Raw genomic sequence first — 144,179 nt, 5'->3', positions numbered from 1 at the left:
CCATCGATGCTGGTTCAGACAAACAGAGTCTGTGCTTGAAAATCTGCCACAGGAGAGTCTTGGTTTCTTTTAACCATAATGATAGTTGTACTTAACTTTAGAGGAATGTTACTGTAACCTTGACAACGTGAAGTCATCTATTATAACAAGAAGTGGCTGACTTCAACTCTAGTCTGCATAAAAGCTGAGTTATTTCACTATGAGCACTTTGTTTCAATTGAGATAAATCCTCTAAGACATCTTCTAACTCTCTTATGACAATTTTTGAAAAGGTTTAGCGATTTGAAAAAGTTTTGTAGGTGTTGGTCATGTACATGGAAAAAAAATTGATTATTCTGTGTTAAAGGTGCAATTAATAAAAAATTTGATGGCTCATTTGGTAGAGAGGATTGTCACTCAGTGGGGAAGTTGCAGGTTCAGTCTCCACAGTAAATCTGTCAGCGTTTAATTAACTCTGAGACTGTTAAAGAGTAGACTCACTTATATATACACTGTAGTATTAAAGTTACACTTGAAAGTGTCTTTTTTTATATATTCTGAGAATTAACACTGGTCAATACAGAGTAGTACCCTTGAGCAAGACAAAGAAGCTGAAATTGCTGGATAAAACACCGTGTATGGATTCCATTGTGTGTGTGTGTGTGTGTGTGTGTGTGTGTGTGTGTGTGTGTGTGTGTGTGTATGAATAGGTGAATGGCTGAATGTTTGTTTTGTATTGCAGATAGGCACTGATACATCTCTTTATGATAGTTCTCAACACTAAATGCTCATTTCTCAAACTGGAAGTGGTGAGAGGATTGAGCTGACCCTCAGCCTGGCAGGAACGGCAAAAGATGACCTCAGAAACAAAATAAAGTTCCATATTACATTCATGCAATACTCCCCTGATTACTACAGGCCAGACAAGCTGCCAAAAACAACTGCGTTTGGAATATTATTTTATGTCAAGTTATAGTTTTTTTTATTTTCCTGAGCACATAAGTATAGTTCGTGGGTTTTGACAGCCTAGAGTGCTTTGATCAAGTGTTACAGATTCCAACCTGACATAGAAGCAACGGCATTTGTAAGGATGTAATATTGTAAGCAGTCATTCTTTTGAACTTAGAGCATCACCTCAAGACAGCATACTTTACATTCAGTGCAGTCTATTTATAAAATGTAGCTGACTACTCTATGTAACGACATATAGAGTGGCGTTTGTTTGTTATAGAGGAAAGAAGTGATGCAGTGAGTCACCTATTTGTTTCAGCTGATCAGAAGGGCCACAGGCTTCACGTTCGAAGCGGAACATTGCTGACGAGGCACAAAGCGCAGCTTTAAATGACCCCTTCAGCTCACACACATTCTTCAGATGTCTGGATTTAACCAGCTCCATTTTGGTCATTTCACAGAATCTCAGTTGAGTGTTGGAATCACTCAGCCAGGCCCGCGAACATCTGCAGATAATGGACAAGCGGCACTGCCATCACTCATTCAGACAATAAAAAAAGACGGTCATTACAATGCATTCACATCATTTCTCCACGTATAGAAACGCTGCTGTTTTCTGTAGCTTGTAAACTGTTATGCTAGCTTCACGAAGCCTGGCAATTTTCACTTTAACTGCAACGGTTTGTTACAGACTTACATCATGAGGAAATCCTATACGCCGCACACAGCAGTCGTCTTCGTCTTTGCTGAGCTTCTTGGAGCTCCCTGTTCGACAGTGCCGAGTTACATTTCTGCCATTTGAAAGTCAGAACCTTCCCACTGCCCCTTCACTCATGAATGCACCATATTGTAAGACTGTGAGTGTTTCCAGGAGGTGGGTCTCTTTGAATCTGCTCCACTACAATGTTTGGGGACCTTTTCTAGCTGTTTTAAAAGGATGATTTGCCTGACTAAATGATCATAAGTGCAAATTTTTTCAAAGGCTTCACACACATTCTTCCCCTTCATGTTGGTTAAATGAAAAGTTGAATGTGAACATAATCATTATTCATTTCCATTTAATATACACGCAATATTTAAATGAGGCTACATCCTCATATATATGACTTAACTGCACATAAACCTGGGCTGTGCTCGAACACTGCCATGTGCACGTCCTCGTATTCAAAGCTGGAAGGTGAATAACCATCTGGCTTCTGTTTCCCTGCGCCGTGTGATTTAAACTCGGAGGCAGAAGGTTGAAACCTTAGCTTGATGTTGCGCAGTGCGCCGCTCCAATCAGGACCTCCATCTCGTGTTTATGGATCGCAGCTACCAGCTGTTAAGAGCTTTTGCTTGAAATATAGTCATTTCCTGGCACGGAGCAAAGAGACCAGCTCACAGAGGTTCAGTCTGGCCCAGGAGGAAGAGGGAACGCACAATTCAAAGTTCAGTGCTAAAGTGGTCAAAGTTTTCTCTCAGGTACTAAGAGGGTTAAATGATGTACTCAGTTGTAATGAACAAAAACCACAGCATTTAAGTATTTGTGACCTTTTCATCACATGTACTGCCTGCAGTTCTGTCGAACGTTTTGCTCCTTTCTTCTCTACTCAAGGGCAAGAAGTTACTTATTATTGTTCAGCTGAAAGTTGAGATGAGAAATCAGATTGGATTTTCCTCCTGGAACTATGAAATGCTATTATTTCTTGTGTCGCATTTCATTGAGCTGTTAATAACATTGCTTGTTTATGAATCGCTAGGAAAAAAAAATCCTATGAAGCGCTTTAACAATATGCAACACAACACTAACAAAAATATAATATTACCATTGATTAATGCATTTTTTTCCTATGACACAAAAGCAGAATACAATTCATTGTTTTAGTGAAGATCTTGGAAAAGAAATACTTGACTTGTCTAACAGCTTTATGATTGGTGGGCAATAATAAATAAGATTACACAGAAAAGTGATATTAGTCACAAGTATCATATATTATAAACTAAATAAAATTGAATTTTTAAAAGTTTTTATACCACAAATGATTGTGTATGTGGAGGGGTTTGCTTCATTAATTCCCTCCTAGAGTTTAAAACACTCATTCAAACAATGACAATTATGAAACAGTAGCTGCTGTGGATGTCATTTAAATAACATTAAAGAGATGCCTCTTAAGCGTGAGTGCATGACATTTTTGTTTTAAGAGAAACTGAAAGACCTCAATCATTTGAGCTAATTCAAACTCTTAATGAAAACGAGATTGTGGACTGAACAGCACAAGATGGAGCAAACAAAGACGTAAGAGTCTCCAAGGCCAAGTGCTGCACTGCTCTGCAAACAGGAGAAACATAGGTTAAAAAATAGAGAAGAACTACATGTTTTTTTTACTGATGTGCTACACTGAAGCTCACAAAAGCACTGGATTACAAGAAGACCCCTTCTCCAGACAGCCCAGCGGCTGAGTTTAACAACAGGTTGATTTGCAGATGTGAACCACAGCAGCACACGGAGGGGTGTGGCCGGCCTGACAACAGAGACAGGGACAGGAACAGAAAAGAAAAAAATCTTTCCAACAATGTGTTTCTATAAAAAAAAAAAAAAAAAAAAAAGCCCAAAACAAACTCAAACAAAAACCAAAACCAAAACACAAAAACAGAAAAAGACTTGAAAAGAAACAGGGATCTTGAGTGATAGATTTTTTTCGAACGCCAGTTGCTGCATGAGATTGTAATTTTGATGAATATGCATACATTACAAATATGACTCAGAAATGTTTCCTAGATCTGAACAAACTAAGGGTCGTATTCTGTACTGTATATACGTTAAACATCGCCATTTGTTAATAACCACGGGTCAAAGCGTAGCTTCACAATCATCTCAAGAGTTAGGGCCATTGGTCAGTGGTTTCCAGGCCACTGTACTGGAGTCACTAACAGTTCCTCCAATCAGAGCTTTAGTTGGCTCAGTATGGAGCATTTCCACTTCCATCCTGCTTGAATGCACATGATACGTCCCAAATCATTGCCTCTGAAAAGAAGCAGGCAAGGAAAGACAAAGCGAACGCCAATGAGTGACTGAATCAAGAATGACAGAGGGAAAAAAAAAAAACAACAACAAATGGAAGCACACATTCACACACGACACAGGAATAAGGCAAAGCACTGAGATGAATATTTGATTTACATTTACATGCGCCATTCCCCGCATTGACCCTGATTAGATTAATGTGAGATTAAATAACACAAAGAGACATCCTGATCGGGAATGCACTGTGTACTATCTGGCTGTGGGTCAGGTTTACGCGCCAGAGGCGATCCTCCAGAGCTGAGCCTGCTTTCTCCCCAAGATAAACCTCCGACTAATGATGATGTGCATGCTGTCAAATCAATTCCAAGACCTAAGCCGACCCAGACACTCATCTTAAATTACCATCGGCTCTTTGCATTTACAAGAGTAGTTTTTTTTTTTTTCCCTCATATGATTGAAGGAATATAGGTGTTTTCTCTCATACTGAGAAATCGGAAGGACAAGATCAACAATGCACATTACATCTTTACAGTGGATGTATTAATATCCCGAAAAAATATCACGCAACACGAAGGGCAACTCTTTCCCTCATGAATGCTGCACTTGAAGTCGGGTTTGTGCGCATTTAAAATCAGTTGCAGAGCCATCATGCTTTTGATGTTGATTAGCATGTAAATGCCCCCGAGTTCCAGCAGGACAACTGAACTCCCTCAAATGGAAACCTTGTGTCGTGCCGCTCGTACTGGAGCCTTGTGTTTCAAACAGCAGTAATTGCCGCAGTCTAGCTTAGTGTACAACCATCGATTTGTCAGTCAAACGTACAGCTGCACCGATTCTCGGCCCACACACTAGTATTACATTAATTCGCTGTACAATTTGTTTTGCTCAGGGAATGAAAATCCAGATTTTTCGTGATGGATTTGTAAACTAATCAGAATAGATCATCAAGAGAACTCCGGCATTCACATCCGTCCAAGACTTCCACATGGCTTTGCTTTGGTTAGTTTTTACCCGCATATATAATTTTTTTTCTTTTTCAAAAAAGGAATATAAATTAGTTGAGCAAGGGAAACAAATAGAAAGAAGATGGTCAGCACAAACAAGGGGGAAGCTGTAAGCAAGGGGCAGAGAAAGAAGGGAATGAGAAAGCAATGACGATGTAAATCTCTCCGCTGAGCATGTTCTTCTCCGTAATGGAAATCGGAAAATGCATTTTCATGATTCATGGTGAGCATTTCCACTCATGGTCTGCAAATCATTAGAGAACCAGACGTCATATTTCTGTGGCCTAAATGGCAGCTGAAATGCGCAAATGTACAAAGAAGAAAGGCGCACGCAGAAAACGAAGAGGTTCAGATAAAGGCTGAAAGAGGAAATAGGACGGAATGAATGGATGAGTCAGTCCTCGCTGCAGGAATGGGCATAGAAATCTGGACTAAATACAACGTATTACCACTTAACCTCCTCAGCATTTCCTGCTTCAAGTCGGGTTGATGGAAAATGCTGCTTTTTGAACTTTTAGGGAGCAACATACTAAGTGTCCAGGGAAAATTTGTGCAAAGAGAGTTGTGCTTTTTGAATTCAGGTTTCATCTGTTTGTCGTATTCTCACAAGCAAATGAGTCAAAAATCAAGATAATAGTGTATTCAGATTTCTAAAGAAAAGGAGTGTACCAGTCGTGACCACAAACGTGGTTTATGATTCGGTTCCTTTGAAATATTACTCTCTTCCACCCTTGTTTTTAAGCCTGTCGTCTTTTTATCGTCGCAGTCTGAACTTCAGCTGTTGCTGACTCCTGTGAGCTCGTCTCTCTCGACTGCTGCATCAGCACAGTACTTTATTCAAATGCTTGGCAAACTGGTAACCGTGGCAACGTTGGGAAACACAGAAGTCATAACCACAAACATATGGATGTACAGAAAAGCACCACTGCAGCTTAATTCCAACAGATGGTCATATGCATACTGGAAAGAGATGGATCGAAGAGGGAAAATAATATAACAGCAGGATACAGTCGGCAACGTGAGGAATTCGTGACATCTAGTTACAAAGTAAAATTGATATAATAAGATTTTTGCAAAACAAAGGATATGTCAGAAAAAGGAAAAATATGCTGAGTTTCCAGTGTTGCAAGTCAAGTTGCAAACGTTACATTCAGTGGACAAAATCTTTAAAAAGTCATAACCTCCAGGACTCTATGAAGCTTTTTGTTCCAGACTATGAAGTCTGGCATTGGTCCACATTCATGGGAAGAACCTCTAATATATATTTTGTAGTCTTCATTAATTAAATGGATCATTTCTTTTCATCCCAAGGTCCTATGGATTAAAGACACGCATGAGCAACTGTGAAATTGTAGTGATCAAAAACATTTCAATGTAATGAACCATGGAAATGTAATATTAGCAGAGATTTCACATATGCCACCACACTCTGCTTTTTTCTCCTCCCTCTGTTTTGGATTTGTTTGCTTATTGTGTACAATATAATCTTTCATTCGTGAAACTTCAATGACAACATTGTGATAAATGGTGATAGAATAGTTATTTATAAGAGTTCCTCTGACAGGAACAAGTCAATGATACTGAAAGGCCTTTAGAACACACACCTGCATACACTCACACACGGTGAAGGTGAAAGTGGAGAAAGGAGAATGTTTGAAATGTACATTGTTAGCCTCTAAACATTCCAAAATATTAAGGTTAATTATAGTGCAACATCATTACAGTCATAATGAGAATTTGCATATTTCATTAGAGCCATTCGGTTGTACATTGCAACTTACATGACAGCCATGAAAAAAAGCTTCCTATTAAAGTGACGGGATCCCTCGGTCGCTGGCTATTTGGGACAATTTGTATCTGCGTGGCCGGGGTTTAATTGAGCTGTGATTGCTCCCACAGAGTACAGCAGAGGGCGAGGTCAGAATGCAAATACCTTCATTTTAGCATATAAAGAGGAACATAAATCATATTTCCTGAAGAAGAAACCCTCACACTGTGATAACTCCCAATTAAGATGAGGATAAAGTAGTGTGCACATTCTGAGTTGACAATCTTCCTTTTCTCCCCCGTCTTTCTCTTTTTTTTTTTCTCTCTTACATGAATGAGGCCTGTCTGCCTCGGCTCTTATGTTGTCTCTCTTTGAACTCGTCTATCTTTGGAAATGAATGATCGCCTTTCTCTCTTTTGTCCATTCAGCTCCTCTTGCTGTATTTCCCCGAAATGTGACCCCCCCCTGCACTTCTCTTGATTAGCGTGAAGCTCAGCCGCACGTCGCGCCCGGACCCCGGCGGAAAGCCACTTCCACTCCCTCTTCACGAGGATTGTCCATTAATTGCCCTGATATCTATCAAGAGGGGAATCAAAGCACAAGAGAAGTCGGGACACAGACGAAGGGAGTAAAGAATTGCGAAAGAAAAAAAAAACTGACAGTGAAAAAAGACTAGTCTTATACTGAAATGTTTCTGAAGACATGAAAAACAGCAGGCAGGCATTTTAAAGAGGACTTTTCAAGCTGATAGGCTTGTGGAGCGTTTCCCCGCTTCCCCTGTCCCGTGTGTAAACTCGAGTCCGGTGTTGTTAAGCGATGTTTAAAAACCCAGTTGCGTGACTGCCTTGTCTCTGCTGTCTCATATCCCCTCTCATCTCTCCATCTAAACTGCTGCATTAGAGCAGAGTCACAACCCTGGCACTTCTTCCTCACTGTTATGGTCTGGCTCGCAGTTTGTCTGCCGCCACTCCTCCATATAAAAATGCATGTCTACTCGTCTCCACCTCTTGTCTCAAGAGGCCCTTTTCTCCACGCCTTGGCTGCTTGTTCAGTGTGATTGCGATCTCCGGTGCCCTTTGTGTCCCTTGCTCCTATTTTTTTTTCTACATTTTTTCACCTACCACACACACACACACACACACACACACACACACACACACACACACACACACACACACACACACACACACACACCGTGTCCTCAGATGAATATTCAGGCGGCCAACTTGTTACTTTTTTCCCCCTGAGATTAAGTCTATCACGTGGAAATTGACAACACAGAGAAGCACACATTCATTAGGTAACACTGGAGATTAACAGTTCACACAACCTTCAGCTCAACTGAAACATTGGTTTTTCACTCACTTTTGAAAGAAGTTATTGAAGACATGGTTGAAAAAAAAAGTCTGGGTATTGTAGAGGAATGTTACCTTGTAAACTCAAGAAGGGAAACATTGTATCAAACTCATTTTCACTATGTCTTATCAGTATTATAACTTCCCTCAGAGGGCTGATTGCAACAAAAAGAAATAAACCCTACTCATTATTAAATAGCTCTCTCTATTTTTTATCATTTATGTAATAAATATTTATTTATATATTTTGAATATGTACATTTTTAAATGAATAAAGGCATTTGTGCATGCACACTGCTGCTGAAGGTCCATTATGAGTATAGGAAACTCACATTACTGGAGCATAGATTTACGTAGCTTTTCAAATGAATGTCAAATTAAATAATTTACCACCATATCGTCAAACACAATTTTCGAACTAATGATCGACACAATTTTTCACCGTTGAGAAACCAACTTATTGGGCAGGTAAAAACATCTAACAAGTTTGTTTTTTTACTTAAACTTTTTTTTAGTAGTTCATTTCAGACATGTTAAAAGCACAAACTAAATGCAAGCGCATACAAAAGAAAAAAGAACTGTTTGAGACACCCATACAACTCCATCACAGATATTTATCCCTGTCCTCGCTTTCAATGATCAGTCTGAGTCTTTTTTTAAAGCAGGTCAATGTTTGGACATTGTTTCAGTTCTTAGCTGAGTTGTTTCCAAACCCTCGCTCCACTGATGAGGTGGAAGGCATCTAATCACTCCAAATATCAAAACTTGACGGCTCAGATTCTGGGTGGAAAAGATGAACTGATGATGCTGAGCCTTGAACACATGATCATTCCAAATATGGATAGATGTGCTGTATTATCTATGATTTTATCTGAGGCAAAAGACTTCTCCAGGCCACTGTGTGTCCCTTCAGCAGGCTGTGCTGTCATATTGCCTGCTCGTTCTTCCCTTTGTCATTGTGTTTCTTGACAAATAAATGTTAAAAGTTTGCACCTGCTCACAACGCTTTTTCATGTATGGCTTCAGCAATCCTCCCTCAGAAAAACATTTTGATACCTGGGCGACTTGCGCAGTCCCGATATTGACGATATCGAAGTTTTGATATAGATCATTCTCCATCACTGGAACCACTCCGTAACACCAAAGACATAACATTTTTCTCTTTGAAGCACAAACATTCAGCTTTCTATCTTTCATTATAATGCACCCAGGTGGATTTACACAGTAAAGACATTTATTTCATAAAGTATTTGTTTCATTTCAGCTCTTGTGGGTCACAGAGTCTGTATTGGCGGCTTGAATTCAGCTCACACACATCAAGTTGACTTAAGTGTAACATTTTTCTCACAAGTTCACAATCTGATTAGTCTGTAAGCCTAATCCACAACTAAACATCAACAAACAATAAAATACAATATCCCCACCTTCCAAGCTTAAGTATAGCAGCAAGGAAATTTGCAGGCTTATCTGCATCTCTCCCTCACATGTACTTTCAAAGTAGCATGCCTTTCATAATGTTTTCATTGCCTACTCCTCCCAGTGACTGTTAAATTAAAAAAGAAAGTTTTAATTTAAAACTCCTTAGAGGTATGACATCAACCAAATCTGCCTCTTGGCATGAAATTACACATCTTTGTGATTTTGGAGTTTTTGAGCATGATTTTGGTTCTCATTGCACGATAGCTGACAGTTCTGATTTGCTTAACCAAGGTTCAAGAAGACAGAATTAGTAAACCATGGCTTTCCGGATGTCAGTCTTTCACAGTCACATTGAATGTGGCTAAGATGCCGAGAGTCAAATCTAAACAAGTCATTCATTGTGAAATAACCACAGAGCGAAGCTTGCTTAATTCCCTCCTCAATATCTGTCTTGGCTTTCATGCACGTCTGGAAAAACAGCTACTGAGACACGGCGCTCTGCTGACAGCTGTGAGGAGGCAGAGAATAAAAGTTACCACATCCCAGAGCAGTATTATAACAGAGTTCCTGCTGGAGGCCTGCTCAGCATGGGGCGCAGAAATGACTTCTGCTGGAACAACACTATGCAGGGAAGAGGATTTCATGCAAACAGGAAAGGAAAAAAAAAATAATTGCTCGACTAAAGAGCGGAAAAGTGAGAAAGGTCCTTATCACAAAAGCAGAGAGAAGCAGTCTGAAAGGCATTTGTTTGGTTTTTTTTGGTGGGTTTTTTTTCTTTTTTTCGACATGAATGAGGTTATGTTCAGATGTGGGTTTGAGGCCGCCTCTTGACTGTGGTCTATTGTTAGGCAGAGGAGTGTGTTTGAAATCATGGGCGGTGTGTTGGTGGGGGTTTACACACACAGGTTGGCAGTGATGGTCAGCATCCTGTTAGGAGAACAGACCAATATCCAACAGGCTGGGAAACACACAAGCACACATGGACATAAACAAAAAAAAAACAGGCAGCTGGAGAGTTAAGCTCCACGCCAGCCTTTTCTTTCATCGCCCTGCAAGAGATGGCTGAAGCACAGTCAAATCTGATCCTACATTCTAGCTTCATTTGGTATGTGCTGCAATATTCACTTTTCTTTTTTAATCAATTGCAGATGAAAACTCAGCAAATAAGCGGGAATTTATGAGAAATGTAGCCGTATAGTGGTGAAATGACCAATAGCCAGCGAGAGAGGTCAACCATCCAAACAGTGAACGTCTTTTCAATTTGTTTTACTGGAAGACTTTCAGTGAAATTCAAATAAGTCCCTATAACTGCTAATGGAGCGCTTCACTCAGACAACCGTGCAGAGAATCAGCAGTGACTTCAGGACCTTCTCCGTGTCCCTGATAACATACATTCATTGATTTCATTGCAAGAAAAAATAGGAGATGATGTAGAAGCACGCCCACTCATGGATCCCTCCAAGAGGGTTTGCCAAAACTATTCTTTTGAGAGTTTAATAACAGTACAAGAGAGATCGATGCACGACCAGGTGTCACAATTTACCCAGAAGTTCACTGGACCTAAAGCAAGATAACTAAGCAGCTGCACAACGTGTGGAGCTTGCTGGTATCATGATATATCTGCTGCCTGTTTCACAGTTATAGCTTGAAGCTGATACAGCAAATCATTCACTTAGACAGCATCATAAAACTGGATCATCTCATTTGTTTTGTCTTTTAGTCTAAATTAGGTAAGGGATTGTGGGATTAGATGGGAATAGGGGTTTTTATCGGCTACAATGGAGGTACACAGAATTGTATTTGGATGTGCAGACTTGTGTGACTTAAAGAAGATACACTTTTCTGATTGTATGTCTGTGCTGGTCTGAGAAAAATAAGTGATTGTTTCTTGTATATTCGCATTGATATGAAGACACGTGCGAGCGTGTGTGCGTGTGTGTGTGTGTGTGGTGTGTGTGTGATTGATCCGTAACCACACAGCTCTCTCCATCACAGATGGTGCAAATATGGATGCCAGCATGATGATTCTTCCAACCCCAGTGGGGGCCAGAATGATTGTCTGAGATCTTGGAAGATCTGGAAGACAGAATGAGGCACAAATTAGACTTGTTAACGAAGGACAATGAGTCTGACATGCAGCTGTCTAATCTCATATCTTTGAAGCATGCAGAGAGTATTCAGAGGAGAACTGCCTCTCAAATGTAGGCCAAGAACATGTTCTGTGTGTGTAGCAAAAAGGCACTTTGCAAGCAATGTTCTGTATGAAGATCTGGCATGAGAAGTCAGATATTACACAATTGGGAAAAACCACGTTGTTCGTTCACTCATTTCTTCATGTCCGGACCATAAATCAGCCGCTGAGCTCTTGCTACTGGGTTTGAATTTTCCCTCATTCGACTGTGGTAGGAAGCACAGCCGGATCCCTCCAAGAAATCTGTAACAATCATTTATTTTTGTCAGTTTGAGGTAAGTTGCTCTGTTTACTCAGAATATCTGCAACATTTGTTCTTTGTGTACAAGCAATCTACTAGGATATTTGTGCCTGTATTCAATTAAAGACCCTCACTATGCCCTGTGATCCAAACAATTAATAATGACGTACATCCACATTAAGAGAATCCCAGAGATGACATTATAATCAGACTGTTGCTCTCACCATATAGAGGGAAATTCTGCGTGCTCATTCCTCCAACAGCTAAATATTCTTGAATTACCTGTGAGCAGCCAGCTGTAGGAGATTTTGCAAGCTAATGCTCGGTTGCTTGAGGGTCAGTCTGGATTCAGGAAGCAGTGGCAGGAGTACTGCTGCCTCAATAAAACTGTGAATTACATCTCTGCCTGAGATGGATGGCAAACTTAAGCAGACTTACCTAATGATTGGTCTAAAGCCTCTAATACCCTACATTTTGCTTTGATGAAGCAAATTGCCCTGCTGTGCAAGAGGCTGTTTTACTAATCAATCATAGGGAATCACTATACGGATGCAAAGGTGTAGTAGTTAGCACTGCCAGCTGTCACCAGAAAAAGATTTGTACACGTCCTCCTTTTGCTTGTTTAGATTTTCTTGAAGTGGTTCAGTTTCTGCCTACATTCCAAATACACTCTAAATATGTGTATTGATGACTTCAAATTGATGGATGGATGGATGAATATGGATGAATAGACTCATGGAATCATTTCTCTTCAGTATACTCTCATTCTTTTTTCATACAAAGGACCTTGCAAATGTATACAGGATCTGTACTCACTGCTATGCAGACGATGTAGTTTTGTTCAGCTGTGCATCATCTCTCATACACTACAGTCTTTGGTCAAGAGGCAGCTCATCCGTGCTTTTATAAAGCAAACGCACAACCAAGGTGAAGTTGTATTGTAATGCAACAGAGAGGACGTGTTGATACTGTCGAACGTCTTTGCTTAAAATGTCAAATAACAATCTCTTGAAGAAAGTAGTATTAAGTTCAGGGTTTGTGTCAATGCACAACCTTTTTGTCCCCTTCCTATTCTTCTTTTTTTTGTTGAAAAACTAAGAAAATATAGACAGAATGGTTGGTTGTCCTTCTGACAGGTTCTTGATTATGACTAGTTACATATAAAGCCACCAGTAGAGCTTATTCACTGTTTATCACATTGCAGACAACTTGAATGTGTTTTTACACCATATAAAACCACAAATGTGCATCATGCACCCCCAGAATCGTTAACTGTGGTGTATTATATGTCACTGGTATTGGTTACTTATGAACTCAAACGTGCCAGACAAACTTCCTTTCCAGTTATAATCTGAGATCTCATGATGCACATTGACTGACAGACTTAAAAAATATAACATTTATGCCTTGGACCTTTACAAAGTTGAGATGAGTAAAATGGAAAAACCTCTATTTTCAACTTCTAAATCAATGGCAAATGATTTCTATTAAAATGTCCACGTTTGTTGCTCATTTCAGGCACAACACAATGTTTTTTCATTTACCTTCTTCAAAACTTAATACACTGTCTTTTAGTTTTGTGTCTGTCTCAGCACTGCACTTTTTCTCTCTCCCAGCTAGTTTCCCATGATAAAACTGGGATCAGTGGGATTTATCTAGTTATGTAAAGGTTAATGAATAGAAGCAGCCTTCACTTTCTATTATTCTCTTCCAGACAGTTCTTTTCCCCCTGTTGGATCGTCATGCATTGCCGTGGTTTCAGGATCATGGGAAGATCCAGCGACGAGTTTCGACGCAGCACACGCACAAACGCTGGATTTAAAGAACATGAAAATCTAAATGATTACTCTTGATGTCTGTAGATTTCCTGTGCAGAGTGAAGCATTTATCAGACACATCATATTGGAGCTATCTCATAAAGTTAACAGATCCAATATTAAAGTGTGGGATTTAGACTTCACCACACACTTCTTGGCCTGATGTTTACTTTCTTTGGCATGAGTCGAGGTTGAACTTTGAACCTGCAATGGTCTCCGGAGGTTTCAAGCATTCATAGACCAATCGCAAGAGGCACTGATGTGAGATGTAAGAATTTCAACACTGTACTTGTAGCCAAAAGCACTTACTGTTATTTCTTCCCTTCTGTCGGGGATTACAAGGAGACAAGTTTAAGAGTTATAATGTTCCCTTTAAATGACTTCACAAGACCAGGCTGAATGATTTTAATGTGGCTGTCCATATGAATTATATTAATCTTCCCCTCCCTCACAGGGGGATTCATCCTTTCCACCACTAGCTATTGTGGTTGAGGGCAGTGGTTCGACAGGCCTTGTCAACAAGTATAAAAGACCATGCTTTTTATTTCTCTACATATGCAAAGAGAGCAGAAATAGTTTTAAAGCAACTATAATAATGAGTGAGATGCTTAATCAGAGATTACTAATTGCCTCTCTTCCTGCCCCCATTGGATCATTAACTGCAGTCATACATGATGCTGCAGATCAGGAAACTACGTGTAATCGTCAAGCACATTTTAAGGCTCATTTGCACTGCGAGAATGTGCTGCTAAAAGCCTGTAAAGTAGTGATTAATGCCCGGCCCAGTATTATTATTCTTGAGAATAGATAAATTTAAAATAATCCCATTTATGGCATCATGAATATCTCCACTACAATTCAATTATTCTCAGAGTCTGCCATTTCCGTGGCAGCCAAATGTTATTTCACATCTGGATCTTTGTAAATGAGGCACACACTCAAGTATTGACACACATACATATTCATTATTTGGTATTGCGGAGACAATAGCCATTGTCTGAGCGATTGAATTGAAAACTGAGGCAGTGTCTCCACCAGCCAGGTCTTTTTAAATGGTGCAAATGGAAGCCGCACTGGTGTTCAACTCCAGCAAAGTGCTCAGCCCTTTTTTCTAATGAGGCTGGGTCTGAGCCTTTTCTTTAGACTGGGCTATGTATCAGAGTTGCCCCTACGGTCCTAAGTCACATTTAATTACCACTATGACTCAGCGAACGGAACAGCCAGCTAGTCAGCTTTCCTGTCTGCCTAGTCCAACCTAGGGCCTCAGCAGTGCAGAGCAGACTTACAGACCAAAGCTTTGACATTTTGAGAGATAGCAGCCACACAGCAGTCAGGGGTTTACACCAACTGTCTTTCTTGGACCCGGATAGTGGGGGCCTGTAATATTCAGCACATTTCCTACACGGCTAATATCTTCTGGACGGTGAGTGAGCCAGTAAAAATATTCTCATTTCCAGCCCTTGAAGCTGGTTTGCATCCAGATCTCCTTGACAATTTATGGAAAACTCTGAGAGGAGGAAGAGGGGCAGTAAGGGAAGTAAATTTACATTTTTATTTATTTATTTTTTGCTTAGAGTAATGGTTTCAATTTCCACATAGAAAACAGTTGCACAGAGAATACACTTTTGTAAATCATGAGAGACAAGATAACGTTAGACATTCAAAAATATACTCTTTACTGTCTACGAACAAACCATAAAAATTATTGAACTTGAAAATAGATTTTTTTTTTCCTGAATGAAGATTACGTGAAACTGCAGACTGTAAGTGAAACTCATGAGGGTTTTTACAGAACTGTCTCAGGTCTTTGGACTCTTATGTATTCTTCACAGAAGTGTGCCAGTAGGTTGAACATTTAAACCTCGTACTGTCCAGTCTGAATTATGCACTGACTGCATGCTGAGCCAAGTTCAGTGGTGCTCGGATACATAAATGCGGACACACACTAAAGTCTGCACATTATAATGCATTAGCAATACAATGTCATTAGTTCACATAGAGACGCCTGCTCTTACTAATCTACTGCATTCAACCAATGTGAACTCGTCTCTGCCTGTTTCCCAGCTCGCACTGCAACCTGGCTCCGTTTCAAGCTGCCGCGGTTTGCATTCTTGCGGGAGATTTTTGGCCATGATAGTGAACTGTTTGGGTTGTACCAACATTTTCTGTATATTTCCCCAAATCTACTGGTCATCAGAAAACACTTAAAATGAATCTGCACAGTTGTTTTTGGACACACTCGATTATCCCACATGAAAAGAGAAATGTTTCACAGATCGATATCTCAATGTCCGGCCTGTCAGGGAGTGATAATCAATTTTGTCTGCTGAAATATCAGTCGGCCTATTCCGAGGCGTTCATTGGTGGTGTTCCTGTTACGTGCCTCATGATGTTTTGACGTTAGCGGACTGCTAAAGGAAACCAATCTCTTGCCTGCCTCGGGTCAAGATGGATGTGTTGAGAACCACAGGCCAGACCAGATTCCCCATGGTCATTGAGCAACTGGGCCATTCTGGGCTCCGTTCCTCTCTTCCTGCTCTTTTTCCTTCCCGTCCTGCATCCCCTCGGCTTCCCCTCCCAGGAGCTATTCCACCTCGAGCTGCTGGAAATCCCCCCGTCTGTTGAAAGGCATCCTTCACTGGCACTCAGCAGCCATTTCAGGCAGACATGTGATTTTGGCTCGGACTGAATACGACAAGCATCTCAATCTTTCAAGGTGTTGTGAAATGACTACTGACTGCTTTAGGAAGGAAAAGCTTTGACAGGGAAAAATGTTTATGCCTCGGTGGCTCAAGATGTGTGAGCGAGGATCAGGGACAGTATTTCATGGGTCGAGCAGTCAAACTTAACAGTATCCTGTTTCTCGATCTTGACAAACTTGACGTGGGTGAGGCGGCGTGTTTTCTATCCAAACAGCTATCGTGTTTAGTTTCGAAACAGCTTCATTGTTTAGGGACAGGAGGACTGCATGAAAGGAAATGGTACAGCAGCCACCAACCAATTAGAAACTACGAAATGTGCTCCCAGGAAAATAGTAAAGGCTTTACCCCCTTTATTTTATAACAATCAGAACTAATGAGTACATTATGGTTCACACAAATGTACCAGGGCAAAGTAACCTGTATACAAGCCTGTATAACTAGGCTGAGGTATAAAACATTTTGTTATTTAAAATCCAGCTTTTCTCTATTTTACTGTCTTCAATGTTATATGACTCTAGGTGCCTGTCTCCGTTCTTGAGACGGAGTTTATGATTCAAGCCGTTATACCCCAGAGGCGTGTTGTGCCTCAGCATCTATCCCCGTTTCAGTTTTTAACACTCCTTGTCAGAAAGGGGATATGTCATTTCCCTCCGTAAATCTAAGTGGAACATTAGCTTCCCTTGGAAACACATGTTTTACCTTTGCAGACCTGATGAAGGTTATAGCTTCTCCGTCATCGTAATGTTGCGCTCTGTGACATTCAAGCACAAGCCGCCGCAATTTCACATGCAGCGCCTCTCACACGTGTGCACTCCGGCACATTTTCACACACCCTCAGCCTTCTGCTCGGCGAGAGTGATATCATGTGACAGTGCTACGGGGCCTGAGATGGTGCCCCATAGTGAAACTGTGAAATGTTATTATTTAGTTCCTTGCCAGTGGTCTGTGACGCAATGAAGGACGGCAGGGCAAACCGAGGAGGGGCCACGAGTCAAGCACAAGATGATAAACACTGCAAAGCTTCGGCTCCACACAGAATTTAACTCATTTCAACTGATGAAATTTCAACCTGAAACAAAATTTACATGTTTTTTGTTTTTTTTTTCTGTCTCTCAGATAAATTGCTTTCTTGCTAACAGTTTACTTTTTGGCCCAAAAAATAATGAAATTGTCAAAGTTTTGTTTTCTCTTTTGACTCACTTCCCCGTATGATTTTCCCAGTGACCTCTGTGGTAATTGCTCAAATAATTTCCCATTAGCCACAAGTGTTTGCTGAGTTCATTGGCCTTGACTAAACTTTATCTCAAGGTGGAATTTCAGTTTGAGGACAGATAATGTCTGCAGGAGCACACACTGACGCAATTACTTTAACCATTAGGGTCGGGATTGGCTTACACTAGACTAGTGATTAAATTAATGCTCAGGAGGGGAGGGACGGCTGGCCAATTACACCAACCCCGAACCAGCCGACCGCATTATGTAATGAGCACTTAATCACAAATTCCACAACAAAGGAGGCGAGAGGATCAGAGGAACTGTAAGCCCCCCAACCGCTACATTTTAGGTGAAAATGGGCAATTTTCAGTAACTTGGGTTACATTCTGTCCGCCATTCACAAGAATGATTGCTTCCTGTGGTGTAGGAAGCAACTTGTTCTTACCTTTCTTTCTCACCACCACACACACACACACACACACACACACACACCTTCACGAGGAATGTCTTAATTGATAAAATATGGTATTCATTAAACTTAATGGTCCCTTCTTTTAACTGCTCGATATGGGAGAGGCAAAATACCTTAACCTGTGCGCTGCTCCGCACAAGGGCACAACTCACGGTTCAACATAATGGAAGTCAGGCTCTACTTATAGGAGACATTTTAAGTGCTCGATTTAAAGACCTGTAACCGGATACAGAGATACAGAGTAAGGAAACGTTCAGTACTCATCCACTGCGGGTAAATTAATCATGTAAAAAAAAACATAAAAACAAACTATTTTGTTTTTTCAGCTCAAGCTGCTTGTTAAGTAGTTTGTGTCACTCTGTGTATAAATTCAAATGCAAATATGTTTCTTTATTTTAAATGTCAAGCGAAACTTCTTCATTTCCACTTTTCCCCTTCTGGGTGGAAGCAAAACAGACGTAGCAGACCACCATTGCGTCGTGTGTTGTAGTTGGCAGGTCATACAATGAAGGATCGTTGAGCTAATGATGTGCAAAACAACGAAGCTCCCTGTCAATCTGCTGGCCCGACCTGGCTCAAGGCGCTGCCTGCAGCTGTGGACATCGGCTGTGCCAAAAATACTTGCGTTAAGGTTAGTGGATAACATAAGGAAAAGTACAGCTGAAAGAATAATATCAAAGAAATGCATTGCTTTTGTGATCGCATTGGTGTATCTTCCTGAAACTGTATGACCGGTACAGATTTAGGAATCTACATTTCACTATAAATACTCACTTTATTTTTATGGTTTCAAGTATTTGTGGTGTACAAGCAAGGAAAAGATAGTCTGGACAAACGATGTGTATGTGTGGAAACTGAACACATGTGTTTATTATCTGTTAAATGTGTAAATATATTTCACCATGATGATGCAAATCACAGCCCACAGCTACTGATTTATTCTGCACAGTGTTGTGGAGATGTGTGATGGATGGGGTTAATTTAGTTCTAATCAGTTACAGATCTCGCTGCGAGGAATAATGAAAAGTGATCATCTAGACTAGTCAGGCCAACCGCATCAGTTAATGCCAAGATCTTCCTCCTTCGTAAACATGAAAATCCATTGAACCTGTTTTTTGCGTGCAGCGCATTGTAGTTTGTGCAGCATGAGTAAATGCAGAATTGTATCCACGCATGATCAGTTTTAAAATCTGTAGGAATCTCATCTAAGAGACTGATAAGCAGAGCGAAAAAAAAAAAAGAAAGAAAGAAAAAGTCCCTGATCAATGGTGCGTAGCTGCAACGATAATGATAACTGCTCTGTGAAATTTGATTAATTTGGGCCATTAGAAATCACGATGTGAAACACCGGATTTACTACGATTGAAGCTGGAGAATATGTTGGATCCCAGAGTCATGCCCATGAACTTATTTAGTACTCCACAGCACAATTAAAGATTTACTGCGGAGAACATCTGATGCCTCCTTACCGCCACCTCAAGAGCCTGGAAAGCCAAAGAGTTGGTTAATCCTTCACCCGTCTACCACTCTGCTCTATTACTGTTATTGTTCTGAATCCAAGAACTGTTGCTCTTTACTGTTCATTTGTGTTCATCTCCTCCATGTCACTGTTGATCCTGAAGGTGGATCAGCAAACTTCTTATTGGAATACATTGGATTATTTTAATTTATTAGCTGAATGCCCATAAATGATGGGATCTGTACTTATGCTGTACTGCTACACACTACTGAAAATGAGAAAAAAATTATGCTGTGCAACTCATAAATTAGGGCATCTACTGTGCGGAAAAGAAGCAAAAGAGAACCTCCCTGCTTAGTATTGCTCTCATTTTGCCGTGATGTATTCAGCACAGTGATGTGATTGCAAAATCCCATCCTGGTTGTCAAGGCCCTTTAAAAAAAGGGTTTGATGGCAGCAGTGGTGATGTGTGACTGTATGGCCCTGAGCGCACCACCAGGTGAATGTCCCAGAAAAGAGAGAAAGCACAGTTTTGCACTGAACTGGGGAATTCGGTGGCCCCTTTTCCGAAAAGGAAAGGGGAAAGCTACAATTACATTCACGCCACTGGAATTCCATGAATATTTCTTTTTAAATAGTGCACTGGCAGCATCAAGCTGGAAAAATAAACATATTACATGGTATTTATCAATTTTTTTTATTTTTTTAACAGAAGCTGCTTTTCAGAGGTTTCATTCTATGACTTTGGCATTTATTGGATTTGTATTATGAGAAGACAAATGAGCGCTAGGTGAAAGGAAAGAGGCAGCATGACAATACTTGGAGCGCATCCCCATCAAAAGCAGCGCTGTGTGACCTTGAGATGAGCTTCTGGCACTGAGCAAACCGTTGTTGCAGGAAAGCGAAGGCAAGATTGTCACAATTACAGAAAATAAAGGCATTAATGTCCAGGAAGATGGACCGAGGGTGAGTGGGGGGGGGGGGGTTCAAATGAGAGTGCATTTGTGAATGTGTGCATGCTTGTGTCCCTTTGTAGAGTGGGGGCCTAATAGAGCACCGAGGGGCTCGAGTGGTAACATGGATGGAAGAAAAAAAAAAAAAGCTCCACACACCTCAATTAGTGGTACTTAGCAAGGCTCTAAGAGAAGCAGTCTGAAAGCAGTTGGAGTGGCTGCAGCGAGAAGATGCTAAGAGAAAAATAAAAGACATTTTTATAGGCAGGCATATGTGCTTTTATAGTAAGGCATAGTTTTTAGTTAGTGGGTGGGTCGAGTAATAGTTGGAGCAGAGCTTGATACAGGCCCTGAAAGCTTTTTACGACAACATGGAAAGTAGATTTTTATCGTATGAGTGTGCGCTAATAGGACCCACATTACTGCCATGGCAACAAAAACACCAAATGCAAAATCACAAAACAATTCGAGAAGAATATAATTGAGATCAGGAGAAGGGAAAAATATTCCCTGGGCGAAGTGTATCATCTGAAAGAAAAGACTAGTTTGTGGTCTGCAAGTAGGAGAGAGTTCTCCCCAAAGGAGCTTATTATCCACATATAGACACATCACTTTCCCTCTGAATGACAGAGGGGATTGGGACTAAAGCTACAGAAGGTCTTGAATACACACAACTTAAGACACACTCACATGAACACACACACGGTCACACGGCCATAACGACTGGTTTTAAATCAGGCGTCCTGCCGAGATGGTTTCCATCGTGCTTGACCACCCTGCTAATCAAATATGATGAAGTGTCTGTGGGTAACACATGTGCGCGGGTGTTTACAGTATTTCTGGGTGTGTTTACAGCGGCACATGTGCATGTCTGAGTTTCTTAATTTAATTTAATCACGTTGGTTTCTTTCCTGTTAAAAAAAAGAAAAAAATCAGAGTAAGACTGCGTGGCTTTAGGATATTTTTTTTCTTGTTTTGTTTTGTGTGTTTTTTTTAAATTACTTACAGGAAGTTGCAGATTCCTCAAAACATCTACTTCCTCTGGAATGTTGAATACAGACCTTTATTGCTTGCACAGGAATGGCTGGTTGAATGGATGACCTGGAATTCAACTTTTGGGACAAGGGATCAACCGGTTCCTTTCCATGTGCGACCGAATGTGCGTGCAAATAAAAAATGGCCCAATGCCTGCAACGCAGTTTGGGATTATGACAAAAGATATTCAAGATATAATATATAAGCCTCACAATTTGCAGTAGAATTAAAAAGAGACCCTTTTAAACAATTTTTTTCTGGATTGTTATGAACAAGGATGATGATCTATTTTTGTAATTTCTCCATTCTTTTGTAAAAGTTAAGTAGCCCTTACAGAAGTCCAAGACGATAGTCAGAAAACAACAGAAAGAAAGAAAATAAGCATGAGTTCAGGCCCCAGAGAGCTAGTTGGAAAAGCATCAGAATAACTCAAGACACCCCCACAGTGCTCACAAAACTCACTTTGCTCAGAAATGATACTGAGACCACATGACTGATGGTTTTAAAGTTAAAGTCATTGTAGGGTCCAGAAAACTGACACAAACTCAACATTCATGCCAATTTAATAATAAACCCTCCACAGCTCCAAATAATACACTTTTTTTTTTCTTTACCAGCTTGACAGACCACACAGGTCTAAAGTCTGAAACTCACAGGTGCTCATGCGATTGCATGTGTGCAAGGACACTTTGTTAGCATCAAGTATGTGTGTGTTCAAGGGGGCTGGGCTTATTATGGATCTGCAAAGTGGCAGAATGTGACAGCAGGAAGTTGGGACTCAGCACAGCTGCCGTGTAACAAATGAAGTGTTTCTGTGAGGCAGATTGTGTGACAAAGAAAAGTGCATACTGTATGTGTGTACATAAATATACACTGAATCTGTGGTCATTCATGTCACATGTTTAAATGTGCATGGCACCGCTCTGGAAACACACATCATAATGCATGGATTTATGAAACTCTGAGGAAACTCTGCTTTAAACAGATGCAAAGAAACAAACACAGCTTCAGCTCCTCGTACTGTTTTGGCAGCACATTGCAGGAAGCACAGCATACCTGAGTTCACACAGGACTTTGTCTCCTGAAAATCCCTAAATTAATATGAAAACGCTGTTCCACTATAATGCAGCAGGTTTTAGATGGTCATTTGCACAATTGCTATCTGTTTCCCCATGATAGCGTTGTGCCACCTGTGCACCTGAGCACACCAGCGTTTGAGACCTTATTATAACCATAGGTGTACAGATGTAAACAAATACAATTACTGTCTTAGCAGAATGGGGAAAATAACAAGTTTGCTGCTGAGAAACGAAACATAATTGCAGCTGCAATTAATTGCTTTGTGTCTGTTTGTGTAAGTTAGAGTGAATATAGTGGCTACCTTTGCACTTTCTGCTTCAGCGTATTGAATGCAGACAAAGGGCTGCATCCCAAGTCCTAACTTCCATACAGATTGCAACTAGCTGCTACTGCGCTGTGAGCTAACTTGGCATGAACAGCATCAAAGCACGAACAAATGCATCCTATTAAATAGTCTATTGATCATGTTTCATATGTCTGTCGAGGAAAGGTTATTTTTTTCATATGTATGTTTGCTGTTTTATCTCCCAGCTCCGCACAGAGTGTAACAAATGGGCTTTATTTTCACATTATTAACACTGCAGCCTCAAATATTTACCAGTTAAGAGAAAAAAAATAACGATCCAACCAGAGGATCTTATAGACGCAGTTGCAGGGTCTTTAAAAGTAAATATCATCCATACAGCTGATTGACTCAATAAACATTGAGTGAGATCCCTCTGATACCAACCAACTGTTTGGAGAATCAAATAGGACCAAGTTCATGTTTCCATTAATCAAATTGTATGTCAAAGCACCGCATTGTAAACATATGCTTTCATTCTGCCTTGAAAGCCAAGGAAATCTGATTTATGCTCCCAATCTGATGTTTCAAGCTTATTCTCCACACTGTTGTGTACTATAATATGCTATAGTTGTCCAATCCTTTGCTCTGTATCTGAATTGTTTATGATGCCCCAGACATCATTTTAGTCATACTGTGTGTCCGATTGACATGGTAGATTTACTACATGTTGGGGTATGAATTTAATAGGGTAATTTGTTTTTAATTGCTTGTGAAATAAGAGAACAGGAATTGAGGAAAGTTGACGTGTGGTTTTATGCTTCTGTATTTAGTGTTAATGTCATCACATACGCTATACACACTGACACATGGTGAGAGGAGCTTTCATGACAAACTTTGGAGAAACTTGTATGGGTCAGTGTCTGGCACAAGAGCACATCAACCGGATCAAATCATCTACGATCTCGTACCACTGAAGGACATCTTGCTCAACCACATGATCTGCGTAACTTCACGGACACATGAAAGAAGAAAAACAAATGTTTTCTTGTTTGGCAGCGCGGTGGTGAATTTGTGTTTGGTGCGCCTCACGGTGCACTCTGCACGTTCTGCCTCGTTCTCACATGGATTTCTCTCTCGTGCTGAACTCCCAATCTGCTGACGGTATTCCTCAGCCTTCAGCCCACCGTGCGCTGGATCGGCTCCACGCCACCTGCCAGCCTCAATAAGTGGAAGCAGAAAATGAACGAATGAACAATTGATTCTCCTACATGTTAACTGATGCAATTTGAAAGCCTGTTACTCATTTTCCTCTCGCTGTGCTCCTTGCCGTTCTGCATCTTTTTTTTTTCTTTTTTTTTTGTCTTTGGATGGCTCTACACCGCTTTGTTTAGTTGAGTCATCACTCTCTATCAGGCGACTCTCCGCTCGCTTTATTGGAGATGTTGAATGTGTAATGGGCAGTTTTAAAAACTAAAGGGTTAGATTGCTCTAAGTGGCCAAAATCGGAATAAATGAACTGAAAAGACCATTATCTGGCGGAAGAGATTAAGATCCTTTTAGAGTGTTTGGCCTGAAACAAAACTGGAAAAAAAGGACACCGTGTGATTTTGCTTCTTTCTGCATGCGTGTAGTAATGTTGCACGTAGAATGATCATTTCTCTTTAATCCTTTCGGGATCGGGGTTCTTTTTAAGACTTGACTGTTTGTGATTATGCCCCACGCAGTCGGCTCTGCCTGGCTCTGCCCAGAACATGTGTTTAAACACTTCATTGAGAGTTTCCATGCCCGCTCTCGCTTCCAAGATGAACTGCAATTCTGGGTTTTTAATGTCTCTCAATAAAAATCCACAGTAGTCCATTTATCCCAAATGTGTGTATGTGTGCGTGGGCGTGCACGTGTGTGTGTGCACTATAACACTGTTGGGCGATCAACATAATGCTCTGTTAAAATGTTTTCTCCTCTTGTGCCTACCAAGAGGAAAACTACAAGCTGATGGGGCCACACACACACACACACACACACACACACACACACACACACACACACACACACACACGCACGCACACGCCCTTTTCCCCTCCGTAGTCCTTTTACTGCCTTTTTGTGCCCACGTTCTCTGCATCACAATATTCATGTTCATCGATTTGACAATAATAACGTGATGAGTGTAATAGAAAAGTCAAAGCCGACTAATAAAAGCAGGCCACTGATGTAAGTCTGATCAATACTGTCGAGACAGTGGGATCACGGAGAAACCCTAAAACTAAACAGCTTTAATGGTGTTTCCAGAGAAATAACATCTTAAGGGCACTTTGCCTCTCACATGTGGGAATAATTCACGAGCATTACGCCGGATCATCAAATCATTTTAATTCACTGAATAAATCAGAAATGCAACACACTACAAATAAAAAACTTCTGCTGTTCTTCATCGGTGGATCACAAAGGTTTACGACCGTATGGATTCTCACGGTTACACTCAAAAATAAAAGGAAGTTAGCACTTTGTTATGCAGCTGAAATTAATTAAAGTGAAACCTATTTTTTTTTTTCTTTTGCCACATCAGTTATAAATAATGAGGTTAATGAGTGGCGATGTAAAGATGAAATAAGAGAAAATCAATAAGACTATTATATTTCAGGGAATGGGTATTATTTAGAGTTAGAAATGGATATAAGTCATCGGGCCCTCAGGGATGGAAGCCAGATGATATCGCTGAGAGCCTGTTGATGCCAAGCATCAGTTTCAGCAATATAGAAGGAGTATAAGCAACATGAACTGCTGGAGTTTATGTTAATGGAATATTTCAGTATACATTATATGAATTAGGTTGAGCAATATTTCTCCATCGCTCTTTCCCAACAAATCATTATCATTTTAATCTTTTGACAGGTCCTAGTTATTACCATGACATCCGCTGGATCAAAATTTGCAATGTTACTGAGTACAGAAGTAATCTCAGCATGGAGCTTGGTCAGTTGTGACCAAATCCAAGCCAGAATGTTTTGTCTCTCACATAATCCACATTACTCAGCCCTCTGCGGAATACACAGCTCCTACAGTGACGATGAGCTTGTTCAATTTCACTGAACATGTAAGGTCACATCGAGTCAATTTAACTACAGGAAGCACTGCGGCCATCACAAGGGGCAGAAATACAGTTATTGTATTGTTTGTTATCAGGTTGCAGCATTCGGTAAATTATAATGTGGAGGAGGGCATGATTCTGGTGTTATAGTGTAGATTTTTTTTGCCCTATATGTGTGATTCAGTTGAGACCAGAGCATAATATTGTAAAAAAGTAACTTCTTTAACAGTACGATGTAGAACTAAATGATGATATGCGAAAGCCCTGCACAGATGGTACTCAAAGGTTTAAAAAAAAACAAAAAAAACAAGTCGAATGATGTTTCAGGGCAGAGGGGACAGACGGGGAAAATTGTGAGGACACTGTGTGTGTTACAGAGGCTAACACCACCAAAAACCATCTCATTCTATCAATTTGCTGCACTTTACAAATATTTTCCTAAAATTTCACACTTCTTTTTCTTTTGCATCAATCCATCCGTTCATCTTGAAAGGCATCGTGTGATTTGTAAAAATTGAGAAAGTATTCAATTGTGCGTCTCCAATTAATAGATGTGGATTAATTCCTAGTGTAGCCCGGAGAAATGTTAAATCAGTACACAGCAGGTCAGTTGAATATGTAAAAAATGCAAGACGTATCTGCAGGCAAGCATACGATTTAATATGTGTGATGAATTAATCTGCCGCTGATCAATCAATAATGGATGGTCCTGACTGAAGCAGTTGTTCTCCTGGAAACCAACATCAGACAGTTATGACAGCACAACTGACTGATTTCTATCTCTGTCACCCTAAGACCTGTCAAAGAAGCCATCATTTATGTGCCATACTGTTAGGTTCTGCATTTTGTCATCTAAATTTTATTAATCTGATGAATAAGGTGACGTTTATTTGATGTTTGTATGTCTATCTTTTATAGTGGTGCCATCTGTTTTCCAGTGTGTATAAATGAGCAGAAAAATACTTTGAAAATGTTTTTCAGGTTACATAATTGTGAAGCTAAGAATCCATCCAGAATAAAACTTCCATCTTGCTTAATCAGCTGTAGGGTTGCAGGATGCTGGATTGGATCCCAGAGTACCCAAAGAAAACCCAAAGACTCCACAGAAAACCAAAACCTGACCGAGGACGTTGTCGTTTCAGTTCAGAAGCGCTAACTACTACACCTCTGTGCAGCTGATGCTTTGAGTCATTGGGGATTTATCTGAGATGCATGACGCCTCTGATCTTCACATACTGTACCACACCTCAGATCACAGCATGGGCTTGTGGTCTTAGCTCCACATTACCGCAGTTCACCGCGCTTTTATCTAGAATTAGCCGCTAAGCGGTGGCTAAGCCTGCCTGAGAGTTTGCCCACCCGCCTCTTTAAAGCACAACGCATTGTGCACCTTCGCTCTGTCATCGTCCAGCCGCCCAACCGAGCCCCCAACCGGCCCGGCACATTCCAAGCCACTCACTCACACACACACACACACACACACACACACACACACACACACACACGCGCTTTAAAAGCACTGACTTTATTACACACACATACACACACACACACACTTCACTCAACAGCCACATTCCAGGTGGGTTACCTAATTTAATTTTCTGCATCTAGTGCCTCCGGGTCCCCTTTGTCCTTGACCCCGTGGCTGCTGTTCCTCACCTCTTTCCAGGGAGACCTGCACGGCTGCCCGGCCTATTTATAACCAGGCAGGAGACAGACAACAACACTCACACCGAGCGCTAAATAAACATCGGCACTCAACCTTAAATTACACCAAATCAGCAGAAGCAAAGATAGACTGCTGTATTACACAGCGAAGAGAAGGCGGGACGTTGCAGGCAGATACAAGCTGGTGTGATAGCATTGCGATATCGACGCATCTGAACAAATCAGTCGAAACTGAACATGAAAAGCTGAAGGTCAGCAATGCTCGTCCTCATTTGCAGAAAAAGTATTTCTTTTAAAATCATGGTAGAATATAATAATCGTGGATTTGCACTGTGTTGAAGCTGCGTGTGCTGTCAGTAGTGGAGACCTTGGCTCTTGTGCTCATGTGATCGTATTACATCAACTTTGTGAAGCATCGACATGACTAATCCTCCTACACCCCATCCCGGACTTCTGTATCGGACCATAAGGTTATAGTCATGACAGGTACTGAAATGCGCAGCGTTAACTCACACAGTGTATGCAAAATCCCTGTCATATCTGCTGCCCACACACCAAGCTGGGCCTACTGCACCTGTCAGATAACATCTGCTCATCTGTCCTCTGTCTTTCTCTCTTTCTCGCCTTCTCTCTCTCTCTCTCTCTCTCTCTCTCTCTCTCTCTCTCTCTCTCTCTCTCTCTCTCTCTCTCTCACTCTCTCTCTCTATCCTCCACTCCACTGTGTCTATGGATTTATTTCACATCACCAGACTAGTCATGGTATGTGGCAGTCTTATACCTCACACACCTACTTACACACATTACACCGCGTACCGCCATGGAAAACACAATCAAGCCTACTGAAATATTTGCGATGCATGCTCTGTTTGCTTGTACAGACGCCACCCGACACCGGTGGAGCTTTCGATAAACTAAATAATGCAGTGTAATGTGACATGATAATTGCTGTTTCAACAACCTGTTCAGAGGCGTGCACAAATGTCCACACAAAGCACGCTGATAATCAAATTTATATGGCCCAATGGAAATAAACACTTTTTCTTTTCTTTTTTTTTTTTTACATCTCAGTGAGAGTATGCAGCGATACATGTGTGTAACTTAACTGCAGCTGTCGTTCAAATATGCTTGATGTGTTTCTCACGACATTCAAGAAAAATGAGACACATTTATCAGCCAGTAAAGTAAGGAAATATATAAATCTTGTACAAGTAGCATGCTTTCATAAAACATGTCTTCTCTGCATGCCTGCTCCACTCCACATCTCATATACCGTGATATCAGTGTGTGCGTACGGTGGGAGCATGTGCTATTAACATTTCTACAGCTGTCGGATAATTCAACTGTATCAGCTGGCATTCCTGCAGTATTTGTACCCAAGAGAGGCCGTACACATTAAAACCACATATTTGTAACAGTTTGTACTGTAGTTTTACTCTCAGGGCAGCTCGGTCAACTCTTGCAGTTTGGGTGTCGACGTAAAGACAGGCCGTCGATGCCATATTTGAACAGTGACCTTGTGACCCTTGACATTCAGGACCGCCCCTCAGGAGTAATACAGGAGTGCTAAACAGCCAGGCCTAAAGGTCAGGGGTCAACAGTGGTGACACTGATTCAAATATCTTTATATTTAAGTTGATATGTCTGCATAACTGATGGAGTTGTATATTAGTATATTACCACAAATTACCTCAGTGCATTTTAGCAGGTTTATCTGTGAAAATGTGGGATGATGAGCTTCCTCCCTCACAGAGCAGTCATTTTTGGCTGAATCCCACATTTCCTAATGTCTTTGATTCTATCGGACGTTTACATATTTGTACTGTATACGAATGATAAATCTTCTTGTGCCAGTTAAATACTTTTGTACGTGTGTGTGTGTGTGTGTGTGTGTGTGTGTGTGTGTGTGTGTGTGTGTGTGTGTGTGTGTGTTTGGTGCTACATGATCTTTGGAAAATATTACCATAGCCTCAGGGTTTTCCAAAGAATCCTGAGCTCGGGGAGTTATTTCTCTCCGCTCGCTCAAGATAAATAAATGTATTTCCACGGTGCATTCAAACAAACATAGAAGGGAGTGGCCTCACAATTAGCTTCACCATTTCCCCTTAATTAATGCCATTCTGCAGCACTTTGGCATTTAATGAGATCCAGCTGTGAGGAATATAATTTATAATGTTTAATTTGAAAAGCATTACATTAGCTGAATCATTTAAATTTTTTTATTACAGACCTACAGTGGCCCTTAAAATTATGTTGAACAGTAAAATTATCAGTTAGTCTTTTCATAAAATGCTAGATAAAGTGGTGTTACTTTTTTTTTTTAAGGCAACTCTCATCTAATACTAACAGCCATCAGCTTTGCACTCGAGAATTCACGAGCACGTCCTTCTGATGGCAGTAAAAAACTAATTGAACAAATTTTGATTATGATATTTGGGGAAGCACAACCACGATGTGAGAGAGAAACACCAGGAATTTCTGCAAGGGGAGCCAAAATCAAAATGAAATACACAGGTAGAAGGAGCTCACCTGTAAGAGAAGACATTATTTAGTAGAGTACTGGGCAAAAAAGGATCTATCTTCTATAAATGCCACAAATTGGTACACTGTCAACTGTGACTGAGAAGAGAAGGCACGCAAGCAGAACCCGGTTTGAACACATCACTCTTTAGAAATACCAAAGAAAATAGTTTTTCAAAGGTCATTGAGTAAAATCAAGAACAGCTCTGTTCACAGACCATTCCTGATGTAGCCGTCATTTCGCTGTTCGTTTAGCACAATGACAATAAAGATCCTTATCTGCCTCTAATAGAACCATGAATACTGAAAGACAGTATTTTTTTTTTTTTTTTTTTTTTTATATACCCGGTATATATATTAGCTGTATCCGTTTAAAACGATCCTTCAGACTCTACAAAGTGTTTTGATTGTGTAATGTACATGACTGCGAGCCCATAAACATATCCTTGAAATGTTTTTGTCTAAATACTTAACTTTACTTGATTTATTTCATCAATACCTATAAAAACAGAGATCACTCAGAGTCTGCTCAAACTTGTCTGAAATCACAGTGAGAGAGATTATTACTGAAATGACTGAAAGTTCACCCGTACTGCGACTCACCATTTGTAATAAAATGTATGAAGACAACTGACGCTGCTGACCAGCTTGATGATCTGTATCATGCCGTCACTTGTAAATGTAAATGCGTTTCTTTATTGTCTCGATACGTTTTTTTTTTTCAAAGCGTACCTTTAGTTTATCCCGGAGTTAATGAAATTGTTGAACATCACACTGCCGTGTGCTGATCAGATCTCGGACACGCTGCACTCTGCCTTGAAATACAATATGATCCTATCTGCAGCACAGCCGATAGTCCACCTCGAGACACATTTGCAGAAATGAAGGTTTCAAAGAAACTCTGAATGAGTGACGTGATAGATTGCCAGAGGAGGAAAGTCCTGAATTAAAAATCTGATTAAAGTTACGGCAATCTTTATGAATAATGCAGCCAGCGTTTGTTTCTTCGGAAGTTGACTGTAAAACTCAGTCCTGTTGCCAAGTCTCCCTGCTCTCAGTACTCTCTACATTTCATCCACACTGGTAATGATGGATGACGTTTTAAAGTAAACTAATTAAATCCGAAAAGGAAAATGAATTGTGACAATATTTCATCACATCAACATCATAATGGCACGAGTGTCAGACTATTTCTCGCCATCAAAAAATTAAAAGCATAAATCAAAGGTTATAAAGGCGAGAGAGGGGGAAAAAAAAACGAGTCTGGGTTTGAAAGTTATTGTTTCAACAGGATGACAAAATCATTAGAATCTAATTTATGACCCTGGGGCACAGACTTACGTGATCTAGTGTTGACATGCCAGTGTAATATCCCTGTCACGTTTCGCCTCATTTATTCAACGGGCATTGGCAGGAAATACTCTCATTCTAATGCCACATTTGCTCCGAGAGGAAGAAGCCACTCAGGAGGCGACAAAGATCCGTCCCAGTTTGGCAAAGCTCGTGAAGTGGGATTTCAAAATCTACAGCAGTGCCCCAGAAATATCTCCGATTCAGTCTGCAAGAGTGAGAGGAGACTGACGAGTAACTCAGATGTCTAATTTCTGTGTGTTGTATCGGCAGAAATACATATTCACAGTCTTCCATCTACAGGCCGGCCGGTGCTCAACTGGCAGAGCAGGTTGATGATCAATAGAAAGTCAATTGGCAGGTTGCAGGTTTGATCCCCCATTTCTCCCCTGCCTGTAAATCAAAGTGTTTTTCAGCAAGACACTGCACCTGGTTTGAGTTGTGGGTTTGATGGATTGAACACCAGCTGTCTCCATCGGTGTGTGTGTGAATGTGAAGACGGTTTGGGGGCTACTGAAGCAGTGGAAAACTGCTGGATCAGTGAAATCGATTCACCATTCTTTACCCACTTTACCCAACTTCGTCTTGAAGTTGGAGCTGATCACAGCTGACAATGGGGGGAAAACTGGGATCCACCTTTGTGGGAAATCGTGATTTGCAGTTGACCCAGAGAACCAATCTCACTGAGATGTGAGAATTCACGGATACTTGGAGACACCAAACTGCATAAAAAAGATGCAAAATCAGCAACATTTTTTAGCTGGAATCACATCGACTGGGTGCTTTACATATGTTGCAGGACTTTTGCCAGAATGTCTCATTAATTCCCAATGAATCTGTATTTTACATGACTACATGAAAATATGATCTCTCTCCAGTTTAGAATTCACTTTGACTTCACATCCAAAATAAATGGAGGTGAAAAAGCAAACACTGAAGCATCTTGATGAAAACCAGAATGTAACTGTTGTCAAGATTAATTTCTTCTTCTTCTTCTTTTTGACAGAAGCTAAATTGAGCTAAATTCAAGGAGGGTTTGAGACATCTGCTCGTAATGTCATATTTTTTTGTTCGAGCGTTGCAAAGTTAAGGTTTGAAAATGTTTTGGAAACTCCTTATCAGGGCTAACAAGCATATTTTGGTTTGTAGAAATAAACCAAAACACCTGAAGACAATCCACATTCAGTGAGAACATGCAGATTCCAGACGAGCCAGCCATTTTTTCCTCACCCGAGCATAACGACACTGAGGTCTGTGCAACATGTTCACCCGTTTGTGGCGGTGAAATGTGTTTTCCACCAAGTTTTACTGGCATCATTTGATGCCCGACTCTCAGAACAACCAAACCACCCACTGTTTGCTGCGCCAGCCGAGGTCGCATTAGTTTCACAGTTCAAACTTATGTGTTGCATTCAATTTTCACAGCTCGGTGTGAAATTAGCTGTCACTTGAACGTGAAAATCTTCATTCCTGCATGTGTGAATGCTTAGTGTAACACGTCAGACATGGTGTGAAACACTGTGAAAACCTGCTGTTTTGTGGCTCTTCAGAGCGTCCGACTGCCTGCGCACACGCCAGACAGGAAACAATCCACCCGAGCGTCACCGGGAAGTGACTGTGTCCTCCCTCTGAGTCCATTTAGAAAAAAAAAAATAAGGCAGTGGGGCATTAGAATGGAATCTAGAAAAGCATACTGTCACTCAAAAAGCGGATCTCCAGTGTTAGTTTTTACCTTCCACAACCGCCTCTTTCAATCTCTGCCTTATCTGCCTTGAAGTTGACATTTTGTAGTGGCATCACATCTTCCCATAATCCTCCGCTGGATTGGCTGCGGCCCCTCATCTCTCAGCACCGAAGGTCAACATGTGAGAGGCATAAGTAAAAGACGGTGGCCGTATTGCAGTGACCCCCTCCCTGAGCTGAGGAAGTGTACAGTGGATGTAACAAAGAAAGACTGAGTGTCTTTAGGACCAACTTGCAAATTAAAAAACTTTTCAACAAATGTTGCTTTCTTCCGCTGAGGTCCTGAAAAAGATAAAGATCAAGAAAAAATGAAAAGACATACATTATTTGAGTGTAAAACTGAACCTTTCAAGTCATTCATCCATTCTGTAAATTCAAGGACTTGAAGCTTGCTGTGAGGCACTGACTGAGAGAGCCATGAGACAAACAGATTATATTTTGACGAGTATTGATCAAACACAGCTGAGATATGTTGCACCTGCTTTGACCAAATCATGGCCTTTCAATATGCTGTGTGTTTCTCATAAAACCGCTGTACAACAAAGTTCTGATGTTTCTTTTTTTTAAGATCAAGGATTTTTTTTTTTTTAAATTAGCTTTCCTGGTTCGCTTTGCGTTCCACGTTCTAGACTTACTCTTAAATTGCATAAAAGCTGTCACAAATCCAAACTCCTGACCTTGAGCTCTGTTCTGACTTTCTAGCAGTGTGACACTCCTCAGTGCGACTCAAATGTATTCAGCTTATCAGTTATTTCTGGCACAAGCAGCCTCCCCCCCCCCCTCAACTCCCACGCAATAAATACGGGGTTGACTAAGTTGATATGCCTTGGAGGCGTTTTAAATATTCCCCCAAAAATATCTATTCATAAAGCGGGGCAACGTAATTGGGTGATTTATGACCTTTTCACACCACTGAAGCGATTAACTGAAGACATCATTCAGAGCTGTCAGTCAAACTGATTGTTCACATGGAAACGAAACAACCATGCAGCCAATAAGTGAGCCAGCTGACTTGAGAATGATGCCTTCAAAAGCCTCTCGGTGAAGTGGCCTCTTCAGGACTGTCAGTCGAGCTCCTATTCTGCTGCGGATAAAACTTCCTCCAACAAAAAAAACGAATGGCGGCGAGACAAGCGGTGGAATCAAAAGCACAGGTAAAATCAGTGCACATTCATTCGCTCATGATGTCACCTCAAGAAGAGTGTGTATGTGTGTGTGTGTATGTGGGTGTGTATGGTTTCGGTCGAATACCATCCCATCCCAGCGCTGGCTGCTGGTCACAGACCTTGACTATGTTCATAGCTTAATAGCACATCTGGGACACATCTTCACAGAGAGCTATCATTATTGGAGATTTAATGATCAGGCACAGTGATTTGTCTTTATTGGTCTTCGTAGACACACACACACACGCACGCACACACCTGCATCTCCGCAGACTTCTTTGGTAATAACACAGGAAAAACAACTTGACACTAATTGGCTCATCATGTCAAGTGTGTTCATGCAGAAATGCATTTCTTTTCTTTTTGATGCTTGGAAAAAAAGTAGCAGCTTTGGAAAACGTAGGATTGGACTCAATTGCATCCTGGATGAGATTTTCATGTCTTTTGTGCTGCACGTCTTCTTCCGGCCCACAAAGTCTCATTAAGTAATCTTAAATATAACTCACATTTATTTAACTTGATGTTATAAAAAAAAAAAAAAAAAAAAAAAAGACTTTGACACTGACAACTGGTATCATGGCTCCAAATGCCAAGTTTTACAATTTCATTTGATCATTTCCACATTACAATTTATTAGCATTTACGTCCAACAGAAAGTTAGGTCATTCTATTATGCAGAAATCAGAATTCACTCATCTTCATGACATTTGCTGGATTCCAGTCGGCTTATCAGGAGCCCTTTCCCCCCCATTTGGTCCTGTGGGCTTGCTGAATCTCAGGCTAATTACCAGAGATAATGGAAGGTGAAGGTAAATGGTGCTGATGGGGTCCAGCAGAAGGTTATTAGGTGTCCTCATTAGCGCCCGACTGAAGTGAAAGGAGGTTTAAGGTCTCATTCTGATCCTCATGGATAGCGTTCCCCTCAGTCTGTCTTTACACGCTGTGATTTCATAGTGTGGACGGGACACACACACGCCTTCATGACTTTGTAAGAAAAAAAAAACAGAAAAACACAGTCGCACAATTGTTAAAGCAATGTATTTCTGTTTTATTGTATTACTCATACTTGCTCAGACACGTGTATATACAAATACAGATAATTTTTTGTCAAATTTTTTTTTTGTTGTTCTTTATATACTGTAAAAGAGCAGGTTGGAAACATTCCCCACCGATGGCAAAGTGGGAGCGGGGTTCAAAGGTGAAGGAAGGAGGACAGCAGGTGGTCTGGTCGGGGTTATACAAGCACAAGAAGAGTGAGACGGGACGTAAAATGAACAAGTGGCTCGTCGGCAAGAAGGGAGCGGAGATGCGGAGAAGCCGGATCGATGGTAGGTTTTTTTTTTTTTTTCCCCCCCTGCTAACAATCCGGCATAGGATTTGGTAGAGGGAGAGTGCGGCGAACTAATTCTTGAACTGTGCCCAGGACCAGCGTCTACAGGAGCGACAAGTGATTTAGGGGTTGTTAAAAAGAGGGAGAAAGTGAAGGGCCCTGTTGTAGTCTCTTCGACGCCAGCAGCTGTTCCGTGTAAAAGCACAATGGCAGAAAGCGTCTTGTACACAGACGGGGCTGCCAGGGCAGAGGCTGAAGGGCTAAGGCATGGGAAACACTCTTGGCTGCCAAAGAGGGTTGCCGCTTCCCATTCACTGCAGCGACAGCAAATGAGACACGCACGCACACTCAAACTTATGTCTTTTTTTCTTCTTCTTCTTCACCACACTGAAAAACATGCACGCTGATGTATACGCTCCTACACCTCCTCCTCCTCCTCCGCTGAGAGCAGACAGAGGATGAATAGTCAAAGGAGACAGATTGCAGCTACATGGGGTGAATTCGGTGGATGGGCACAGAGTCATTCTCAGGAAAAGGGAACTAAAAGTTTGAACTACAAAATGACCCCCCCCAACTGCAACTTCACAACAATGGTTTTTGCGTTATGTACATTTGTCATCTGTAACTACACATTTCTGTGACATCATTCAAATGGGGATGCAAAAACACACAACATGAAAGTGATCTGAAACTCTAATACATCGTAAAGTAAAAGAAAGCAACGGCAAAAAGAAAACCTTTCAAAAACTTTTTTTTTGTTTGTTTTTTGTCTTTTTTTTTTAACGTCATCAAGTTCATGCGCATGCCACATAATGAAAAACAGGTGAGATCCTTCCATTAAAATAAGCCAACAGTCCCACTCATGCCTGATCTTTGAGTTGACCGGCATGAAGGTAAAAGGTACAAATCCGTTAAGTCCCACAATTTTTTCTGTCTTTCCAAGGCAGGATCCGTGTGTGAAGAGATGGTGAAGGTCGGTGACTGGTCTGAAACATGAAAGAGGTGAACCTCTCGTCGGCTAACGTCCAGCCTTCTGCGCACCGGGGCGAGTGCGGCTCCCACAGGTTTCCCCTTCGTATTAGCTCAAAAGTTTCAATAGGCATTGAGGATCAAAGCACACAATGCATTATTTGAGGACAGTACACACTCGGCAAAACCCAGAGATAATACGGTATTCATTTTTTAGAAAAGACATAAGAACCAAATTAATACTTTAATATCAAACACTATTTACATCAAGAAGTTTTCCTAATAATAATAGTCATAATCATCATCATCATAACAATAATAATAATTATACAGTTTTAACAATGATGTATCTCATTTTTTTCCTTGTCCTCCAGAAAGGTACAAAACAGATACTGACCTAACACTACATGTTTTATGGTTGACTACCTCAGGATACACAGTATCCAGTATATAAGTTGATCCTCATTTCCCAGGTTCAGGTGTGTACAGAAGAAATCATGGTAATGATGGCAATGATGACAGCGAGTATTGGTAATCATAGGAGTACAATTGAAGCTGGTTTTTGGATAAGAGTCTAGTGTTAATCTGCAGACAAGCGTCCATTTTGAATCTTACGCAGTGCTTATTCCCTGTGGTGTTATCCTGAAAATTAGTACCTCATTAAATGGCCTTGTCTCCTATTACCCCTCATAGCTGAGCTGCTATTCCTGTGTAATAGCATTGTTACTGTAGCACAAAAGAAAAAAAAAAAAAACAACATAGCAAAAGACAAAGGCTGTCTTTCTAGGGGGGGAAAATAAATCTAAAAAGGCAGCCACAAAAACAACAACAAACTTAAAAAACAACAACAGTGCATGCCTTTGAGATTGAATTGTAGTGAACAACATGTTTGTCATTGAATTAGCTGTTCTTCCAGTAGTGTTGGATGAACTCTTCTGTTTTTTTTTTGTCTCGGTTTGTTTTGTTAGGCACTCTAGTCACACTACCTTCGGCTACCTCCCGTGTCTTCCTATCTCAGTGTGTGCGTCTCTCCCTTTAATTCCCTCCGTCTCCTTCACTCACCGATTCTCTCAAACTGCAAGGTCATTGGTGCTTTAAAACCCCCCGCGGTGGAAATCTACACCCCCCCCCCCCCCCCACCCCTCCCGAGACCCCCCCGAGCCTTCCACCATCTATTTTTAATACCAGAAATAACTCCCCTTGCCACAACATGGGGTCCACATGCCTGTCATTTTGAACCTCATTAAAGAGTCACTTAAACCAGTAACACGAGGAGCTGAAGGTGGACATGCGACTGCTCCTGCGCTCCTTTTCTCCATTTCTGTCTCTCTTTCCGAACCAATTGGCGCCTCATTTCTCACACAGCAACCCGGCTCTGAACAGAAGTCTGTTTCAGGAGTTCAGTTTTTATTTATTTATTTATTTGGTTTTTTTTTTTTATAAATCTGCTCGGTCGTCTTTGAACGCAAAGGAACAAGTCCCGGTGAAAAAGACAGACATAAAAGCTGTCATTACGCTAACTCACCGTGTGCATCTGTGGGAGTGGAAGGAAGCGGAATATCATTATTGCACGGCGAATTCCTTTGAATTTAAGTGCGAACATAAACCTAGCTGGACTAAATAGAGCCGCGCGTCGCCTGAAGTTAATGGATGGCGTCTCTGTTTACACAATGTGATTTCGACTAATTGGAGCGATGCATCAGTCCTATCAACGCCGTCCTGACTGCCGCAATGAACCGAGTGCAACAAGCATCTACCTATAAATTAACACAATTTGGGGTTATTGCTACTTTTCTATTTAAGGAGGATAATATATAGCACTGTGATTGAAGTGTTGTTACAAGCCCCTTCGTCTGACTCCTGCAAAAAAATCTACATTTTACTTTTTTGCTTTTATCATTAAAGAGAGTGCTTAATGGGGCAGAGTGAGATGATGTTTTTAGAAATGAAAAATGAGAGACAAGAGTCAATTTTGAAGCACTTTTTTTTTTTAAATAAAAACTATTTAACAATCAATATTGAAGGGGGGAAAGGCGATGGATGCAAATGTTCAAAGGAGTGTTAATATTGACTAATACTCAAATGGAAGAGAGAGAACAATCGCAGCCCAGCTCAGTAAACATTGCATTAAATCACTGTGACTGCTGCCGTGAAATTGTGTGATCAACTTCCAAAAGATATAGATCTTTGATCTAAATAGCAGAATGTCTGGTGAGAAAGCTTCAATTTCAGTTGTTTAGTGAGTGAACCTGATGCACTGAGATTTATTGCGATGAGCAAATTGGACGTGATCCACACTCGCCGGTTCTGTAGGTTTTTACCTACTCTTACTCAGACTTCCAAGGAGCCGAATCCACCTTCAAATTGACTTTACATTTAGAAGAAAATGAAGCATTTTCATTAAACCAAGACGGTTTAATAAGGTGCATGCCGTGTACGTCATCCTCAGTGCTGTGGTTTCTGCTCCGTTTAAAGACACTACATTTCCACTCCGACATGTTCATCCTTCAGCCAGCGAAGTACGAGACGACACCGTAAACCGAAGGCGCGCAAAATATCCTTCTTGTGACCCAGCAGAATTTCATCAAATTCTTTTCTGTAAGGCTTCTGGAGAGGTCTCGGGGTAACTATTTATGTGTGTATGTACAGTCGTTTCTAGGACCTAAACTCTTCACTTCCCTACTGCTACTGTGTACACATTGTAAAAAAACCCTACTGTGTAGAGACATTTATGTATTTGACTCTACAATTCTATCTGTATGTGTGTGTGTGTGTGTGTGTGTGTGTGTGTGTGTGTGTGTGAGTGTGTGTGTGAGTGTGTGTGTGTATGTAAAAACATCAGTGCTGCAATGACACAAATGGGATGTAAAGGGATGTCAAAAAGTCACGGGAAAATAAGAATCACTAAGTGTCAAAAATTGGGATTTGGCATCTTAGTTGAAAGTTTAAGAGGGGAAACTGTCTCTCCCACTTCTAACATCAACTTTTTTCACTCACAGACGGAGAAAGACCACTTAAATATTTTTTTTTTTTCTGGAAAAAATAGAGGGTTCCTTGAGAAGCCTGCTCGTATGCCCTAAATCAAGCAATCCAACCCAAATCCCACCCCTACCCTGCAGCCTCGGGCAGATTCAGGCAACACTAGGTGTAAAATGACCTCCAGGACAGAGGGAGGCGCTATAAAGTGAAGAGTGCTGCTAAGCAGACCAGCAACGAAGCCAGAAGCGGACTCGATTTCCTCAGTTGTGGCACAGCGTTTGTTTCACTTCGGGAAGGCTCAGCCGGTTCGTGGCTGGTATCATCTAAAGAAAATACAAAACAGGAGAAAAGTTCATTCAGAGTATGAGCCCATTCTTTCTACCACACATGTCAAAGACAACATTGTGACACGGCTACTGTTTACGTCTCAGAGCCTGGCCGAAATATTTTGGTTTCATAACGTCTGAGTTGCCATTTGAACTTCGGTTGCTACGTAAAGGTTTCTCGTCCCATTGTCAGAAACATTTTGAATTAATCTCCCAGGTGTGTGTTGCCTCCTTCTGTGTGTGTCTGACAGTGGCATCAGTATCTGTAAGCAGCCATGTGCCCACTGCACCATGGGAAAGTAGATGAACCATGCACGGAAAAAGGCAGGCAGATAGAAAGAGAGGAGTGGACCGTTACATAACTCTGTGTGTATGTGTGTGTGTGTGTGTGTGTGTGTGTGCGCAGTAAAAGCAGAAGATGGATGAATGTTTTAATTTCCTCTTTTAGAGAGCTTATATATGAAGGAGATTACAAGAAGAGAGGCAGCCTCTGAAGCTGGAGGGAGGACAGCGAGGCATGCGAACAGGCATAGTGGAAATCAGGCAGGAAGACACCGACAGTACACCTGGGTGTGACTTCATGATGCCCCTTTCACAATTACTGGTGCGTTTGCTAAACGAATGATGGAATATTTGTATAATTTTGTGGTTTTGATGCCTTTGATTCATTTTTTTTTTTAAACTTTAAGCTCTTGTACTTTTCTCAGTCCCTGATGATTCGATCATCTTCCTGACATTTTTTTTTTTTTTGCTTTACAATAAAACATCACTTAGAGAAAGTCCAAACAAATTCCTTCAGCCCCTGTCCGTGTTGTCTGAGATCTCGGCGTGAGCCGGTTCTGAGAATGAGACATCAGCATGTGGGTGATGTGGTGATGTTTCACTTCAGTGACCGCCTCCTGTACGAAGATATAGGAATGCTGTGCGCTCTGTGCACAGAAAATCGCCAGCGCTGTGCTGCAGAGCCAAACAGAAGCTCGGCGAGGAGTAAAGCAGCTGATTAAAAGTTACCGATTGTGTTATTACAGTGTGAATGTATTTATGTACACAAACCATTTAATGACTTGTTCTTTTTTACACTGACCAAATTAATGAAAACGCTCAAACGCTATGGAGCACGGCAAACAGCTGAAAATAACATGCGTGTTCAAGTCGTGAAAGGGCGCGATTATGTGCAGTAACCTGTTTATAGATCCATTTCTGTTGCATAAACCCACACATACACACACATATATATATACACACACACACACACACACACACACACACACACACATATATACGCATGAATCAACATGCAATGTACAGTAAGCCGTCAGCATCGCTATAGAAACAGCCAATTAAAAGTGGAAGCAGCCAGAGTAACATGACCCCGCTGTGGCCATCAAGAGAAGAATCTGTTTAAGAGAGGCATCGGGCAGCGAGGTGGAAGGACAGATCAGCTCCCAGGAAATAAAACGAGGCACAAAAAAACAAGAGACACGTGTAACACAGTATGGAAGTCAAACAGGAAGGATCAAAAGAGCAGAGAAAGCCATACTAACCTCGTGGTTCTAATGTATTGTCTACTTTGTCGTTTACATCAAAAACGTGGTCATGTACGCCTATAGTTTTCACACAGCTGTCTATAACAGAAAATAGGGAGAATGAGAGATCATTAGAGGGATGCGCCAAATAGGTTAGTGACATTTGTAGCCCACGAGTCAAACTAAACACCCCAAGCAACAAAGCTCATGGCAACATTCAGATCAATTCATTATATGTGATTATCGATCATCCTTTAATGTTGGAACAAAACAAAAACTGTCTTTCTTGGCAGGTAAAGCACGTCTGTGATAAATGAAAGAAAACTGTAAGATTCAGGGGGCAGTGAAGGTAACCAGAGATGTACAAGTTAGTTGTGCTTTTTAGCCCGAATGTGTATTTCAACATGCTCCCTTCACAAAGCCTTTGTACTGCATGCAAACACTTACTTGATGGTCGGACGAAAACTTTGAGCTTCAGGCATGTTTTCCTCCCGTTTTCAGCGATGGTAGAGGCTGAAAAAAAAAAAAGGAAGGAGACACAGGTAAACAATCATTTAATACTACATGGATTATGAAGCTTCCAATCACATCTTTCCTTTAAAATAAAGGACTGCATGAAAATGTTTGAATTTTTTTCTTTTTTCTGTAGACCAGTGAAGGTAATTCATGCAAGTAAAAAAGAAAAAAATATATATTTTTGATAGTTAATGTTGACTCGCAAGTGGATTTTGGAGGGTTAGTCATGGGTTTTTGGGGGGAATTATAGCTAGAAAGTCTAAACAGATGTGCTGGAGAAATCTCTCAAGGGAAAGTGGAGTTCTTTGCTCGGAGTTTAATTGTGCCTTTTTAGATTGTGCAACTGGCAGCAGCTTTGTAAGGATCAAGAAATCGGCATCAATTTGACTTGCATAAAAACAGGTGTAAACTGGAAGACTGAGCATTGTGCAAATTGTTTTCATGTAGACATTTATGTGTTTTTCTCTGTGAAGAACCCGAACAAAGTTCACACACTGAGTGTGTGTGCGGATGGTCTGCGGCTGCTGTCAGGAAATGGATCCCTTCCTGTCGAGCCGTTCGGGTGTGAATCTCTGAGCATTAGCTACCGTAGCGGTTGTATCACATCCCCTAAAAATATCTCATGAGGTGGGGGCGTGCGTGCGTGTGTGTGTGTGTGGTTGACCACTAATGGCGTTGCGGTGAGGCACCAGGTGCTCTCTCCTGCAGACAGGGCTGGGGTCAAACACATGTCAGCCAGCGCACGGTGGGTGAGTAACTCCGTGCATCCGTCATGGCAGAATGTACAGTAGTGAAAATATATGTTGTTGTGTCGGGTCACGGGGAGCGCTTATCAAATGGAGGCCTTTCCTCTGGTTTTGTGATACAATAATGCTGTTTACTCATTTCCAACTCTGCTATTCCCAGCAGCTTCAGAGTGCACATTGTCCACTAAGCTGTCCTTTGGGCTTCGTTTTATGTCTTTTTTTTTCCCTTTCCAGCTATGAAGCCAGGCATTTCCAAAGATTCTTGTGAACCTTTACCTAACCCCTCCCTCACTGCATCACCCTTTCTTCTCGTCTATGACTGTGGTCTTATCCATTGTTCAAACCTCGACTGAGCTTCCTTTATCGACGGATATGTACACACAGTACACCTGCTTACATAACACAGGTATTCATATATGGGTTAGATATATAAGTTTTTATGGATAGAAATATATCTCTCATGTTGAGATAGAGGAGAAAAGTGTTTCTCTATCCAGGGAATACTTTCATTGACAGAACTACAGAATAATAAATACAAAAAAAGGTCAGATGGGATGGAAATCCTCTCCTTTCTTGCTCTCCACTTCTGATTAAACCCTGAGATCTGGCTGCCAGTTTCTCATCAGATACATATTGCACAGTCTTCTGCTTTCTGCACAGCTCATCAAGCACGCTCTCTCTCCCAGATGCCTCCTGACCTCGCCGTTACCATTTTAATTTTGTCACTCCATCAGCTGTTATCTGTTTCTTCATCGCGTGTCACTGTGCGGGAAAGGTGACCTGAGATCAGATGCTATTTTTCACAGCTCAGTTCATATTCAGCAGATGCAGAGGGTTAGAGAGAAGAGAGCGAGAGAGACCCTTATTATTTCTGTGTGGAGGCAGCCTTTGACACGCTAATGAACCTTGGTCACCGTCGCTCACCCACTCAGTCACATATACACACCAGTACCCACACAGTTTATGTCACTCTCTTATTGCTTCGCTTCTTCATGCTTTACAATGTGAGCACACGCAAGGCCAGAAATTCTCACACACACACACACCTCCAGATGTTATATCTTCATCACTGTTGTGCAGAGCGCTGAGTCACAGCCATCGACACCAGCCACTTAGCGGGAGCAGCTGATCACGAGAGACGTATGGCTCTGATGAAAATGGCAGAGAGCACGCGGGGGTCTGTCACGCCGACAGTTTGTGTAGCTGTTGTAATGTTTTATAGATTTGGCCGTGGGATGATATCCGCTGCGCACATAAGACAAAACTCATGGTCAAAACTTACCAAAGTAAATTTCGCCAGTTATATTATGGAATGCACTGCTGCACACTCCAGAATAGATGGCAGTTTGCCGCCAACGCAGTATAAGAAACACCGCTGGTGGAAGAAATGTGAAGCAAATGGGTGTACATTCCCGTCTACAAAGGAAAAATAACTTTACTCTCCATATTGCCTTCTTGGTAGTAAGTCTGATGTGAATTCCTCCACCTGCGCCCCAACTGTCCACACCACTGCTTGTTTATTTTAGATTAACAAGCTGCTGAGGGCCGGCTTATTGTTCCTACAGGCTGTAACATCAACACCTGCTATTGTGGTTCCCCGTAGGCCCCCTCAGCCATCCGTCCATCCAGCCCGAGCAAGTGGCTGCTTTGAAGGACAGGCGCTCCGATAAGATGTCCTGAGAAGCGAGAGTGAGGGGGGGGGTTTGACGGGCGGCGAGGTTGGGTTACTCCTCCATGCCCCGTCCCCTGGCTGCTGATGGCTGGTTCCCTCAGTACACTGCATTATGCATCAGCATTAAGGCAAATGGAATGAAGCTGAATCCAATTACGGAAGAACAAACAGGTGGGCTCAGTGCAGCTTAGGCGCAGTATTGTTTCAATCACAGCCCAAGCCAAGCTTTATTGCAACTGTAATGTTATCTGGGAAAACACATTTCCTTTTGTCTTTCAATGGAACATTCACATTCCAGACATGAGGACATAAAACCAAGTGTTGAGATAGGAAGCTAAAAGCAAAGTTTACGTTGGCTAAATACAGGAGATAATTTCAGAGCAGCCAGCATATCGATTTCTTATCCATCATTCAGGAGGCGTAATGGCTCATCAGTGAAAGAACACTACAGGGTGAGCATTCGTTTACTTTCTTAACAGTAGACGTGGTATCGTCTGGAGTCTTCTCCAAGCCACTGCCAGGGTTTTTTTTTTATGCCTGTCTCAACACAAATGTTGCGTATCACATATTTGCAAGCTGTATATCGCGAAAGATTTTCGATTTTAAATGAACCATTTTGACAAATATGATTATTTGTCATACTCAAATACAGCATAACTAAACAATCCAGTGAAACTATAAGTGTCAGAAGTCTGACGCTCACTCCATGCTGTTACAAACTGTCTGCAGTGCAGAGTTTCACATTTATAAAACCTAAGCACTGACCACACTCCTGTCAGATCAGACCAACATGTAGCAATATCAGTATCACGTTGACATGTGCCAAGTCTGCTGCTGGGTTCTTAATGGCACAGTGATCCTCACATATCTGCTTTGTTGGGTTGAACAGTTTATCCTGTAATGTTTTTACTAGCACTGAAGCTCCTAGTTAGCTAATTATTGGAACCTGGTGAAAAGCAGCCTGCTGGCCTGATCTCTCCATTATCCAAGAGCAAGTTTGGGTGAAGAGATCCAGGTGCCTCTCATGTCATCTTTGCACATTAGTCCTAACTATTGATGCAGTTTGATGTTTGTTTTACTGCGTGTGCAGAAAATACTGCTGGGATCAATTATATTTTTACCCTCTCACCAAAAATAAACAAATAAATAAACCAAGCACAAGAAAAAACTGAAAGAAGATGAACATGGAAATTTTAACAGGACCACACTGAAAAGAACACACACTCTTTAATTTAATAATTGCAAAATGTGAAGTTTGAACGAACACTATTTTCTGTTTTCCCCTTTAGGAACTTCAGTGTGTGTGTGTGTGTGTGTGTGTGTGCGTGTGCGCGCGCATCTACACAACATGCGTGTCAGAAGATGGAAGAGTCTATCGACTGAAGAGGCCCATTAACCAGATGCTACTACAGCGAACAAGCAATCGGAGGGAATGAGGGAGCTGGGGGGAGCAGTAAAGGAGGACTCGGATTCAGGCATAAGAGGGAACATAAACTCCCCTCAGCCCTCCTGGTGATAGCTGGCCTTTTGCTCCTGCCTTGTATCTCTCAATCTCTGACAAAAATGAACCAAAGTCATTCCTTATGCCGCGCAGGCTGAGGTGACGAGGTCAGCCGGAGCAAAGGGAAGAGTGAGGCAGAGAATATGTTGAGAAGAGGAAGTCAGACACCGTCAATAATTATACTTGGCAGATTGCATAGTTTCTTCACGCTATTGTATAACACTGCAATGATGTGCGGATACAATTATATCCCCTCTGCTATTAAGTTTAAAGTACACCCAGCATCATAATTTTCCAAAATACCACATAATAATGCACTAACACATTAGCGTCTTCTTTGAAATGAAAAACTGATGATTAGAAGTCAGAAAATTCTTCAGTTTCATTCAGTGATTTTATGTCTTCATACTCAAATGACAATAAAATTGACGCTTTATTAATCTTTTGGGTTAGTTTAGCTTTTCAAAACGGCGACAAAGCCGTAAATCACTGTGCATAATAATGTCTCATTATAACACTTAGTGTATCAAATAGAACCATATTATTGTTATGGTCCAACTATCCACCCACTGAGTGGCTGTGCCAGTGTGTACGGGCATGGAATGTGTGGACTGCAAATGACAGAAGAATGAGAAACAAGGAAATGAACCAATTAAACATAACGGCCAATGAAAAGGCTTGATTACACACAGTGGCATGCTGAACTTTGTAGCAATGCAGACAGCTCCACAAAAAGCGATATTCAGCAAAAAGCAGAGCAGGAAGTCCTGCAGCAGATGCTCCTGTCCTGCAGAGCCATGCTCCCAACTTCATAATGTCAAGTATGGTATTTCATAAAGAGACAGAAGCGATCAGACAGCCTAAATGGTTTTAAAGCATCCTCACTTTGCTTTTAGTAAAACCTTTGCACGGTACTTCTTAGTGTAAATGGTTTAATGGCGGAGGATAAAATGTCTTGGTGAAAGTGAATCATAATCAACTTCTGATGATGGCTGTTAGATGCATGAATCATAATAGGCTGAGGGAAACCTTTTGCCCTCTGAATGGCGGCCCTCGCCGGCCCCGTTTCCCTCTGATCTGGTGGCTTTTCGCAGCCTTTCTGTTTCGTTGGCAGGCAGAGTGATGAGTGCTTCATTGGCAGTCAAACTCGGATAACTTGATTAGAGACTTTTCTCCCTCGCCTCACTTTCTCTGGCTGTCAACAAGTGTGCCACGACTTGGCTCGCAGTCTATTGTTAACCAAGACTGGCCGATGGGCTAGCTTACTGGTTGCCTGTTTCCAATTTATTTTTTAAGCAAAAAAAAAAAAATGTTGGAATTCCAAAGAAAATGTCATGGCACTGAACTTCCAGCTTAAACCAGCACTGAATCATGGTGCTGCACAAGAAACACATTAATCTAAGTTGGGAACAGTTCTTATACATGTATCTGCTGAATAATCAGGGTTTCATTTTGACACAGATTTTGATGTTTTATGTGTCTACTGCATGCATAGATGACACATTTCTGCAAAAAAGACCCCTTATGAACCTGAAAATCAGAAGTAATGAAGAATTTCCGTGCACTGTGTTTTACAAATAAATCATTAATACACTAATAAGATCAGAGAGCCTGAGGACAGTTTTGATGTTTTCCATATGCCTGTTGAATGATCACTCTGACTGACAGTTGGTCTCGCTGCCTCCTGAACTGTTTTCCTCAGACTTCCAGATTCTCTGCAGAATGCATATGACTTCTCTCCAGACTCGCAGCCCCACCAACAGTTAAGTTTCAATAACAAGAGTCTCACGGGAGGCTGCCAGGTATTATTTCAAATGTTTAACTATTGTACATCGACGTGATGCCTGCCTAAAAAAGGCAGCATTGCCTGATCTGAGAAACCAAAGGGTTTTCCTAAAATGTGAAAAAACTACACCCAGGACTCCATGCTATATCTTCAGGATAAAAACTTAAAACTTAGAGCAACACCAACGACTAGAAATACTGTGAGTCAGTAGAACAAGTGCTTGGAGACTAGTTTCAACATTGGACATGATGAACAGTTATTGTGAGATTTCAGATTTTAAACACAGAAAGAAGAGACAAAATTAAAAAAAAGTAAAGCCTTGGACAAAGTACAGCACATTTCAGAAGGCTCCTTTATGGTAGAGAGTATTGTGCTAAAATCCAAAGAGAGACGAGATGAGAAATGGAGACAAGAAATTATGTAGTAACCAAGGGAGATAAAGGTAGTGGAATGTCTCCATCTATCAGAATTATAATAATGCATTCCAGACAGTGTGCATCTGAGTGCCTATTCTGTATGTCTTCCCATGTTTTTGTATGCAAAATGTCCATGAGTGCATGTGTATCAGTGCCAGTGTGCAGCTTTGTGTCACATTACTCCGTGCTGTCGGATCATTCCTGAATGCTGATGGCAGGGCAGATTTTTCATGTGAATGGATGAAAGGTCTGAGTTATGATGGTATCCATATGCAGGTTCCCTCCTTGTACCACAAATGGAACAGCACTGGCTCTTTATCATTATTAGCCCAACCCTCCCATTGCTCCACAAAATCCAGACTGCATACTTCATCCCCTGCCTCTATTTCATTTGTCCATTAATGCCATTTTCCTGCTGCGGGTGCTTGCTGTATCTCTGCCTCTATCTGTTCTCCGGAGCAACTCGAGGGAGCCCGCTGCATCATAGGATTTATGATCAATCACAAGGCAGCCATGGTTCCACGTCTTGAAAGAATTTGTGTGAGCTTTGTGTGCATGCAGCAGTCCAGTAAAATGGAAAAATACCTTCTGAGATCTAGTGAAAAGGGCTTGTAAATATCAAAAGGTCCTCTTGTGTGTTTATGTGATCAGTCTTAGTCATGAGTTGCAGTCGCATTTTGCATATTGGCCTAAAAGCATCCGCAGATTGACTGAAACCTCATCTGCATGTTTTTCATTCAGTAATCTAACATGCGTTGATTCATCAACCCCCTCCGGGTTTTGATAGCTGCCCGAACGTGTTCATTTCCTATTAGCCACATTTTCTGCTTTTTTTTTTTTTTTTTTTTTCCAGTGAGAGCATTTATTTTTGCTGGGTCCAGCTCAGAAATATCTGTCAAATATTTCTAACCGTGAGTAAGACACAGAGGTGTTATTGATTTTCTTTTCTGTGGGAAGTACTTCCAGCCCGTGTAGGTAAGCAAGTCAGACAGCAAAAAACAACATCTCTCAAACCGCCCGTCTGGCGTTGCATGATCACACCAAGTAGCTTCCCATTTTCCACACATCTTACATGCCTCGGCCCCCCCAACAACTCCGCTCGCTCATCTCTTCCAGTCAGCTGCCTCTGATATTGGATTTCTGCCCTTTTCAGATTAAAATCACTCAAATACAAGATCGTGGATTGTGTCCATATTAGAAAAAAAACGTGCTCGCGTCAGCATTCTGCGAGATGGGTTTCACTTAAACCACGAATGCGCTGCGAACTCTGACCCGAGGAGCGCTCCGTCTGTCCCTGCGTATCCTGTCAGTCTGTCAGACGCTCAGAACTGCAACTCACTTACTGCTAATACTGCATTTTGCTGAATTGCTTGCATATGTGAGTGGCATTAGACTCCTCCTCTCCCTGCATCTGTATGGACCAGTTACATTTCTTTTAGTTGACCTAGAGAGAAACCGCGACACAACACAGATCTGGCTTGTGACCAACGCCAGTTTTACTTCTGCTTTCAATTAATGGCAGCAAACAGACGAGAGGCTGATGCAAACAAAAATGAAGAATTATGACCTCCACTTGAGTGAATTCCCTCTGTCCTGCTGCTGTTGATTAAGCTGTTTTTGTTGTCGGCGCGGTTGACAGCAGAAACCTGTCTCCTCTCTCTAATTTTATCGGAGACGCAACAAATCAACCCCTCGACCCGCATCATACTCGGAGGGCGAAAACACCATTAACGGGCATTTTCTCAACAGGAATATGATCTGACATCTTAATTTCCATCTACAAACAAGAAGGCTAATCAATCACGTCACCCAGGGCAATTTCTCCGGCCCGAAGTCTCGTCGGTCATTTGGCTACAGGAAGTTAATAGAGACGAACTAAAAATTATTATTCATGTGCTGTATATCAACAGTGTGTGTATTTAGGGCCTCTGGACTTTTTTTTTTGCTATCGGTATTAAATGTAAGTATTAAACCGGTAAATATCGATTGTAAATGTACAGTCCATGTTCAGTAAAGTGTGAGCTGGTAATTAGAGTTATTAGTTGGTGAGACACTAACTGCGGCTGACTTCTGCCTCCTGTGCTCGTGGGTAGCGACCTCTGCCTTGAGACACAATGACATTTCATGTGAGAGCCGGTGTGTAACGCAGGCAGCTTCACTGGGTAATGATGCGTGAGGCTTCCTCCGTACGTTATGCTTCATTACTCATTCACACAACATGAGCAAACTGACTATGAGGGCAAACTATGACTACTTTACTCATTGTGCTGCTGAACCATGAATATGATATATAGATCGTTTATGAGCTAGACGTCGTCACTGCTGGCAGAAAACCTTCACATATTTGCATTGGCGGACATATAATAGACCTTGTATCAATAAAAGTTAATAAGCTCCTAAATATTTCAAAAATGAAAGCTATCAGTCTGTAATTGGGGGTTTGAAATTCATTATTTAGACATTTAGCCTGGGGTTCTTTACCATGTCTCTGCACAGTGAGAGATGGTAAGATCAACATTTAATGATCCCTGTGGAAAATCTGAGTAAATTCAGACAGAGCCGGCAAGGACAGCAACGCAGGGCTTCTGGCTTCTCCACATTGAAATTCATTCAAAATGACAAGCTTAAAGCGATGCACTTCATGAGCCCCGACGACACACGATTGACCTGCAGCATGAGGAAGAGTCAAGAACAAACATTTGCATCTGGTTCTAAAGTTTCCCTATGAAGACAGCAGCAGCCCGAGCCTGGAGCTCCAGTCTAATCAACGTTTACTCACGGCTGCACAGACTTCGTCGAGAGTGTCTTCATTGTTATTAATGACAATAATGACACTAGATATTATCAAAAGTTAGCTAGAAAACCGTGGCCTTAATAACAGTGAAGTTAAATATCAGAAACAAGATTGTTTTATAGCTGAATACCCATCCACATCCAGAAATCATTAGGACAGAACAATATGGCAGCCATCAAATACAGCTCAGCAATGTATTCAGTTCATTAAATGGGAACGGTATTATCAGACATTGACAAACTACTGTAACTACGACAATGAAAGTGTTTCAGCTGAAGGTTTTGGAGTGCATTGCAACAATAAAATGGAGTGATAAATCTAAATCCACACAACAAGCCACCTGCCCCGCACAATCTCTGCCGCAGAAACAACATGCATGCATCCTGTCAGGCTTATCGTCCCACAGACGCTGTTTTTCTATCTTAGCTCGAGCTGTATATTGTAAACTCTGACTTGAGATTGCCCAAACACTGGCGAGTTATTTGTCACTGCAGCAGGGTCTGTGTGCACACTGTACTTTATGTGAATATTTGTCAACTTATTGAAAAACGGCTGCCACATTTCAGGTTCCAAGAGATTCGGCATGGAGCTCACCGACATTTCAGCATGACAGACGTCTGACAGCATGCATATTTTTCTTAAAAGATGCTTTGCTTTCGTACAGCAGCCCACAAGCTCTTTAAGGCAGTCCCAACATATTCAATACCCCCTATGACCTCAGTATTGGTTTTACTGTGTTTTCACTGGCTCTGGTGATATACACTTGAAAGACCAAACCCCAAAAAATCTGAATGTGTGTAGTTTTCCTTGGGAGGGATAATTTACTCAAGTGGAACGTCTATGTTTGTTCCACACAGTATTATGAAAGTATTTTGTTAAAGCATCGGTTAAAGCAACTGCCAAGCTGAAAAACAGTATCTGTTTGACTTCATCTCACCTGTTTTTTCAAATGAAATCAGTTACTTACACAGTATTGGAAAGAAAAAGTTGCACATTGGCCGATTTCCATCTAATCAAATATCTTTAAATAAAAGCAGGACAACAGCACAGGACTCAAAAGATCTGCCTGGAGTTTACTCCAACTCTATACAACTATTGGTTGTTGCTGTTGATGCCAAACAGACCCGCTTCTGATGTGCAAAGAAGATTAGGGAAGATTTCCACTGATTGTGACATTCAGTTTTGCTTTTCGGAAAGATTAGCGATAAAATAATTCGAGACAATCAAGACTAAGATAGTGTCTTTAAATTGTGCTTTTTTTCACCATCTCAAGCAAATGTCTATAATAATAGTAAAATAAGCCAAGATGTAATCCTCAAGACAATTACAGTAATTAGGTTATTTTCTTTTGATAAAATTTCCCTGTTGTGATTTAATTTTACAGTCGGTTTACTTTTTCCACCGATAGAGAATTGCATAAATTAGTGGAAGACATTGCAAACTGATGCAAAACTAAAAAAGATTTTGGTGCCAGTGTTTGAGCAGGAATTCCCTGCTGGTGACTGCCGCAGATGAATTGACAGCTTTCGGTATGTAACTACCGCTGTCCTATCTCTCAATCTTCCTCCCTCGGCTTTGCGTTCTGTTCACTAAAGAGATTGCCCCCCTCCCCCACACCCACCCACTGGTCATTCACGCTGGACACAATGGGAGTGGGAAATCACATGTCAGATGACTTCATGCTAGATGACTTTAATATCCGCCACAGTAGCCGGCGAGGCTATAGGCTAGAATCACTCAATGGCCGATGAAGCCGCGGGCCACTAAACGAATATGGCGCGCCATAGCAGAATGGATGTGTTTCATGGAAGCCCTGTCGGTCGCAGTGTAATTTAATCCAGCCCTTAGGACAAGCATCTTTCAACAGAAATGGAAAAAAAAAAAAAAAAAAAAAAAATGTTTGGGACTGGAGGCAGTGGATGAATTTTTATACCCCGACACTAAACCCCCATCTACGCTCATAAGTTTTGAGACTTCCATTTTCCCCTCGTTTCATTTAGGAATGGTATCAATGCAAATCGACCATAAAAGCAGAAGGAAAATCCGTAACTTTTGACTGACTCTGGAAATGATTAGCGCTATTTGATTTCCAGCCTCACTTGGAAGAGACAACACTAATTCACCATGGGAACAATGGAAAACATTAATAAGGTGCATGTATGTTTTCTTGTTGTTGTTTTTTTTGGGTTTTTTTTTTTTCCTCCCATTTCCAAGTTCGGTAACAATGTAGCGAGGAAAACATGTGAAACGAATAAAGCCTAGAAGTCTTGGCTGGCTGTCAGGTTAACTGCTTCATAAAAAAAGGTGCAAATTTAGAAACCAGATCAGCGCTGGTCTCCGCTTCCCTCCCTCTTTGGAGGCCGTCTCTGTGAGACGGAGAAAGCACAAAGGCAGGCTGGAGTTTGACAGCCACCTCGAGCTGCATTAACACCACAGGCCAAAGTTTACAGATAAAGACATATAAACATACTCTAACCAGCAGCGTTTAGAAGTGGGGTGTTAACTGTCAAAAGGGGTCCCCCCACTGAGAGGGACTTTTTATTGAGTTTTTTCTCATGCATCGGCCCAGAAAGTGCACAAACATGTCAAGCTGAAACGGCGAAAGGGATGATGTACTACACCACTTAATGGTACGCCGGTGCCGCACACATGAGAACCAAACTGCTCCCCGTTATGTAAAGATCAGCACGCCCCCCTGTGACAAATGTGTTTTCGGTGAACTGCCACGCGCGCGCCGACGGACTCCTCTATGTGCATGTTAGTTTGAGGTGGAGGAGCAAACTCAACTCGATTCCACTCCATCACGTTGCTTTGATAAAACCTAATTTCCCAGGGGCTTCAACTTCAGACAAACCCAGTTGGGCTCAGTTCTTATGCCAAGAAGCAGACGACTTAACATCTAACACGAGCTGAATAGAAGCGTAATATAATGTAGGGAAAGGTGGGAGGGGGGGGTTCTCAATTTTTTTTTTTTTTTTTTTTTTTTGAGAGACGCTGTATTGTGCAGCAGGGGAAGTGAGCTATAACTTTCAAACTGTCTCAATTTAACTCCCCCGTGAATGCCATTGCCATTTTAGGGAAGAGTTCTGTGTGAGTGATGAGAGCAGAGTGAAAAACCTTGGCTGAAAGCAGAGTATGAAAGCATCTACCCGGATGACTGTAATGCAACTCTCAAAGCTTTGTAGTAAAGCTGAGAAAATATGATTGAGAAATGGTGCATCTCCCACCACGCTGTGGGATTAGAACAACAGTCGGGATGATTATCTGAGTTTTTAACTTACGTCAAGTAACTCACCACTACATACATCAGGGATTCTGCATAGAACAGTATATTTCTAATAAATTTAATATAGTATTATTGAAGAATAGCATTTATTATAAGTTACTGTTTTTTTTTTTTTGTCATAATGTGCTATTCTTTGTTATATTGCAGTGAGAGAGAGGAGTATATAGCATAAGGATAATAAAACCTTTCTTTTTATTTCTGTTGTTTTTGGTTTTGTATTACTTTTAATCTTTTTTTAAGCACTTCTCTTTATTAGTTCTCATTAAGCATTTTACTTTTAATCATCTTGTTTTATTAAATTGTTTTTCTTTGTATGTACATACATATAGTTTATGTGAAGTTGTGTGTTTTCATTTGCACCGATCAGTCATAACATAATGACTTGTGTAATATTATATATGTCTCTCCATTTTCTGCTACAACAGACTGCAATGCTCTGTGTCTTCTGGCTCTGTCTATCTGATCCAGCACTTTCAGCTGCAGTACTTCGTCCGGTGGATCAGACCACAAGGACCGGCTTTCACTCCCCGAGTGCATCAATAATTCTCAGCCGTCTATATCGTCAGTTTACCAACTCTCTCTCTCTCCTTGAACCGCTTTTTATAGATACCGATAACTGCAAACTGCAAAGAGTTACATTTTGTGAATGCATATGAACTTCAAGAGCAAATTGTTTTCTTGCTGCTTTCTATGTCGCACCCTCTTTGAGGTGTGTTTCTAAAGAGATGATCAGTGATTTTCACCCCACCGTAATTTTATGGCTGATCAATACATGCGTGTCTGTGTCTGTGTATGTCTGCTTCTATTTCTGTCGATCCATTGTGAGGCACTCTGAGTTACATTTACCTGTCTGAGAGGTACCATACAAATAAAGCCCGATTGATTGAGCACTTGGTTTGACTGTTAAAAGGAAACTGCTGTCTGTGCAGCAGTCAGATGTATCACTGGACAAGAAGCAAGCCTAAAGAGTCCAGAAATAATAAGCATCAGAAAATCTGACTTTTAGAACTCACTTAATACAAATAGTTATTACAGAGGAACTTTTTTTAGTTGGGAGGCAAGGTTTATCTTGCTCATCCTTAAAAAAATGCAAGTACAACAAGATAAAAATAATGTTTTTCGACCTTAAGGAACTTTTTGGGCTTAATTTACAGAATCGTAATCACGGCATGTACTCACAGATGTAGTAGTATTCTCTGCCCGGCCTGAACTCGAAGCCTAAGGAGAAAGGAGTGAAAAGCTGGAACTTTTCCGAGAACTTGAGAGGTCCGTTTGGGGAGTGCGGCCTGTTGCATTCCCAGCGTTTAAAGCCCTTGGCGGTGTGGTCACATGTGCTGTAGCCATCATAGTTGACCATGTAGAGGACGTAGCGCTCCGTCCGTTCCTCAGGCACTGTGTCTTCATAGTGAGGACAGTAGACATCCAGGTAGTCGTTAATGCACACGTCGATGTGATAGTCTCCACGATGGAACCTGGTTGGGAAAAAAAAAAAAAAAACAGAGAAAAAGAAAGGAAATGATTAACTTTTTTTCCCCCTCGAAGTGCATTGCTTCGAAACTTTAAAAAACCACGATATTAAAATAAGACTTCGTTAAGTGAGTTTTCCTGATGCAATCTGCATGTCGGGGTAGACCGCAGGCAGTGCCTGAATTTTGTTTGCACGAAAGCTCTGCAAGAATGCAGGTCGTACCTCTCAGCGCTTCCTCGGTATTATGCGGAAATTTACAAGCACCGGCACACACAAGCTGTGGCCTCAATAAATTTGGGTTGGTTGGTTTATCTATAAATCTCTCTCTGCAACAGATATTTACTCTCACGTACACACAAATGCTTTCTGAATGATAGCAAACTGAAGTACCCGACTCTGAGAAAATGGGCTTGCCAGGAAACTTACAGGTTTCTGAAGAAAGAGAGAGCGAGAGGGAGATGAAACATTTACTTGAGGATTTTTCAAGAAAAACAAAGCGAGCGCAATGTAGAAATGGTTTCGGGGATAAGGGATGACAGGATGGTCCAGACAGTAAATGTCATGATTGGAAAAATACAGGGCCTGGCTGTCTCCCAGGGCTGTGCACCGAGGCATCTTTACAGCACGGATGATCTAGAAGAGGCCACACAGGGTCAGAGGGTTTCAATCCATACAGGGAGATTTGTCAAAAGGCCACACACTGTCATAAGCATGTCCTCACACACACACACACACACACACAGTTTCTTCTCTGTCACCCACTAACATGTCATCTGTGGAATTTTCACTGTTCCCATACTTAGAGAGCTTTTCTTGTGTTGTGAATGTGCGGCTTGTTCCGGGGTGGTATATGACCCTGACCTTGAGGTCGCAGGGGGCACCACAGAGAAAACGTTGGACACCTGTAAACTTGCGGCGAAGAGCCCCCTCCCCCAATTAAGCGCGCGCACGCACACACACTCCGAGGACTGTAGGAATGACGTGAACCAAACAAACGTCGCCGGAGCCGCACTCGTGCACGTACGCCCAGCTGGTACCGGTGATTTATTTCACCCAGAAGCCAGGTGGTGGCGAGCTTATAATTGAGACACAGTCCTTAATGTTGTCGGAGCACAACCTTACAAGAGTTTTGACAAAACTTTTAATTGAAAACTGCCACTGCTGTCTATAAGAGGGGCTCCTCGAGCCCCAGAACGCACAAGGGGGAAGAGCATAGGACGGGCAAAAATAATTCTATCCCAAGGACCCTGGAGCCTCAGGATTAACATACTGAAGCAGGGAGGTGACCTCTTTCTCCCACCATGTAATCTCTGCGGCTGCCCTCCTCTACAAAAATCTCTATTAGGTTCAAAAACTTCACTAAAGAAAACAAAGTTATTCTTGGATGTTTGGTGTCTACTTTGCAATCCCTATTTGAATACGGGTTCAAGAAGGAGAAATGCAAACACTTTCCTGCTCTTGATGTAAAATAACAGTAAGATATAATTTTTATAAACTGACATTAAAACATAAGTAAATACAGGTTTAAAAAAATGACTCTTTACAGCAGTGGCCCCCAACCCTTTATCTTTACAACCCCACAGATTCCCTCTAAGGAAAGGTTGTAGCATTTAATTTGTCAAAACGTTACAGTTGAAGCCCACTCACAACAACGTGCAAGAGCCTTTGAAATAAAAGCAAAAAGCAGTTTCTCAGGTATGCTTTAGATTCTAAAAATGGTCTTATCGATGTTTTCATTGACATGTATTTTCTTTTTCTCCAGTCACTTTCTGCTGACCCTCTTTCTTTCTTGCTCGACAATGCAGCTCAGATGTTGTTTAAATGCGACGTTGGAGAGAGGATCTCTGAAAGATCGGATTGCTCTGTATGCAGCGAGGGTGCTCATCCTGCTCGGCTTACCTCGGTCTGCTGTCTGCATTTACAAGCTACACAGAAAAATAATCACACCATAAACCAGACCTCTTGTTTTGAAGATCAAATAGCAATTTGAGAAAAATCTGGGTTTGGTGCCTTCGCTTGTCACTTAGTTCGTGTCCGTATAATGGAATGATTAATGTAACAATCAAGCGACAAATTGAACCAAGCCATTTCTCATTACTGTGATCATGTGTGTCCTCTGGCTCTGCGCTGTATATTTGTGTGTGAATGTGTGTATGTGAGCATGAGCCAGCATGAAATGTTATTTTTTTTTCTGTGTTTACCCATGTAAGGTAAATACCAGGGCGAGGGTGTTTACAGCCGAGGCATGGAGCAGCTCATCTGTAACATTTCATTTAAAACATGTCTGTGGAGGTTCAGGAGGAGCTCTGCATCTCTCTCACCGCTTTAAAATGTCACTGACTTAATGGTCACATCCTACCATCCGCTCCACCCAGCTTTTGTGTATGTGTGTGTGTAAAAGAGGATTGCGTGTGCATGTCCGCGTGGGTGTGTGTGATGTTTCAGCTGCCCTTCTCTCCCTGCCTCAGCAGTCAGAATAGTGGCTTGTGGCCCTGACTGCAAATGAAGCAGAGGATGTTTGGGTGAGTGAGCACATAAAAAGGGACAGGACAGGCATTTGTAACATGCAACACACTTGGTCACACACAGGCAGAGTTGCAACAAACACATGGAAGTGCACGAACTTGCACTCACACACACATTAGGTGTGTTATCAGTCCAGTGAGCTCTCTGGCACGTTGGCAAAGGAAGAGCAGTGCGACTGCCAGAAGCTGCTAATGGCACCAAGCGAGAGAGAAGGTGTGAGGGAGAAACGGAGACGGAGGGCGAGAGGGGACCCGGTTCCAAAACAGGTCGAGGGAAATGCAAAAAAAAAAAAAAAAAAACAGACAGCAAGATTGAATGTCGCAGGCTACTGGTCAAATCACGTCTTTGCATTCATCAATACAATGAATTCTAATCAAACTGTGCGTGCGTGACAACGTGCAACAGCCAAAGTTGTAAATTTTCTGCAGCTCTGTTCAGTGGAGGTTTGTCATCAAGATGTTTCCCAGGAAACCTCCAGTATTTTTGTAGAAAGCTGTGTTTATAGTCCTTATAAAACTCTGTTATCAAGGGACTAATGTGGGAGGTTAAGATGTGGCTGGTGTCTTGTTTACGGCGATGGCGGCGGCAGTGTTGGGTTGCTGCTGCTGGATAAACAGCGCCCACTTTTCAGCAAGAAGCGGAAACTGTTCCACACTGTGAAATGGTGTGTCACACAGAAGGCAACACATTGCATGAATTTATTAAAGGAGAAAACAAAAAAATTAGCATAATATATATTGGATCCACTAACAAAGGAGACTCAAATCTTTATTTTGCAAGCTATGTAATCGTCTAAAAATATATTTCCTAAATAAACAAGACAAATATAACATAAAAACATTCATTATAACACATACTATGACACTTGCAAGTCAGTCACATGGAGTTTCAGAAGTCAAACCTCACTAGATTGAAAAAAAGCTCAATAAATCCATCCAAATGCAGAAAAGTCCTGGAGGATAATAGAGCTTTTAAATCAGTGAGGATCGACTCATTTTCTGCGTTATCTTCATTTTGGAGGTTAAATATGTTTTGCGGCTCCAGACATTTTATATTTTGGTGAAAGCCAGCAACGGATTAAGACAGTTGCGGACCCTGAGCCAGGAGGCATGCGTTGCTGTGGGGAGACACACAGGTGGAGTCTTCAGTAATGCGCTGCCCGTGGGTTCAAAGTGTAAAGAGTTGTCCGTAAATCGAAACAAACATGAAATTAATCCCAGTTTTGATTGATCAATACACAGATCTGAACTGCAGACTGGAGTCAGCAGGGTGATATGTTTAAACAAGAAGCAAAATTATAAGGTTAGAACTATTAAAACTGGGCTGTGCCTCCTTCATCTTCTGTTACTGCACAAACACTCCCCCCGCATCCAGCCTCCACAATTATTTCCCTGTAATTTTATGATATACTTCTGGCATCATCACGAGCAACAATCTTTTTTTTTTTTTTTTTTTTTTTTCATTCTAGTGGGGAAAATTTAGCAGCACAGAATAACAGTGGGTGCCTTCTAGCAGTAAAATAGGTAATTAAGGAGCAAACTTGGATGGGAGGCTAATTGTCAAATGGTGATAATTACATGTCTTTGTTATGCCACAGCTGTCCCAATGAGCTGCAGGTCATAACACAAAGCCGGAGAAATCAGCTGGACACGGAGCGTGGGCACGCATGTGTGTGTGTGTGTGTGTGTGTGTGTGTGTGTGTGTGTGTGTGTGTGTGTGTGTGTGTGTGTGTGTGTGTGTGTGTGCATGCGTGTGTCTTTGTCACTGACAGAAAGACAGAGGGAGAGAGTGAGAAGGAGATAATCTTTATTACCAACTGATTACATTTTCACACCGCCCCCTCAGGCCCTCACAGCTAAAGCAGAAGGGCCAAGTATTGTCAGCACAAACCCGCACACACACACACAGACACACACACTCACTGGCACACAGGGACACGGAGACACTCGCGCATGCAAACACAGGGTCACAAATAGAGAGAGTGAGTTTGGGAACGCTGAAACAGTCAAGTGAAAGCATGGTAAGGTGGCACACCACTGCAGTCTCTGATTGGCTCATTTCCATTTCAATTACACAGCCCAGTGACATTGCCGTGTGTGTGCGCACACACACATACGCTCCACGTGCACACAAACACACTCCCCGTGCACTCCCATCAGCCACTTCTCTGAGCTGTGCATCGTTGGCTGCAGACAGAAAGCAAGACGGACAGAAAGAGATAGATAACCTGAGTGAAAGAGAAAGACAGAGGAGGAGGAGAGCAGGCGCTCAGAGGCAGATAGCGATCCAAGTCCAGTCCAGCCAGTTGAATAAGTGGGATTCAATTGAAAAGGGAACTTTTCAATGTGCCGCCGTCGCAGAGCGACGCTCCAAATGCCACTGCACAGAGGTGTGACTAACAGGGGAAGGCGGAGACTTATGACTAATCTGGGATGTTGAAGGATTAATACAATTATACATTCAGTTCTCTCCTTCAGGATGGGAACAGACACAAAAAACATCTTTAATGCTTGTCTTTAATGTTTCAAAAGGTATGAAAGATGCACAGTGTGAAACTATGGAAGCGCCACGCGATCCAGTGTGTACTTCAGAAAGCTGAACCTGAGGGCATCACTGGATGAAAACTTACAGAGAGATTGTCATGGGTGTCACAGCAATATTGTAATGACACTCTTTTTTTGCTTACGGGATGGACAACTGATGAATGCACCGTGTCAAAATGTGAAAAGTGGAAACTTTCTGAGGAAAAAGAAACGCTTGGAACAGTCCCGCTTCATGTTCGTCAGCTGCAGAGACTTTGACAAGAACTGTCAAGGCGGGCGCGCTTAAACACCGCTGACAGCTGTGTGCATCACAAAGTCAAAGCTCCCCCTACCTCAGTATAAAAGATCAGCTTTGTTTGCATCTTTTTTTTTCTCCCTGTCCTCTGTATTTTCTCACCCCTTTTCTTGATTTCACTGTTTGCCCGAGTTCCTCACTCCGCTCAGTCCTGCTCATGACCCCAAATCAGATCTGTTTACATTACTTGACCTCTCCCTGTTGAAATTCATACATCTGATATATTTTCAATTCAATATCCTCAGGCAATGTTCCGTTGCCTGATAAATCAAATCACAGTAACCTAGAAACCAGAAATGCTCGGGGACCTTAAAAGGCAAGTCTTTTATTTTTTTTTTCCCAAACTTCTTCTGCTAACTGTTGAATGTGTCGATATGCATATGCGAGAGAGAGAAAGAGGGGTTTATAAGATGTATGTGCATGTTCCCAAAGGGAAAGGTCATTTGTTGATATCCATCCAGAGGGAGAAATATGTTTAGCCAAGCAGCGATGAACTACTACTGAACTTTGTCTTTTGTAAACTTTGCAAACTCCTGTTCAGGACCTGTCAGCACCGGAGCCATTGCAAACACTTCTCCTGATAGTGTGCACAGTTGTCTAATTGCAGATGATTGGTTTGGGTGTGAGGATGAAAGAGAGAGAGAGAGAGAAAAGGGAAGAATTGACAGACAGAGAGAGACAGAGGGCTGCGAGAAAGAGACACTTCATCATTTGTGTTACACTGAACAGCCGTGAGAAAAGAGACTCTGCTTTCCAGAGAGATTTTCACCTTATTACAGATGGCAAGAGAGTGTAATTGGGAGAGGGGGTGAACAACTGATAACTGCATCCATGTTTCCACTCCACAATCATCTTGACTGAGAAATTTAATTCCTCACCAGCTCGCCCATTTTTAGCAATTTGGGACCTTGAGATGGAAGACATTTTTCTTATTGTGTGTGTGTGTGTGTGTGTGTGTGTGTGTGTGTGTGTGTGTGTGTGTGTGTGTGTGTGTGTGTGTGTGTGTGTGTGTGTGTGTGTGTGTGTGTGCTGTAAGAAATGAAATACCACCTTCTGAGGTACTCATATTACAGCTGATAATAGGTGACTGTGTTTCCAGCATTTTAAGAAGCTCACAAACCAGGAAGCAACACTAGTGGCAACACAGTGTGCTTCAACAGTATTCAGTGGGATTATACGGTGGCCCTGAGGTGCAAAACACAACGGCAAATGAGAAAACACGAATGCAAATGAGAAAACACAACACAAAAAGAGAAAACACAACGGCAAATCAGAAAACACAACACAAAAAGAGAAAACATAACGGCAAATCAGAAAACACAACGCCAAATCAGAAAACACAACACAAAAAGAGAAAACACAACAGCAAATCAGAAAACACAACAGCAAATCAGAAAACACAACGCCAAATCAGAAAACACAACCCAAAAAGAGAAAACACAACGGCAAATCAGAAAACACAACGGCAAATCAGAAAACACAACACAAAAAGAGAAAACACAACGGCAAATCAGAAAACACAACAGCAAATCCGAAAACACAACGCCAAATCAGAAAACACAACACAAAAAGAGAAAACACAACGGCAAAAGAGAAAACGGAAATCGGGTGAAAACGGAAATCGGGTGACATCAGTCTTCTTCTTCTAATGATTTCCGGCAGGCTGTACGCTTGTTTAGCGCAATGCTGCCCCTTCAGGTTAAGTAGTGGGTGACATCAGTCGTCGCTGATTGGACGAAAGAATTGGTCCGTCCTTTGAACCGGAAAGAGTCACAGTTCGCCACTGAAGCCCCTTTTCCACAGCTTCGGTACGGTTCAGGTCTGGTCAGTTCGGATCGGATATGCGGCGTTCTAGCCCGCGAAGCAGCCAGCCATCTGTGACGATCCGTTCCACCGGTCTCACCGCGACAGCAACGCAAACCTTTCCAAAAAGTCTACTGAACACCGGTCCTCCCCGGAGGAGCAGCGGCTGCTTTCCATCACTGCAGAGGAGGTTCAACGGAACCGAACGGTGCCGTTAAAATGGAAAAAAGGGGGAAAAAAAATCACCGCAAATGGGGAAAAAAAAGGGAAAAAAACACTGTCTTCTCCGAGCGGCTGCTCTCTATCGGCTCCAGACCCGGTCAGCACCGCGCAAAATGCAAGAAACGGAGGAGAGGCTGTGTGGACTGCGGCTGAGATGGAGCTGATGGTAAGTTTTAATACTCTGAACTGTACAACCACCAGTGTTACCATGCCGCTATCCACCACTGAAATCTGAGGTTTTTGTCTTAAAAGTGTATCCACGCAGCGCGCTAGCTGGTTAGCATTAGCACGCGGCTAGGCTAGATAGCTTTGCACCCAGCCATGTAGCATTGTGGTGTTTCATGTGGTTTGTGTAACGTTTCTGCAGGAGGACAGGAGTCGTCCTCCTCTGGGCCCAGGGGTGGAGGAGAGAGATGTAGCGTCGTCAGGATGGAGCATCCACCTCCAGCCGGATTCTCCTGTGTTATGAAGCTCCAGCAGCTGGGAGGTGAGCAGCAGCCTTGTTCATGCTGTAGATAATGCAGGAGACGATTCAGCATCTATACTGGTATTCTATCAAGTAGAATTCTATCAAGTATCACATTGATACGTTCACCACTGCTGCTCCAGCTGGATCCAGGGCCCAGTGTGCAGTACTATTGATGCAGAGTAGTGAAATAAATCTATGCTGCTGTTTCTGCAGCTCCAGTTTGCTCTGTGAACTGTGGATGTTTACGCTGAACAGCTGTCTCTCGTCCAGTGTTACAGTGAACACAAACTGGTGAAGTAACAAAAACTGCTGGAGAAACGACAATAGATCATATTTAATCCATTACAGAAGTGCGGAGCAGTCAGCTGATAGACCACACTCTGCATTTACACCCTGGGAATTACATCCAGCAATGTTACTGTCCAAAATCGTCTCCACCAGCTGCACCACAGGGTCTGATGGGTGGAGGCAGGGTATGGGTGGTAGTGTCTTGCTGAACTGCTCTATTTCCCCCTTTGCTTTTTACCCAGGAGGAGGCTGGAACACCAACCAGACCTGACGGAGCCCCTGAGAGAAATTCAGGCTTTAGGTGAGCTGGGAGCTGCAGCGTGATGAACGGCATGTCCATCAGGAGGAGGAGCAGGAGGAGCGGCGTCTGAACCTGCAGTTCCTTGAAGATGAAGCAGGGCAGCGAGGCTGAATGAGGCTGATTTGGCCTCTCAGCAGCAGCAGAGCCAGGCCTTCAGATGTCCCTGCAGCGGGTCTCTCTGCAGGTCCAGACCCCGAGAACCCACAGGAGCAGCTCAACAACTGGTGGTGTCGATGTCCTTTCCAATAAAAACCGTTTTCACACCCATATGTGTCTGAATTCACTTGTTCTTGCTCAACACAAGCACAGCAGTGTTTTTGCATTTGGCATTTCTTTCTAAGTAGTGGTGCTGAACGGAAATGAAATAACTCCATTTGTAAGGGATGTACAGGGTGGTGTTTTGAATATTTTACATGGTGATTATCATGAACTTCAATCCAGACAATTCTGCACTGCGACACGTTACAGTAACAGTGCTTTATGGAAACACACTTCAGTCTGACTGCAGTTGAAGAGCGAAAGGTAAGGTGGAGCCAGTATCATCTACATGTAGGGAGAAGCCAGTACTGATTTAATATTACCCTGTTACAGCTTTAAACAACACTGTCACTAAATACAGCCTTATAAAACAATTCTCCTGTCATCAACCAACTCTTCTGAGCTGGTCTCATGTTGACAAGCATGTAGTCTCTGCACAATTCCTAAGACTGGTTTGAAACTAAACCTTTAACAGCAAACTTTTTTCTGTCAGAAAAAAAAATTATGAATTTTACCCAGTTATGAGCAGATCTGTGCCTCATAAAGAGCAGAATAGACTATTTATCTCACCATGAAGACATTTAGTTATGGCGGCTCATAGAACAAGCTGGTGCAAATAAATGAGGACATTTGCAAATAAAGAATAAGTAATTGAAATCAAAAAGAAGAAAACATTGAACTTGATATACAACAGATCTAAAATATAACACTACTACTACTAAAATATAACTGGAGCTATAATATATAGAAGTATGTACAGATATGAACTTAATACATTTTGAAAATGTGATGATCAAGGGTTGTTTTGTTTTGTTTTTTTGTACTACCCACACGTTTTCAGCACAGCGTTTTCAGCCATGGTGATTATAATTCGTGCAAATCGATATTTTAACCCTCTGAATTTCAGTCATTTATTCTAGCAGAGAAGCTGGCAATGTCTTGGATCCATTGTTTTGGTGTCGCTGTGCTCTCTGCTGATTGGCTTCAGAAAAATTAGACTTATTGGCTGTGTTTTTCAGAGGGCAGAGCTCATTAACATCAACGACGTAAAAATCGCGCGTCTTGCTGATTTAAAACGCACGTTTTTTACGGCATTTTATTAAAAAAACAGGCGTTTTTTACTGCATCTTAAGGATCCGAGGCATTGGCTTAGTGGCGAACTGTGACTCTTTCCGGTTCAAAGGACGGACCAATTCTTTCGTCCAATCAGCGACGACTGATGTCACCCACTACTTAACCTGAAGGGGCAGCATTGCGCTAAACAAGCGTACAGCCTGCCGGAAATCATTAGAAGAAGAAGACTGATGTCACCCGATTTCCGTTTTCACCCGATTTCCGTTTTCTCTTTTGCCGTTGTGTTTTCTCTTTTTGTGTTGTGTTTTCTGATTTGGCGTTGTGTTTTCGGATTTGCTGTTGTGTTTTCTGATTTGCCGTTGTGTTTTCTCTTTTTGTGTTGTGTTTTCTGATTTGGCGTTGTGTTTTCTGATTTGCTGTTGTGTTTTCTGATTTGCTGTTGTGTTTTCTCTTTTTGTGTTGTGTTTTCTGATTTGCTGTTGTGTTTTCTCTTTTTGTGTTGTGTTTTCTAATTTGCTGTTGTGTTTTCTGATTTGCTGTTGTGTTTTCTGATTTGCCGTTATGTTTTCTCTTTTTGTGTTGTGTTTTCTGATTTGGCGTTGTGTTTTCTGATTTGCCGTTATGTTTTCTCTTTTTGTGTTGTGTTTTCTGATTTGCCGTTGTGTTTTCTCTTTTTGTGTTGTGTTTTCTTATTTGCATTCGTGTTTTCTCATTTGCCGTTGTGTTTTGCACCTCAGGGCCACCGTAGGATTAAATGGAGAAAAGAAGTGTCCAAACATACTGTGAATGCACCAAAGGTTCAGAGAAACTTACACAGAAATACCAATAAATGACTGAATGCAATGAAATTAATAGGAATGACCTGTGTCTTTGCAATACAGTGTAATGAAATTATGATAAATTATAAAGTAACGTGTAAGATAAAATCTAATTGTTCTTAATTTACCTTTGAGTTGATGGTATAATACAGTATCGCCCGGCTGCGGCGGGGCGGAGGAGATAACTATGAAAAGCTGAGCGGTGAAGTCAGAGGGAAAACATGTAAGAGTGTCGGCTCGTATGAGTTGACAGCCACATACCTCGCTGGCTAACAGGCCGATAGGCTTACGACCCAGGGCGGGGTCGCGAGGGAAGACGCGGTGACATCAGGCCTATAAAGTATCACATATTACTGCTGCTGCCTGCGGGACATGGGGAGGCTGGGGCGTGAATGTAGCCATATTTTAATATATTTACACGGGATATCTGCTGTAACGGACAAACACATGCTCACAAGAGCATAGCTGCTGGTCATGGTGCATTTTATTGTGTCCATCTGCTGCAGCTTTATGGAGGATGGACTCCGGGCTGGGAGCAGGTGGTCAGCCCAGTATAATATACTGACTGTCAGCCATGAGGGACACAGGGACAGACTCACGCATTCCTCCATGTCTCCTTCTCACATCCAGTTTCACAGTTTTAGTCATTCACCCATCTCATCCTATTCTGCTTCTCCTTCTTTACCACACACACACACACACACACACACACACACACACCCTTGACTGTGATCTTACAATATTCATTTCTGCCATTTATGTCTGTCAGCACTCATTTTGCCCCAGGGAGACAATGAATTAAGAGCAGTGACAGACAAGTTCTTGTTCTGCTCTCGGTGCTGAGTGAAACAGCGAGATGCGGAGCTTCTAGTGAGTGTTTGATGTACTCTGCATCAGCATGCTGCAGCTCGAGTCCAAAACAGAGCGAGGGAGAGAGAAAAAAAGAAAGGCAGGGAGATACTTCCTCTGAGCTCATCTACTCTGCCAAACAACCGTTTTTATGGGTGCGTAACACTGATGTCTGTTAGCTATATATGCGAGTGAATGACTGAGCATGTGTATGTGGGTTTGTGTATATCTGTGCGTAAAAGGCTTTCTTTATGTCTCCCCCTCATCACCAAGGAAGTCGGGGAAAAATGACACATCCCCCCTCCCCACCCCAACATCCTGTCAAGCCCCCGGGCGATCCTTCTGAATCACTGCTGCACCAAACCCACTTCAATCCCTTTGTAAATACTGTAAACTCTGACATGTTTACTGGCACCACGGAGGGCGAGCGCGCCGGGCGGCAGCCGAATCCATGCGCCGTCACACATGGGCAGTTAGCATCAATTAATAGCCGCGTATCATTGAGCGGCGTGATGTGTTGGCCATTAATCATAAGTCATTGTTTCACAGTGACAGGCTATTTGGCAGCCGGGACAGAACAGGAGCAATGAAACAACTCTGAGTCGTGTAACATGTCTTCTAATGTGTGAGTGAAAGGGAGAGAAGGGCTTCCTACTCAAACAGGAGCAGAGCTAAAACCTGTAGCACTTGTTTCTTATTGACAGCTTTACTCTGAATATGTTTGAGGAGATTTAATATACACTAAAAGTAACTATGTATCAGCTAATCAATGAATACTTTAGACGAGACATTCCTAAACTCTTTGATGTGTGGATTGAACGTGCACGTGTCAACACAGAACAGTCCCAGGTGCATGCTTGCATTTGTGAACAGTAGGCGTCGTTGCATAATGTCCCCAGTGTGAAGCCATGAATGGAGCTAAAAGGGTCTCTTCAAACCAGATGGAGCAGTCACCTGCCTGAAAACAAAACCACAGCTGCCGGAATGGAAGTGCACGCTGTTTTCTGGCTGCGTTTAATTGTTTTCATACAATTGAGAGGATTGTTGCACGTACAAGACAACACTTCGGTTGCAATGCATTCAAAACACTTTTCAAGTAACATTTTGCACATTTCTTCATGTAATGTTTTTCATATGAAACGAAACTCTTTAAAACATCAAGATTTCTGAGGGTCAACCAGCTTTGACATAAACATGGTGGATAAGATTGCTGGGTTTTTTGTACATCTTACTGGACCTGATGCAGTGTGAGGAGTTATTCCTCCAAAAAGCATCTTAAAATGGAAACATGGAGGCCATGAAGGTGAATTTTAGGATAACTGCATGTGTTTGTTTACTGGGAAAAAAAACCCATATCTACAAGATTACCCTTCGCCTGAGTTTGAATTCATTCAACACAGGTTTCTGTTAAGTTTCACATTGAAACACAAATTTTTCTGCTTCATTTTAAAAAAAAAAGAAAGAAAAAAAAAGGAGAGAGAATTATGGAGAACACAGAACTCCTCTGTTCAGGTGATCACTCTCACGCAAGAAATGCTACCAACACTTTTCACTCCCTTATCTTTCCTCACCCTCCTCCCTTTGCTCACCTGTAAACGCCGTGTTATGGGAGAAATGTTGGCCCGCTGTTGTTCTTCTGTGGTTGCCATGTAAGCACTCCCTACTCTGTCTCATACAACAAATGATCAGCAGATGGATGGAGGAGTGGAGCGAGCAGGAAAACTGGCAGCAAGGGGCAGAGATGGACAGAGAAAATAAAGGCAGAGCATCGTGTGGGAGAGATGCAGAGTTAGAGGACGGTGCAAGGGAAGAGGCTTTAAAAGCTCTAAGAGATGGAAGGGTGTATAAAGGAAACAAATGAATATGTGGGTAAGGGAAAGTGATGAAAAACACTGAAAGCAGCGATGGAAAAGAGGACAAACACGCATGTGCCTGGCTTGTGCTGTTTCTAATCTCAGCGTGGCTGAATTTCACCAGTTGCACTGATCATTAACACTCACACACGACCGCGAACGCGCCCGCTGACCCATTCCGAGACCCTTATATACCGTGCATCTCCTCGCCGCGTACACGGGGGGAAAACACACACACTGACCTTCAAGGTGGGTTGCCATGGAGCTGTGTCAGGATGTTATAATGTCACCACTTTCATAAAACCCTTGCTCCTTTCACAGTTCACAAAACCGCTAACAGAACGCTCCGAGCTGCTGTGCGTGCGTTCAGGCATGGAGCATGTGCCGGGCTTTCTGTGATTACAGCAGATTTAAGATGAGCTGGGTATGTAAGCATTTGCAGTGGAGCCATGGGAAGCCAAGTGGTAACTGCTGCGTGTTTATCTGGGTGATGGGATTGCTTTACCGACAGATTGTAGCTACAGTCGAGCGTGTCTGTTCATCACTGTTGTCATCTGAAAAACCTCGTAAATGTATCTGCTTCTTTTCTGATGCATCTCACCAGAGGAGAACACACACATCAAATTTAAATTCCCCTTTAAATACTAAAACGCTGTTCATCAGTTTCATAAAATAAGTTTTATCTCATTCTTGCTTACAGATTATAACATGATTTCTACAAAAGCATCAAAGATAAATATCACACAGCATGCTTCACCTTTCAGTAATTGCTGAAATGCTATTTATTTCAATCAACACACTCATGCACGATTTTATAATTTACAATAGTTGTAAAATGTAACGATAATTGTTTAATAAGGAGGTCATTTTAAAAAAAATGGACATTCATTTTGTGGTTTTTAACATTTCGATGAGCAGAAAAACATAATTTTGACCCCAGCTGGGAGTTTTTTTCCAAGAAAATCTGCTTCAGCTCCACAGGATACATTTGAAGGTTATACAACAGTCTGAAAAGAGCTCAGTTCTTGCTTCTCCCTCTGAATTACATAATGAGCAACATAACCAGCTAAAACATGCATGTCCTGAAACTGTAAGAAAATGCTTGTGTTGACTAAAAATCATTAAAGGCGTTACCTTATTAATAGATTATGAGTAAAACACTTTTTTATTTGAATTTTGGGAAGTTTAGTCATCAAATTGCTATTCTTCTAAGTTAGAATCAAGACAAAAGCAAAGGTTTTATTCTATTTCTGCACAAATCGAATTGGATAAAGTGTTTTTTTTTTAATACTATAATAAATTAAAAAATGCACCACTGATATCTATCGCTGCCCATGATGGGTGTAGGGACAGACTGAGGAGCCAGCAGATAATGTTCTAGAAACAGTGATCAGGACAAACCTGTTGATTTGAACTTGGAAGAGTTACTGACTTTAAAAAAGTCACCAAAGGTCAAATGTGTTCAAAAGATGTATTAATTTGTAAATTAAAATCAGCTTATATAAATAAAGAATGATATTTACAACATAAGTTAACTTAAATAAGATGAGAGGGACAGAAATTATTTGCATCACTCAACATTTGCCTCTCAGACTGAAAAGCCTTGGTTCAGACAGGAGTTTATCAAAAAAAAAAAAAGTGTTCTAATGTGAACTCATGCACCATAATGTCTAAATTCATCAAACTCTGAGAGGAGCTGTAAACAGTTTTGACAGGCTGACTGACAATAATTCAATTTGTTGTAGGGAGCATTAATTTGAATTCATTTCTCCTCCCTTGCTTTTGATGCTTTTATTTCCAGGGTCATACTTTAAATGTTGATTCTTCACAGACATTTTCATCTCGAAACAGGGTGAGCAAGTTAGTTTAGATTAAAACCTGGTTTGACTTGAAACTATAGGACAAAATTTGTTGGGATTTCTATCCCAAGGATGACTGTCTCACAGCTTCCCGCTGTCATCTATATCTTTCCTCCTCCACTTGAACTCATTGTAAATATGGCAAAAGTATTTCACCTAATGGATCTAGCTTGTTCACTTAATGAGAGGATATAGCTGCCATTCGTTTTCACGCTAATTACTGTCTCAAGGCCATTCGAAGGGGTTGCTCAGTGAAATTGTAGAACAACACTGGAGTCTCACAGTAGAGAAAAACCGGTCCAACACCTAAACACCACCTTGCTGTTGCTCAACAGACTAAAAACAGTCTGAACTCTGGAAAGCTTTCAGATGGTGTTCCCAGGGCCGCTCACAATACAAGTGTTTTATTTCATTGCGATGAAGGACTCTCTGATGCATACTTGTGTCGGCTGCTTACGGTCCGTGATGACATGTTTTGTCGTATCATGTCGTGTTTTGCCCTCGCTATTATCTGCATCTGTCTAGACAGTGTACACCCATCCCGGTAATAATGTAGTCTACACAATCACGCTTTGGGAAAATATGGTGACACATTAATCAGATAACCGAAAGCGGGAATATTCTCAGATAGCGATCATCCTGGCGGCTACCCAAATCAAGTTTTAATTTTTTTTTCTTTCTTTTTTTAATTTCAACATTTGGTTGATCAAGAGTTAAAGGAATACTTTTATCATAGCAGTGGAAACCTATCGCAGTGATCACTGTCTGATTGCGCTGGACTTTGTAGCCCGGCCTTTCTTTCTCCAGACAGATAACAACTTTCAACTTCAATCATAACTTTTAACAACAATCAAAATTCACCAGCATCCTCAATGTTACGACTCTGTTATTGAACCGGAGATCTGCCAGACAGGAGATGTGGTTGATGTGGCAGTGGAGCGATAGAGGAGGTAATTTGCAGAGCATCTGCTGATTGTAAAAGGCAGAGTGTTTTAAGAGCAGACCGTTAGGGAGAGATGATGGAAGTCCTTCAAAGCCGACCTCGGCCCACAGCAGCAGCCCCAGTGTTTTCTAACGGGGAGCGGCTCTTTCTAGAAATGAAAAGGTCGCTTTTAAATAGTTTGATCATGTGCAGAACAGCCATAAACGGAGAAAAGGCGAGCAGAGTGCAGTGACATGCAGCAATGAGCTTGAAACAAATTGCAATCCCCCCACCGCCACTACAAAAATACTTTCATGCCACATGTGGATTTTCCTGGTGTTTTTCATTATGCAAGATTATACTGTTAATATCTCTGGAGATGCAAAGGGAATAAAAAAAAGCATAACTCTAAATGCTTTTGATTCTAATGTGCAAGTCTTCATATATAATCTATAACTGCAACAGCTGATTTACTGAATTTTGCAATTAAACCTATTTTACTAATTACTGATTCTGCTCATATTCTGCTTTTAAGAATCTTCTGGAAAAACAGACCTGCAGACACTTCATTAGGAAGCAGCAGTAATTCTTTTTTTTTTTCCCCCACATTCCTACTTAAAACTACTGAAATAGTACATACAGTGTTTATGTATGTGCCTCTTGCCGCTCATGCACGTGTCAGAAAAAAGATAAATGGAGGCAGAGAGATATGGTGATGCGGTCAGGAGGACGGAGCAGTAGCTGTAACTCCGGGGGAATCAACAATGTTTTTGTCAGTGGGGAGCTGACACACGGGCCTCTCCGCTAATTCCTCATGCCTGTTTAAAAGCTACGCGGCCTTTTAGCTCCTATACTGTGTACACATGCGGGTGCGTGACTGTGTAGATTGTAAGTCTGTATTAATGTGGCAAGTTTGTGTGTGTGTGTGTGTGCGTGTGTTTGGCATGAACAAAGCGTTTTTCAAGACCTTCAGGGTCAGCCTCCCACTGAGAAGCTGTCAAGGTCCCAGGCAGGGGGTTAAGTGGTGTGTCGGGTACTTGCGCTGTGTGTCTTATTGTGGGCAATGCCTGCGATATATAGGGCAGTAAAGGTCGCTATGTAATATAGACATGAGCTTGCACTTGCACACACACACACACACACACACACACACACAAATTTGAATGCATACATGCACATGACATGCATCAGCTAAACAATATAGTTCAGGGCCAGTTTGCAGTTATCTCTGCATCACTATTATTATGAAGGTTTTTCGATCACTTAGACCTTGGCTTGTCTACATTTTATATAGCATACATGCCTGTTTAGTGTTAACAATTGGGAATAAACTGCATATTAACTTTTTATGGTTAAGAAATCCATTCACCGGAAACATTGCCTTAAAAGCACACTTAAGTTTCTTGGTAATTGGTATATATATTTTCTGTGTATTTGACTTTCCATTGTAGATAGATATATAGTTAGATACAGATATAGCACTTGATGGGGAATTGTAAATCTCTTATTGTATGTATTTTACTATAGAAGGTGCTTGCATGTTTAAATGTGCTGGCGCTGCACACGCTCTCTCTTTGGAAGAGCAGCAGAGAGGATCATACCTTCCAAAGTTAGAGCAGGCCGTCCCGTCCTGTCCTTGCCTTTGATCCCAACTCAGCCCCGTTTAAAGGACTTAGTCCGAAGGAGCAATACCTCCGCAGGTTTAACGCAGCTTTGCGTCGTGTCGAACAGGTTAAAAGACGCACAGGGTGCCTTTGTTTTAGGACACAGGCGATTAGTGTTACGAGTGTGTGTAGAGCACGTGGTTGGGACCTGTGTGTGTCATCAAACCTAGCTTTGTATCATTCTCAATCACATCTTGATACATTTATATTCAACCCACTCATTGGGGGAAAAAGTCAAAGTGTGTGTTCATATTCATTGCACACACAAGACAAAACTCAGCTTTCGACTGCTTAACAGTCACGCCCATAAACACAAATCCCTTTGCAAATCACCCTTCTGATAATAGAGATTCTGATTGATTCCTACCAAACCAAAACTAGTTCTTCATTACAATTAATTGGCCTAGTTCAGCTTTGCCCACATGAGAGAGAACTCAGAGGTTTTGGTGCTAAAACAAGGTCTGTAGGTCATGTCTTGGAGGGCACAGGCTATATTCTGTTCACGCTTCCAACTGTGAGTTTGTGAACTTTTGAACCTGCCTGGAAGAAGAGGAAATTGAAACAGAAATCTTTTGGAAAGACGGTGAAATTTCAACACGGAGACGGCGGGATTTGTTATACAAGGGAATGATTTGCACCCTTGGTGATGTGTGTTTCTGCACTTTGCCTGGTGTGAGCAAACAGAGAATCACTCCCCCGGTACGTGCTCCCCAATACATGCGCACACGCACACAAAGGGGGGGTTTTATGGAGGCAAGTGCTGACACGTTGTGGACAGGTTTTGGGAGGTTTACCGACATGTGTGGTCTAAAGTTAGCCCGGTTGGAGAATGCCTTCCATCCCTGCTTCCATCCTTCTCGGATGGAGCATACGCTCCTCTCCAGCTGTCTCCTTCATCTCATCCTCTGACCTGAGCTGCCTGTCAGGGCCTCCTGCTGCAAAACAGCATACTGCACGTTCACCGCATGCCATGGCCGGGTACAGCAAGGCCTCGTAAAATAAAATCGCTATCAATCAGGATAAAAGAGACTTCAATTATTACTTAATGATAACAACAACCAGGACCATATGCTGCACTGCCTATGCCACATATGGTGCATTATCAGTACAGTCTTCAATACTTTGGAGCTGGACTGAGTTCATAATCTTTGGCTGAACGCTGCATAATGTAAGCAATCTGTCTCCTCAGATGTACTTTACGCCTTCTCTGCAACAGCGTAGATTGGGTTCACAAGCACAATGGACTAACCACCTAATCCAAAGGCGACTGCTAATTCCATACCCTCCATTTTGTGCCTGTCTCACTCCACCTGCTGCTCTCTCTCCACACTCTGACAGTAGTGTGTCGAAAGCCTAAACTGCCTGGTATTGATGTCCCCATCATGGCACAGCGGGGGCCCCTTCATCACGGACACACACGCAGACACACACATGCCTGGGTGAGATGTCCCAGTTGAGGCATTAGTCAAGTGTGTGTATATGCGCAAAGACACGGTCCATATCCAGGCGGCGGTGCAGAAGGGTTGGATGAATCCCCCCACAGGTGTAAAGGATCAATTCAGACACAAATCATTCTGCACACCAATCCCTGCTCACACCTCACATCTGCATTTTTTTTTTTTTTTTTCCTTACAGTCTCCAACATTACGCAGCTGTTTACAGATGTGGTCTCCTCCTCATTTTTACACCGTGAGTTGAAATTTTCATTATACTATAAGATAAAGAAAATACAAACAGCCATAAATACTGCTGACCTTTTGTTTCTCTTACAGGAAAGAAGAAAAAAAGCTGCCAGATATTTGGGGAGTGAGGAAAAAGACATGTCAAGATAAGAAAAAAGCTTCAAGGCTATCTTTCTTTTTTTCAATTTCAACAAAGCATATCAGAGCAGAAAAAAAAAAAGATTTTGATTTAGAAAGAAAGAGGATGTTACAAGGTGAACGGCAAAAGAAGAAATGAGGAGACAGATTATTAAAGTGGTAGAAATGAAAATCAGATGTTGCTATCTAATTGACCATCTCTGCTGTTCTGCATATCAGCATGCGGCGTGCGGCGCGCTACACCCGGGTGGGTTTAATATCAGACTCTGGCTTCATGCTGTTTGACTGAAATAGGCTCATGTGAAACATTAGCTCACGAGCGAGAGTGAGCGAGCGAGCGAGCGAGCGAGGCAGAAGAGGAAGAGGAGGCATCTGCTAAACTACGGAGAGCACTTGCACGTCTCGTTTTAGCAAATTTGACAGATGACAATGGATCAATGTAATACCAGAAACAATCAGCGTCTCACAAAATGCAACAAAAGTGGAGGCCGCCGCGAAACTCGCCGGCCGGCGTTACAGATGGCGTCGGAAGTGCAGACGCATACGTAACGTCAGCGGCACTTTCATAATTCATCAGCCGCAGTGAAATATTTGAAGTGGGTGTATTAAGAATAAACAGAAGAAGGAGTGATTGATTGGAAAGGCTTATTTATCTGGGGGATGCAGCAGGGAACGGGAGGCGATGGTGCTGGTAGAGGGACAGAAACCTGGGATTTAGCAAAAAGGATTGTGTGTAATATTTTTCACGTGCTGCCTTGTCACACTCGGTTGATTTTAAATTATACTGGCACAAACACTTGGGGGGGCATGCCAACACATGTACACATGTACACAAACACACACCAGCACAGAAAGAATTTCAAAATGCACATACAGCACACAGGAACTTCAAACACGAGACAAACGAGCACAAAAGACACAAAACATGTTTTTCTTCACATCGAAAACGGAGCACCAGCCACCAGCGTGTACCGCCATGAAAAATGCAAACACTTAGGGTCTGCTGTGATATAGCAGACATACACTTCTGAAGCTGAGCATGCCCCTGCATAAAACATCAGCAGCTGAGCATTTTAAGTGCTTCTATTGTAATCAGGCCGAAGCCATAACTACTCCCATAAAGACATAGTGAGAGTGGCTGAAGGTCCATTTAGGTGTCCAGAACAAAGAGCATCACTTGATCAATAGACAACCTCGTTAGGGCAATATGCTGCGGCGGGCAGATTCTGGAGGCGCACGGGGCCTGATGGGAGGTGGGTGTGACAGGGGAGCGGCTGAAAGAAAGACTCTTCTCTGAGGACTTCATGCGAGTTATCAAAGAAGAGCAACAACCGACATATGAATGAAGACACAGATCAAACATGTGTGAAACACTGTCCGACAATCAGCAACAAAGTGCTCTGTGCTCGAGGAAAACGCTAATAAGCCCCGTGTGTGTTTACGTGTGTGTGCGTGAGTGTGAGTGTGTGTGTGTGTGTGTGTGTGTGTGTGTGTGTGTGTGTGTGTGATCGAAAGCCACTAAAAGCTATTTAGGGGCACCTTAGGGAGCCATCCTTCATGACTTATCAACTAGGCAGACAGGCATAAGTGTGCGTACACACACACACACACACACACACACACACACACACACACACACACACACACACACACACACACACACACACACACACACACACACACACACACACACACACTTACATGCACTTATACACACAAAGTGGACCCTTAATGAACCCTTGTCAGTTTGAAGGGAATAAAGGTTAGCAAGAAAGAAGAGAGGGAAGACCAGCAGCTGAGGAGAGAGAGGGGGAAAGACTAGAAGAATGGAGGGGAGGTGAGGAAGGAGAAGAGGGGGAGCGGAGGGGGGCTCCCCGGGCTGTTTGGCCTTGAGATCGATCGCTTATCACTGTCACCTAATCTGTCCATCTCTCCCATCCCCATCCCCCCCTCTCTGCTCTGTACCTCTCCCCCTCTCTCAGTGCAGAAAGGTGTGGAGAAAATGAAGGGCAGACAGAGATATAGGGAGACAGAATGATGGAGTGTGCACCTCTCATGAATAGAATTAGAGAGGAGAGAGAGGGAGAGGAAGTCAGCGCAGAGATGGAGTAAAAAACAAAGGCAAATAAAGACCAACAGAAAATGGAGCAGAATGACAGTAAGCAGTGAGTGACAAAGAATCAGAGAGAGAGAGAGAGAGAGAGAGCGAGAGAGAGAGAGAGAGAGAGAGAGAGAGAGAGAGAGAGAGAGACTCCCAATAAATCTACAGTAAATCATGTCAGGCTCTCATCAGTCCACTGAGGGACCGAACAAAAACACTGACAATAGAGGCTGGAAACTGATCAGAGCTGTTTCACAAAGTCACTCCTTTCCCCCCAAAAGTATTCATGAGAAAAAAAAAAAGGGGGGGGGGGGGGGGGACTTTTGAATTGCTTCATATTATTTGCACAGAACAAAATCTCTGAAACAGAAAGAGCACCTCCTTAGATTTGGTTACTCATAAAACAATGAGAGAGGCCAGCTTCAAGGGAGCACTGCTGGAGGGGATTATGTTAGATGTATGTAGCAACGATACAAATACAAATGTAGGAGAGCAACACCTGGAGAGCAAAATAAGTCTGGTTTGCTGAATGGATTTTATTACCAAAAAGTATCAATGGAGAATCCATACAGTACACATAAAGATCCAATCTGCTTTCCTAGCACACCAGCAGCAGTGCTGGAGATGAGCATGGTGCGGTATACACTTTTACAACGGCACAAGGCTCTCTGCGCAAAGGTTCACTTGGTCCAGTCTTGACATTTACATCACTTGGTTGTTCACCATCACCTGAATGTTGCAGTTATAAAGTTATAGCCTCCTTAACTCAAGTTAAAAGCTCATAAACTGCCTGAAGCCTCTTTAATCCGCCTGTCTGACAATGTTAGTGAATGTATTACCAGCACAAAAAAGCCGTGCAGGGATCCATGCTGTATAAAATAGATGTCTTCTTTATATGGGAGGCTCAGCATTCACCCTTCAAGAAGAATTGAAGTGTGCACTTCTGTATTTAATCGATGAAGTTTTCATCAATGATGGCAGTCAAGATTTTAAGACATTCTTCTGGTGAAGTAACTTAATTTGCTATGCAGAAGAAACAGCCTGCTTCCTCTTTTCTTGTCGAAAAAAAAAATTCTTTGCAGAATCAGAAACACATGAGAACAAAAAGGTTTTATTCCTTTTGAGCAAACGGAATCCTGCAAACAGCGTACACAGGTGGTTGGAACACTTCAACGCAGAGAGGAAACTGGACCCAAACAGCACCTAATGATCGTAAAATACAGTCCCTATATTGATTTAATGCATCATTTTTTCACCGTGCAGCAGGTGAAGGGCAGTCACCTGTACTTTTTTTTTTGTCAGCTCCTTCCTATTGTACAATTACTACACACTGCCTGCTGTTTCATCTGTCTGTCTCCTGATCCATCCTCCCTTCCTTCCTTCCCTCCCTGTTATTACCCCACTCCTGTTCCCTGCCTCCTGGCTGTTTTTTTGGCAGCACAGGAGGGATGACAGATGAGAGTGGAGGAACGGGAGACGGGGACTCGGAGGAGTGGGCGAACGGGCCGTCGTTTGGTGTTGCACTTTGAACGTCCCACTGCCACGGCGGTTTTATCCTCGACGCTCACATTCAAAGCACTACAAAACAGCAATAATCAAACAGCTCTGCATGCAGTTGTGAATCCTTCCCCAAATGTTCGCCAGCTTTAGGAAATCTATCACGGAGAGTGTGCCTGAAACCTGGCGTGAGAGGAAGAGAGTGAGAAAGCACCAGGCAGGGATGTGAAGTACCTGCTATATTTTCCCAAAGGGTCGCTTAGAAACAACAGAGGACAGATGATGGTGTGAGCGAAACAACGGAGGACATTAAAAAATGGTGTGGAAATTTCCTTTTAGGTGTAGCGAGGGCTGCACTCGGGGCCGCAATTAACCTGAACACTTAACCCCCATCAGGGGGGGGGAGAGCGACGGAGAGACGGAGGTGAGGAGAGAATAATACGGCCATAAAGTGAGAACCGCTTCAAGTTTTCTCAGACTGATTGAAAACATTTCAGAGATTCAGCACACGGGATCCCTCACTGAAGAGGGTTCCAGAAATCATCTTAAAAAAAAAAAAAAAAAGCTATCTAATGAACTGAATGGCAAAATTATACAAACATCTAGCGAGTGTGCACTTTTGTCTCCTCTCTCGAGTATGTTTTTATGACATTAAAAACACACTATGCCATCTGCCAAGCCCACAGCAAGACTCCACTTCAGATACAAATGATTTCTACCCCGTGGTTGAATTTGTTATGACTGGTGTGGTTTATTAGACAACTTCCTTTCACTTTCTCTCTCACAGCCAGCATTTGTTACTTTTATGATAATCTCATCTTGCTTTCCTCACATTGATCCGAATCAAAAACCGAAGAATATATTCCTCCGTCAGCGTGATAAGTCGCTGAAGTATTGCTCTGATAGCACAGAGAGGAAGCTCTCTCTTTTTGTTGCCTTCCACTCAATTCTTTTTCCACTGAGTGAAGCTTTAATGGCACGACCAATGATTAAAAGTGTTGCCAAAATGCGCAGCGCTGGGGAGCACAGACAAGATGAAGACGTTCAAAAGAAAGATAAACAATAAGCAGACTGTGAGAGCAAGGTTTGATGTCAGGGGATCTGAAAAAGAGACAACAAAGTGAAGGCAGACGCTGTATTACAGTGCTGTTGTGTTTGTGCACTGCATACCATAATTGCAGCCTCGTACTCTCCGGCGCTGACAGCGCCACTGTTCGGAGCAAGAGACTGTACACACACACAAACACACACACACTCTTACTCTCCTTCGCTCTCCCTCCTCCTGACTGACCGTCTTTCTTCCTGGCCCTGCAACTCCTCACATCTGTCTGTGCAAATTGGGCTGGATGTGTGTGTCCTCTGCCCCGTCACTCTATAACGTCGTCCTGTTCCTGTCGTCACGTCAGACTGAGCCCTCCTGCCTCTGCAGGACTGTGTTGCAAACGTGGAGGAGCGCGGCGTCGAGACGTTTATTCCTCTCTTGTTTAAGTGCCTGTGTGACACTGCTGTGGCAGGACAGACGTGCTTCTGCTCGGATTGCCTTCTGACGCTCCTGAACTCATGTAGAACAACCGATCATTAACAAACACGCCTGACATTTCATCCGTAGTGATCTTCTGTTGAGAGCAATGAAAGACACATTATCAGTGAGTCGGTATCAAGACGGGCAGTGAGTGGCGTCTTTCGATGAAACACATTGAGCATGTGCACGCCTGCTATCAGGGGAGCATCAGCGCATGTAGAACATATAAAGCTAAATTTGATCACATGATGCTGGGTAAAGTTGTGAGGTCCAAACCGCATCAGGATAGGAATTCTAGCAGAAATTCGGAGACAACTCAATTTAAAGACAATCCAGCTGAAAACTGGAGCGATGTGTAATCTGGAATGGATTCATCATGTAATGAGCATAGAGTAATCTGAGAAAGCTCATTGCTGTGATGTATCACCAAATACCATCTGGCAGGGAGGACCACGGTTAAATGTTGACAGTAATGACAATTTAGATCACCAGCCTTATTAAATAAAGAGCTCATTTGCGCAGACATATGGCCAATCAACTCTTTGCCTGGCACTCCATCATGCACGTAAACACACACAGATACATGTGCACGTACACACAAAGAAAAAAAAAAAAAGACAGGAAATGTATGCAAGACAAGTCCTGACAATAATTTACATTTTGACACCGATACTGCAGGCACACTGCAACAGCAGTTAAAGGCACAAGCTGGCACGTGAAGATACACAAGTTTGTGACATGTTTGTTAAAAAGAGCCTTCCTCCTGCATTCCATACGCAAAGCAAGCATTTGGTGATTTGCTATCGAGCTGAGACGAGTGATGGGAATATTGTTTTAAAGAAACACAGTAAGATCCTGGAGGGATATTGTCACATGAGTAGACAAAACATTGTTTTATGGCTCTCAGACACTTACACAAACACATTACTCATGTGAGCATTTTCCATAAATTCAAGATATTGCGGGGAGCGAAAAGAAAAGCCTGTGTGATGTGGGCATGTTGAAAGAGGACTAAGACATCTGGGACCATCTTAAATGGATTTCACATAAACACTCCACGTGTTGTGAAAACGGTGCCTGCCTGCCTTGCACATTCCCAGTGTGTGGGGAAGTTGGGAGGGGGGGCTTCGTTGAGCACACACAGGGATGAAGGGAGAACGTGAGAGAGGCCCAAGCTGAGAAACGAGCATCGGAGACAAATATCCGTTGCGTTTTCTCAGCGCGGCCATGATCTGCATCATCCATCTAATCTCCTGCTCTATCTGTCCTCTTAAGCCCTCAGCAGCCTCAGGAAGACAATGTGATAATCTATTAGCTTGTTTAGTCTGTGACAGGAGGCTAGAAATGCAACACAATACTCTCAAAAAGCTCTACGCATTCATTTAGATCAGGCAGAAAGCATCAATAGTGTTGTTAAAGATTTCCACTCCGACTGCACCCTCTGTTGTTTCTGCTGAAACCTTAGAAGCTCAGAAAATCCCTGATCATATCATCTTTCAAAGAAAATGTTACCCTTAAATGTTTGGAGAACTTAGCAAGAAATCTGGCTATGTTTACCCAACCTTCTTTGCTCTCCTTGCTCTACTTACTGACATTTTATGCTCTTTCACAAGAATGAAGCACAATGTGAACAGATACAAAGTTCCACTAAATGAGCTTTTCTGTATTTTATTTACCTTTTTGATTGATTTCAATATTTTAATGTTGCAGCCAAAAACGGTTTACTTGTTTCCACATCAAATTTCATTTTTAAACTGTTGAAGAGAAATTCTAAATACTTTTCTAATGATTTCTTTTGATTCTTCACATTTTGCCACTGAAGCAGTGCAGCATTAACTGAGAGGCCTCAAGCTATCTCACAGACATCCAGTGATATGTGTGGTGGACTTTCAGGTTGTAAAGAAGGCAGAGGATCAAAGCTACTTTTTCTCTACCTTCTAAAATCTGATGTTTCCCATACTCTTATCTTCTTTTTGCACACACACAGAGGACAAGAGCATCATAACTTAATGTCACACCTGTTAGTCACCATTTCTTTTCCTTATTGGAGAGTTTCCCAGCATGTCTCTGAACTAAAATTTTTGAGAAGAAAACATAACAGCATAGGCAAAATAAGTAGATAATGTAATATCTAGAGGTCTATTTTTTTTTTCAAGATAATGATATGCGATTGAGACTAATTCAAAGGAGCTATTGTGCAAAACATTAGGAACAGCATGTGATAAATGACTACTAGTATGAATACAATCTCAAAACTTTTATATTAGACTTAAAATACTTCAAAAAACATTTGGATATTTTAAAAAGTTTGGCACTGAAGTAAGAAATATTATGTGACAGATCCTATGGAGGCCGGTGGATACCCACTTCTCCTCCTGGATCCATTATGATCTCGATGTCGTGATTGACAGCACCAGTAAAGAAAATGATAATCCACTTGTCAATTTTTAATGTTTCACTCTCCTAATGACTGGTAGCGTGCTGTCTCTGGTGAAGTTATTGTAATGCTAACCGGCTTGGAACAGTGTGGTCACTCCACCATTGCTATCAACCTGTCAATCAGTGGTGTGTGTGATTGGTTGATGAGGGGAAAAAGAGGTGGGCTGGCTACGAAAACTGATTCCAGTGAAACAGCCTTAGCAGAGTAGGCTATACAGACAGCGCTATGTCAAGGACGCTGACCAGCTGTTTCATTAAAGGGAACATATTGCGATCTCAACTGATACCCCAAAACAACCTCTACTTGGTGCATTTACTGCATACATAAGTATTTAATTTAAGCACCATGCATATAAATATTGCAGTCATTATTTCTTTGGACTTCTGAAACAACACAAAAATCTGTAATCTGTTCACTCGCTCTCTCTCTCTCGATGTGAATGGAAAAAATTACAAAGCTTTTACTCCTTGCATTTCGTTCTCATTATGTCAGTGTCTCCTACCCGGCGCTTCTCTTCTTTTGTGTCTTTTCACCTCGTAAACCTCCGATCTTTGCCAGCATGTCATTCAGCTCTTCCGTCTTCTTTTCCTTTATACAATATTTACAGATTTCCTCATAGCCTTCCCTTCTCTGTTCACACTCCTTTCTTCCCTCTCCTCACCTCCCTTCTCTCACCCTTCTCCTCTGCTCTCAGGTGTAGTTTAGATAAGGCTAGAGGAGGGGATTAGTGAAAGCTCTCTGTCATGTTTGCCTTTGGCACAGAGGACAAAAGGACTGGGACGTTTACACTGCTCCGCCATCGCCATTCACCTGCCTGTGTGTGTGTGTGTGTGTGGGTGTGTGTAAGTGAGTGTGTGTGTGTGGAATACAGCCATGCAAGGACGCACACAAGACAAGAGCACACACCCACACTCACCTGTGTAATGACTGTGTCACCGTGCCCCAGTTATGAACTGAATCAGCATAATCCCTTCACACTCCATTAATCAAGAAAAGGCAGGATGTAGCCGCACAAAAATGCACAGACGCACACACACAGACACACACACACACACAGAGTTACAGTGCTGACACACTCCACCCTCACCCTGTGTGTGGTCTGCAAATTTCACATGGTCCCATGGGCTGATATTACTGGTCCAGTGAACCAGGTCAGACACAATAACGCAAACTCATTCAACAGGTGTGTGTGTTGCTGTGAAATGTTGTTGTTGTTTTTTTTTTAATAAAATAATACGATTGGAGCTTGTGAAGCCGACGAACGGCGCAGTGCTATTACAGTATGATTGGTCTCGTTTCCGCCACAGGGCTGGTGGTTTTCATTATTGTGGCGTTCAATATCTCTCAACATTTCTGTGATTTTGTTTTCATCCAATTTCCCGCAGAGATGATTAGTCAACTAAAACGCAGGTTTTTAACGAAGAAAGGTGAGTTCTGATTGTGTCCCCTAACAGTCCGATAAACATAGTGCTGACGCTGACGTGTGTATGGCCGCCGCAGAGACGACCGCCGCGCTTACATACAGGTCATGCAGGTCCTCCCCACCAGTCACCCAAAGCACTTCTCGCTGTGTCTATTAACGCTCATAAAGCGCAACTGCACACATCCAACATAGTTAGAAAGCAGCCATACTTTTAAATTTGTTATAATGCTTTTTAAATGGGCTCCATTAGCGCGACCCTTGTGTCACATTAACATGGACCAAATCGGTCTGTCAACACAAAACAGAGTGGAGCTCATACCACACTAACTTTTGGCATTAACTCACAGCGGGGCCAGCCAATAAGTTAATAAAATATTAAAGTAATAAAGCATCATTAGACTCAGTGATAAGCAGAATGTGATTACTGAATTTCAAATAGTATGTCTTACCGCTGATACAAAAACAGAAATCATATTAAGTAGATGTGTTCACTACCCAACACCGGATGCAAGCAGACACAGAGAGGATTATTACTGATGGATCTAACAACCATCAGTCACAATCACTGACAATGTTCAAAAGATTTGGGGGGTTGCAAAGTGATTCAAGTCCTAATACAGGGGCTCATCCGCTCATGTTCTGAAAAACCCAATTTTAACCTTTTAGCACTGATAAAACACTGCATTGTGGGCTACCTGTTTGCCCATCAATCAGGATCTCAGACCCAGCAGGACGCTGCTCAAATCAGGCTGTATTCTGGAGCCCAGATTACCAGCGCTCTGCTCATCACAGCGCTGAGCGCTGGATCAGCATGATGCCGAGTCCAGTGGGAGACGAGTCTCCACAGAAGGACCTTCACTGAAAACCAAGACCATAGCTCCAGATTTACACACAGACAGGCACAAGCCACAGGATATAGTCTATGTGAAAACAGACTGATCCGGTGAGTGGGCAGGATAAAAATAAATATTGGGTTTGTGAAATGAAAAAATGGGAAAAGGAAAATAGGCAAGAGGGAGGGGGGGGGGGGGGGGGGGGGGGGGGGGGGGGGGGTGTGTGAAAATGGGCAAGTTTATATGTCTGTGTAAGAGACACAGGCCCTGTGTGTGAGTGAGTGTGTGTGTGCGTGTTGTTATTCTCGCACCCACCTATCAGTCGGGGCCTGCAGGCAGGGAGCACAGCAATGTGGGCAGGAGAGGTGTCAGATAATCTGCCGTGATTGATGTGAGCGTCCAAAACTGATGAAACTTCACTGTATACTGCAAAGGTCTGCGCAAACATCACGAGCGCATCCACCGACACGCCGAACAAGTGGGAAATGCCTGTTACTGGAGATGCACGAAAGCATGCAGCAGACGAAATTGCACATGCACTCTCACCTGCGACGCTCACACCTCATCTCTAAGCTCTCTAAGCTCTAATGTGAGATGTCACAGCTGAGGTTTCAAAGAGATGTGCTTCCCATTTCACTAAATTGGCCATGAAAAATGGATGACATGCATAAACACTGACTGTCATTATGTCATTACGTGTATGCAGGGCCTGTATGTGTTCGCACGGTGTGGGCACGATGACAAGTTTGTGCGCGTCGGTGTTTACATATCAAGATTGGCAAGCGTAAACCAAAGGTATTCTATTTGTTTTTAAGCCTAATTGCTGAAATAACAGTGTACTTTAAGCAGCACCCAGATGTGGTGAACTGGCTCAACTATCAGAACTCCCACACTGAGCCAGGAGAGATGAGCACAGAGTGACACAGAGAGAGAGAGACAACGAAAACAAATCTGTCATCATCAGGCTCGGCAAGTAAGAGGTGGGAAAAAAAAAAAGTCAGTTGCATATCCTTACCTTTTACTTGAATTGGTTTTCTGTTTAAAATGTGATCATTCATAAAAACAGCACAAGGCACAGCTTCAGAAACGCACTTTACCTCTATAAATAAGGACCTCCAAAACTCCTGAACAGCAAAGTCTCAAGAGAGAAATGAGTAACTGGGACTAGAGACAGTTTTGTTTCCGGTGATTCATCGCAGGATCACACTGTGTGTAAAGGAGAGGCTCGTCAGTAAATATGCTCTCTGCACCGAAGCAAAAAAAAAAAAAAACATGTGTACACAAATCTTAAAATTTAAGCCTTAAACTATTTACACAATGCCTCATTCCTTGCTTTCTAAATCTCACTTTTCCACATCACCAGTGTGAAGAATTCTGCTTTCCTTATTAATTGCCCTCCTCCCTGGAGGCTTTGAATCATAACAGGAATTTGTGCTGGATTGTGGTCAAACTGCTGCACTGCACACAGAGCACTCGGTGCAGAGGTGTTATTATCTGAACACAATCTCGGCAGGTCAAACAGGGATTAACAGTTCTGTACAGTGCGGGCACACACAGGCAGAAGATGCAGCAGTTTGTGAGGAAGGGACGCAGCGCAGGCGGTCACGTAAGAGTGCGACGACCGTGAGCATCCCCGTCGGAAAAAGCATTAGATTTCAAATAGCTATCAATTTCCATGTCTGACTGACCCCACAACATTAGCTTTTCAAAGAGTAATTGCTTGTGAGCGAAAAGAAAACCCTGTTGGTTTAAGAAAACCTATGAATGTTTACTCATTGTTTGTGTCTAATTTTATGCATTCTTTGCACTTAACGCGTGTGTGTGTGAGAAAGTGGTGAGCGGTAATGCTAACAAGTAAAGATTATGCAGGAATGCTGTTTTCCTTTTGACCAATTCCAAATTCCCACCACTACTTACAAACAGTGACACAAGTGCGTGCACGCACACGCACACGTTGCACCAGCACTCGGTGCCTCTCTTTTCGCACCGCAATTAAAACTTAGAACAAGAGGCAAGCAGGAAACAAAGAGCCAAACGCAGAAAGTCCTGCAAATTTCAAAAGCCTCCCAAACAAATCTTTAGCAGGTCCCCAGAGTGGAGGGGTTTGGGTTTGGTTCAGAATCAGAATCAGGAGTAAGGGACATTGACATTCTGGACGGGGTGTAGTGATGGGAAACTTTGGCAGGCTTGTTTGGTCGTGGCCGGCTGGAATTCCTGATGAGTTGATGTTTATCTTATCTGGGAGAGATAGCAATTTCTGTGTGTTTTACATCAATTCGGCTAATTCAAATGGGGCTCGGGACAAACAAAATTGCATTGTGCTATCAGACAGGGAATGCTGTCACACATAGAGCCCCCCTATTCAAGTCATCTCTTCGGGAAACTCACATGCATGCAGCTGAAAGCCGCAGACAGTAAACTCCTGGTAAAGTGTGTACTAGTTAGTCTGGGTTAACGTGATCCAATCCTCTAGTTCAGTAGAATGTGTGTGTGTGTGTGTGTGTGTCCTCCAGCATGTGAGGCTAACAGATTACCCTAAAGCGCTCCTAGGTGTGAATCTGAGTATGCCTGGCTGTTTGTCGCTGTGCTTCCCTGTGATGGACTGGAGACCTGTCTGCAGCGTATCCTGCTCTCACTCACACTTAGCTGGGATTGGATACAGCGACCCGTGATCCTGCACAGGATACAGCGGTGCTGGAGATGAATACATGGAAAAAAGCAGATACTAACTTCACTGGATTCATATAAACACTATGATTTACACCAAAAACTTCCATTCTGGCAGACGTTTTTTAAATGGAAACAGCCAGACATGACATTCAGCTGTTATTAATGTAACTAAATCACTCACATTTTTCAGCTTCAGTATGGATAACAGTTACTGTAAACTGCTCTGATCCTTTCACTGTGTCTTTAAATAGTCATCGGTGAAGGTTTGACGGACAAACTTGAAAACTTGTTGAGGATGGAGTGCAAACTACAACCTCAAGTAAAAACATCTAAGCACATAAATCTGAAAAACCCACTTAAGCACAGTTTAAAGGACATACTCCTGTTACCTGTTACGTGTGGTTTTCATCCTAGCGAGACACGTAGTAGATGCAATTGGATTTGCTGCAGGCCAGCCAGGAAGAGAGAGGAAAGTGTCCTCCTCCAGTGGGGGGTCTCTCGAGGGCCAATTAGGCAGAGGAGCCGTGGTTAATGTTACATCGCTCTGTTCTCTGCTTTATTTCCTTTGACGGCTTCTTTAGCCACTGCTACATGTACGACAAAGCACAGCAAATTGGAGTATGCAGTCAATCAGATATTTGAATGTAAATGTGAAGATTCAATGTGTAGCAGTTTACAGGTGTGATTGGATTGTTATAATCATGGTGATAAACATGTGATCATCACTCAAAAAAGAGATAGTTTTTTGATGAACATAGAGTCTCTGTAGTTGTGGGTAAAAATACTTTTTTTTTCTTTCCTCCAGGTCTGAAGAAGCCTCACTGAAAGGTCTAACGCCTGATTGGTTCTTGCTGGCATTCTTCCTCCTCTCTACCACCATCCCTTCCTTGTGCAACAAAAGTAATTACCAGAGACATCTACCTCACCCTCGGGACAGAGAGGAGAGCCACATGCTGTCAGACACACACGCACCCAAAAACACACACAGACACAAACACACACTTATACTGCCCAAAACGTGTCCCTGTCGGTAGATCCCTGCCTACTGAATGACAGCATGGCTAATTAGAATCTGATTTACTTATTTAATGAAAAAAGGGAATAATTAGATAGCTCGATAGCAGCCAGTAGCGTCTGTAGTCGCAGTGTGTGGGGAAAAATGACTCTGACCTGAAAAGAGTGGGGTAGGTGAGTCTGGAAACGGAATGCCTGATGGCACCACTCAGCCAGCTCATATCAAAATGACACGATACACACTGTCAACACACACACACAAGTACGTACACACACTGCCCTCTCCTGTGTGACACTGACAGCATATCTTCACTTTCATATTTTCCAATTCTCACTTTCGAGTGACTTTCTCTACTTACCGGAGTGTGTTTCCATATCACATCATGGTTGGACACAGAATAATTAAATGTAGCTCTTGGGAATTCATTTTGTCTTGTCACAGCCCTTATTAGAAGACAGTTAATGTCTTTTCTAAAGCTCACTGCCTTATGAACGGAGAACAGCGAGACACCTATTATGTACGAGGCTTTTGTCATAAAAGGTGTGGACTGCTAAAACCTGCAATTCAATATCTGTGAAGGGAGTGAGAATTTTTTCAAGAAAATTTACTTTATTACTACAATGTACTGTAGCTGTTGTTGAGACTGACGAACTGTTTGAGTTTATTGTTATTAATATAGCGCACAACACCACATACAGCAAAACCTTAACATAACTGGATTTGAAAAAAATATGTGCAAAATTGGAAGAAAATGCTCAGCTCTTCATTTGCATTTAAAGCAGTGTTAAATATAAATTCAGAAAAAGTATTTGAATAATACAAGCACTGTGTTGAAGCATTCAGAAATTTCCATTAGTGAATTACTGCTTATAAGTTTCATAAAACAAAGAAAGCACGCGGGTTACTGAATGAATTTGGCGCATTCCCTGACTGACAGCAACTTTAAACACCGAACATTCAAGAGCCGGCTGCCAAAAGGCAGCACATTTGAGGGCTGTGCTGTCAGAAAAATGAATTTTGGAGAAAAACCTGGATGATATGAGGAAGGGAATGAGAATTTGGCTTTACCTGAGAGAGGACGTGCCCTCCATGCAAAGAGAGAAAATTGAGTGTAAAATAAATGGCAAGCTTTGGAAAGGAACATATTACAGCAACACAAACTGAGCATTACTTGGGTTAAACCTTTAGATGCAAAATATCCATACAAAGAGTTGTATGTCTCGGGTAATGAAAGAGAACAGACAAACAAATTAATGCAAATGATTTCTAATTGAAACTGCACACAGATGGACTGAGATGCCTCTGCTCATTGTCCTTGAATGCACTCCTCCGGTACATGATCACAATGGGCAGTTTCCAGGTGTCCGTGGACGTATGTGACCCATCAACCCTTCCCCTGGCCTTTGCTGTACATACTAATGTGTTGTTAGTGTATCTAGGAACACAAATAAGGACTGACTTCATGCGATATTATATCCACGGCAAGGTCAAAGTTATTTGGGATGTAAAATGAGTCAAAACCTTCTTTTACCCTTCTGGCTCCAAACTCTCCATATGGTGTAAACAAACACAAAGAAGGACATTTGTTAATGAGATGGCAATGTTTCAGTTTCTTAACTTGTGTGCATTAGAGGACTCTCCGTGTGTGTCAGATGCACGCACGGCCAAACGCGGGAGATTAGAATTCATGTGTGAATATGCAGGGATGAGAACTGAGCCACCTCACAAGCAGCCTCAAAGAAACCGTGCACAAACACAGAAGTTGGCCCTGCTGCACGCCTCAGTGGAGCTTTGTTTCACGAGGTTTGGTTGATGTCTGCTGCCAAATTAATTACCTGTTGTAAAACTGTGTCAGATGCGATCAGTGTGGCACACTGTGGCTTTTGTTTGCGCGTGTTTATTTTCCTTCATCTTTGTGCGGAGAGAGAGCACCGGACAGCAGGTAGGAACCACAATGTCCACGGGCCAGCGGTGAAATGCCAACAAAAAGCTTTGTTCCCATCCAAAAACTTCCAAAGGACCACTTTCTGCTCTGGAAGTTTGAGTGAGCTGCTCTTGAGGCAGAGTCGCCCGCCCATTCTCAGAGAGTTGATGGAGCATTCACCTTATGCCTCATTGAGCTGACTCACTGTAGCATTGCAGGGGATATGGCATATGGGAAGAAATAAATAAACAAATGCTCCAAGTGTCCTCGTTCCGTCTTGGAGCTGGGTTGGCTCGCAGCCGGGGGGGATGTTTCCCCTCCCTTCACTCAGCTCCAGTCAGAGCAGCCCCAGGCACCTCCGGGATCCTGCGTTGATCCATGATGGTTGATCATTATGCTGGATGAACCACCATCCTGATGCCTGAAGAGCAGCGGACATCGCAGAGCAAATCTGTCAGCTCTCTCACAGTTTTCTTTTTACTCTTCTCCTCTCTCACTTTCTTTTCTGCACCTCTTCACGCACCTGGTCAAACAATGCAGCCCTTTTTTTTTTTTTGCCATCCCTTCCAGTGCGGTTGGTGTATCCGTCTGTCAGGAAGCTGGCTTACACTTCCAAGTCATCACACCAACACCCTGAATATATCCAAATGCACACAATGGAAGTGGTAGGCCAGCTGGTAGACAGGTTGATAGCGTGTTGCATGGAGGGACAGATCGCTAGATGGATATATCCCGGGGGCTGCTGATTATGTGACTTACTACTGGCAGGGACCGCAGTATATCAGTGGCACTCTTCAGATCATAAGTCCTCCCCTGTTCCTGCTTAGGCTTAAAAAAAAAAAAGAAAAAAAAAAAAGTCCCGTTATGACACGAGTACAAGGGAACGCACGTAGGATGTTTGCCTGGGAGTAAAAAGCAAATTGTCTCTGTGTGAATTATTGTGAAAATACAAGTGGCACCTGCCTGCATGCATCAACAAATGTTTCTGCATGAGAGCACAAGCTTCAACACAAACTTTGAAAGTTGCCCCCGGGCAACACGCTGTCTTGGAGTCATGGCACTGAGAGGGAGAGAGAGACAGAATGATTGGCATAAGGGTGTTTACGGTAAACATGAACAAGGGCTGGCAGGATGAGTGGCTATTACACAGGAATGCACCATGCTCTCATCATCATTCTCCTACTTTTCTTTTTCCTCTCTTTTGTGAGATGCATCCACTTTCGAAACACCAACACAGCAGCATATTGTCGGCCCGACATGTGTGAATTATACACACACGTGACAGGGCTGGCCACAACAGCTCGTGTGGCGACATGACAGATATATGAAGTGTGTTCAATTATAAAGGACGAAGAAGTGAGGAAAGATCAGTTTCTCTTTGAAGTGTTTCTATGAGCTCATAGTGGATAAACTGACAATGATGCAGGGACATTTAATAAGTTCTATGTATTTGTATTTTTAACAAGTATATTTTTATCACAAGCTGCACAATATGTAGGAGATGATTGCCTCATTGGGCCTGCTCGGAGTCAACTGCCAAACATATTTAATACTCTTTGTAGGTAGCAATGTTAATTATCTTAAGTCAAGGGTGGCACCACCAAGTCAATTTTGAGATACAATCTAATCTTTTCCCTTTTGATCTCCTTCCTTCTCTTCCTGTCTGTTCCACAGCAGCTACACCCACCATCACACCATATGACACGCTGTTGTTTGACAGTGTTGTGGTTGCCATTGGAAAGTACTATTTACAGCAAATCGAGCCTGCTTTGTAATTTTTTTTAGACTTCGCAATTCCTCCAAAGCCCACCCTCTGTCTTTATTAACTTGTGTTTGCTGTATATTTCTGATCCTGTTTTTTTATTGTTCTTCCAAGAAGCGGTCCTCCACTCCTCCAGTCTATTCCCTCATGCAGTAAGAGATGAATACTTAAACACACGAAGCGATTACACATAAGCTTACTCATATATACAGATGGTTTTTCTCTGATCTCTGAGCTCATGTTGTCCCAGATGAGTTTCCTCGCTCACAGTTTGTATTGCACAAACAGCTAATATAACAAAAACCAAAAACATGCTCCATGCTGTGCACACAAACTAAACTAAACGGGGGGATATATGCATGCATGCACCGCCATTTATTCTCATTTTTGTTGCTGTCAGTGCTGTGGTTTTCTTCAGATGGGGGAAAAACCTTATTTAGCTGGTAGCAGACAGATCATGGTTGTTTTGGAAGGATGCCACCCACAACAGCATAATGGATAATTATTATTATCGCAGTTTATTCCAGCCTGTGTGTATTGTATGCTAGGAAAGGACGCTTTTCTATTCCTGCTTTTCCTCTTTTCTTGACCTCTTACTGCTTTTTGACCAATTTCCCCAAATCTGTGCCATCTGTTATTCCTTCATCCCTCAGTAACTCTCACAGTGTGGTCGAGTTGTCATCTGAATTAGGATTTTGAGTTGAAAAGCAGAGGAGGCTGCATCCCCATGTGGTACGTACTCTGAGCTTGAACTCTGAGATTTCAATGTGGCTGCATCACATGTTAACATGAAGTGAAGTTCACTTTGTTTCTTTGGAATTTAAAAGTTTAACGACTCATATGTGCCACAGTGATGTCCGCGGGTTCCAGTTATGTTGGTTTGTTTTATGGTTTTTATACACAGAAAAAAAAAAAATCACAATTAATTTCCTTTTTGCATCCATACAGGTTTGTGATAGTGATCAACTGGAATGCAAATGTAAGCATTTTGGGAGTGACAGGAAGTGAAACAAATCTTAGCTCTGAGACAATGGAAATGAAAAATTTCCTTCACTCTTCCTTCTACCGGTTCCCCTCAGTTCATTCCAGCTTCGTCTTATCCACTTTTTGTCCTCTCTTGTGCTTCCAGTGGCCTAACACGGTCTTTGGAACTTTTATTGGATTGCAAAAGATTACCAAGGAACGTGTATCGATCTCTTAGCACCACATTCACCTCCACCCTTTTCCCATCACCCCTTCAACCCTAATAGTCTGTTTTTTTTTGGCTCACATTCTTCAGCTCTGCCTTTTCCTTGACGTCGTCTGAAGACAGGTCCAACTTCTCCCTTGCGTGTCTTCTTGTTTTGGTCAAGGGTCAAACTTTTTGTTTTTATTCCTTTCTATGTTTCTTTAATATCCTCTTCCGTTCGTCCTCTGTTCTTCCAGCTCAGCCTTCAGGATGTATGCTAAAACTCTGCTGTTGTCCTTTTACTGGTCCACAGAGAACAAAACCCACAGTACCCATCTCATAATCAAAGTGTATCTCTCCCTTTCGGTCCTTTAGAGGAAACAAACAAAACACACACAAAAAAAAAATGCATAGCTGGTCCTGGTTGCTAGGAGACCATGTGTCCATGCTTCAAGCAGCTATTCACAAGCATTTATTGACTCTCCCTTCTCTCCCTCCCTCATCTTTCAGTTTTACTCTGATTCACCTTATCTGTTTGTTGTTCTATTACTTTATCTCTCACTATTTGGCAAACTTAGCAAAAGAGAGAGGACGGAGGGCCAAAAAGAAGAAAGATGAACTTGGACAGCAGCAGAACAACTAATGGAGATAGATAGCTCTGGCTTCCATTTTTATGTTCAAGAACTTGGAGACGGAGGAAGAGAAAGTCAGATAATTAATTTAGACTCTTTTTCGCATGTGAATCGTGTCAGTTTGAAGTAATCAAAAACACCGTATAATTTATTAAGCATTATGCCCCTACTCCCTTTTTACTCTGTTACTTTTTACTCCCTACCTGCTTTTCCTCTTTTTCTACACTGTCCAATATCAGCACCCCCGTACTCTGCCAGATTCCTATCCTCATCTGTTTCACTCCCCTCCTTTCTGGTGACCCACAGTCCCTCCCCCCTGTATATTTTTTTTTCTGTCTGACAGCAGCGCTGGGGGCCGGGGCCAGGGGAGGTGTGGTAGTCATTAGGCAAGCACCTCAAGTTTGATATGTGGTGGGAGGATGAAGAGGGGAAAGAGGAGGAAGGGGGAGGACACAGTGTGGCTGATCCAAGATGATCTCAGCTGCATGTTTCCTTCTCTGTTCTGTTCAGTTTCGTTTTGTCCTTCCCCTGCATGCTCCTAATGGCTTCCTAATGACAGCTTGCAGGCACCACACACCCAGCCATTTATAACCATCTAGACATGGAGACTGTGTGTGTGCTTGTGTGTAGTTTAGACAGCAGGGAGACACTAAAAAGCAGATGCACCTCATCCGCACTACGCTCACAAGCACACAAACGTTGTTAGCCATCAACCCACGCAGTCGCCGCGTAAACAGCAGTAGCCCAAGGCGGCGCTACATGAACCCGGAGGTGACATCAAGTGTTTTAACATGGTGCCGAGAGGCATTCAAGACACATGTTGTGTGAATACCATTCGCCCGGGCTAGTTTTCCTCAATACCTGCAGGCTATTTTTTTGCACGTAATTCACAATCTGGCTCCGTCTTTCTTTTTTTCTTCCACACACAACTCTCAAAGAGATGCAAACAAACCAACAACTCGGCACCAAACGGTCGAACTTTTCATTGCTAGTTGTTAAAGTAAATGTTGACCTATCACTAACAAAGGGGAGTTAGAGAACAGGTGTGAAAAGGCCTCTTTGCTTCTTTTGTATCCACCTTGACATTTGTATCCATGGAGAAGTCGTGAAGGCTTTTTATGGGGCAACGTTTGATGGCACAGACACTGCTGTCAGAATACATTAACAGCTGACTGCATTAATCCAGCAGCATGTTTAAGATTTAACTCATCGCTCTGGGATAAGACAAGACAACACAGCAAACATTCATTATTGACATATGGATTACATAACTCCCAGAGACACGCTTTGCCGTGGTAAGTACTCTTTCATTAAGAAATGGACTTGAATTGGCTGGGGTCGCAGGGATTGTCCTCGATATCACAGCTAACAAGACTCCATGTCAAGTGAGAACTACGGGGATAAATGTAAAGCTGAGGGGAAGCCTAAACTGAAAAAAATCTGCATATTCTTTACAAAAGTAGTTAGATTATAAAATTAATCAAATGTTTGAGCTGGAACTTAGCTGAAAACTGATTGTCGGAAAAAGTGTTTGTCTTTGGAATGTACCATTGGTCTGTGTTACCCTGTAGAATACATATCTACTGCTCTGTGAATGTCTGGGTAAATAGTGTGAAAGCACAATCACACACAGAGCATTCAGTAACATCTTACCTGCATGGTATAATATGAGACAAGCAAAGATACTATCTGTGTCTGAAAATCGTTAGCTACATTCCTCCCGGGCTGGAGGGGAAATCCCACTCCCTCACAGTGAGCATGTCTCTCTGTGCTGGGGGTGTTGGATCAAATCAGCACCTTCTCACAGATTCCCTCTGATGTCTCAGCGAGTGTTGAAAAGGTACACCATCCTGTTGGAAAAAAAATGTGACCACACACATAAGCAGACTGCAGTTATTCGAGAGCGTAATTATAGTGGATTACGACAGTTACTCATTTAAGGCCTCGACTTTTTTTTTTTTCTGTGCTTGCTCTCCAAAACTAGCATTCATCTTCTTAATACGGAAGAGCTGACTCCCTCACCTGTTGCCCCTCTGCATGTCTCCCAATTACGCTGTTTATCAAACAAGAATCATTTCATTTTTTTCTTCCTTAAGCTTCTGATGCTTTGGAGATTAAGAAACACGGAGTTGAAATTGGAAGAGCATCCTCAGCTGTGAGCGGAGCCAGTAGCAGCCATATGATCACAGTGTTGACAGCTCTCAGTGACCTCATCCATTTAAGTCCATTTTCAGCTCAGAGGCAGAAAAGGAAAGAAAGAGGAGTGAACTGAGGAAAAAAAAAAAGATGAAGGAAAGGGTAGGAAGACAAATAGGGTGACAGAAAAGGTAAGGAGAGTAAGAGAGATGCAAGGTGAAAGAGTCTGTGAATGCAAAGAGGAACAAAGGGATGGGAGAGATGGAGAGAGAGAGAGAGAGAGAGAGAGAGAGAGGGTGAAAAAGAGAGAAAGAGAGAGCATAAAAGAGAATGGGAGAGAACGAGTGCACCTGGCAGCAAGTCACAATGCAAATACACTTCAAAGTCTATTGCAGAAGGAGGGACAGAGAGTTTAAGCTGGGGAGAAACGGGGAGCTTGGAGAAGGCTTGTAAACTTAACCTGCCTCTTCAGAACAACCTCAAACACCAGTGTGTACCTTGAATAACCCACAAAACTACAAAAAGTAATGGCAAAAAGAAAAAAGGAAGACAATTCAGAAACTCCAGGAGTAAATAAAACAAAGTTGCAAAAGCACCAGCCTATGATGAAGCTGGTTGTGTTCTATACGCTAATGAAACTGGACACTCTGATAGGATGGATTATTGTTATCATTTTGTAAATGCCCAATAAACACATCCCTAACGCTCCTCTTAAAGTTGTGTCAGCTTCTCACATTGGCTGTCTGAACAGGCTCCTCTCCTTCAGTTTTAATTCACTTAGCAATTCCAGATGAGGGAGAGAGGAAAAAAAAAGAGCTGATTGGTGAGATAATGGGGCTGACTCACAACCTGTCTATACTGACTGCTGTGTAGAAGAGGCGGGCACAAACACACACACACACACACACACACACACACACACACACACACACACACACACACATACACACACACACACATGCATATTGCCCACTCATTTGAAGATGCACAAGCACTCATGCATATACCTGTGTGCACACAGACAGACGCACAGAGGCGCAAGACTTAGATCAGGATAGAGTGGATAATGAAACTGCTTCTGACCCCGTCCACTTATGATCCACTGTCCATTATCCAAATGGACACCACTCTCTTCTATTGATCACAGCCCCCTTCTTCTTCACGTCTCCGTTGCTCTTGTCGTTTTTCATCTCGTTACCTCTTCGCTCATCTGCATCGCTCTGCTGATGGTTTCCGTGGCCGTTGATGGGACTATAAATCAGCGGCCGCTCCTCGCGATTATCACCGCAGAGACCAACTGAGCACACACTCTTCGACCCTGAAAACCCCAAATGTCCTCATTGGAAATGATACACACCTTCTGAGACATGCACAATGGTTGTCCTCTGACTCAGGGCTTCCTTTGTGAGTAAACACTAATCCGTGTGTGTGTGTGTGTGTGTGTGTTTATTTGAGTGTGCACATTTGATTCTCTGTGGGGGTACAACCTCTGATAACTAACTAAAATTTTGGAACTTGACAGTGTCTTACAGATATTTAAGCGTTAGAATGTGGTTTAAGTGTTGCGTTCACAATCCGGTTCGTCAAACACTTTGCAGCCAGGTGTAATTTTTATGGCAAGGTTGAGATGCTAGGGAATGTGTCACGTCAATGATTGCACTCAACAAGTAATGCAGTACAAATGTATGTGTATGAGTGTGTGTGTGCATGCGTGCACATGCATGCACGCTGGGGGGGGGGGGGGGGGGGGGGGGGCTTGAATTATGAGTTACAGGAGCAGTAATGGAATCTCTTCCTTGATGCGAGGCGCTCCGTCCATTCGCAGTCCCGTCAGCCGTGAAAATGTCAGCCGTGATGTAGAGGAGCTGGAGCAGGTTTATGACATCATCAGCGTGCTGCCACGGCAGAGCTACGGCGCCGGCAGCCCTGGGCCGTCTGATCCGGCCACAAGGTCTTGAGTTGTGCAAACAGTCGCAAAATGTTGAGGCGTGTTGCTCAGTGCTTCATTCTTTCCCCAAACAGAACGCGACACTTCAGACAGCGAGGCAGCGTGGAGGTTTCCACTCAATCAAAAAGGTACACATCCAAAGCCAAACAGGAAACCTACAAGTGTGTTGCGGGTGAGACAGAGGGACACTGGATATAGACATTTTAGCCCAGTGTTTAGTCTTTGGCAGGGACTTTGCTACTCGTCGACTGTCTGTCTGTGTCACTTTTGGTGCCAATCCAAGCAAACGAGCAAGGCTGTAATCAGAGCAGGACAATCACAGGACATTAATACTTGCAGATACCCTTAACCACATGCGTACACCACGATACTTACAAATATCTATGAGCAGTCACAAGCAATAAAACACACACACACACACACTTCGGCAAACATACAAAAGAGAAGTCAGATGTTCTCTGTGGGTACTCTAACCCTGAGTCAAGCTTCTGATTTCCAAACATATGGTTGTCTTCCTCTTGCCTGAGAAAATGTGCGAGGCTGAGCTGTTGGAAGTGTTTCACTCACTGTCAGGGGACGAATGTAAACACGTTCTCGCAACAAGCCCTCACACCCGCAGTGAGTTTGAATTCGGCATGTGGATAAAGCACTGCTTCTCTATGGGTTTTTTTTTTTTTTCGTAATGGTACTGGCTGCTTTCGAAGGCCTCCACCCCATTGTTGTTTCAACAATTCCCTAGTAACACTGAGTTCACAGTCTCATCAACGCTAAAGACTTCTTTTCAGTGGAGTTAACATGTCTGTTTGTATGTATCGATGCAACCTTACGAACTGGCAGCCTTCACAAAGGCAAAACAATATTGCCGCGCACTTGAAAATATTTCTTTTTAAACTCAGGGAGCCTATAAAAAAGCAAAAAGACGCTGAGGAGAACAGAGGAGAAATGAGGAGACATAAATAACAAAATAAATGAGCAAGTAGGCAGACAGAGTGAGGAAAAGGGATGAAAAGGGAGTACGATTGCACAGGACAGAAAAAAGGAGTAAAAGGAGCTATGTGGATAGTGGTAAATGATAGGGCACAACTAAATGAGGGTATGTAATTTGGGGTGTTTAGTAATTACACTGGTTTGACAGAGCCATGTCAAACCATCCCTTTCTTGATCCCCCACTGCTGGCCTGCCTGCCTCTCTGCCAGCATCCTCATGTTTTCCACATTTAGCTCTTCTCACTCTTTGTTGCCCGTTCTCCCTCCAGTTACTCCGGCTTTAAATGCTCCACTCCAGCCAGCGAGCATCCGTCAAAAAGTTTTACCAGCTGTATGACCTATCCGCTCCCTCCTCCTTCTTCATTTGACAAGCTTGAAATATTGAGGAAAATGTTAATATATGTTTTGTAGTCAATGGCCAAATCTATGAAATTCATTTATACCGGTGGCTGCTGTGCCAAGGACTTGACCGCGGGTGAGTGGGATCCTGCTGTGATTTATTGCGTCCCAAAAGCACATTATTCCTAAGTGTAAATATTGAGGGGAGGGGGGGTGGGGGGGATTATGTGTCATTTCTGTGTCCATATTACTAAAATTCTGTCAGAGCAAGTTTGGGTGGAAATTTTAAAAAGGCAAGTGTTATTTTTCTCCGAAACATCTATATCCACATGCTGAGTTGATAAAATCCACATTAGCGAGGCAGGAAACCAGCAATAAAACCCAACACATGGAAACAGTCAGGCTCCTGTGATTTTGTAGTAGTATAGGGGCTCTCCAATGAATAGAAACTATGATATAGCAATGATGAAAGACTACACTGAGAATAGAGAGGGCTATATTGAGGGATAAAGAAATGAAGACGAAGAAATATGGCATGAACGTGTGTCTGATGGTCTTGGCTGCAGTGGCAGTTGATATCACCAAGCGCTGGGGGTCACGAAACTACAAAACTCAGTTGTTCGTCTGATCCACCAATGGCGAATACCTTCAAGTTATTTTGGCTGTTTCCATATGCCGAAACCAAAGGACAAATGATAATGAGTCCCTGCTGCAATCTGGTGCCCAATTTTCACACAAGCACGCGCAGGCGTGCACGCACACACACACGCAGGTACGACTGAGAGAGTGTTGAAATGAACATAACATTTGGCCTTCATTAAACCACTCGAAAACTGTAGGAGACCCATTCTTGTCAATCCGCCCCCTTATTACATTACATGACCACAGATTTTTCACAACCGCACACAGGCACATAAACACATATCGGGCTACACATGCATACGTGCACCTTCACACAGAAAAAAAAAAAAAAAAAAAAAAAAAACATATGCAGTGTGGCGCTTCCCAGTTCTATTTGACTGCCCCAGGCCCCTGACAGTGTTTGAACCCTGACCTTGTCACATTCGAGTAGGTCTGAGGGGGGGTGGAGGGGGTGGGGGGTGGTTCTAGGGGCTCGATTTTACATGGATGAGGTCGCGGAGAGCTCGATCCTTGCACAAAAGCCCCGGTTGTGGCGGGTGTCTGCAGGTCGTGGCGGGTCACGGGTCGGCCCCACACCCTAACCCTCTTTCTGTGTCTCGCCTTCTTCTCTTCCTCTCTTCCATCCATCTCTCTTTTCAATAGAGAGGAAGACCCAAGAGGAACAATGGCCTTCTTCTGCCCCCAATATCATCCCAACAGTGGGGATGCATACTGAACAGGGGCCACAGCAAGCCAAGGGGCTCCTCTCACTGACCAGCCTATTTTCTTCTCTTTTCCATGCATTCACCTCCCATTGCCCATTAAATTCTCCACCCTCCATCTCCACCAACTACCCCTCCTCTCACCCACATTACCCTCATTCTACTGCAGCTTGTTATAATCCAAAACAAACTTATGCATTTTTTTTTTTTTTTACTCTTCGAACAGCCTTGGATGCTTTTGTGTGATATGATGAAATAATTATTACAGAATCAAAGAGAAAATCAGACCTACAGCCCACTCTAACACATGACCACCCCCACTCACTTTTCATTCATTCTTTTACCCTTTTTTTTTTTTTTTTTTTTTTCAAAGTCTGCCTACCCGAAGGGCCTCACAGGCCTCTCTCCAGCTGGCACTACAAGCTGACCTTTGCCACAACAAAACATCTAGAAGCCTCTTCGCCTCTGCCGACACACAAAGCACATACATACACTCTCATACAAACGCAAGCAGACCTAATGCTACAAATGCAGCAGGAATACCAGCAGGAGTATGAAAGAGGCCGAGCAAGAATACAAAATGACACCGCTGGTCCCCTTTCAGCTGAGAGTTAAACTAAAGAGTTTTCTCCTGTTCTTCACTCGGCCCTGCATTCTGTGCTTGTCTGACCCCTCGAGTCCTTCTACTTGCACCTTAGCAAGGGGGCTCATATTGAAAAGTGGCAGCCAGTCCAGGTCCAAATGTGATTAATTTGCCACATTCGCCGTGGTTGTTCTCCGCACACAATAGAAATGGACTGTCTCGGAGTCCATTAAAAAGACCCACAAGCCAGAGGGCCCCCATCCCAGGCACTTGGCAACGACCAGGAGGTCACCTACTGCAGTCAAGAAGTTTTAAAACCTAAGAGGGTGTGTGAGTGTGTGTGTATGTTAGTGTATGCACTGCACTGTATCAATTTGTGTATATTTAAAACTTCCTTTAGAAGGAAAACTAATATTTTGTTGGCTTGGCATGTCACAATATCTGACAATAATTCAGCACAACAAGGAGTGCTCCCAGTGTGCGGTGGCAAGCCATTAAAATGAATCCCCGAGGTAATCAATCATGAAAGACATTTATATTAATGCTTATGAAAATTGTCTACCATATTTGGATGTCAGAAAGAACTTGTGAAGCCAATTGTACTATCTGTCATGTATTTTGTGCTTTGTTGACTTTCACTGTATAGAACTTGGTCACATAAAAGCACAAACCTAACTCATCCTGGAAAGAAAGAAAAAAAAGCCCCAGGAATGAAAATGACTAAAGTTCAGTTCAAAAAGTGATCATGAACACAAGAAATCCTCCGAGGCTTCAGTAACTACACACTGAAGAGGCATACCAGCGTTTGATATACACTGTGCATCCTCGCTCAGGCTTGTATTTGCATTCTGCTCTGCTTATGAAGCATTTCGGAATCTTTGTTTCCCGTCTGCCTCTCTCACACACTCTCACACACACTCCTGCACTCATTTGTTGAAACAAAGCCGAGTGGTGCAACAGTGTTATAATTAGTCCTGACTGATGCAGCATATTAAGCAGCAAACAATTAGCATGCAGTATATTGCTACTCTGGCCAACTGAGAATGAATGATGTGAGTGACCCGCGCTAAGCACAAGCTCCATAACACACATACACACACACACAAACAGAGTGGGGCAGAACGGGCTGTTGCTAAACCAGCAGGACCGCATAATCCGTGGTTAAAATAACTTTCGTCTTTTTGCTGTTATTCTACTCACAAACAAATCAATCAACTTTGTAAAATAAGTGGTTGAAAGCTTTCCTAAGGACTTTCAAGGGGGTAACAGAATAACTAAAAAACATCGTCTTGTTAACCTGCGATCCCATCCTCTGTATCCACCGCGAGCAGAGAGGCTGTGAGGCCGCAGAGCTCTTTTAGCTGAATACATTCGTCTAGTCTGCCAGACCCATTGATCATCTATCTGACTGAGGTTTGCACAAGTTAGAATCCATGGCCCCGACCTCCGCTCTGAAATATCAGTAGCCTAACTGTGCTGTGTATTGATAAATCACGTCTTCTTGATAAATGCTCCCACTGGACCACAGACCCTGCTAAAAACATAACAAATCACCCTCCTACTGACCACACTGAATGCTAAAAGGCAGCCCGTTTCCGAGCTTCCCTGCAGTACACCAGACACCTGGTAAAATCCAGCTCCTTTCATTTCATCTCTTTAAGAGCTAAATAATGACTGAATGGGGAAAAGCTTCATATTTCAAGCATGTAAAAAAAAAAAAAAAAAAAAAAAGTCTGCTGCTCATTATGCACTCACAGCACAATGTGCACGGAGAAACAGGGATTAAAGAATGGGCTCCTGCGGACAAAGATCAAGAGATTATGAGCAACAAGGTATGATTCAGTTCGCACCACTCCTGTTTAATATTTTTTGTTGTTCTCTCACAGCTATATTCGGGTTGTGATTGTGTGAGATTGTGATTGAGTTGAGAAAACTCTATTCATACAGAGGAATGGAAAAAAGCCACCTATTGTAAAACTGTCCATCACACCTAAACGTTTACACCTAAACTGTATAATAAAAACAGAAAAGATTACAGGGTGTATTTTTTCAGCTTCTGAAAGGCACTTGGACGATCGCTGACGACAAACCATACATACGAGATAGGGATTATACACAGCTTATTGCATGCTGTTATTGATCAGTCAAATCCAACCATATGAGGAACCACCAGAGGCCTTTTTGTTTGCACTTCTGACTGTTTTAATGCCCATATGTTTGAGAATTATTACGCTTGTCAGTGCATTTCTGTGTACACATATGTGTCCACCGCCAGCTCTGTCCAGCAGGACCACGTGAGCCGTGCCAGTGCGACTGGAGGGGGTTAATTATCCAGCTTTTGTTGTTAGCATGGGACATCATCTTATCCCCGTACAAAGCAGAGGCCGAGGCAGGGCCTCTGAAACCACTGCGACCAATTGTTCTCACTCTGTCAGACAAATGGGAGGCAGGGGTTCATGTGTAGGAGCGGCTGTAATCAGACCAAGGTTCATTTGGATTTCTATTCCTACCGTGTACCTTTACAACAATGCCCAGCTCATTATAATCCTAAAGTATATTTTCCTCACCTGTGTTCTATGCCCGTCTTTCACGGTGTTTCTACCTTTAGTCCTTCATGTCTCCCTCTCTCCTCCTTTGGTGCTTTGCAAGACCTTGTACATAATATGTGCAACTACTATGGGGTCCCCAGAGCTTTGAAATCCCTGTGAGCGCTCCCCCGGCAGCTACAAGCCCAGCCTGGGGCTTCCTACCTGGGGCTCTGTGCTTTGGATGTTTCCGTGGGGACCTGAAGAGATGGGGGAGGCAGACTGGAGGGATAAACACAAATTTAATACTGGTGGGAGGATTTAAGAGGTGAGGGTAAAGGGAGAGCGCAGATGATGGTATGAAAGCTGGCAGCATCAGGAAATAACTGAATCAGACAAGTGGAGGAAAGGCACATTTGAGTTTAGAATAAGTGAAGTTGTTGTGAGCAAAGCATTTGAGATATTGAAAGTATGCAGTCATTTATCATGTTCACGGACTGTGTGACTGGATGAATTTCCAAAATGCAAATGAAGAACAGGTGCATAATGTGTGATTATTTAGAACATGCAGAGCCCATTGGTTTCTGTTTTCCCTCACCTCTCACGCACCTTTGACTTTTATAAGCCTGTCAAAGCTTTTTTGAACTCGCAGCTAACAAAGATGCCACTAAACCAATACTTTACCCAAAAAAGGGTTGAAGTTCGAACATCTATTTGTAGCAGAAAACAATTCAAATGGAGGTGCACGACTGGCTTTGCTGCGCAGTGTCCATTTCATGCATGTGCCTGTTTCTGATTCTGTCAACAATGTGTTATTCAAGAAAACATGTGCACACACTTCACTACGTGCATGCGTACGTGCATGCGAGTGAGCTTGAAGTGCACATCGCCGAAGCACAATGGTGTTGAAAGAACACTAGCATAAAGCCACAGGGGACTGAGGGCACTCCTGATCTCCCGCCAACAGAAAAGGTCAAACTCCTCAATATTAACTCTGGCTCAGGTCGCCACGCTGATTACGCTACAATAACCATTTTACGCACTGCGTCCATGGACCCCATCGACCCCCGTGAAGACACACTTTCTTGGCCTGCCAGTCCTTGCACGTCCACTTGGAATTGAAACCCACCCCGGGAGACAGCCCCGTCGGCGCCCCATGCAGACAGACATAAACACATTCTCACAAACGTCTACAATCACGATTCTTTACCGGGGTCTTAACATAAACTCTGAGCCCTCGGCGACCTCTGCCCCGCTCAGTGCTCCACACGGTGGAAATATAAGTTGATATGACAGAAGTGTGAAAATGTGCACATTCATGCACCCACACTGAGGCACAAATGTAACGCAGCATTAACTCCCAAGGAATGTTGTGGCTTTGCGTTGGTGAATTTGCCTCACATCCGTCCGGCGCTAGATTCCTCTACATTATGCCATACTGGATATAGATTAGACTAAAAACACTCTCTACCCTCTCACTCCTCCCATCCTTCCATTCCCCAAAGTCTCCAACCACAATTTTTTTTCCCATTACGAAATAGCCACATGCAGTAAGAAAGAATGTTTTTGTTGTTGTTGTTTTTTTGGTTTTTTTTTTTCACTGAAGGCATACCCGGACTCTAGATTGTGATAAATGATAGTATGCAGAAACATTTTGGAAAGCATTAAGCTGAGCTGCTGCAAATCCATCACTTTCTTTGTTTTCTGAATTGCTCATCATGCCTTATCGTTCACTTATGAGTTATGATTGTTATGTTACTGCTTGTGCTTGTAAACTATTTGACATGAGAAAAACTGTGCGGTTCATCGTCAATCATGCTATCGCGTGCTTCTTGGCAAACCTGTTGACAGTGCAAGCTTCAGCAAGCTTCAGAGAAACCAGCAACGGGCACGTGTGAGTGTTTCACACACACACCCCCACCCCCGCCTCATGTCAATAATTACAGAGATGAAATGGACTAATTTTCTTGCAAGTTGGTGGTATTCTGATTGCCATCGCATTGGAAAATAGAGATGGAATTAAAAAAAAAATCCATTAAAATTGTGATGACTGCAAAAAAAAAAAAAAAAAAAAAAAAAAAAAGGGAGACGGAGGAACAAATGCAACACGGGTAAATATATAAAGAAAGAAAATGAAAAGAGCAGAAGTCATCCTGAGTGAATTAATTCTGGCTCAGTGGCAGAGCTGTATTAAATGACACCTAGTGAAATGTGTGGCTAAAGCTGTCATCTTCAGCGCCTCCTTTCTACTCTGATTCATCTTAATCCTGTTTAATACTGTACTGCTAAATCTCTGTGTCTGTGTGCTTCCCACAATGTCTTATAGTAACCCAGCGTTGTGGTAAATTATGTGGCGGAGCTTTTCCGTCTCATTTTTGCACAGCAGAAGAGGAATTCTGTGGTGTGAATACAAATAGAACATGATTATATTTAATACTATTATACCGTCATATGTTGCTCGAGTGAGTAACTGAGGCAAGTTAGAACATTTCATTATCTTGCAACAGTTAAAACAAAGACTCGTTCTAAAATCTAGTGTTAAAATTGAGCATTTCCACTGATGCGTTTTCAAAGGAATCATTCCGAACAATATGAGTAATTATCTTTCTTTTGAGCACAAATATAGGTGTCAAATCGTTCCTCAATTGACTTCGGCAGGAAAAACTCACCGGTTTCGACAAGAAGCGTCTTCATTATAATTACAGCTCTAACTGTAACGCTTGCAGATAAATCAGTGTTAATTGTGAGTCTGGCGGCTCCTATAGTCACGCTGGCCACCATCAGGCTACAGCTTAGTGGATAAATCACATTTACCACTAAGAGATGCCACACACTCGCCTATCCTGCAGCTGAAAAATGAGTTTGAGGTAGAAAGGCGAGTCGTGACGGATCTCCTCGCTGGTCTCATATCTGCTCCCACTGTGATCTGGACCATCCGTGGGTGAGAAATGAGACTTTGGGAGCACAGCAGAAACGCTTTGTCATCTCCGACGATGAGAAGGAGGATGTGTCAGGTATAATCAACAGGGTGAAGTGTGAAAGTAGGGAAGGGCACAATTGGACGATGGATGAAAGGAGGCTGATATCCCTCTTGTTAACACAAATTATTAATCCAGCTCTGCTGGCTTTGGGCTTCAGAGTAAAACACAAGAATAAGCACATCATTTATCTGTCATAATCCTTTTGGATAGTTCAGAACAAACTGGTCACTATAGGTGTGATCAAAATATCCATTCAGCACAGTTTCTCTATAATAGAATGGATGTTCATTTTAGTGACTCTGACCTTGACATGATGCGGCTTTAAACAAAGAGATAGACAGAACACATTATTAACTAATTACATGAAATCAACATAAAAAAAACACACAATAATAATGGGATCATAAAGCATGAACCACAAAACCCAAATGTGAAATATTTGTATTAGTAAAACAGTGTTTGACACACTAAATAAATCTGCAATACTCTCACATGCTATTTATTGAAATTATTTATTTCAATTTTTTTTTCGTTTTTGTTAATTTGGATGATCTATGAAAGCTTCTCGGCGCAGTTTATGAATACTTGCCCATTTTCTCCATATGGAGCATGAGTCAATAATCTCTGCACGCTTTAGCTGTGTTGCGCCGACATGGTTCTCTGTGAACAAAAAGGATAATTTCAAGCAATCAATTACTTCATTTGATTCCTTGCTTGTAACAGAGACAGGGTGAGCCAGGACGCCTCGGGGCAGACCATGATTCATAGCAGCACAAAAAACGTGGAATCACCACAGCTGAGAAACCACAGACGAGGCTGCTGAAAGAGAAGCAAGCACCTCTAAGGCGGCACCCTTTCATTAATAGCAGGCAGAAGAAAAAAAAAAAAAAAGGATGTTGCAAAAACAGTTAGAGGCCCCACGGTGAATCTGAAAAAGATGGTGAGACTTTGATTCTTTCATTTTTTTTCTATAAACATACATAATTGTTTAGTAATTGCTCAACCAGACAGATTGAAACTGATGTTCTGTCCTCATTAAATCTGCAGTTGCGAGACAAGTTGTGTTGCCCCTGTCATTAAAAAAAAACAGCTAACAAACCAAATTTGCAAGCAATTTCTGTCTGAATCTCATGTTGCTGTTGCAAAACACATTTTTTTTTAATTTCTATTGATTGACGTCGATTGAAGAGAGGAGTACAGAAGAGAGTTCTCACTTTTCTGCCAGAAGAGAATGCACTATGAATTTAATTTTTGAAAGGCGTGAGAGCGGGAGGGATGGAGGGAGGGAAAGAGAGCTTTTTTTAATCTCTTTCCACTCTCTGACCTCCAGATGGAATCAGGGAGCTGTCATGAAGCACAGTGGCCCAGAGAGGGCAGAGGTTCCTGGGATACCTTTTCACCGCAAGGACCCAACAACCGAAGTCCCCTTGCGGGAATGAAAGAGGAGAGACAGATGAAAGCAAAAAGAGGGGATGACTCCCCTGATCCCCTCCTGTCTTCTCCGTCACCCACCCGGAGGAAAATTTAATAAAGTCCACATACCAAGAGCCACACAAGAGAGAGATGAGAATACATGAAAGGAAAGATGGAGAGATGGAGCGATGGAAAGAGGAGGAGATGGAGGGGTGGCGGTGATGACTGACCCCTCTCCCACGGTGTCATCTCTGACCTTCAGAATAGCCAGAGAGCATTGAACCTCGGGAGGCGGGATGAAACAGAGATGCCACACACACACACACGCGCGCGCGCAAGAAAAAAACACAAACAATGCTGACACAAAAATAAAGCTTGTACATCGACATGCGCAGGAAAGACAAACGTCCCATTTGCGATCGTGGGGCTGTAAGTTTAAACTCAACATCAGTACCTGTAAAAAACCTCTTAAAGTGCGCCTGTGATTCAGCAGAGAATGAGCCCTATTCATAAAGGTATAAGACCACGAGAGTCACGGGATCAGACTGAGGCAGCACACACACACACATACATACACACACATGCACACAGACACACAAAGAGAACATGTCAGTTCTGCAAGACTGTGACCTTGAAGCAGGATTTGGGGGGTGTGTGAGAGGGGGTTAGCGGTGAAGCGGTGTGGGCCATGTTAGCATCTTGGGGCCCTCAGAATGCAACGCGATGCACACACCTGCACAGGCTCAATGATTTTAGCTGTGTTAGCATTAATTTGCCATCTTTCATAGTTGATTACGCCCAGCAGGTGTCAAGGGGGGGATATCTTTCATGACGGTCGTCCATGGAAGAAGAAGAGACGGCAGGAGAGAGTTATTTAGGGAGGAAGGAATGGAAAAAGTTCGGCACAAAGAACACATGGAGAGAGAAATGACATGAAGCATGTGAGAAAGATGGAGTGAAGAAAGGAAGAAAGAGGGAGGGCTAATGAAAGTATGGGAGAAAGTGAGAGTGATGGTAGAACTAAATTGTGTTTGTAGAAGCGGGAAAAAAAAACAGGTCAGGATGGAAGAAAGCAGAAGAAGGCGGAGAAGACAAAGATTAATGCAGGAAAAATTGAGAAAAAAAGCAATGCAGTAAATAAAGCAGACAATGTCGATCAGCCTGTTGGATGTGGAAGTTGTGTGTGAGCGTAGATGTGTGTGTGCACGTGTGTAAGTGCATGTGTGTGTGCTGGAAGGCTTGGTGCGCTTGTCAAGTGCCAGCCAACAGATGGTGTCTAATCTGTGCAAAGCACCCCCCACCCCTGAGGGCACAGCAGGAACTAAGAACCCCAAGTGGTGCTCACACACACTTCAACTGGCAGCGGACTTGCCCTCCAAAAAGAAGACACACAAACACTCCGGAAACGCGCATTTTAACATGCAGGACCCATACGAGAGTACAGGAACTTCAGATCCATCGATTCTTATCGATCACGCTCCGACATGAGCCTGATCAAACCCACACTTGTTCTCCAGTGAGGTAATGGCCCCAAGCATATATCAAGAGTTATAAAGAGCTAAGTTTAGCATCGAGGAAGCCTTGTAACAGATGGTTTGGCCCCCACAGAGCACTCATGTCAGCATCATTAAGTCACCCTGGGATTACAGGAAGAGACAGAAGACACTGAGACGACTAAAGTTTACAGTAGATCAACATCACACACTTAATACAGAGAAGATCTCTGTATCAGGAGTCGAGTGAAATGAAAGATATGCTGAACAACATCAATCACATAAATCTAACTGTATAAACACACACAAGTGTTTGGAAGTATTTTGAGAGAAACTTGGGAGGAGGGGTATTTTCTGAGTTACATGCAGTGATTTTTTTTTTTTTCATTTTTATCAGTCACTGAAATTGCAGCATTTGAAATGCAGTGTAAGTGTCAGCCGCGAGCAGGTTCTGGATAGTAAACATATTTTCACACTTTCCATTCAAAGAATCTTTTACCATAGAAACGTGGCTGTGAAAACTGCTGATTATCCAGAGCAGCTGGATTGAATTGCCTCTGGAGGGAGTTACCGTTGTTGAAATTCTTTAAGGTAGTTTTTCAATGCTCTGAGCAAAACAAAGAAAAGTTCCTTCAAATTATTCACCTTTGTATCGTCGTGAAAACAGACAGAAGGTTTTCCCAAAAACAACAACAAAAAAAGAACTTTTTGCTTTGCAAAATACAAATTGAAATGAGAAAATTTGCTCTCTGTCATTTTGGGTGAACTGACCCTCAAAGTTTGGGGTTAATTCACTTTCTGAAAAAGGCAATTTCTGAGGTGAACTCTCTTCCAAATTGAATCAATGAAAAATGGTTTGTCATGAAACAACTGTCATATCCCATCCGTCACAAAATGAGAATTTTTAGCTGAGGTATTTTTTTTTTCAGAGCAAGTTGCGAATCGAATTGAGTAAGGTAAAGCACAACACCAGCAGCCTCATCATCTCCGAACGCTGGCCGTAGTTTCTCTGATTTCTCTTCTGTGACACTGTGGCTGAAAGCAGAGCCGGCGTGCTCGCTGAATGTGGTAAAAAAAAAAAAGAAAAACACACATTCTGCTTAGATGCAGTGCAACACTGATACATGCGATGGTGCATGTATACGTCACACACACTGGAAAGCGCACACACTCGCCATTATGTCTACGTGGCTTTGCATGGTGTCTGTCTGGCGTGGCCCCCAGTGCTGATGCTGCTGTGACAGCTGTCTGAATCAGCAAGATACAGCTCTGAATGACTGACTGGGGAGGTGCACAGCCAAACAGGAGCCAATAGTGAAGGTGTGTGCCCGAATACCCCTGTAACTGTGCGACTCTGCGGGCAAAAGGCTGCTTTTATCGTGCATGTGCGAAGAAACAGCCTGCTATATACCTGAATGCAAGAATGAATTTTTTTCAAAATGAAGAACGGGAGACGTGGTGAACCACGTGGGATGAAATGAGAATTTCAGTTTAAAAAAAAAAAGGAGCTCTTGAAAGCCTGATGAAAACCTTGGTGTGAACAAAGGGGAACTGTTAGTCACGCTGGCCCCCCTCGGGCTGCTCCGTCTTATGACGCGCGGTGAATCAGAGGCCATTTACTCAGTAATACGCAGAAATAATAGCGCCTCCAATTAGCAGCCATTCTAAGAGGCCTAAATTGCTCAGCAATGCCACCTTGTCAATTTTGAAGTTATTTTTTTCTCGAGCCAAATGTCCAGCCGTACGTGGCCATCCAAAGGTCTCCTCAGGAGCTCATTCAACACCCTGTGTGTGTGTAATGAGTATATATAAGAATATATCTCTCTGGTTGTTCCATCGGGAGATTATATTCTGAATTAAACATCTCCTCAAACAACTCTGCAGCTAACATTGTTATTTATGAAATGCATACGCCGAATGCGAATATATACTATATAAAGGCAACGCAATGAAGGAAAAGGTGAATGAGGTTATTGTTGGTTCATTTCTCCCAGATATGGGTTATTCTCTCTGCTCATGTCTCGCCCCCCCTTTCTTTTATTCGCTTATTCTACCTTTTTGAAATTCAGTCCATATAACTAGGCACTTTACACTATTAAACCTTCGCTCACCCCGCCCCCACGGCAGCTCCCCGTGTCTGATCAACAGACACAGGTCATTTGTCATCAGAGAGTGGAGATCAAGGAAACAGCAAGCCCAGCATGGAAGCTCCACACTGGGCACGACAGCTCCCAACGCCGCTCCGCAAAACCGCTGAACATAGTCAAAACGGGCGAGCCAGAGAGAGAGAGAGAGAGAAAAGGAGCAAAGAGACAAGGATGGAGAAGTGACATGAGTGAGTTTGTGACTGCTTGTCAGGTCGTCTCTCTCCTGCTCAGCTGTTAGGTGTTTCACACCACATGTGCTCGCCTGTCCTGGTCCTCTCAGGACAACAAAGAAGGTTAAAGCTGCAAGAACTGCAGACAAAGCCAGCTCTGCATGTATAGTGCACTGATATAGGGGAGCAAACCCTGAAACACACCCACACACAATGTCCAGCCAGGAAAAAAGGGCTCCTAATGGTGGGAGTCACACTCTGCCGTGCGCGTTTGTTCCCACTGACCCCATAAGAACAGATATGAGTAATTACTAGCACACGCAACACACCCACGTACCGCACATGCACTGGGATTCTCATTACAAACCATCCTGAGTAGGAGGAAGAGCAGACAGCGCACAGGACAAGAGGGGCACTGTAAATGCATTCTCAATCTCTTAACTTTATCACCTGCATTACACTCTGGCGACGGTGAGAGCGAGGGAGCGAAGGAGGAGAGGAGGGACGGGGCAACCTAAACTGAATAAAATAATCAAGACGGGGCACCGGGAGAGGTTAGGAAACAACACATGGAGACAAAGTGAGTGCACGGCACTCACGGAGAAGAAGTAGAAGAATTACCAGAGAGGAGGACGCCACCTCAAGAACAGTCGACCCCCTATTGTGGCACTGTTATAGTGTGCTTGTATTTTATCCCAGTGTACATGCAGATGCTATATTGATTCAGGCTGTGAGGGGTAGGCGATGGCAAGAGGGGTATTAAATAAAAGAAAGGGGGGAAAGAAAGGATGAGAAAATCAATTCTTTTCGCTTTAATGCCAGACAACCCTCTGAAAAAAAGAGAGGAAAAGAAAAAGGAAAGCGAGAGAGAGAAAGAGAGAGAGAGAGAGAGAGAGAGAGAGAGAGAGTGTTGGTCAGCAAGCCAAGCTGGTTCATTTGAGCCCGGCTGTTTACGGTATATCTACTTTCTCTGCAGCCCAGCCTCAGCCCACGCTACTCAGTCCTTTTGTCGCTGGGTGCTCTGGTCAGCACATTCCATCTCTTTGTCCGCAGATCCTTCACCTTTTCTTCTGCTGTCAATAACTGTATTGCTACCAGGGGTGGGCGGAAAGCACTGTAAAGTCACCCTTGGATGCACATGCATGCATCTCCAGTTGGAAAACACAACACAGGTGCACGACACGATTCACACACTTCCACCCAAACAAGAAAAAAAAGCTGTTTTTTCTGTGTCACCACATGCCAAAGGTGCCCAGCACACATGTAAGTGTACAGTAAGTGTCTGTCTAGCTATGTTTATGTAGAGCTGAAAACATTGCGTGCCAGGAATCACCCAGAGATATGTTTTTTTTTTTTTTTTTTTTTTTCTTCCGTGGGCCCACTCAGTGGCCCAGTCTGCATCGGCAGTGTCAGCCAGACGCAGAGCACTTATCTAGTGGCCAGCGGCCCCCTCCTCACTCCACCCTCCACCCAAACCCCATCAACGACACGGGGCCAGGCAAGCGTGAGAGAAGGGCCGGCGATAGACACGAAATGTGGCACGAAATGCAGAAACGGAGCCGCGCAGACACACATGCCGTGGAGCACGCAGACGTCTCGGCCTCCCAGCCCAGCCCGGGCTGTGGTTAGCTCCTGGCATGCCACGCAGGGCCAGAAGGCAGCTGTTCTTAAGAGGGACATCAAAACTTGATGGGGAAAAAAATAATGACATCCTCTTGTCAAAGCAACCCAGGGTTACTTATGTTTGAAAATTCTAAACGATCCCAGCAAGTACCTTTCAAACTAAAAGAAATATATTCAGTCTGACAGCAAGATCTGACTCAATGCAAATGAAGGAATAAAATTTGCACACTTGCAAGTATGGAAAGTTTAAAGCAACCCTCAGCCCAATTTTAAATTTTAAATGAGTTGGATGTGCACTATTCTTTATCCAGATGGCTAATACAATAACACGAAAATTACATCTTTATGTCTGCGGGTGGGTTTGGATAACCTTTAAATCTGTACCGTGCAGGTGATCTCCTGCTACTCTGAAACACGTCCCTCTGACCTTCCAATTAGAGCGCGCTACCCAACAGCAGCAACGCTCTAAATCTTCCCCGGGCTCCTGGTTTGGACACCGGTATAAAACAGACCGCTGTAAAATCATTACTGAGCTGTAAAACCCTGGAAATTTTTAAAATTAAAAGACCAGGAAAGACACAGAGAAAACAAAGGAGAGGAATTACTCCAAGTCCAGAAATGTGCAATTAAAACATTGACACAACTTATACAATAACATATATTGACTTGGGCAGATCAGTATGTACAACATAAATGCTTTCTTTATGGATTTCAAGGGTATGAATGAGAAAATAAATTACCACAAGCAAATATCTGCCTCCTATTCACACAACTGATGTGTTATTTGCTTGCCACAGCGTATCATATGGAATGTCAAAAGATAAAAATCAGTCAAAAATCAGCCAGTATGAAAACTCTGATAGATAAAAAATAAATATAAATATTCCTAGCAGACACATGGCTAATCTGAGCTGTGCTGTGACATTTGATTAATTAGCTGTGTACAGATAAAAAGCAATGCATAAACAACACGTATTTGAACAAATGTATCAAGAAAGCTGTTCCTCCATCAGCCGTGTGTGAATTTAAACTAGATATAAGCCAAGGGCATTCACCTAGAAACCTCCCGGTGAGACGTCTTCTTGGTACTACGCTAATTAGACCTTGAAAATTCTGAGGTTCGTTACTATGAGGAATATAAGAAAAAAGGGAATTCACAGCCAGGAAGTTTTCCCTATTTTCTTTACAAAAATACATAAAGCCATGTCTAATAAGTGCACATGTGACACGTAAAAATTCAAAGCAAACCATTAGAGAAGCAATTAATGGAAGAGCGGGGCGATAACACTTCTAACTGCTGTACAATCTAATTAGTGACACCCATAATAAGTCATTATATCATATTAATGGCGATGCATTGGAGTCGACAGGGGGGGACTGGGATCTGATGACAGGGCCTCATTTCAAACAAAGCATGTAAAAGGTCACAGAGAAATGATTTATCGGAGGCAGTCTTGTCAATTGGGAGTCGGAAATCGTCAACCGGTATTGAAAGCGAAGGTGTAGTGAATCGCAGGCTGACTTTGCATGCAGATCTGAAACCGTCCCAGTCCACTGTGGGAAGAGGATTCCCTCAATTAGCTTCACAGTGAGACAGAAAGGGGTCCAATCCATACCTGCCAGGGCCAATAGCTCCACAGCAGTGGCACACTGGGCCTGGAAATAAATAAGCATATGAGCTCGACTGGGTAAACTCATACAGTCACACATCCTCACAGCCTATGCATCTGATAGGAAGCTGCAGCCATCTATCCATGCACAAGAGCAGCAATATTACTTTCTTAAAACTGTAGTGTTGATTTCAGATGTTTTCTTCTGGATTTAAGTTCTTCTCATTGTTGGTACATATAAAAAAAAGTAATTCACATAATAAAAAGCAACAAAATGCTGCTTGTTTTTTTTTTTCAATTTTATTTCATAATAAGGCAAAAGTAATTCTCTCGTGGGAATTTAGCAACTACAGAAGATAAGAGCATCTATTCTGGGGGAGCACTGCGAAAAACAGCACAATGCATTTCGCCTGTAGGAAGAAAACAATAAAAGGAATCAATGGTAAGGTCGTAAATGCCGCCGTTCTAGTTTGAAAAGGAGGGTCTCAATTGGAAATAGCTTCCCAAGTCAGGAGATTAACCCCCCCCCCCCGTATCACTTATCGATCCCACATTTATTACTTTTAAATGCGGATAATTGTGGGGTGTTTGGTACAATCTCTGTCTGCATCTTTATAGATGGCTCCAGTAGGTGTATCGGTCTTAAGTGCACTCATAAACTGTTTTTATGAGTTTCTGAGACATATTGCTGTTAATGTTTCCACTCGGCGGCTTTATGGCTGGATTGTAGTGACTCTGGTGAAAGATACTTTCAAAACGTATGGCAAAAACTGATGCTGACCAAGAAATGAAAGGCTTATGATGTAAAGCGGCCATTTAAATGTTGGGGAGAATTTAAGTATTAGTTTCGCATAGTGTCAAAATAAATCAGTAAATATAGTTCTACTACATTAATACTTTATTTTCAGGGGGGAAAATATCAGATCAGACATAATAAAGAGGTTTACTTAATTAAAAAAAGGATAAAAAAAATCTGAGGATAAAGAAGTGATCACAAAAGGAACAGCCTGTAATATAGTTATGAAACTATTAGCGCGTATGCACGTCTGTCTGTGTGAGTGAGCAGTGGAGCACACCCTGTACAACTCCCTGCATTATTCTCCAGATGTTCTCTTTCACCGCTCCGTAAAAAGACTACCGGCATTCAGCCGCCTTCCTATTTTCCGTCATCCTCGTCTCTGCCGCTCGCACCATCCGATCCCTCCATCAAAGCAGGCCACTTTGCCAAACATGATCCCTGCCTGTTGTGTGTTGGTTTGGTTTCGAGGAGCGGATTAAACAGTTCCCACCAGCTCTCTGATGTGGACCTTATCTCAGGTTTCTCCTGACACTGGCAGGGCCGTGGTGTTATTAGAAGCTAAAGGGCTTTGTTATGGAACACAAAAGGCAGAGCTCGGCGGCAGTTAGTAAGGCTTTGTTAAGGGTCAGGGAGGTGTTAAATAGACTACACCTGGGGTTGTGTTAACACCTTCACCTGAGACGTCAAAACTCCCAGGGAATCGACCTCGATTAAATTAAGGGAATTTATGAGGGGGAAAATAATCTCAGCAAAATCACTGCTGGTGCTAAGGTGGAAAAAAGACGAATGGATTCTTAAAGGATTTAACATAAAGCTGAAGATGTGGTTGATAAAAAATAATTTGAGGCAAAGTTCCATTTTTCCTGTTTCTAAGTAAGGAGCGCAGAGGAAACACAATTCCTGTGGCCTGTCTTTACTACTGGAACAGAGCCAATCACTACTCTTCTCCAGGGTTTGCCGTTTATTGATCATTGTATCACATGGTTGTAATGTGATGTCAATGACTGTCTTACCTGTCTCAGAAGGCAGGTGAGAAAAAAAAGTGCTGGCTTGGATCCAAATGGAAACCAAACCGATCAGTATGAATCTCCATTACAGACCCGGTGCAATTAATCCTGCAAAATGAATTAAACAACACAAACAGATCTTCGCTGGGTGATTCAGTTCCACTCAATTTTTTAAATATTTCTTTAACCACAGTGGTGCTCAGTAGTGCACAGTAGTATAACTTTGGGGGAGAAAGCGTCCACATTCTGGGCCAGCTCAGCGTCAAACCTTGTTACTTGGGATCCCCATCTCTTCTCCCTCCCACCTCCTTTCATCCCCCTCTTATCCCCCCCCCACTCCTCTCCCTCCATGAGTAGTCTGGCTGGCCCATACACGCAATCCTCACGCTAGCCGGGCCTAAGCCCCGTAAAGGCTAACACAAGCTCAGTGTAAAAACTCCTATAGGGGCCCACCTCCATCCCTATGTTCCCCTCACTACTCCACCAATCCCCCCTCTTTCCTTCTTGTGCTGCCTGACTACACTTTCGCTTCGCATTACTTCTGCTATTCTAACTTTTCCACTTCTGAGCACTATCAATTATGCACTAGAATAACAGTGGGGCCAGGCTTGGCAGCAGGACATAAAGGCCGATTATGAGTGTGAATAATTCAGCCATCTTCGTGCCATGTTCCTCCTACCAGTGATACAGGCAGGAAGGCTTCGCCGCTAATGTACGACAGCAGACACAATCTGACCTAGGCTGAATGTAAGGACAGCTTCTTTTTTTTTTTTTTTTTTTCACATCCCAGAGGAGGCGCATAAAAAGTGTGACTGCGCTACATTATTAAAGCCACCGCAGATCTAGTGTCAGTTGCAGATTGACAAATCTGACACCCTCACCTCCACGACGGAATACACTTTTCAGCCTGTTAAGAGGCTGTGAGGCTCGGGTCAATATTCAGACAAAACAATCATTTTCACAAATTTAAATGAAAGAAAAAGTATTAAAAAAAAAACAAAAATCATGAGAACTTCAGAAAAAGTGTTTTGTTTGTTGAAACAATGTCTGACATCATGCCACCCATGAGGAATGTTCTCACTTAAAGTCATACGGAGAAAGCAGACAACCTTCCATCACCTTCATGTTCTCCCTCCACTTGTTTTTTTTTTTTTTTTTTTTTTTATGAATTGCGTGCTAAGGTTTGCAAGTGCTACTCTTCTTAGAGATCACAAACAGTGATGAATATTTCATCACTCCTCCCAACTCTGAGCATGCACTCTGATCCAGTATGAGCAATGTGATGCATCTCATTTCCCAAGAGTTAATAGTCTACTCCAACCCGGAACTTTACATTAAAAAAAAAGGTGAAAAATCAACATTTTCTTATTCTTTTTAATTAAACTAAAATAATAAATTCAAAAATCTCAATAATTTAGTGAAAGTTTAAAAAAAAAATTTAAATACATTTTCTTTTGAGAAAAAAAAATCACTTTACTGTAGATAACATTGTTAAAATAAATCAAAATAAACATGTTAAGTAAAACAAGGACATTTTATAACAGACAGAAATCTGTGTGCAAAAAAATAGAAAGTTATCAAAAATATTTGTGACTTTCTGGATAACTTTTTTCATCACATTTAAATATATTCTACTGAGCATCCAAGAAAACACGAACAATACTAGCATGATTTGCATATTTAAATTTGTGCAAATGCTTCACTTTGTTAAAGTAGCTGCTGCTTCTTTGTAAGCTACTTTTCTTGTTAAACTTTAAATATATTTACTATTTATTTCATTAAATCACTAAGCTATTTCAGCTTAGCTATTTTCAGAATTTAGCCTGTAATTATGTTTTCACTATTAATGGGGGGGTGGAAACACAATTTAGCCACCAAACGTTGGTACAACTTCAAAAATGTCAAAAGCACGTTAACCAGAAAACATCCGGGCCAAACACTGTTTTATCCCCAGAAAAAAAAAGAAAAAAAAAAAGCTACTTCGCTCCCCCTTATTTGTGCTTCCGTTTGCTTGTGCGCTCTAATCCTGGCTGGAATGTCTCCGGTCGCGGAGTCCCGCGGCCCCGAGGAACTGAACAGCAGGTGAAACTGAAACTCTGAGGGCTTCGTCCCGTCTCACAGTCACTCCAGTGGGATTACTGAACAAGTCTACCAAGGACACTGAATGTGCAAAAAAAAATAAATAAATAAATAAAAAATAATAAAAACCGCTATGTCATTTTAAAACTTGGAATCTGACTTTAAAAAAAAGAAACAACATTCTTGAAAGATAAAAATTGATAAGTCTTCTAAGAACAATTTCTTTTAAATCAGTTTCCCTTAATATCAATCTTTACCAACCACTCACTTTCATATCCAGTAAAGCACAGATTATTTAATTTTCCTACATAAGCAGGTTGCTCACGCTGAGTAGCTTTAATCACTGCTGCTTAATGAACGCAACTTTTTTCAGCGTCTAAAATTATCAACATTTCAAAATGAGAACTGATTCATACATAGTTTCCATAATTGCCCATTTGTGTCCGACTGGTGAAACACTTTATTTGATTACAGGATTTAATCAAAGGCAAACACACGCACACACACACGCACACACACCTTGCGGTTCTATGTTGGAGGTGAAATCTTAAGTAGAAAAGGGCAGGCAGGCGGGGGGGTGTGGGGGGGTTAAAAAGATTAAAAGAAAATAAAAACAGACCTAAAAAACAGGAGGAAGCCAGAAGACAGGGTAGGTAACTGTCAATCAAATGCTGCAGCCACAACACAGACCCTAATGCTGACGGTGGGCATGCTGGGTCACCTCAGCGGGACCCCAGGAGACGGGACAGTGGAGTACAGTTAGAGGGGTGATAATCCCAGAGAGAGAGAGAGAGGAGAGGAAGCTGGCACAACAAAGAGACGACAATCAGGCATAAGGAGCTAAAGAGCAGAAGAAAAAACCAACTGCCCTATATTGCAGGGTTATCTGACGGGATAAGGAACGAGGGCACGAGAGTGTGGATTAAGACAATAAAGGAAGTGTTGAGGACTGGACACTTGAATCAGCTACCACCTCAATCCAAACTGAGAATCATCAAAACCCGCCACCATCATTTCTGCAACCTCTGCGAGGACTGGGGATGGCTGGTGACGTTTGGTTTCCAAAGCTCAACAATGAGATTAAGAACATCAAAAACTTTTGTATGCATGACTATCCTGGAGGAAAAACACACACACTCCTGAGGATGTAGCCATAGGCACCGCTCATCACCTCTGTTTATCTGGAGGGCTTAGGCCACTTTGGGGACTCCCCTTAAGTCTCACTTATCTCATTAGACCCTTAAAACTGATTAATATGAATGCCAGCAGAGGCCAGCTCAAGGCATTCTTAAGAAAGGAGGGAAGGAGGAAAAAAGAGGAGAGGGATGGGGGGATTTTGGAGGAAGGGGGTTTTTGTGTCTCCGGACAATGAGCTGATGGCTTTTTAAGCCTCTCAGTGGCTCTGGGTTAATACCCCGGGCTGCAGTCATGGGATAGGCCGTGGTTCAAAGGCTGCTGCACTCCAAGGCTCACTGCTCGCTGATTTAGAGAAAGAAAATAAACAAGCAGAATAAATACCACATCTCCAGCAACTTGAACCTCACTATAGAAATAATGAAGTGCCGTTCCAAACCAGACGGGTATATGTGTGTATGTTTGTCTGCCTCTGTTCTTTAGGTTGTCATATTTGGTTATGTGGGATCGCGCTCAGAGAGAGCCGACCGAGTCAAAGCAGGCCTCAGTTTGAGAGGAGAGGGTGAAGATGGGATTTATCACACGTTCCCGGGATCAATCGCCTTCTCTTCAGGGGGAAAATGCGCTGTCAGTACAGTTCCTCATAGGAATACCAACCACGGCACGTAAACAAAGACGGGCATGCACATGCACACACAATGCAACTTCACAAAATGGGAAAGCAATCAAGGAGCTCTCAGAGGAGCAGGCTAAAGAGAATTGGGTCAAAAATAGTGCTGTGCTCCGCTTGTAGTGTGCGTGTGTTTCTGCTGCTTTGTTAAAGCAGGCCTCCAAGCAAAGGTCAGCTCAGGATATGCAGGGATACGCAATCTTGTGCACAAGTGGTTCTGCACATGTGCAGCAAACACACAGACACGGACACCCACAAATGCAAAACAGTCGCTCATCTTCACATCAAAGCCAGACTAGACAGAGGACGTCACAGTTCAGCGTTACGCATTCTTAAATGTGATTTATTTGCTGCTTGATACCAGATTCTTCTTCAGCTTTAGATCTGACAAGCATGTGCAGTCTAATAAAAGAAAAGAGATCCCTTTATGCCAAAGTAGTAGTCACTAAACCTCAATTAAGAAAAAGTAAATTATGACGAGACATTTCAGAATACAGTATGATAGATCTCGAGAATACTTTTCATTTATTGAATGTCATTTTTCGTGAATATCCTACTTAGTCTTGTTAGCCTCAAAGCCTTCAAACTAATGCAGCTATATAGACGAGCCAAGTCAAAGACAAATATGAAGAGATTGGTTTTAAAATGAGATGTCTACAACTTTCAATTACAATCAAGCAAAATTATCCACATTATTAATCTCTATGAAAGAAATCCATCTGTACATGACCTTCACTTGTAAAACAGCTCCACTTCCGAGGACAAAACAGCTCATTCTTATTGCAACAATTTGTCTTCGCAGCAGATATATAACATTTTAGAATGAAACCCTCCATTAAGCGACGGCGCTGCACACGCCCTGGCTTTCTGACTGTGATGCATGCTACTGAGTGGAAAATACACTTTCAAGGGCACAGCGCGCAATGTGTCACAGTAGTTAGACCGGGATGCAACTTAGTACCCCGGCACCAACCCCCAAGTAAACACAACCCTGTGTGTGTGGGAGTCTTCGGTGTCAGAGGAAACAAAGCAGGGGTCTAAACCTGAGCGGGCTTAATCCTGTCTCTGTAGAAAATAGCCCCAGTGTCACTAAATCCAAAACCACAAAGACAACAACTCCTCAGGGTGAAGACCCGGAGTCCGTCCCCAGAGAGCCACCACCAACCAACCATCCGCGGTCACCACCGGGGAGACGGAGGGACAGACAGCCAGCGAGCCACACGATTCTCTAAACCTTGGCAAGGACAAGACGAGCATGTAAGATAAGGAAGGGAGGGGGGGGGGCTTGATGAGCGGGATGGCTCGGAGAGAAGCAGATGAGAGAGGATGAGCAGGGAAAATGAGGGAAAATGCCACCTCTCTATTCCACACACTGTGTCACCCCTGGCTACTACATGCCTCTCCCCTCGTGTCTGGCACTCGCTGCTGTACTCCTCCTCTCCTCCCTTTCTCTGTTCAAAAGCACACTACAACTTCAGCTGTGCACTCTCCCTTTCCCCTTGCCATTCAACTCTTTTCTCCCTCACTCCTCTCCTTTGCCCTTCCTTTTTTTTTTTTTCCTCCTCTCCGTCCGTTCAAAACGCATGCATTACTTTCAGCCTCGGCTGTGTGGAGTGGACAGAGAGAGCAGAACAATGGCCGCCTTTCAGTCTCACAGTCCCGGCACTGGGGGGGTATTGGCTGCTTGTATTTTTTTTTCCTCTCTCTCTACTGTCAATTCAAACAGGCTAATGCAGCTAGCTTATTATTGGCATGTTTCACTATAACCACAGACAGACAGACCAAAGTGAAAAGAGCTTTGTGCTTGTTTTCGTTGATGTTTAGGTCAGTGAAAAAATTGTCATAGCAGTTTAAATATTAGGACAAGGTGCGCCAATGAGAATAATTTAACACGTTCGTCATTTCACTAAAATTTACACTTTGTCACGGCTAAGCCAATACAAACACAGACGAAATTATAGGAAACCGTGCAAGCCTTCCCAGGAAATTGCACCATCTTTGGCTAAAAGCAGCACTGTACGATTGCTAAAATGTCTTGTAGTGGACACAGAAATCTGCAAATAAACCATCTACATTGTGTTTCTTCCAAAGGGAGAGCAGACCACACAATTGTACAATCCCACTGTGTGTTTCTCCGTCTGTCTGAAGACGTATTACCTCATGAGTCATTTACAACTGGCTGCAACCCGTCAATTAGGTCTTTATTCACAAGCTGGAGATGTGTTCTCTTCTGGGATCTATTCTCCACACTGCTGTCCAGCTAGAAAAACATCCAGTCACTCCACCACACAGCCACCCCCCCCAAGTTAAATAAGGAAAACGGCAACGTAGGGTCCGAAGCCAGCCTACCATGAAAGGAATTATCTCTGGAAAATGTGTCTGGCAAAAACCCGAACGGTCTCAAATGTTCCCGTCACATTTTCCAGATAGTGAGCAGTGACACAAAAAAAAAAAAAAAAAAAAAAAACTACATTCATTAGCTGTTTTGTACTTTACATGCCAGTGTATTTCCTCTAAATGCATTAGAACCTCAACAGTCAAGTTATTCAAAGCAGAAAAAAAGCTGGTTTATATCAAGCAAATAAACGTAGCTTTCACTTGAACTGCCCCACAAAAAAGAACTGAGCTCTGAACAAGGGGCACGAGAGGCTATCAGACCTCACTCAGTAGCGCCCCTGTCTGGTCAGGGGGGATAGATCAGCCAAATGTTACTGTAACAGCTGCGTATAAGCCTCCATCTTACAGAGGAGAGCAGAGGACCTGGAGAAGGATGTAGGAGCGCCATTTTCAGCCACGCCAGGAACGCGTAATACTAAAAAAGAAATTTGATTTCAGGACTGATTTTTTTTATAACCCATTTTAAAAAGGCAAAAACCTCCAAGACACTCTTTTTGGGGTCGTCAAATAATACATAATTATTCCCCTATCATTGTTTCCTGTGATCATTCTAATTCAAATTTTACTCAGATGCAGCTTTGGAGTGAGGCGGCTCAAAAATAGAGATGATAGAATAATTTGAGAAGGAGTCCACCGGTAAAAACAATTGCACCTCATACCAAAGGCAACAAAAAAAAAATGGTTTTATCATTTTAACACCAGACTTGCATCAAGCTTTGTAGAAGTGGATGTTGCATAAGCTGGTTAATACTTTATTGTTTCCAAGTACAGCCATAAAGAACGTTCCCCACAGGGTGACTGCCAAGGGCTGAATTAGGGCGAAAAGACAGATCGCTCAGCTGATAGCAGAGTTTCAGCACTCCGTCTGACCTTGGCGTGATTACTCTGAAAACAAAAGCCTGAGCATTAAAACATAGTTCCCTGGGCCAGAGAGGGAAACACGCGCAACTGAAATGAAGCTGCCACTCAATACTGTCCAGTGTTACCAGTAGACAAAGAAAATCTGCGCCGATCTCTGGTGGATAACCTAATATTTATACAGTTTTAACGCTTTTTCTACAAATTGAATACTGTTCACCTCGGTGAGCTTGATTAATAACATCAAATTATTAGTAAAAGTGTTTATATATACACACACATTTATAAAGACACAATACATTGTAAACGTGGTCTTACTAGGTTGTCTTCAACTGGATTACCATATCCGTGACACCAGGCACCCCCGGCGACAGGACCGCTTCTGTCCGCCGCATAGCACCTCCACAAGGGTCACGGCCAAGAGTCCTCCCCCTCTTCCACTGCGCACAGAACAACAGCTGCTCTGCCAAGCACATTGACTAAGCATTGACTACTGCCTGCTGGGCTCATTTTCTAGTTAATAGAAAAAAAAAAAATCTAATTTAAATGGAAAGTGCATTTACAGGTCTGGTGAGAAAACACAAAGTGCCATTTAGACCCAATAAAAGTATTATATCGCACAACACCATCATTACAGTTTGCTGGTTTTCCGTCATGTCCTGTGTTTATTGCTCGCTCTCTTCGCGTCCGCTCAACTCGCCGGCCCTACAGCTCTGTTGGTGCCTGCGCTTTTGCCAATGCCACAGGCATGAAAAAAAAAAAAAAAAATGACAGAGCAAGGGGTCATTAACGAAAACTAATCAGCCCTCAGACACGGAGACAGAAGGAGAGAACGAGAGCCAGAGCAGAGGAGAGGGTAAAACACGGCTCACAGCCAGGCAATGTGAAAATGATAAGGGAAAACAGGAGGCACCACAATGGGTTCGACAATCAAAGTAAACTTCGCTTTAACTCTGAATTTCTACTAATAACATCGACGTAGCCTTGGCTCTCCATTTATGCCTGAGATTGAGGTTAATATATATCTTTCTGAGACACACACACACACACACAGCTGTGGCTCATTCTGGGCAAACAAATGTGGAAACTACAACATAAAGCAGGATGGCAGAAAAATGCATTATGGGGGGCTTCAAATTATGCAACGAAATACAAATCACCTTGAGCAATTTGCATGACCAGAACCACATCAGACTGTTTATGTTAATAACACCTTCCACTTCAAGGAGAGTTCTAGTTACGAGTTTGTCATTCACAGGCCAACTTTCTGCTTCGTTATTCCTCGCCGTATGTGTGTGACCTCTCCCTGAGCTCCTCGCAGAGTGTGCCTGACCTCTGTGCGTCTTTCCCCACCATCAACCGTGGAGGGACTCCGAAAATATCTAATTGTATTCATTCATTTTCTCTGCCTGGCGAGAAGAGACAGGGTGCGAGGGAGGGAGCGAGAGAAGACGGGGAGAGGCAGAGAGCTGGGAGGCAACATGGGGAAAAGACTAGGAGGGATACGGGGGGAGAAGAAAGGGCAAAGCCAGAGAATGGAGGGAGAGGGAAGGGCCGTCTCTTCGGCATTACGGCTGAGACATCATTAAAGCTACTGTCTGTCCCCTTATTAGAATAAATGCTCACAAGAAAAGACAGTCAGCAAGATAGCCGATTTTCAGAATCCACACTGAAGTTTTATTTTAAACTCAGGGAAGTCTCTGAAGACAGAGGAAACTTACAGATTTATTACACTCCTCTAAAACAGCCCCCAAGATGAAATTCGATGTGCAAGATGTTGAACTTTTTAATCGAGTAATTACAGAAAAATCTGAACCACAAAAGAAGAAAACTATTTTTAAACAAAAGCGCGGAAGCATCACGCAGAGTGACGGTGAGAGGATAAGGGTGTTATGCAGAATAATAAAGCAGTTATCAGCTTTCTGTTCACATGTTGTGGGTACGAGACACAACAATGGAAGAAAGCCAACAAAAGAGTGAGGAAAGCCCCGTCAGCCTCCACCCAAAGCACCAATAACTGATGTGGCACTGCAAGGCACGGACAACGCTCCTGTTTACTAATTACACATTCATTCAAAATACGATCCCAACGTCTGGAAAATTCAGGGAAAAAAAGGTGAATTTGTGTGCTGACAGAAAAATTCAAGAACTAATGACTGAATGACTCCAGGTCTGAGCAGTTGTAGACTCTCCAACTTCAAAATGTTAAACTTTTACTTTCGCATGATTAAATTTGACAATGAACTTTTAGTTTTGAAATCTACAAAACATATATTTAAAAAAAAAACAAAAACTGACAAAACAAATGTGACTGGAGCCGTATTTCCATGTTGAAGCTTTCTTGAAGAGCTTTCCTTTTGGCGCTCTTCAGTTGTTTAAGTGAGGAAACAGTCGCAGTCAGACACTGACAAGAAACACAAAGTCCCAGTGCTATAAGTTAAATGCTATGTCAAAACTACACTTAAACTTTACTTTTAGGATGATGAACCATCAAACTGGGAAGTTTCAACTCGAAAAAACAAAAGAAAAGAAAAATACACCGAAAATGTACGCTTCTATGGGAGAACTATCAGACAACAGCAGTAAAGAGGTGAAGTATTGCTGAAATAAGAATAAAAAACAATGTCAAATTTACCTTTAAAGTTTCCTACCAACATTTTTCTTGACATATTGCATTTGGTTAATTGACTGCTTCCATAAAGTAAAGCACATTTGGCTCTCGGAGGCTGTGTGTGTGTTTGAGCGTTCACACCGTAAGAGCTCGAAGCAGATGCTCCTTCGACGCGACTGAAACCTCAGAACAAAGGAAGACGCAGACGAGCCGCGTTCCAGCGCCACACCGGCTTTCCACTGTAAAGCCTGGTGAACAGGACTCAATAATCATCAATCGAGTCATCAATAATTCAAGTTTGCCGTGCCTGACGTCTCCCAGTTGCCCCTGCGTTGCCTTTCGCTGCTGGCTTCCTGCCCCGGCCCCACAGGGGTGAGAGTCAAACAAACTCTATTTAGAGTAAGTGGAACAGAGTGACTGGTGTTAGCGCTACAGCCTCTGTGAAAAACCTGTTTCCTTTCCTCGGGCAAGTTGAGAACTTCTGCAACAGATGAGGCTCGGGAAACTATCTATTTCTCAGATTTGAGTGGGAACCCAAGGAGAGTCAAAGGCGCAACATGAGCGCAGACTTGTGATCACAATGATCTGGTTTCTCCCTCGCTCTCTGCGGGTATTAGTGTGTCAGATCACAGATTAACAGTAGACTCACTTAAATTTCCCCCTCTTTTTTTTTTCTCAAAACAGACTTTTTTCCCTTCACTGAAAATGAGAAAACGTGTCAGCACATCTGGAAGACATCAAGCTAACAGAGCGGCAAGTCAAAACTTTTTCTTTCTCTTTTTTGCTGAAAAGAAAAAAGAAAGTTCAGCATAATGAAAGTATTTTTAACGAGAGGAGAAATCAAGATTTGACTCAAAATTTTGCTTGCCTCTATTGAAGAAAGCGGTACCTAAATAAACAGCCGGTGAACAGAGCGGGACCGCAGCAGTCATGGTCGACGGTATATCAGGCCGAGGATCTCCACACCCGGCTGCACCGGCCCCGACTTCAGCAGGGAGCTCACAGTCAGCCCTCCGTTCGGATCCCTGACCACTAATTGTTTCAAGCAATAAATCATGTTTTCTCAAACTTCAAACTGAATGTAAATAGTTGTGTATTACTGGCTTTGCGCACTTTGGAAGGTGAAGCGGAGGGTTTAATTCAACAAATACTAAAGTGCCATTGGCAGTTAGGGGAAAGATCTCTCTGAACCCCAGCAGCAGCGCCCGTGACTTAACAAGGCTGGGACAAGGCTGTACAGTGCAGCTCCGTGAGGGACTTTTAGTGGGAAACGCTGTCTCGACGAACGTGCACAAAGCACACTGAGGTTGAGTCCAGCCTTTCAGAGCAGGGAGGAACGCAGCCTCTGAGAGAAACTTTTATTTGAACTTTCCTGAAGTTCTCAGGTGTGGCCGAGTTGACAACAGCAAATAAAATCCTCACCTCACTGACAACAGACGTTGGTTGAATCCTATGTCAAACACACATTTACCATTTTCTTAATATAATTTAAAAAAGGGTTTAAGAATGTTTTCATTTATTCAACGATTTTCAAATTCAGTGTATGAAATGAGGATTCAGCTTTTTGTACAGATGAAAAAGTTCGTATTCATCTGAACAAAAATATATTTAAAAAAAACATGTAAATTTATACTTAGATATAGTTTGTCCAAATCAAGTAAAGGGAGCTGCATTTGTTGCTGAAAAAGTTTTGAAAGTGTAATTTCTTTTAGTTTCCACACTCAGCAGCCAACACAGCACTCAGTGGAAAGAGTCCTTGTAAAGCGTTCCATGCTGGATTTTATGTTCCAGATTTAATTTGCAGTCTTAGCTTTAATTTTAACTGATAAAACTGTTAACCGTTCTCTAAAAGCTTGAAAGACACCCTGACTAATTTCACAGGATTTTATTTTCCCACCGTACACTCACATCCTTCCTTGTAATAGATCCAGAAATAGTACATGACAAAACTGTGCAATTAAACAAAGAGAAAAAAAAAACCTGACAAAGTATAATTACTTGACAAGGAAACATAAATTCAACCAAAATAAATCATAATTTTTCTCAGTTTCCCTGTAAAACGTTTAATTATATATCAGAGGGTGTTTTATGGTTTAATAGCCGAAAGACCAATCCTGACATATTGAAAAAAGAAACACTGTGAAGCTCAAGCAAAAAATATCCACAATATAGCACTAGGCTTCTTCCCTTATTAATTTTGTTGGTTCAGAATGAGTTTGTCACTTTATGCCACTCTTCAGCCATGGAGGCACTGTAATAGGCAGGGAGCCCTCTTTTAGGCACTTTTGAATGTGCTGAGGTTGAATGTATGCCTAAATTACATGATTGCAACTGTACTGGACTGTGACAAGCGACTCTTCAGTGTTGAGGAATGCATTATGCTCTCACTGGCTACATTTAGTACCAGAAGTTTCTAGAAGTGTTGGTGTAACAAAGATAATCTATCCACGTTTCAGAGATCTGGCCTTTCCGCACACTGGTGAAGTTTTCCAGAAGCAAGTGAAAACAGGAATTCTAAAGGAAGACAATAAATGATGACATTTTGAAAGTTTGTAGATTTATGTCTTTGCGGGCCTCTTATAAGTTTAGCCCGCTGAGCCAGTTCGTTACTTATGTTAATGGATCCACCGGGGTCGCGTAAAGTGCCCAGCTGGAGTTCCACCGGACACGGGCACAGCACGAGATAATGTCCCAGGTTTTATGGCCATTTTATAGCTCTGCCCATGCACCGACCACTGCAACATTTCCAAAGTAAAGGTGAGAGTCCAGATTTAGACAATACAGGCAAGCGGGTAACGCGACGCAACAGCGGACCGTAGAGGCGAATCTCAAGGCCTTATTATTACGCACACTTTTTTTAATCTACAGGAGCGGCCACGTATTGAAAAAATGCCTCCTTTACGGTCCTTTCTACCCCCCCTTACCTCTAGCCTGTACCTACATCTACTGGCATTATGCCCTCACTGCGGAGAATAAAGACAGCGACGTGGGTCCAGCAGAGCCTGCGGAGCCTGAGGTCCGCGTCTCCGCCGACCCGCGGGGGGACGGGGACCGTACCCGCACCCGCACCCAGAGCGAGGAGGGCCACTTACTTGGTGTTGGTCCGGTTCCAGAAGACGGCGTATCGGTCTGCCACCACTTTCGAGCTGGGCTCCTGACTAAATACACACATCAGCAGCACCAGGCAGACGAAGAGGACCATTTCCACTTGCAGCATCACTACAGCGAAACTTCGGCACGTATTCCTCTTCGGTGTCGGTCAGTCAGTCGGGTTGTGCGGGCGCTTCCACCGGGACAGGTGACGGAGTCTCATTCACATGTGTTTCTGCTTCAGCTTTTTCCTTTTCTTTTCTTTTTCTTTTTTTTTTTTTTTTAAGTGGATGCTATACAAAAACTAATGCGCACAACGTATGAAAAATAACGTGCTGAGGAGAGCGGGTCTGTGACCGTTCATGGGGGACGACTGAGATGACACTTGTTCAGGTTGACGGAAAATGAGAAGTTACAAAACCAGCGCGTCACTGTGTTTTCTCCCGGGCCGGAGGGCGAGAGTCCGGATGAATCATGAGCTTTTATTTCGTGCAGAATGTCAGCTCTGACAAATCCGTGGTGGGTTGACAAAATCTCTCTCTCCTTTGTAATGCACAAGCAGCAGCAGCAGCGCACGGCCACCAATGCGCAGCACAACAGGCAGGGTCTTCAGTGATGTGCCGGTGTTCCCCTTCTGCAGGGAGCTGCTGGATGTCACCAGTGCCAGGGCGAACGATAACTGATGAACACTTATTCTTACTCCAAACCGAAAGCGCAGAGGATTAGTCAACCCAAGATGTGATGGAGAGAGAGAGAGAAGAAAAAAAAAAGGAGAGAGGGGGGCTCAGTGTGTCCAATGACGCTGTGAGACGCACGTCAGATGTGCATGTTTTCCAGGCAACTTTTTAAAGCCATACAGTCAGTCGGGCACTGGCACGTGAATTGCAGCTTCGGAGCAGGTCTTTCGTTCCCCAGCGTAAAAGAGACAGTTATCCTTCTCTCGGCGGTTTACCGGGGGTGTCACAGCCGAGCCGGGGAGGAGTCCTTCTCGGTGTCGGAGAGGACAGGCAGCGTTGTGTTTTCTCATGCGCTTCTCTCCGCGGAGACGCTTGTTTATGTCCGTATCCCAAAGTGTCCTCCTCATATATAAGGCATCGTGCAACGCGCAAAGGTGAAAAAAAGACGGCGCTCTCCCATGCGCGTGCTGTGCACTCTTCCTCTCGCTCGTGTTTGGATTTGAAGCGCCGGGACATGCAGGAAGGTGAGGGCACAGGCAGGCAGCTCCAGACGCCGACTGTGAGAGTGGGTTTGGTTACGGTGGAGCGGGGCATAGTCCCATTGGTTTGAAATTATTTGAATGGGCGTCGCTCGAACAAAGCCAAGCCCCTCCCCCAACTAAAAACCAAGCTAATTCAATTACCGAAAGGTAGAAGTGAATGGGGACAGGGGAGAGAGGTGCCCAGGACAGGGACGGCTTTCAGACACTGCACTGTCAGATCCCACAGATAAGTGCGCTCTCTCCTATTTAATTACATGCAAATGGACGCAGCGCACCAAAGAAGAGCGCGGACTACAGTTACACTCTCTCAAATTAATTCAACTTTTTTTCTTAATAACTAAAGGGAGTCTCTGTGAAGATGGAAATCAAACATAAAATTTCATTATGGAAAACAAACAAAAGTCAGTTTCAATATCATTTATTTGATAGTGACTAATTAAGTCATTTGTTGAGAATCGGTCCTCCTTTCGTTCTGTCTTTTTTCTTAATGCCAATGTGTAAAATATCAGTCAGAATGGTTTTATCTCCAGTGAATTCGCGCCTCTCCACCGGCTGAGGAAGACCGAGAGGCGCAGAGCGCCGGTGCGTCGCAGGCTCCGTGTGCGTAATGCTGGGAGCCGATGGCCGCGCGCGCCCGGTGGAGAGGCTGCCTGCGCGCCTGTTGCGGGGAGCGGACTGAAGGGTTCGAGGCGCGGCTCCAGCGCCCAGACGCCCCGCAGTGGCGACTGGCTGACTCAGCCGGGGACAAATTCAAGTTCGAGTCCGCCAGTTGCCCCCGCGTCCGTCGTGGGTTTCATCTGACTGTCACGGGGGGGGGGGGATTTATGAAACTTTAAAAAATAAGGAACATGTTAAAAAAATCATTTGGGAAATAAGAATAAGCAATACATGTAGAATTTTGTGCGTAAAACTAGTATATTGTTTCTTTATTTATTTTGCAAAAAAAATTGACAAGAGCCCACTGTTTTGAAATGTCAAGTGCAATGTATTAAAATTAGATCTTGAAGTTTTGAGTTGAATATAATGTGATATTTCTCACGTTTAGAAAAATGGAACGCTTTCCAAAAATATATTATTTAAGTAGAAATAGATTAGAAAAACATTACACATTAGTTGAAATACCAGCCTAAATAAGAAGAATCAATTTTTCTGAAGCGGTAAGTGAAATCTTTAGGCTCTCCATTAGTGGCTTCATGTCTTTATCTCTTCTTTCTTTCTTTTTCATGCCTGCCAGTTGTCAGTAAGTGATGTAGCAATCATTTTATTATAAATATAAAATAAATCTGACTAAAAATTTTTACCTTAAAGTCAATTAGAGCAGTTAACACCAGACTGCTTCAACGCCTACTGTGTGAGGGCAACAGGTGCTGCGCCTTCAAGAAAGCACGAGGAAAGAGGGGAAAAAATGAGAGGGAAGACAGAAGGAGGGAGGGAAGGGTGAGGGGGCAGCTAATATTTTAAGATAATCCTCTTGACCTGTTGTCTTGGACTAGTGTAAACTCGGAGGACCACTCACAGCTATCAGCACACATTCACACACACATGCTGCAAACACACATCAGCACACATTTCTGGGCAAATGTTATCGTACGCTCAGTTTTTTCTCAAGCATTTTTTCCAAGAAACACACACACACACACACACACACACACACACACACACACACACACACACACACACACAAACCTGTGGAGAGAGGACACTATCAGCTACCAGGGGAGGAGGGGTGCGGAGGTCAGCCTGGAGGTCAGTGAACATGGCTGTTTTCACACCCACTTTACAGCCGTGACTGCATTCCTCTCCCGCTGTGTCCGGTCTCTCGCTCTCTCTCTCTCTCTCTCACACACACACACATATTTAAAAAAAACATTTGATAACAAGCGTGTCTGACTGACTAGTGCGCACAGTGTCTACCTCCAGCTGCTTTCATTATCTCTGGCATAGAAACAGAGCGTTCCCTCCCTGTTCCCTTCTTAACCCGCTGTCACCGTCATAGCCAGCCGCCTTGATTACTTCTCATGCAGACCTTTCCCCCCCCCTTTTCCGTCCACAGTGGTGCAAAGATCGCTTGAACTCTATTTTTTGAAATCTGGGCTTTATTTCTTTTTTCAGTTTCATTGATTACTGAGGAGAACAATACCATCACAGACCCTTACTGATCTAGCGATATATTTTTTGAAGGGAGGAAAATCTTCCTGATTCTTTCCCATAAATTTTGTGTGATCACATTTTATTCATACACAATGTTCCTGGCATTCTCCTTTAAAAACATGGTTTAACTTGGAAGTTTTATTGTCCAATTCAGTGTTGGTCATGCTCCCAGTAATGCCTTTTGGACAGGTTTAATGAAGAGCTTCTCTTTGACATATGGAAGTCATTCTGGCCAAAACGAACAAGTGTCTAGCATAAAACCCAAGTTCTTTTTTTTTTTTTGCTTCAGCATTATAACTCAGCAGGGTGAGACGTGAAGGTTGACTAACCTGAATGTACAGGTGATCCATGTTTGTTTATGTTAGTTCTTTCACACTGCCAAGAAGTTTAGTGTGTGGATCGTAATAAAGGTCTATTAAAATGAGGTGAAAATGAAGTTGTGCATGTTTAGTGTCAACCTAGCAGGTCAGGCATAACAATAAATAGCTTGGGCAAAGCATCCCTTGAGCAAACTCTTGAACCGTCTGTTAATCAGATGTTTGGATTCACAATCATGTTGTTTGTATATGAAAAATTTCTATCATTCATAAGGAATCTTTTATAGAAATCTTCACATCACAGTACTACGCATTAGAAGACCTGCCATTTCACTAATGTTATGTCTGTTTACAGAGATATGAAGTAGCACTGGGATACAGTAGATCAAGCAGTGTACTGGAGATCTGCGTAATGATCTATTCAGACAGTGTAGCTCAAAATCTCATTGATATACAGCGCACACATCCATAAATACGATGCTCTCTCACGAGCCCAGGCAACAGGATCTTTGTCAGTTAGAATTACTGAGAGCACTGCGCACACGTTGTGCCCTGTAACCCCCATTCATGCTATCACTGCAAACTGCAAGCCAAGATTAGATGTCGTTATGTATGAGGAGAAAAAAAACCCATTTTACCTCTTGGATAGATACAATTTCATGTTTATTTTAGCGGATAAAAATCACAACTCCCTTTTATAACTGAGGATGATATGCCCCCCGTAAGAGCTAAATATGCGTAGAAGGTACCAGTTGAAAGACTGACAAAGGCTTTTAATTACACATGTTACACCTCAAATTATAGATAGTTGAAAATTACTAATTTAACATTCAGAACTTGAAGGTCTGCATTCTTTTTTATCAATAAATCTGAGACAAACCTTTCTCATTACATGCGAACCCATTGAGAACATTACCTCCCTCATCTGTCCTGCTCCCTCTCTCTCTCACTATTCACCACCACCTCCCTCTTTAGGATGCATATTAGATTAAAGATTTTTATTGTCACACTTAATGCACTTAGAGTGTTGGCAAACTAAATCACAAGGAGACAGCATGTCATAGAAGAGACACCTTGGGTTGACTAAGTCATGACGAGCCAGCACAAATCGATGAGATGGACTAATCGGATGTATCTGCTGGGACAAGCCCCCCCGTTCGGAATCCAAATGATGGACACCAGATGGGGGCTGATGTTGCCATTAGTACACAATCAGTGTGGTAGACAGAGCAACGTAAGGACAAGGGCTTCCTACTCAATGAGGTTTGAGCTTTTCAATGGGGACGGCCAAGGTCTCCCTATTCGCAGGGCGAAAGCAGGAATCTACCGAGGCACTGGCTTGTCTGTGTTTATGTGAGCACAATAACATGAAACTGGAACAAGGACAAAAAAGGGGGAAAAAAAATAGTGTGTGGTTCTGCTTACTGGGAGCACATGGCCATACAAAAACAGAAAATTCTACGAGTGCTCAAAGGATTATATGAGGATTTGGAAAATACCTCAAATCAAAACAGCAAAGAGACCAAATATAGGCTATGTGTCAGTCGATACCGTGAATCAAACAAGTGTTTTTTGATGTACCCTTTCTTTTGGTTAATGTTGACTTACAGTACATGCAGGCGATTGACACAACTTGGATAAGATTTGGGAAACCCTCAGTCAGTGGTGACATACTCCAACACTGAAGACACACAAGTAGTTACCAGAATCCGAGTTGCAAACAACCACTGTCTGTTTGAAAAACTTCTCATTTGTATTTCTTAAGTCATCCACGGATAAAGATTAGGAGTGAGTTTCACGGGGTAAACGAATGCTTCTAAACTGTGTGAAATTCACTCCTTGCCAAGAGTTAGATGAGGATTCAATCATTAGATATGAAGCCACAGCCAGCAGTAAGCTTAACTTGGCACAGAGATTGGAAAAGGAGGAGAGGGCCGGCCTTGGTCTGTCCAGACGTAACAAAAGAAGCCTAGCAGCACCTTTAAGTTCATTTCATGTCACGGATATCTTGTGTGTTTTATCTCTGTTAAGAAATTTGTTTGAAAAATGCACATATTTGGGTTTTCGTTGGAGTTAATTTCTTGCCCAGAAGGCTTATACCAGGTCGGACAAAGCCAGAATGTGTCAGTCATTAACCGAGCTGCACTATCTCTTATATTTACTGTATGAAGAAAAGGGACATTAACATTTTCTGAGAATGACTAAAGCTTTTTGTTTTTCTGACAACCTGTTATGACTACTATCTATTGTCTACATCTTATCTAACTCAAGACCCAAGTATGCTTTATAAAGACATGTAAACTGGAAAGCATTTCAAACATTTTCATGCATCACCTCCTTCAAGCACCCATGTTTTCACCTTTACTGATGACATTTATGGACAGATAAGTCACTTCAAGCTTCTTTATGTTTTTTTTCCCTTTATTTGGCACACCACTGCCCAGCAGACATCAGTGCTGCTACTCAGGACGCTTTTACACGACAGTTTATTCAAGTGAAAACACAAAATTATCATTGCATTTTGGTGTCCGTTTACAATACAGAAATGTGGTCAAAGCCACTGAAAATGTAACTTTCTGAAAACAATTCCCAAGATGGGACTTTTCAAAAATGCTCCTACTCCATTGTGGCCATAATAAAAAAGTCTTCCTCACATGCGCAACTAGATGGACAATAAACAATGGTGGCCCCCAAAGTGACATCACTCCCACTCCATATTCTCCAGGGACTTGGTAGTTTTCTAATCGAGGGTCTAACATCGCTGTCTGTCCATACGAATGTCAACCAACAGCATCCGCTTGTGGCCCTCCAGGAAAATGACATGGTTTTCAGTGTTTCAACTGATTTTGAAAATGTTGCTGTGTGCGCATGAAACTTTTCTGAAACGAAAAAGCAAAAATGATGCAGTTTAATGTGCCGCATTGCAAAAGGCTTCATCTGAATCCATCTCCCTATTTATCGTCAAGCATAATGGGGCCTTATGTGTCGCATAGGACCGGAGCCATTTAGAGTCACAGATTACCCTCAAGTTTTTGTTTATGGACTGTGGAAGGAAATCTGAATACCCTGAGAAAAGCCCTACACTCACAGGGAAAACATGCAAACATGCATCCACACTACACCTCCATGCAGCATTCTTCTCCCCCAAGTCTTCGCGAGTATAAAAACCAGGAATCATTTGTGCACTGACTGGACACACACATACTGTATATGCACATGTAAGAGTGAGACAAATATCTGAGTCAGTCACATACTGTATATCTTAGGGCGTTGTGCCGTTGTGGCTTGTTTCTTATCGTGAGCAAATATTACAAAAAGAAGTTTTACTTTCTCGGATGAATGAAAATGTGCACACAGACTTGCTTCTCTGGGGGTTTGAAACATACCAGCTGATAAAGAATTTATAAGAGCATTCCTCATTCTTTCGCTGGACATTATCAGCCAACACTGGTGTGAAAACAGCTGTTTTATGTCTGACCTACTCCCAGTTTTTCAGCAGCCTCACAGCGAGGCTGTCTACTTTTCTCCCTACTGTTTTGCCCACAGTTAAAGCAAAGTTTGAACACACACTCACACACACACCATACACGCAAGGAAACCTCAAACCGCCCTCTGCCCCAGTAGAATAAATGTTTATTTGGCCCCATCAACAAAGTGGTTTGTTTCTTTATGTATGTGTTTGAGGCATTATGCTGTGCGATATTTTATCACACCACATGCTAACGACAGCAGTTCCAGCTGGGTACCGTGTTCTGAATTATACCAAGAGACAGTGTATCACCGGTATTCGTGTGTGTGTGTGTTAATTAAGCTTTAAGGGCACAATAAGCCAGGAGTGCATCCGGTTTTTCCCTCTCTGGTCGTTTTCGACCATCTTCCCATTTGTTATTTCTGAGCGTATTGCTTCCAGTGGGCAAACACAGGGTTAATGATAAAGAATACATGGCAACAGTGTTTTTTATCCTTAGATTTAATTCAGAGAAGTCTAACTTATCCTCATTACAGGAACCTGTAGAGTAGCAAATGACAAATCACAGTGTGTGATAATAAAGGTGACACTGTGAAAATCCCTTGGCTGGGATCCATCTCATCATTATGAGAGCATTATGAATGGATGTAATAAAAGTGAATTAAGACAGGACACTGCTGATATAGATATTATGAGCACATTGTCCCTTCCCTAATGTGAATGGTGCTTCAGCTGGTTTCTGCAATAAGAGTCTCAATTTGGAGAGGCCATCCTCAATTCTGAGTAATACTTACATACAATCATGACCAAAAAAGCTGGGAGGAGAGAGGGTGGGCAACTATTGAGTCCTCTTTTGTACGTCCTCTGCTCTTTCATTACCGCGGCGAATGTTAAAAAAAAAAGCCTTTGATATTCCCTGAGACGGTGCGCAACACAGCAGTCGTTTGGCTCTATGGGGCCTCACGTTTCACTTTGAAGTCCCAGGAAGAAATTGATGTTCCACTGTCCCTTTATGACTCTTCTCTCGAAAGGAAATGTAGATTCATAGGCCCAGGACAAAGCTAATAGCCAGACTTGTTCAAAGCAAAAGAGCAAAATAATAGTACAGAGTGTCATTTGAAGCCAAAGAGCATTAATCTCTTATTAATACCGGTTGATTCTTTTTTTTTTTCAAGCCGTACTTTCGCTGCTTCTGTCTGTTCTTCGCCGTCATTCTCTGGCGGGTGTTGCTCTGTGGAAAAGGCCACCACTGAAGAACTCGGCTATACATCATTGATGAGGGTACAATAGCATTAGTGTATGCTTAGCCTGCTAATTCTCACTGCCTTTGTGGAAAGTTTTATAATCGGGCCATTTGTAATTCCGCACATAAAAGGATAAGCTTGAGATCCAAGCTTGCAAGAGGGCTTATGACACTGATCAAATTAAGATCATTTTTCTCCCAACAGGAATACCTGATAATGAGAAATACAATTGATATGGACAATATCGCTGACAAGCTATTGACAAAGAGACTTCGCCCTGCGGTATTTCTCAATGCTTGTTATGCACGTTGCATATGCAGGAATGTTTCCCGATTCATCCCATTAATATCCAGATACAATGCGTTTTCATTCCAGAGGTTGTATTGCAAACATCAAGCTTAAAAAAAAAAAGACGTTTTATGTGTATTTATGAGTGAATCGTGGCCTCGTTGTGTCAGTCATACATTCCTCTCTCATATAAATGTAAGAGCATTTCCTATCCTCCCGACGCCGCGGTAATCCTCCCTCTCCAGATATCACTCAGTCCCCGAGACAGTCTGTGTACTCCTCATTTGCTTAAATTATCTTTTATAATGGAAGAGAAAGAGGAATGACAAACAGATACTTGCTCAAGGTAAAGTTGCATGTGATTTCATGTCAGTTATACATGTGAGCAGCTGTTGAAACATCCTCATACACACACACACACACGCTCATTCAAACTTAGGTTCATGCTTAATGTTTAAATGCCGAGCACATCCTCACGTGCATAATCACAGACACAGGCATGAAAAAAATACAGCATCTGGAAATTATGGGGTGGATCTCTTCAGGGTGTTTTCCCTGAACAAAAAATGTTTTAGTCTGATTATATCTGATAAAACAAAGTGGTAAAAAAAAAAAAAAAAAAAAAGAAAGCATTTGGGTGTTGATGCTATGCAGGGTCAAGGGCTCAATGCAGGGCACATATTTCATATAATGCGTCAACACACCCAGATTTCTCGCTTCTTGCTATGACTTATGATTCTTGATGGGAGTGACGCTCATCACACCTGCTTTTCGACGGCAACAACTTTCTTTGCAGTGACTTAAGAATTGCAATGTTCTTATTCAGATTCCGGTCAAATGAAATGATCCAGGGACGTCTGAGGTCACTCCAGTTTTCCCAAATGCAGCATTAAGCACCAATCAAACTTCAGTCCAAGACATGGCAATGCTCAAAGTGGATCAGCACCGCCTAAACACATGGGGAAAAAAAACATAATAATGTGACTGCCTTATGATTTAATCACAGCCTGGGCTTTATATCATTGCAATGTGACATTTTAATTATTACAGTTAGCACCACAAGAACATGCGCATTTGTTGAACTCAAGCCTTCGTGGCAGCAAATTTTGGTTCGGGGAGCAGCCAAAGCAGCTAAAACGTTGCTGAAAAGTTTTATTACTGAGTAAATATGAAAACATTTTTGATTTCGAAATGTATTAATTTTGAGCACAGTGTTGGCAAGATAAACAAGATTATTCCCAGAGCTTTTGAGTAGCAAATGTATTTATTTATTTATTCAGAACATGACACAAAGCCTGGTCATCCCTGTGTGATACAGTCTCAGTGTTACACCTCCACCCACCAGACTCCCTCCACCTGCCGGCCAGGAGAACACGGGGCCACCACCCTCTTTGCCTCTGAACCGCCGTATTTGACTAATGCCAGCTTGTCAGCGCTACACATCCCGGCAGCTCAGGATATTGGAGCAATTACCTTCATGGAGCACCCCCTCGGAGCACAGGGGTCACCGGAGCCCAATTCATCTGCAGGACCCAGTCAAACAGACCAAACTACACCAACGCCGACTTGTTAAGGAACAAGGAGGCTGTCATAATTAGCAGTGACATTTGCTGACAGAGAGGCCAGGCAGGCCTCCACTGAGATGTTTTAGCATAGAGAGAGAGAGAGAGCGAGCGAGAGAGAGAGAGAGATCTATCAGATAGAGAGAAGTCCTTTACCCGCTTCTGAAATGGATGTTGTTGCCTGAGGGGCCACTGTGCCAATCAGCAACTTTCCAACCAAATCATTTGCATCATAAACAGTCTCTTATGATGTGCTTTGAATTAATTTGTTGTTCAGTCAAACACTAGAATGAAAAAAAAAAGAAGTTTGATTCAAATGTGATTAAAAATCAGACATGTTATAATTACAGAGTGGAAAATATATTCTATATGTTTCAGTTGGAAACAAACACCACAATTTTAGTCTTCCCCCCAAGTTTTTAGATCCAAAATAACTGTCTTTTCTAAGTAAATACACATCCAGGGACAAAACCGTGCTTCCCTTTTATCTCCCCCAACTTCTTGAACAATAGTTAAAAGCACTGATTCAAGTGTTGCTGCAGCTGGCACCACCGGAGGCAGTTATCAATAGTTGTGGTGCCTGCTAATTATCAACCCCCGGGGAAACAGGGGTAATAATGCAGCACTGCTCCTCTCTGTTCGAAATCTTTACCTTTCTCTTCTGCCTCATCAAACACTCCCATCTCCATGGGTGGACCAGTGTGAGAGAAGCTTAGCGGCGTGACTGATAACACACAGGCCTGCCTGTTGATATTGCTACCTTGTGTTTCTTTGCGTGAGGCCTGTAGACAGCGGTACCATAAGGGTACAGAGCCGGAAAAAAAAGGAAACAAAGGAAAGGCTGCATCAAAAATGGTTGAAAAAAAAAACACAAAAAAGAGAAGAAATGTACACCTTTTTAGCCGTCATGGCTTGCACAGCACAATTTTGCATGCATATGAAAGCAAACGTGCTTTCATAAAAACACATCTGGGGTCCATCAGGTACGTTTTGCTGAGGTCAGGGGCCAGAGGATATTTAACATTTCCATCAAAGAATCCAGATGACAAGGTAATGTCTTGGACTGAGACAAAGGCTCATTAAATTACTTGTATTACTCATGTCTCTGGCGAATTAAGGCAAAGACGACAGCAATAATTTTAAAGCCCATGAAACATAACATTGTCACAGTCCAGATGATACATTTCCTCCCAGGCAGTTTACAAGTTCATGCAAGACGGAATAGCACACATTTTTGTACCCCATCACGCTCGCCTCCAGGGAGAAAGGCAACATGCTTTACACAAAAATATATGTTGAGTAACAGCGTCCCACGTCACTCACGTCTGTGGCATGTGTCATGTCTGAGCAGCGGCAGAACAAAGCAGACCCCCCCCCCCCACGTGTCAATCATGCTCACATCTTAAAGAAAAGTAGCGATGAAAGGAGAGGGATGAATCATTTTCTAAGATAAATAAAGACAAGCGTGTCTTGATTTGCTCACTATCTGCCACCTATCGGGTCCTTTTTTCTCACCTGTGGCACATCCCTCTCTTTTCTTTCTTCTCCTCTCTTTTCTCTCACTTCCTTGCCCCAGGCGGGACATGGGACCACCTGCCATTGGTGAGGCAGGAACACAAGCAGCAATGACAGCTCGCCAATGGATTTGCGCACGACTGCGGGCCTCCCCTCGCCCTGCGGTGAAGTGGAGGGAGGGGGAGGAGCGGGAGAGCAAGACAAAAGGAGGGGAGCGGGAGAGAGATCAACGGACTCCAGGAAACACGGCAATTAATTATGCAAATTACCAATGACTTTTTAACATCCATGGCAGGAGCAGACGCTGCGCAGTAATTGGTCATTTACAACGACACACTGTATATGACAGAGTAAGGACATGTATGTTCTGTGAGCTCCTGTGAGGGTTTTTCTCTGTGAAGAGTTGTTGACCTGTCTTGGTGTTGCTCTGTGATGGATGTCAGGTGAGATAGGGAGATAGGGACTAATAAAAAGAATGTTCGGAAGACGGTTTTCGGTTTTAGTCATGCATGTATGTATTTTTGTTCCCCCAGTTTGTTTTGTAAGGTGGCAGTTTTTGTCAGTCACGAACAGGTTCATAACATTTTGTCAGATAAAGAAAAAAACAAAGAAAGAAGTGTAGCAAAACATTGTGCCTTCAGTGTCTGATTTATTATAGAAAAACCTTGTAGCTATTCAAATATTCAAGATCCAAGATCCAAAATTTTGGGAAGTGCTGACCCAAGTCTTTTGCTCTGAGCATAGGTATCTGTAGCTATTTGCCTTTGTGAGACTAACATGGCTGTTCACACCTGAAATTTAAATAATAAATTAAATATTTTCTTTTCAGTGGAAGCCCGCAGAACTCAAAATTTTCCCAGAAAATACCATTTGTGACATACAAATAAAAAAGTAATGTTAGCTAAATAGAGCTTCCAGGGAAGCATTGAAAAAAAGGGAGAAAAAAGTCCTTTATGATATGTTACAGTGGCCATACCCACAGCTTTGAGGATGTGCGTTATAGAAGAACCAGTCAGCGATAATCTGGGATGGTTTCTATTATAACAAAGTGTATGTCTCAGCGCATTTTCCTTAACCCACTGTCTTTGCCTTAACCCATTTTGATGTGAAATCTTCCTCCAAGTAAGTCTTTATAACTCTCCGTGTTGAGCTTTCAGGGCAGTAATTCTCTTTGGTTATGTGTTTTTAGTGTTTACAGATATCCGGATTTTTTTCAGTCCACTAGATACTTCACAGTCATGTCAAAGCTTTTTTTTTTCTCTCTCTCTCTTTCTCTCTCTTTTCCCACCAGTGAAAACCAGGGTTTTTTGAGTGCTTGCAGCTTGTTTCAGTATTAGTGGAACTTTTCATGCTGTCTTGTGCTTGAACCTTCACCCTGAATGGGATTGTTGCAGTTGTTCAAGGCTCTGCTCACACCCACTGAAAAATGACATTAGCTGGCCGAACATTAAGCATTGAATCAGAAAAGTACTCATGTGAAACGTATTTTTCATGGTTTTGTGTGTGTTTTGGAAGGCACCAACAAACACTGTTATTCTGATGACGGTGGGAAAACACTTTAGCCCTCCACTTTAATTTGGAGAATTTCTTACACAAGACAAGCTTTCTAACCTCCCTTTTTTCACAGAATTACAGCTGCCATGATGAATTTTATTAAAACACATAGATTTTCATTATTGTTAAGGATTAATCCCCAGCTAGAATATTACTACTATCTATTACAATCGGTTACCCGTTGTTTTATATATTGCCGGCTCTGGTCTCCTTATTTCCTGGCCAGACCTGTAGACAGATCACAGGCTGACAAACCTGAGAGAGAGTTATCGCCTGTTGCATTACAGACTTGACACTGGATATATTTCAGATAGGCTCTCTGTGCCTGTGAAACAATGGCACATCAGACACGCCACGTCAAAAGTTGTTTTTCTGGTATTAACTGGAATCAGCTGTGGATTTTCCTCGTGGTGCTCTGAGGGTTCTGCAATCCTTGTGTGACTGCTCAGTTCGCAAGTATTTGCTCCATAGACATGTGTTGTGTGCGTGTGTGTGTGTTTGCATTTGGGTATGCTCTCTTCAAGGGTCCAACATGGCATGACAGCACTTGCTAAATATCCCCTTTATCCCCTTGATAAAGGGGATAAGA

General features: G+C 42.5%; 1 protein-coding gene across 2 annotated transcripts; it reads right to left on the bottom strand.

Moving 5' to 3' along the window:
* Positions 1–35,490: 35,490 nt before the first annotated feature.
* Positions 35,491–131,047, bottom strand: efna5b (ephrin-A5b). Of its 2 annotated transcripts, XM_030105674.1 has the most exons (5): positions 130,274–131,047; positions 55,490–55,782; positions 42,041–42,106; positions 41,612–41,692; positions 35,491–40,064 (listed from the first exon to the last, which is right to left on the bottom strand). In XM_030105674.1, exons 1-5 carry the CDS (start codon positions 130,396–130,398, stop codon positions 39,940–39,942), a joined length of 690 nt encoding a protein of 229 aa, XP_029961534.1. In that variant the 5' UTR covers positions 130,399–131,047; the 3' UTR covers positions 35,491–39,939. The 2 variants fall into 2 exon arrangements, with proteins under 2 accessions (XP_029961534.1, XP_029961535.1); XM_030105675.1 differs by lacking the exon at positions 41,612–41,692.
* Between the last annotated feature and the right edge of the window lie 13,132 nt (positions 131,048–144,179).

Source organism: Salarias fasciatus, chromosome 12 (assembly GCF_902148845.1).
Source record: "Salarias fasciatus chromosome 12, fSalaFa1.1, whole genome shotgun sequence".
Lineage (NCBI taxonomy): Eukaryota > Metazoa > Chordata > Actinopteri > Blenniiformes > Blenniidae > Salarias > Salarias fasciatus.
Note: the sequence above shows the minus strand (reverse complement) of the source record. Positions and strands in the feature narration are given on the sequence as shown.

Excerpts from the sequence above, each read along its gene's own strand:
- efna5b (XM_030105674.1), bottom strand. The coding sequence starts at position 130,398 with ATGCTGCAAGTGGAAATGGTCCTCTTCGTCTGCCTGGTGCTGCTGATG. Across the intron at positions 42,107-55,489 it reads CAGAGAATACTACTACATCT|CCTCTACCATCGCTGAAAAC; the intron begins GTGAGTACATGC and ends TTTTTTTTTCAG. Across the intron at positions 41,693-42,040 it reads AGTTTTCGTCCGACCATCAA|ACAGCTGTGTGAAAACTATA; the intron begins GTAAGTGTTTGC and ends TTTCTGTTATAG.